Source organism: Heptranchias perlo, unplaced genomic scaffold, assembly GCF_035084215.1.
Source record: "Heptranchias perlo isolate sHepPer1 unplaced genomic scaffold, sHepPer1.hap1 HAP1_SCAFFOLD_450, whole genome shotgun sequence".
Taxonomy (NCBI): domain Eukaryota; kingdom Metazoa; phylum Chordata; class Chondrichthyes; order Hexanchiformes; family Hexanchidae; genus Heptranchias; species Heptranchias perlo.
The window spans coordinates 39,951-184,129 of NW_027139464.1; the positions used below are offsets into that span (position 1 = coordinate 39,951).

Below are 144,179 nucleotides of genomic sequence, written 5' to 3' on the forward strand. Positions count from 1 at the left end.
GGACGGGACACATTCAGTAGTAGCCAAGCAGGAACTCTGGATGGTGCCTAAAGCTAAAGCACAAGGTGCATTCATTTGGACAACAGCAACAGTCTGAGGTGCGGGCCAGAACCAAGAGGCAGACAACATAGGGAGGGCGTTTCCCCCCTCTGCCCACCATTTTAAAACCTAACCTTTGCAAGTGACGCACTAAGGACTTGGTCTGTTTGTTTATAGCTCCCTGATGAGCCGCAAGATGGCGAAACCGGTCGGAGTGTTCCAAGAAGGAACGATGGATGGTACTTAAGGCTGGAGGACGGGACACATTCAGTAGTAGCCAAGCAGGAACTCTGGATGGTGCCTAAAGCTAAAGCACAAGGTGCATTCATTTGGACAACAGCAACAGTCTGAGGTGCGGGCCAGAACCAAGAGGCAGACAACATAGGGAGGGCGTTTCCCCCCTCTGCCCACCATTTTAAAACCTAACCTTTGCAAGTGACGCACTAAGGACTTGGTCTGTTTGTTTATAGCTCCCTGATGAGCCGCAAGATGGCGAAACCGGTCGGAGTGTTCCAAGAAGGAACGATGGATGGTACTTAAGGCTGGAGGACGGGACACATTCAGTAGTAGCCAAGCAGGAACTCTGGATGGTGCCTAAAGCTAAAGCACAAGGTGCATTCATTTGGACAACAGCAACAGTCTGAGGTGCGGGCCAGAACCAAGAGGCAGACAACATAGGGAGGGCGTTTCCCCCCTCTGCCCACCATTTTAAAACCTAACCCTAACCCTAACCCTAACCCTAACCCTAACCCTAACCCTAACCCTAACACATTCAGTAGTAGCCAAGCAGGAACTCTGGATGGTGCCTAAAGCTAAAGCACAAGGTGCATTCATTTGGACAACAGCAACAGTCTGAGGTGCGGGCCAGAACCAAGAGGCAGACAACATAGGGAGGGCGTTTCCCCCCTCTGCCCACCATTTTAAAACCTAACTTTTGCAAGTGACGCACTAAGGACTTGGTCTGTTTGTTTGTAGCTCCCTGATGAGCCGCAAGATGGCGAAACCGGTCGGAGTGTTCCAAGAAGGAACGATGGATGGTACTTAAGGCTGGAGGACGGGACACATTCAGTAGTAGCCAAGCAGGAACTCTGGATGGTGCCTAAAGCTAAAGCACAAGGTGCATTCATTTGGACAACAGCAACAGTCTGAGGTGCGGGCCAGAACCAAGAGGCAGACAACATAGGGAGGGCGTTTCCCCCCTCTGCCCACCATTTTAAAACCTAACTTTTGCAAGTGACGCACTAAGGACTTGGTCTGTTTGTTTGTAGCTCCCTGATGAGCCGCAAGATGGCGAAACCGGTCGGAGTGTTCCAAGAAGGAACGATGGATGGTACTTAAGGCTGGAGGACGGGACACATTCAGTAGTAGCCAAGCAGGAACTCTGGATGATGCCTAAAGCTAAAGCACAAGGTGCATTCATTTGGACAACAGCAACAGTCTGAGGTGCGGGCCAGAACCAAGAGGCAGACAACATAGGGAGGGCGTTTCCCCCCTCTGCCCACCATTTTAAAACCTAACCCTAACCCTAACCCTAACCCTAACCCTAACCCTAACCCTAACCCTAACCCTAATGCAGTGTTCCAAGAAGGAACGATGGATGGTACTTAAGGCTGGAGGACGGGACACATTCAGTAGTAGCCAAGCAGGAACTCTGGATGGTGCCTAAAGCTAAAGCACAAGGTGCATTCATTTGGACAACAGCAACAGTCTGAGGTGCGGGCCAGAACCAAGAGGCAGACAACATAGGGAGGGCGTTTCCCCCCTCTGCCCACCATTTTAAAACCTAACTTTTGCAAGTGACGCACTAAGGACTTGGTCTGTTTGTTTATAGCTCCCTGATGAGCCGCAAGATGGCGAAACCGGTCGGAGTGTTCCAAGAAGGAACGATGGATGGTACTTAAGGCTGGAGGACGGGACACATTCAGTAGTAGCCAAGCAGGAACTCTGGATGGTGCCTAAAGCTAAAGCACAAGGTGCATTCATTTGGACAACAGCAACAGTCTGAGGTGCGGGCCAGAACCAAGAGGCAGACAACATAGGGAGGGCGTTTCCCCCCTCTGCCCACCATTTTAAAACCTAACTTTTGCAAGTGACGCACTAAGGACTTGGTCTGTTTGTTTATAGCTCCCTGATGAGCCGCAAGATGGCGAAACCGGTCGGAGTGTTCCAAGAAGGAACGATGGATGGTACTTAAGGCTGGAGGACGGGACACATTCAGTAGTAGCCAAGCAGGAACTCTGGATGGTGCCTAAAGCTAAAGCACAAGGTGCATTCATTTGGACAACAGCAACAGTCTGAGGTGCGGGCCAGAACCAAGAGGCAGACAACATAGGGAGGGCGTTTCCCCCCTCTGCCCACCATTTTAAAACCTAACTTTTGCAAGTGACGCACTAAGGACTTGGTCTGTTTGTTTATAGCTCCCTGATGAGCCGCAAGATGGCGAAACCGGTCGGAGTGTTCCAAGAAGGAACGATGGATGGTACTTAAGGCTGGAGGACGGGACACATTCAGTAGTAGCCAAGCAGGAACTCTGGATGGTGCCTAAAGCTAAAGCACAAGGTGCATTCATTTGGACAACAGCAACAGTCTGAGGTGCGGGCCAGAACCAAGAGGCAGACAACATAGGGAGGGCGTTTCCCCCCTCTGCCCACCATTTTAAAACCTAACCTTTGCAAGTGACGCACTAAGGACTTGGTCTGTTTGTTTATAGCTCCCTGATGAGCCGCAAGATGGCGAAACCGGTCGGAGTGTTCCAAGAAGGAACGATGGATGGTACTTAAGGCTGGAGGACGGGACACATTCAGTAGTAGCCAAGCAGGAACTCTGGATGGTGCCTAAAGCTAAAGCACAAGGTGCATTCATTTGGACAACAGCAACAGTCTGAGGTGCGGGCCAGAACCAAGAGGCAGACAACATAGGGAGGGCGTTTCCCCCCTCTGCCCACCATTTTAAAACCTAACCTTTGCAAGTGACGCACTAAGGACTTGGTCTGTTTGTTTATAGCTCCCTGATGAGCCGCAAGATGGCGAAACCGGTCGGAGTGTTCCAAGAAGGAACGATGGATGGTACTTAAGGCTGGAGGACGGGACACATTCAGTAGTAGCCAAGCAGGAACTCTGGATGGTGCCTAAAGCTAAAGCACAAGGTGCATTCATTTGGACAACAGCAACAGTCTGAGGTGCGGGCCAGAACCAAGAGGCAGACAACATAGGGAGGGCGTTTCCCCCCTCTGCCCACCATTTTAAAACCTAACCTTTGCAAGTGACGCACTAAGGACTTGGTCTGTTTGTTTATAGCTCCCTGATGAGCCGCAAGATGGCGAAACCGGTCGGAGTGTTCCAAGAAGGAACGATGGATGGTACTTAAGGCTGGAGGACGGGACACATTCAGTAGTAGCCAAGCAGGAACTCTGGATGGTGCCTAAAGCTAAAGCACAAGGTGCATTCATTTGGACAACAGCAACAGTCTGAGGTGCGGGCCAGAACCAAGAGGCAGACAACATAGGGAGGGCGTTTCCCCCCTCTGCCCACCATTTTAAAACCTAACCCTAACCCTAACCCTAACCCTAACCCTAACCCTAACCCTAACCCTAACCCTAACACATTCAGTAGTAGCCAAGCAGGAACTCTGGATGGTGCCTAAAGCTAAAGCACAAGGTGCATTCATTTGGACAACAGCAACAGTCTGAGGTGCGGGCCAGAACCAAGAGGCAGACAACATAGGGAGGGCGTTTCCCCCCTCTGCCCACCATTTTAAAACCTAACTTTTGCAAGTGACGCACTAAGGACTTGGTCTGTTTGTTTGTAGCTCCCTGATGAGCCGCAAGATGGCGAAACCGGTCGGAGTGTTCCAAGAAGGAACGATGGATGGTACTTAAGGCTGGAGGACGGGACACATTCAGTAGTAGCCAAGCAGGAACTCTGGATGGTGCCTAAAGCTAAAGCACAAGGTGCATTCATTTGGACAACAGCAACAGTCTGAGGTGCGGGCCAGAACCAAGAGGCAGACAACATAGGGAGGGCGTTTCCCCCCTCTGCCCACCATTTTAAAACCTAACTTTTGCAAGTGACGCACTAAGGACTTGGTCTGTTTGTTTGTAGCTCCCTGATGAGCCGCAAGATGGCGAAACCGGTCGGAGTGTTCCAAGAAGGAACGATGGATGGTACTTAAGGCTGGAGGACGGGACACATTCAGTAGTAGCCAAGCAGGAACTCTGGATGATGCCTAAAGCTAAAGCACAAGGTGCATTCATTTGGACAACAGCAACAGTCTGAGGTGCGGGCCAGAACCAAGAGGCAGACAACATAGGGAGGGCGTTTCCCCCCTCTGCCCACCATTTTAAAACCTAACCCTAACCCTAACCCTAACCCTAACCCTAACCCTAACCCTAATGCAGTGTTCCAAGAAGGAACGATGGATGGTACTTAAGGCTGGAGGACGGGACACATTCAGTAGTAGCCAAGCAGGAACTCTGGATGGTGCCTAAAGCTAAAGCACAAGGTGCATTCATTTGGACAACAGCAACAGTCTGAGGTGCGGGCCAGAACCAAGAGGCAGACAACATAGGGAGGGCGTTTCCCCCCTCTGCCCACCATGTTAAAACCTAACCTTTGCAAGTGACGCACTAAGGACTTGGTCTGTTTGTTTGTAGCTCCCTGATGAGCCGCAAGATGGCGAAACCGGTCGGAGTGTTCCAAGAAGGAACGATGGATGGTACTTAAGGCTGGAGGACGGGACACATTCAGTAGTAGCCAAGCAGGAACTCTGGATGGTGCCTAAAGCTAAAGCACAAGGTGCATTCATTTGGACAACAGCAACAGTCTGAGGTGCGGGCCAGAACCAAGAGGCAGACAACATAGGGAGGGCGTTTCCCCCCTCTGCCCACCATTTTAAAACCTAACCTTTGCAAGTGACGCACTAAGGACTTGGTCTGTTTGTTTGTAGCTCCCTGATGAGCCGCAAGATGGCGAAACCGGTCGGAGTGTTCCAAGAAGGAACGATGGATGGTACTTAAGGCTGGAGGACGGGACACATTCAGTAGTAGCCAAGCAGGAACTCTGGATGGTGCCTAAAGCTAAAGCACAAGGTGCATTCATTTGGACAACAGCAACAGTCTGAGGTGCGGGCCAGAACCAAGAGGCAGACAACATAGGGAGGGCGTTTCCCCCCTCTGCCCACCATTTTAAAACCTAACCTTTGCAAGTGACGCACTAAGGACTTGGTCTGTTTGTTTGTAGCTCCCTGATGAGCCGCAAGATGGCGAAACCGGTCGGAGTGTTCCAAGAAGGAACGATGGATGGTACTTAAGGCTGGAGGACGGGACACATTCAGTAGTAGCCAAGCAGGAACTCTGGATGGTGCCTAAAGCTAAAGCACAAGGTGCATTCATTTGGACAACAGCAACAGTCTGAGGTGCGGGCCAGAACCAAGAGGCAGACAACATAGGGAGGGCGTTTCCCCCCTCTGCCCACCATTTTAAAACCTAACCCTAACCCTAACCCTAACCCTAACCCTAATGCAGCGTAACCCTAACCCTAACCCTAACCCTAACCCTAACCCTAACCCTCACTAACCCTAACCCTAACCCTAACCCTAACCCTAACCCACTAACCCTAACCCTAACCCTAACCCTAACCCTAATGCACTAACCCTAACCCTAACCCTAACCCTAACCCTAACCCTAACCCTAACCCTAATGCCCTAACCCTAACCCTAACCCTAACCCTAACCCTAACCCTAATGCAGCGTAACCCTAACCCTAACCCTAACCCTAACCCTAACCCTAATGCAGCACTAACCCTAACCCTAACCCTAACCCTAACCCTAACCCTAATGCAGCACTAACCCTAACCCTAACCCTAACCCTAACCCTAACCCTAACCAAGAGGCAGACAACATAGGGAGGGCGTTTCCCCCCTCTGCCCACCATTTTAAAACCTAACCCTAACCCTAATGCACTAACCCTAACCCTAACCCTAACCCTAATGCAACCCTAACCCTAACCCTAACTCTTAACCCTAACCCTAACCCTAACCCTAACCCTAATGCAGCGGCGTTTTCCCCCCTCTGCCCACCATTTTAAAACCTAACCCTAACCCTAACCCTAACCCTAACCCTAATGCAGCGTAACCCCAACCCTAACCCTAACCCTAATGCAGCGTAACACTAACCCTAACCCTAATGCAGCGTAACCCTAACCCTAACCCTAACCCTAACCCTAACCCTAACCCTAATGCAGCACTAACCCTAACCCTAACCCTAACCCTAACCCTAACCCTAACCCTAACCAAGAGGCAGACAACATAGGGAGGGCGTTTCCCCCCTCTGCCCACCATTTTAAAACCTAACCCTAACCCTAATGCACTAACCCTAACCCTAACCCTAACCCTAACCCTAATGCAACCCTAACCCTAACCCTAACTCTTAACCCTAACCCTAACCCTAACCCTAACCCTAATGCAGCGGCGTTTTCCCCCCTCTGCCCACCATTTTAAAACCTAACCCTAACCCTAACCCTAACCCTAACCCTAATGCAGCGTAACCCTAACCCTAACCCTAACCCTAATGCAGCGTAACCCTAACCCTAACCCTAATGCAGCGTAACCCTAACCCTAACCCTAACCCTAACCCTAACCCTAATGCAGCACTAACCCTAACCCTAACCCTAACCCTAACCCTAACCCTAACCCTAACCAAGAGGCAGACAACATAGGGAGGGCGTTTCCCCCCTCTGCCCACCATTTTAAAACCTAACCCTAACCCTAATGCACTAACCCTAACCCTAACCCTAACCCTAACCCTAATGCAACCCTAACCCAAACCCTAACTCTTAACCCTAACCCTAACCCTAACCCTAACCCTAATGCAGCGGCGTTTTCCCCCCTCTGCCCACCATTTTAAAACCTAACCCTAACCCTAACCCTAACCCTAATGCAGCGTAACCCTAACCCTAACCCTAACCCTAATGCAGCGTAACCCTAACCCTAACCCTAATGCAGCGTAACCCTAACCCTAACCCTAACCCTAACCCTAACCCTAACCCTAACCCTAACCCTAATGCAACACTAACCCTAACCCTAACCCTAACCCTAACCAAGAGGCAGACAACATAGGGAGGGCGTTTCCCCCCTCTGCCCACCATTTTAAAACCTAACCCTAACCCTAATGCACTAACCCTAACCCTAACCCTAACCCTAATGCAACCCTAACCCTAACCCTAACTCTTAACCCTAACCCTAACCCTAACCCTAACCCTAATGCAGCGGCGTTTTCCCCCCTCTGCCCACCATTTTAAAACCTAACCCTAACCCTAACCCTAACCCTAACCCTAATGCAGCGTAACCCTAACCCTAACCCTAACCCTAATGCAGCGTAACCCTAACCCTAACCCTAATGCAGCGTAACCCTAACCCTAACCCTAACCCTAACCCTAACTCTGGATGGTGCCTAAAGCTAAAGCACAAGGTGCATTCATTTGGACAACAGCAACAGTCTGAGGTGCGGGCCAGAACCAAGAGGCAGACAACATAGGGAGGGCGTTTCCCCCCTCTGCCCACCATTTTGAAACCTAACCTTTGCAAGTGACGCACTAAGGACTTGGTCTGTTTGTTTGTAGCTCCCTGATGAGCCGCAAGATGGCGAAACCGGTCGGAGTGTTCCAAGAAGGAACGATGGATGGTACTTAAGGCTGGAGGACGGGACACATTCAGTAGTAGCCAAGCAGGAACTCTGGATGGTGCCTAAAGCTAAAGCACAAGGTGCATTCATTTGGACAACAGCAACAGTCTGAGGTGTGGGCCAGAACCAAGAGGCAGACAACATAGGGAGGGCGTTTCCCCCCTCTGCCCACCATTTTAAAACCTAACTTTTGCAAGTGACGCACTAAGGACTTGGTCTGTTTGTTTATAGCTCCCTGATGAGCCGCAAGCTGGCGAAACCGGTCGGAGTGTTCCAAGAAGGAACGATGGATGGTACTTAAGGCTGGAGGACGGGACACATTCAGTAGTAGCCAAGCAGGAACTCTGGATGGTGCCTAAAGCTAAAGCACAAGGTGCATTCATTTGGACAACAGCAACAGTCTGAGGTGCGGGCCAGAACCAAGAGGCAGACAACATAGGGAGGGCGTTTCCCCCCTCTGCCCACCATTTTAAAACCTAACTTTTGCAAGTGACGCACTAAGGACTTGGTCTGTTTGTTTATAGCTCCCTGATGAGCCGCAAGATGGCGAAACCGGTCGGAGTGTTCCAAGAAGGAACGATGGATGGTACTTAAGGCTGGAGGACGGGACACATTCAGTAGTAGCCAAGCAGGAACTCTGGATGGTGCCTAAAGCTAAAGCACAAGGTGCATTCATTTGGACAACAGCAACAGTCGGAGGTGCGGGCCAGAACCAAGAGGCAGACAACATAGGGAGGGCGTTTCCCCCCTCTGCCCACCATTTTAAAACCTAACTTTTGCAAGTGACGCACTAAGGACTTGGTCTGTTTGTTTATAGCTCCCTGATGAGCCGCAAGATGGCGAAACCGGTCGGAGTGTTCCAAGAAGGAACGATGGATGGTACTTAAGGCTGGAGGACGGGACACATTCAGTAGTAGCCAAGCAGGAACTCTGGATGGTGCCTAAAGCTAAAGCACAAGGTGCATTCATTTGGACAACAGCAACAGTCTGAGGTGCGGGCCAGAACCAAGAGGCAGACAACATAGGGAGGGCGTTTCCCCCCTCTGCCCACCATTTTAAAACCTAACTTTTGCAAGTGACGCACTAAGGACTTGGTCTGTTTGTTTATAGCTCCCTGATGAGCCGCAAGATGGCGAAACCGGTCGGAGTGTTCCAAGAAGGAACGATGGATGGTACTTAAGGCTGGAGGACGGGACACATTCAGTAGTAGCCAAGCAGGAACTCTGGATGGTGCCTAAAGCTAAAGCACAAGGTGCATTCATTTGGACAACAGCAACAGTCTGAGGTGCGGGCCAGAACCAAGAGGCAGACAACATAGGGAGGGCGTTTCCCCCCTCTGCCCACCATTTTAAAACCTAACTTTTGCAAGTGACGCACTAAGGACTTGGTCTGTTTGTTTATAGCTCCCTGATGAGCCGCAAGATGGCGAAACCGGTCGGAGTGTTCCAAGAAGGAACGATGGATGGTACTTAAGGCTGGAGGACGGGACACATTCAGTAGTAGCCAAGCAGGAACTCTGGATGGTGCCTAAAGCTAAAGCACAAGGTGCATTCATTTGGACAACAGCAACAGTCTGAGGTGCGGGCCAGAACCAAGAGGCAGACAACATAGGGAGGGCGTTTCCCCCCTCTGCCCACCATTTTAAAACCTAACTTTTGCAAGTGACGCACTAAGGACTTGGTCTGTTTGTTTATAGCTCCCTGATGAGCCGCAAGATGGCGAAACCGGTCGGAGTGTTCCAAGAAGGAACGATGGATGGTACTTAAGGCTGGAGGACGGGACACATTCAGTAGTAGCCAAGCAGGAACTCTGGATGGTGCCTAAAGCTAAAGCACAAGGTGCATTCATTTGGACAACAGCAACAGTCTGAGGTGCGGGCCAGAACCTAAAGCACAAGGTGCATTCATTTGGACAACAGCAACAGTCGGAGGTGCGGGCCAGAACCAAGAGGCAGACAACATAGGGAGGGCGTTTCCCCCCTCTGCCCACCATTTTAAAACCTAACTTTTGCAAGTGACGCACTAAGGACTTGGTCTGTTTGTTTATAGCTCCCTGATGAGCCGCAAGATGGCGAAACCGGTCGGAGTGTTCCAAGAAGGAACGATGGATGGTACTTAAGGCTGGAGGACGGGACACATTCAGTAGTAGCCAAGCAGGAACTCTGGATGGTGCCTAAAGCTAAAGCACAAGGTGCATTCATTTGGACAACAGCAACAGTCTGAGGTGCGGGCCAGAACCAAGAGGCAGACAACATAGGGAGGGCGTTTCCCCCCTCTGCCCACCATTTTAAAACCTAACTTTTGCAAGTGACGCACTAAGGACTTGGTCTGTTTGTTTATAGCTCCCTGATGAGCCGCAAGATGGCGAAACCGGTCGGAGTGTTCCAAGAAGGAACGATGGATGGTACTTAAGGCTGGAGGACGGGACACATTCAGTAGTAGCCAAGCAGGAACTCTGGATGGTGCCTAAAGCTAAAGCACAAGGTGCATTCATTTGGACAACAGCAACAGTCTGAGGTGCGGGCCAGAACCAAGAGGCAGACAACATAGGGAGGGCGTTTCCCCCCTCTGCCCACCATTTTAAAACCTAACTTTTGCAAGTGACGCACTAAGGACTTGGTCTGTTTGTTTATAGCTCCCTGATGAGCCGCAAGATGGCGAAACCGGTCGGAGTGTTCCAAGAAGGAACGATGGATGGTACTTAAGGCTGGAGGACGGGACACATTCAGTAGTAGCCAAGCAGGAACTCTGGATGGTGCCTAAAGCTAAAGCACAAGGTGCATTCATTTGGACAACAGCAACAGTCTGAGGTGCGGGCCAGAACCAAGAGGCAGACAACATAGGGAGGGCGTTTCCCCCCTCTGCCCACCATTTTAAAACCTAACTTTTGCAAGTGACGCACTAAGGACTTGGTCTGTTTGTTTATAGCTCCCTGATGAGCCGCAAGATGGCGAAACCGGTCGGAGTGTTCCAAGAAGGAACGATGGATGGTACTTAAGGCTGGAGGACGGGACACATTCAGTAGTAGCCAAGCAGGAACTCTGGATGGTGCCTAAAGCTAAAGCACAAGGTGCATTCATTTGGACAACAGCAACAGTCTGAGGTGCGGGCCAGAACCAAGAGGCAGACAACATAGGGAGGGCGTTTCCCCCCTCTGCCCACCATTTTAAAACCTAACCCTAACCCTAACCCTAACCCTAACCCTCTGCCCACCATTTTAAAACCTAACTTTTGCAAGTGACGCACTAAGGACTTGGTCTGTTTGTTTATAGCTCCCTGATGAGCCGCAAGATGGCGAAACCGGTCGGAGTGTTCCAAGAAGGAACGATGGATGGTACTTAAGGCTGGAGGACAGGACACATTCAGTAGTAGCCAAGCAGGAACTCTGGATGGTGCCTAAAGCTAAAGCACAAGGTGCATTCATTTGGACAACAGCAACAGTCTGAGGTGCGGGCCAGAACCAAGAGGCAGACAACATAGGGAGGGCGTTTCCCCCCTCTGCCCACCATTTTAAAACCTAACTTTTGCAAGTGACGCACTAAGGACTTGGTCTGTTTGTTTATAGCTCCCTGATGAGCCGCAAGATGGCGAAACCGGTCGGAGTGTTCCAAGAAGGAACGATGGATGGTACTTAAGGCTGGAGGACAGGACACATTCAGTAGTAGCCAAGGAGGAACTCTGGATGGTGCCTAAAGCTAAAGCACAAGGTGCATTCATTTGGACAACAGCAACAGTCTGAGGTGCGGGCCAGAACCAAGAGGCAGACAACATAGGGAGGGCGTTTTCCCCCCTCTGCCCAACATTTTAAAACCTAACCCTAACCCTAACCCTAACCCTAACCCTAATGCAGCGTAACCCTAACCCTAACCCTAACCCTAATGCAGCGTAACCCTAACCCTAACCCTAATGCAGCGTAACCCTAACCCTAACCCTAACCCTAACTCTGGATGGTGCCTAAAGCTAAAGCACAAGGTGCATTCATTTGGACAACAGCAACAGTCTGAGGTGCGGGCCAGAACCAAGAGGCAGACAACATAGGGAGGGCGTTTCCCCCCTCTGCCCACCATTTTGAAACCTAACCCTAACCCTAACCCTAATGCAGCGTAACCCTAACCCTAACCCTAACCCTAACCCTAATGCCCTAACCCTAACCCTAATGCAGCGTAACCCTAACCCTAACCCTAACCCTAACCCTAATTCACTAACCCTAACCCTAATTCACTAACCCTAACCCTAATTCACTAACCCTAACCCTAACCCTAATGCAACCCTAACCCTAACCCTAATGCAACCCTAACCCTAACCCTAACCCTGACCCTCACCTAACCCCAACACTAACCCCAGTGCAGCAACCCTAACCCTAACCTGAACCCCCCAACCTCAACACAACATAACCCTAACACTACGTAAAATAAAGGGTAGAGTTCCAACACCAATAATAATAACTAAATACGACATAGAGGCCATAAATTGGCAAAACCCAGGAACTGATTATAACCCCAGAGGGGGATCAAAGGATTACGGATCAAGAAATTACTAAGAAGCGATCGGCAAGAAAAAGAAGCCAGGTGGTAAGGTAAAGCGTGGGCCAACCAAAAGTGGCAGGTATAAGTGACAAGAAGCTCAAGCGTTGAGTGAGAATACGAACACAAGAGGGTGTAACTACCCTCCTGCCCACACCATACAACCTAACCCTAACCCTAACCCTAACCCTGACCCTAACCCTAATGCACTAACCCTAACCCTAACCCTAATGCCCTAACCCTAACCCTAATGCACTAACCCTAACCCTAACGCACTAACCCTAACCCTAACCCTAATGCCCTAACCCTAACCCTAATGCCCTAACCCTAATGCCCTAACCCTAATGCCCTAACCCTAACCCTAATGCAGTACCCTAACCCTAACCCTAACCCTAATGCAGCGTAACCCTAACCCTAACCCTAACGCAGCGTAACCCTAACCCTAACCGCAACCCTAACCCTAATGCAGCGTAACCCTAACCCTAACCCTAATGCAATGCAACCAACCCTAAACCTAACCCTAATGCAGCGTAACCCTAACCCTAACCCTAATGCAACCCTAACCCTAACCCTAATGCACCCTAACCCTAACCCTAACCCTAACCCTAATGCAGCGTAACCCTAACCCTAACCCTAACCCTAATGCAGCGTACCCTAACCCTAACCCTAACGCAGCGTAACCCTAACCCTAACCCTAATGCAGCCTAACCCTAACCCTAACCCTAACCAAAAATGGCAGGTATAAGTGACAAGAAGCTCAAGCGTTGAGTGAGAATACGAACACAAGAGGGTTCTGCCCACACCATACACCCTAACCCTAACCCTAACACGAACCCTAACCCTCACTAACACTGACCCTAACCTTAACCCTAACCCGAATGCAGCGTAACCCTAACCCTACCCCTAACCCTAACCCTAACCCTAATGCAGCATTCATTTGGACAACAGCAATAGTCTGAGGTGCGGGCCAGAACCAAGAGGCAGACAACATAGGGAGGGCGTTTTCACCCCTCTGTCCACCATTTTAAAGAACTAACCTTTGCAAGTGACGCACTAAGGACTTTGTCTGTTTGTTTGTAACACCCTGAGGAGCCGCAAGACGGCGAAACCAGTTGGAGTGTTCCAAGCAGGAACTCTGGATGGTGCCTAAAGCGAAAGCACAAGGTGCATTCATTTGGACAACAGCAATAGTCTGAGGTGCGGGCCAGAACCAAGAGGCAGACAACATAGGGAGGGCGTTTTCCCCCTTCTGTCCACCATTTTAAAACCTAACCCTAACCCTAATGCAGCGTCACCCTAACCCTAACCCTAATGCAGCGTAACCCTAACCCTAACCCTAATGCCCTAACCCTAACCCTAATTCACTAACCCTAACCCTAACCCTAATGCAGCGTAACCCTAACCCTAACGCCCTAACCCTAATGCACTAACCCTAACCCTAATGCACTAACCCTAACCCTAATGTAACCCTAACCCTAACCCTAATGCACTAACCCTAACCCTAATGTAACCCTAACCCTAACCCTATCCCTAACCCTAACCCTGATGCAGCGTAACCCTAACCCTAACCCTAATGCAACCCTAACCCTAACCTAACCTAACCTAACCCTAACCCTAACGCAGGCAGTGGAAAATATCCTTAGAAAGTTCCCCCAACCCCACAGACCAGATGCAGCCATAATCCAGCTATTACACCTAGGACTAACAAAAAATGACTTTGAATTCCAGGAGCAATTCTACCTGCAGATTAAGGGCACAGCTATGGGCAAGAAATTTGCCCCGGCCTACGCAAACATATACATGGCAGACTGGGAAAACACAGTCTTTGAAAAGTGTTCCAAGCTCCCGATGTGTTATTACAGATACCTGGATGACATATGGGGAGTCTGGACTCACACAGAAACAGAATTGCAAGAATTTGTAGGTATTCTCAACAGTCACCACCAATCTATTAAACTTAAAGTTACAACACATAGAGAAAGTGTGGATTTCCTGGACACCACAGTATTTAAATTAGCACAGGAGAATAACAGCCACAAGTTAGCAACAAAGGTATTCTTTAAAGAAACAGACACACACACACTCCTGCACATAAACAGCCACCATCCAAAACATACCTTTCGGGGGCTGGTGAAGTCACAACTGACACGTTTTCACCGCATATGCACAAACGGAGAGGACTTTAGGGAAGCCACCACAACCATATTGACTGCAGGAGAGGACTTTTGGGAAGCCACCACAACCCTATTGATTTTTCACATCGTTCACCTGACGAAGGAGGAAGCCTCTGAAAGCTTGTGAATTTAAAATAAAATTGCTGGACTATAACTTGGTGTTGTAAAATTGTTTACAATTGTCAACCCCAGTCCATCACCGGCATCTCCACATCATGACTATTGACTGCACTGAGACAGAGAGGTTACACAAAAAGGTTCCTCAGGCACCTTAAGTCAGATTTCCTGAGGGGACTGAATAGCCCACGGCCAAACAGAGAAGCAGCAAGACTACCACTGATAACGACATACGATACAATGACCAAACTAATACACGGAGTGATTAAAACCCAATTTGGAAAACTAAAAGAGGATGTTGACACACTTAGCCGATACAACATAACATCAGCATACAAAAGAACTCAAAACCTTCGAGATATGCTGGTTCATAGTAGAATAAGAAAACAGACAACCCAGAACTGCACAAACCCAAGATGTGGGAGGTGTAAATACCTAATAATCCGCAAAATGATACAAAATAGACACACAGGAAAAGCAGCCCTAATTAAACAAAGAATTACATGTGAACAGCACAATGCTGTATATGCAATTCGATGCAAACAATGCCACATCTTGTATGTAGGAGAAACAAGGAATAGTCTAAGGATGAGGCTCACAGGGCACCTCAGTGCTATTAGAACAAAGGATGTATACAAACCTACCTCCCGACACTTCATGGAGCATGGTCTTGAATCCCTGGAATTTATGGGATTGGAGACCAACATGAACTGGACAACCTCACAAAGGAAGAGGAGGGAAAAACACTGGATAACAACCCTGCAAACTCAGTTACCAAAGGGCTTAAATCGGATCTAAAATGGGGGAAATCCAAAATTAAAAAACAAAACTGCCCCAACCTTGGTTACCACAAATCCCAACCCCATCTTGATAAACCTCTCAAACCGCAACCACACCCTACCCTAACCACAATAAACAGAGCTAACCCCGACTGTTAGAGCTAACCAAAACCACTAAACCCCACACTGCCCACAACAAACAGACCAAAGCCCCAACACTAACTCCAAAGCATTCCATCGGCCCATGACAGACACACCTAACCATGAACACGACTGATACCCAACCACATCCCACCCGGCCCACGACAAACAGACCCCACCCATATCCCAAAACCTAACTCTAATGCATCCTACTCTACCCCTCCTACCCCTAAAACCTAACCCTAACTCTAATGCAGCAACCCTAATCCCGTACCCCACCCCTAAAACCTAAACCTAACTCTAATACACCCCAGCCTACACCTAAACCCTGACCCCTGACCCTCACATAACCTACCCCTAATGCAACCCTAACCCATAACCCTAACCCCCTAGCCCTGAATCTAATCACAACTCTGACCCTGGACCCTAACCCTGATGCACCCTACCCTACCCCGAAAACCTAACCCTAACCCTAATGCACCCAACCCTACCCCTAAAACCTAACCCTAACCCCACCCCACCACTAAACACCTAACCCTAACCCTAATGCACCCCACACCACCCCTAAAACCTAACCCTAATGCAGCCCTGAACCTAACTGTAACCCTGATCCTCACCTAACCCCAACACTAACCCCAATGCCGCAACCCTAACCTGAACCCCCCAACCTCAGTACAACATAACCCTAACACTACTTAAACTAAAGGGTAGGGTTCCAACACCAACAATAATATACAAGTAACCCTGATTATAACCCCAGAGGGGGATCAAAGGATTATGGATCAAGAAATTACAAAGAAGAGATCGGCAAGAAAAATAAGCCAGGTGGTAAGGTAAAGCGTGGGCCAACCAAAAGTGGCAGGTATAAGTGACAAGAAGCTCAAGCGTTGAGTGAGAATATGAACACAAGAGGGTGTAACTACCCTCCTGCCCACACCATTAACCCTAACACTAACCCTAACCCTAATGCAGCCCTAACCCTAACCCTAACCCTAATGTAATTCCCTGAGGAGCCGCAAGGGCGGCGAAACCGGTCGGCGTGGTTCCAAGAAGAAACGATGGATGGTACTTAAAGCTGGAGGATGAGACGCATTCAGTAGTAGCCAAGCAGGAACTCTGGATGGTGCCTAAAGCTAAAGCACAAGGTGCATTCAATTGGACAGCAGGATCACTGGGCCTGCTTCTGGGGAAGGTGGGACTTGTACAAGTCTGACGGGTTGCACCTGAACCAGAGCGGGACAAATATCCTTGCGGGGAGGTTTGCTAGCGCTGTTGGGGGGGGGTTTAAACTAACTTGGCAGGGGGATGGGATACAGAGTGGAGCTACAATAGGGGGTGATGTGCAGCCAAATATTGTGAAAAAAACAAGTCAGCTTGGAAGACAGGGCAAATATGTGAGGGCAAGGCTGGATGGCATCTATTTTAATGCAAGGAGTCTTGCGAATAAGGTGGATGAACTGAAGGTGTTGATGAACACATGGGAGTATGATATTGTTGCTGTCACAGAGACATGGTTGAGGGAGGGGCAAGACTGGCAGCTCAATATTCCGGGGTACAGAATCTTCAGGCGAGACAGAGGGGGAGGTATAAGAGGAGGGGGGGGTCGCAATATTAATTAAAGAATCAATTACTGCCATAAGGAGGGATGATATATTAGCAGGTTCCTCTAATGAGGCCATATGGGTGGAGCTTAAAAACAAAAAGGGGGCAAGCACTTTGATGGGAGTGTACTATAGACCCCCAAACAGTCAGGGGGAGACAGAGGAACAGATATGTATGCAAATCTCAGAAAATTGTGCAAATAATAGGGTAATAATAGTGGGGGATTTCAACTTCCCCAATATTAACTGGGATACTCAGAGTGTAAAAGGCTTAGAGGGTACAAAATTCTTAACGTGCATCCAGGAGAGCTTTTTGAGCCAGCATGTAGAAAGTCCTACAAGAGAGGGGGCGGTACTGGACCTAATTCCAGGGAATGTGGCCGGCCAAGTGGAAGAAGTGCTAGTAGGTGAGCACTTTGGTGACAGTGACCATAATTCGGTGAGATTTAAGGTGGTCATGGAAAAGGATAGGGAGGGGCCGGAAATAAAGGTTCTAAATTGGGGGAAGGCCGATTTTAATAGGATAAGGCAGGATCTGGCCAAAATGGACTGGGATCAGCTGCTTGTAGGAAAATCCGCATCGGAGCAATGGGAGTCTTTCAGAAGGGAGATTGAGACCATACAATGGCAACATGTTCCCGTAAAGGTCAAGGGTGGTTCCAAGAACTCCAGGGAACCTTGGATGTCAGGGGATATACGAGAATGGATTAGGAAAAAAAGGAGGGCTTTTGGCAGATACAAAAGGCTAAAGACGGAGGAAGCCCGAGAGGAGTACAAAAAGTGCAGGGGGATACTTAAAAAAGAAATTAGGAGATCAAGGAGGGGCCATGAAATAACACTGGCGAGCAAAATAAAGGAAAATCCTAAGATGTTTTATAAGTATATTAAGGGTAAGAGGATGACTAGGGAAAAAATAGGGCCCATTAGGGACAAAAATGGCAATCTGTGTGTGGAGCCGACAGATGTAGGAGGGGTTCTAAATGAATTTTTTGCATCTGTTTTCACTATGGAGAAGGACGATGTAGACATAGAAATACGGCAGGGGGACTGTGATATACTCGAACATATTAACATCGAGCGGGAGGAGGTATTGGCGGTTTTAGCAGGCCTAAAAATGGATAAATCCCCAGGCCCGGACGAAATGTATCCCAGGCTACTGTGTGAGGCAAAGGAGGAGATTGCGGGGGCTCTAACACACATATTCAGAACCTCTCTGGCCACAGGGGATGTGCCAGAGGACTGGAGAACCGCTAATGTAGTAACATTATTCAAGATGTGGAGATGCCGGTGATGGACTGGGGTTGACAATTGTAAACAATTTTACAACACCAAGTTATAGTCCAGCAATTTTATTTTAAATTCACAAGCTTTCGGAGGCTACCTCCTTCCTCAGGTGAACGATGTGGAAATGAAGTCCTCGAAATGAAGTCGCATTTATAATTCACAGAACAATGCTTGGTGATAACAGACAGTTTTTTCAACTGCCCGTTGCCAAGGCAATCAGTGTGCAGACAGACAGGTGTTACCTGCCAGGTCTCAGAATATACAAATCACCAAAAAGAACAACAAACAAAAAAAAACAGAGATAGAGAGGTAGAAACATAGAAAAGACAGCAACTGACCCGTTATATTAAAAACAGATAACATTTGTTCGCTGGTGGGGTAACGTGTAGCGTGACATGAACCCAAGATCCCGGTTGAGGCCGTCCTCATGGGTGCGGAACTTGGCTATCAATTTCTGCTCGACGATTTTGCGTTGTCGTGTGTCTCGAAGGCCGCCTTGGAGTACGCTTACCCGAAGGTCGGTGGCTGAATGTCCTTGACTGTCCTTGACAAGAAGGGGAGTAGGGAAAAACCGGGGAACTACAGGCCAGTGAGCCTAACATCAGTGGTAGGAAAATTATTGGAAAAAATTCTGAAGGACAAAATTAGTCTCCACTTGGAGAAGCAAGGATTAATCAGGGATAGTCAACATGGCTTTGTCAAGGGAAGATCATGTCTGACTAATTTGATTGAATTTTTTGAGGGGGTGACTAGGCGTGTGGATGAGGGTAACGCAGTGGATGTGGTATACATGGATTTCAGTAAGGCCTTCGATAAAGTCCCCCACAGGAGACTGGTCAAGAAGGTACGAGCCCATGGAATCCAGGGTGCCTTGGCACTTTGGATACAAAACTGGCTTAGTGGCAGAAGGCAGAGGGTGATGGTCGAAGGTTGTTTTTGTGACTGGAAGCCTGTGGCCAGTGGGGTACCACAGGGATCGGTGCTGGGTCCCTTGCTGTTTGTGGTCTACATTAATGACTTGGATATGAATGTAAAAGGTATGATCAGTAAGTTCGCTGATGATACAAAAATTGGTAGGGTGGTAAATAGCGAGGAGGATAGCCTCAGTCTGCAGGACGATATAGATGGGTTGGTCAGATGGGCGGAACAGTGGCAAATGGAATTTAACCCGGAAAAGTGCGAGGTGATGCACTTTGGAGGGACTAACAAGGCAAGGGAATACACAATGAATGGGAGGACCCTAGGCAAGACAGAGGGTCAGAGGGATCTTGGTGTGCAAGTTCACAGATCCCTGAAGGCGGCGGAACAGGTAGATAAGGTGGTAAAGAAGGCATATGGGATACTTGCCTTTATTAGCCGAGGCATAGAATATAAGAGCAAGGAGGTTATGATGGAGCTGTATAAAACACTGGTTAGGCCACAGCTGGAGTACTGTGTGCAGTTCTGGTCGCCACACTACAGGAAGGATGTGATCGCTTTGGAGAGGGTGCAGAGGAGATTCACCAGGATGTTACCAGGGCTGGAGCGCTTCAGCTATGAAGAGAGACTGGGAAGATTGGGTTTGTTTTCCTTGGAGCAGAGGAGGCTGAGGAGGGACATGATTGAGGTGTACAAAATTATGAGGGGCACAGATAGGATGGATACTAAGGAGCTTTTTCCCTTCGTTGAGGGTTCTATAACAAGGGGACATAGATTCAAGGTAAAAGGCGGGAGGTTTAGAGGGGATTTGAGAAAGAACTTTTTCACCCAGAGGGGGGTTGGAGTCTGGAACTCACTGCCTGAAAGGGTTGTGGAGGCAGGAACCCTCACAACATTCAAGAAGCATTTGGATGAGCACTTGAAATGCCATAGCATACAAGGCTACGGACCAAATGCTGGAATATGGGATGAGATTAGACAGGGCTTGATGGCCGGCGCGGACACGATGGGCCGAAGGGCCTCTATCCGTGCAGTATAACTCTGTGACTCTATGACTAACAGTCTGAGGTGCGGGCCAGAGCCAAGAGGCAGACAACATAGGGAGGGCGTTTCCCCTCTCTGCCCACCATTTTAAACCTAACCCTAACACCCAAACCCTAACCCTAACCCTAATATCCTAACCCTAACCCTAATATCCAAACCCTAACCCTAACCCTAATACCCTAACCCTAACCTTAACCTTAACCCTAACCCTTACCCTAACCCTAACCCTAACTCTAATGCACCCTGCTGGAGATAACTGGACCATGCTGGAGGAAAATGGACCCTGCTGGAGGTAAATAGACACTGCTGGAGGTACGAAGACCCTGCTGGAGGTAAATGGACCCTGCTGGAGGTAAATAGACCCTGCTGGAGGTAAATAGACCCTGCTGGAGGTAAATAGTCCCTGCTGGAGGTAAATAGTCCCTGCTTGAGGTAAATAGTCCCTGCTGGAGGTAAATAGACCCTGCTGGAGTAAAAAGACCCTGCTTGAGGTAAATAGACCCTGCCTGAGGTAAATAGACCGTGCTGGAGGTAACTAGACCCTGCTGGAGGTAAATAGTCCCTGCTGGAGGTATATAGACCCTGCTGGACGTAAATGGACCCTGCTGGACGTAAACGGACCCTGCTGGAGGTAAATAGACACTGCTGGAGGTAAATAGACACTGCTGGAAGTAAATAGACCCTGCTGGAGGTAAATAAACCCTGCTGGAGGTAAATAGACCCTGCTGGAGGTAAATAAACCCTGCTGGAGGTAAATAGACCCTCCTGGATGTAAATGGACCTTGCTGGAAGTAATTAGACACTGCTGGAGGTAAATAGACACTGCTGGAGATAGATCGACACTGTTGGAGATACAAAGACCCTGCTGGAGATACATAGACCCTGCTGGAGGTACATAGACCCTGCTGGAGGTACATAGACCCTGCTGGAGGTACATAGACCCTGCTGGAGATACATAGACCCTGCTGGAGGTAAATAGACCCTGCTGGAGGTAAATAAACCCTGCTGGAGGTAAATAGACACTCCTGGATGTAAATGGACCCTGCTGGAGGTAAATAAACCCTGCTGGAAGTAAATAGACACTGCTGGAGGTAAATAGACACTGCTGGAGATAGATGGACCCTGTTGGAGATACATAGACCCTGCTGGAGATACATAGACCCTGCCGGAGGTAAATAGACCGTGCTGGAGGTAACTAGACCCTGCTGGAGGTAAATAGTCCCTGCTGGAGGTATATAGACCCTGCTGGACGTAAATGGACCCTGCTGGACGTAAACGGACCCTGCTGGAGGTAAATAGACACTGCTGGAGGTAAATGGACCCTGCTGGAGGTAAATAAACCCTGCTGGAGGTAAATAGACCCTCCTGGATGTAAATGGACCTTGCTGGAAGTAAATAGACACTGCTGGAGGTAAATAGACACTGCTGGAGATAGATCGACACTGTTGGAGATACAAAGACCCTGCTGGAGATACATAGACCCTGCTGGAGGTACATAGACCCTGCTGGAGGTACATAGACCCTGCTGGAGGTACATAGACCCTGCTGGAGATACATAGACCCTGCTGGAGGTAAATAGACCCTGCTGGAGGTAAATAAACCCTGCTGGAGGTAAATAGACCCTCCTGGATGTAAATGGACCCTGCTGGAGGTAAATAAACCCTGCTGGAAGTAAATAGACACTGCTGGAGGTAAATAGACACTGCTGGAGATAGATGGACCCTGTTGGAGATACATAGACCCTGCTGGAGATACATAGACCCTGCCGGAGGTAAATAGACCCTGCCGGAGATACATAGACCCTGCCGGAGGTAAATAGACCCTGCTTGAGTTAAATAGACCCTGCCTGAGGTAAATAGACCGTGCTGGAGGTAAATAGTCCCTGCTGGAGGTATATCGACCCTGCTGGAGGTATATCGACCCTGCTGGAGGTATATCGACCCTGCTGGAGGTAAATGGACCCTGCTGGAAGTAAATGCACTCTGCATGAGGTAAATGGACCCTGCTGAAGGTAAATGGACCCTGCTGGAGGTAAATAGACCCTACGGGATGTAAATGGACCCTGCTGGAAGTAAATGGACCCTGCTGGAGGTAAATAGACACTGCTGGAGGTAAATAGACCCTGCTGGAAGTAAATAGACTCTGCTGGAAGTAAATACACCCTGCTGGAGGTAAATGGACACTGCTGGAGGTAAATAAACCCTTCTGGAGGTAAATAGACCCTCCTGGATGTAAATGGACCTTGCTGGAAGTAAATAGACCCTGCTGGAGGTAAATAGACACTGCTGGAGGTAAATAGACCCTACGGGATGTAAATGGACCCTACGGGATGTAAATGGACCCTGCTGGAGATACATAGATCCTAGTGGAGATACATAGACCCTGCTGGAGGTAAATAGACCCTGCTGGAAATACATAGACCCTGCTGGAGGTAAATGCACCCTGCATGAGTTAAATGGACCCTGCTGGAGGTAAATGGACCCTGCTGGAGGTAAATAGACCCGACGGGATGTAAATGGACCCTGCTTGAAGTAAATGGACCCTGCTGGAGGTAAATAGACCCTGCTGGAAGTAAATAGACCCTGCTGGAAGTAAATACACCCTGCTGGAGGTACATGGACCCTGCTGGAGGTAAATAAACCCTTCTGGAGGTAAATAGACCCTCCTGGATGTAAATGGACCTTGCTGGAAGTAAATAGACCCTGCTGGAGGTAAATAGACACTGCTGGAGGTAAATAGCCCCTGCTGGAGATAGATGGACCCTGTTGGAGATACATAGATCCTGCTGGAGATACATAGACCCTGCTGGAGGTAAATAGACCCTGCTGGAGATACATAGACCCTGCTGGAGGTACATAGACCCTGCTGGAGGTAAATAGACCCTTGTTGAGGTAAATAGTCCCTGCTGGAGGTAAAGTGACCCTGCTAGAGGTAAATAGTCCCTGCTTGAGGTACATAGACACTGCTTGAGGTAAATAGATCCTGCCGGAGGTAAATAGACCCTGCCTGGAGGTAAATGGAACCTGCTTGAGGTAAATGGACCCTGCTGGAGGTAAATGGACCCTGCTGGAGGTAAATGGACCCTGCTGGAGGTAAATGGATCCTGCTAGGGTTAAATAGACCCAGCTGGAGTTAAATAGACCTTTCTGGATGTAAATGGACCTTGCTGGAAGTAAATAGATCCTGCTGGAGATAGATGGATCCTGTTGGAGATACAAAGACCCTGCTGGAGATACATAGACCCTGCTGGAGATACATAGACCCTGTTGGAGATACATAGACCCTTGTTGAGGTAAATAGTCCCTGCTGGAGGTAAAGTGACCCTGCTAGAGGTAAATACTCCCTGCTTGAGGTACATAGACACTGCTTGAGGTAAATAGACCCTGCCGGAGGTAAATAGACCCTGCTTGAGTTAAATAGACCCTGCCTGAGGTAAATAGACCGTGCTGGAGGTAACTAGACCCTGCTGGAGGTAAATAGACCCTGCTGGAGGTATATCGACCCTGCTGGAGGTATATCGACCCTGCTGGAGGTATATCGACCCTGCTGGAGGTATATCGACCCTGCTGGAGGTATATCGACCCTGCTGGAGGTAAATGGACCCTGCTGGAGGTAAATGGACCCTGCTGGAAGTAAATAGACCCTACGGGATGTAAATGGACCCTGCTGGAGGTAAATAAACCCTTCTGGAGGTAAATAGACCCTCCTGGATGTAAATGGACCTTGCTGGAAGTAAATAGACCCTGCTGGAGGTAAATAGACCCTGCTGGAGGTAAATAGACCCTGCTGGAGGTAAATAGACCCTGCTGGAGGTAAATAGAAACTTATCAGTTTCCTAGAAGTAAAGGGAATTAGGGGTTATGGGGAGCGGGCAGGAAATTGGACATGAAGCTGAGTTCGGATCGGTCAATGCCCTGTGGGTGGCGGAGAGGGCCCAGGGGCTGTGTGGCCGGGTCCTGCTCCTACTTCTTGTGTTCTTTAGATTTGTGGTTGGGATCAGATCAGCCATGATCTTATTGAATGGCGGAGCAGGCTCGAGGGGCCGATTGGCCTACTCCTGCTCCAATTTCTTATGTTCTTATGTTCTTATGTTGAGGTAAATAAACCCTTCTGGAGGTAAATAGACCCTCCTGGAAGTAAATGGACCCTGCTGGAGGTAAATAGACCCTGCTGGAAGTAAATAGACTCTGCTGGAAGTAAATACACCCTTCTGGAGGTAAATAGACCCTGCTGGAGATACATAGACCCTGCTGGAGGTACATAGACCCTGCTGGAGGTAAATGGACCCTGCTGGAAGTAAATAGACCCTGCTGGAGGTAAATGCACCCTGCATGAGGTAAATGGACCCTGCTGGAGGTAAATGGACCCTGCTGGAGGTAAATAGACCCTACGGGATGTAAATGGACCCTGCTGGAAGTAAATGGACCCTGCTTGAGGTAAATAGACCCTACGGGATGTAAATGGACCCTGCTGGAAGTAAATGGACCCTGCTGGAGGTAAATGGACCCTGCTGGAGGTAAATAGACCCTGCTGGAAGTAAATAGACTCTGCTGGAAGTAAATACACCCTTCTGGAGGTAAATAGACCCTGCTGGAGATACATAGACCCTGCTGGAGGTACATAGACCCTGCTGGAGGTAAATGGACCCTGCTGGAAGTAAATAGACCCTGCTGGAGGTAAATGCACCCTGCATGAGGTAAATGGACCCTGCTGGAGGTAAATGGACCCTGCTGGAGGTAAATAGACCCTACGGGATGTAAATGGACCCTGCTGGAAGTAAATGGACCCTGCTTGAGGTAAATAGACCCTACGGGATGTAAATGGACCCTGCTGGAAGTAAATGGACCCTGCTGGAGGTAAATGGACCCTGCTGGAGGTAAATAAACCCTTCTGGAGGTAAATAGACCCTGTTGGAGGTAAATGGACCCTGCTGGAGGTAAATAAACCCTTCTGGAGGTAAATAGACCCTCCTGGAAGTAAATGGACCCTGCTGGAGGTAAATAGACCCTGCTGGAGGTAAATAGACCCAGCTGGAAGTAAATACACCCTTCTGGAGGTAAATAGACCCTGCTGGAGGTACATAGACCCTGCTGGAGGTAAATAGACCCTGCTGGAAGTAAATAGACCCTGCTGGAAGTAAATAGACCCTGCTGGAGGTAAATAGAAACTTGTTGAGGTAAATAGACCCTGCCGGAGGTAAATAGACCCTGCCTGGAGGTAAATGGAACCTGCTTGATGTAAATGGACCCTGCCTGGAGGTAAATGGAACCTGCTGGAGGTAAATGGACCCTGCTGGAGGTAAATAGACACTGCTGGAGATAGATGGACCCTGTTGGAGATACATAGATCCTGCTGGAGATACATGGACCCTGCTGGAGATACATAGACCCTGCTGGAGATACATAGACCCAGCTGGAGGTACATAGACCCTGCTGGAGGTAAATAGACCCTGCTGGAGGTAAATAGACCCTTGTTGAGGTAAATAGTCCCTGCTTGGAGGTAAAGTGACCCTGCTAGAGGTAAATAGTTCCTGCTTGAGGTACATAGACACTGCCGGAGGTAAATAGACCCTGCTGGAGGTAAATGGAACCTGCTTGAGGTAAATGGACCCTGCTGGAGGTAAATGGATCCTGCTGGAGGTAAATAGACACTGCTGGAAGTAAATAGACCCTGCTGGAGGTAAATGGACCCTGCTGGATGTAAATACACCCTGCTGGAGGTAAATGGACCCTGCTGGAGGTAAATAGACCCTGCTGGAGGTAAATAGACCATGCTGGAGGTAAATAGACCCTTGTTGAGGTAAATAGTCCCTGCTGGAGGTAAAGTGACCCTACTAGAGGTAAATAGTCCCTGCTTCAGGTACATAGACCCTGCCGGAGGTAAATAGACCCTGCCGGAGGTAAATGGACCCTGCTGGAGGTAAATGGACCCTGCTGGAGGTAAATGGACCCTGCTGGAGGTAAATAGACCCTACGGGATGTAAATGGACCCTGCTTGAAGTAAATGGACCCTGCTGGAGGTAAATAGACCCTGCTGGAAGTAAATAGACCCTGCTGGAAGTAAATACACCCTGCTGGAGGTAAATGGACCCTGCTGGAGGTAAATAAACCCTTCTGGAGGTAAATAGACCCTCCTGGATGTAAATGGACCTTGCTGGAAGTAAATAGACCCTGCTGGAGGTAAATAGACACTGCTGGAGGTAAATAGCCCCTGCTGGAGATAGATGGACCCTGTTGGAGATACATAGATCCTGCTGGAGATACATAGACCCTGCTGGAGGTAAATAGACCCTGCTGGAGATACATGGACCCTGCTGGAGGTACATAGACCCTGCTGGAGGTAAATAGACCCTGTTGGAGGTAAATAGACCCTTGTTGAGGTAAATAGTCCCTGCTGGAGGTCAAGTGACCCTGCTAGAGGTAAATAGTCCCTGCTTGAGGTACATAGACACTGCTTGAGGTAAATAGATCCTGCCGGAGGTAAATAGACCCTGCCTGGAGGTAAATGGAACCTGCTTGAGGTAAATGGACCCTGCTGGAGGTAAATGGACCCTGCTGGAGGTAAATGGACCCTGCTGGAGGTAAATGGATCCTGCTAGGGTTAAATAGACCCAGCTGGAGGTAAATAGACCTTCCTGGATGTAAGTGGACCTTGCTGGAAGTAAATAGACCCTGCTGGAGGTAAATGGACACTGCTGGAGGTAAATGGACCCTGCTGGAGGTAAATGGACCCTGCTGGAGGTAAATGGACCCTGCTGGAGGTAAATGGACCCTGCTTGAGGTAAATAGCCCCTGCTGGAAGTAAATAGCCCCTGCTGGAAGTAAATAGCCCCTGCTGGAAGTAAATAGCCCCTGCTGGAGATAGATGGATCCTGTTGGAGATACAAAGACCCTGCTGGAGATACATAGACCCTGCTGGAGATACATAGACCCTGCTGGAGATACATAGACCCTGCTGGAGATACATAGACCCTTGTTGAGGTAAATAGTCCCTGCTGGAGGTAAAGTGACCCTGCTAGAGGTAAATAGTCCCTGCTTGAGGTACATAGACACTGCCGGAGGTAAAGAGACCGTGCTGGAGGTAACTAGACCCTGCTGGAGGTAAATAGACCCTGCTGGAGGTATATCGACCCTGCTGGAGGTATATCGACCCTGCTGGAGGTAAATGGACCCTGCTGGAAGTAAATAGAAACTTGTTGAGGTAAATAAACCCTTCTGGAGGTAAATAGACCCTCCTGGATGTAAACGGACCTTGCTGGAAGTAAATAGACCCTGCTGGAGGTAAATAGACCCTGCTGGAGGTAAATAGAAACTTGTTGAGGTAAATAAACCCTTCTGGAGGTAAATAGACCCTCCTGGAAGTAAATGGACCCTGCTGGAGGTAAATAGACCCTGCTGGAAGTAAATAGACTCTGCTAGAAGTAAATACACCCTTCTGCAGGTAAATAGACCCTGCTGGAGATACATAGACCCTGCTGGAGGTACATAGACCCTGCTGGAGGTAAATGGACCCTGCTGGAAGTAAATAGACCCTGCTGGAGGTAAATGCACCCTGCATGAGGTAAATGGACCCTGCATGAGGTAAATGGACCCTGCTGGAGGTAAATAGACCCTACGGGATGTAAATGGACCCTGCTGGAGGTAAATGGACCCTGCTGGAGGTAAATGGACCCTACGGGATGTAAATGGACCCTGCTTGAGGTAAATGGACCCTGCTGGAGGTAAATGGACCCTGCTGGAGGTAAATGGACCCTGCTGGAGGTAAATAGACCCTACGGGATGTAAATGGACCCTGCTGGAAGTAAATGGACCCTGCTGGAGGTAAATGGACCCTGCTGGAGGTAAATAAACCCTTCTGGAGGTAAATAGACCCTGCTGGAGGTAAATGGACCCTGCTGGAGGTAAATAAACCCTTCTGGAGGTAAATAGACCCTCCTGGAAGTAAATGGACCCTGCTGGAGGTAAATAGACCCTGCTGGAAGTAAATAGACCCTGCTGGAAGTAAATACACCCTTCTGGAGGTAAATAGACCCTGCTGGAGATACATAGACCCTGCTGGAGGTACATAGACCCTGCTGGAGGTAAATAGACCCTGCTGGAAGTAAATAGACCCTGCTGGAGGTAAATAGAAACTTGTTGAGGTAAATAGTCCCTGCTGGAGGTAAAGTGACCCTGCTAGAGGTAAATAGTCCCTGCTTGAGGTACATAGACACTGCTTGAGGTAAATAGACCCTGCCGGAGGTAAATAGACCCTGCCTGGAGGTAAATGGAACCTGCTTGAGGTAAATGGACCCTGCCTGGAGGTAAATGGAACCTGCTGGAGGTAAATGGACCCTGCTGGAGGTAAATAGCCCCTGCTGGAGGTAAATGGACCCTGTTGGAGATACATAGATCCTGCTGGAGATACATGGACCCTGCTGGAGATACATAGACCCTGCTGGAGATACATAGAACCAGCTGGAGGTACATAGACCCTGCTGGAGGTAAATAGACCCTGCTGGAGGTAAATAGACCCTTGTTGAGGTAAATAGTCCCTGCTTGGAGGTAAAGTGACCCTGCTAGAGGTAAATAGTCCCTGCTTGGAGGTAAATAGACCCTGCTGGAGGTAAATGGAACCTGCTTGAGGTAAATGGACCCTGCTGGAGGTAAATGGATCCTGCTGGAGGTAAATAGACACTGCTGGAAGTAAATAGACCCTGCTGGAGGTAAATGGACCCTGCTGGATGTAAATACACCCTGCTGGAGGTAAATAGACCCTGCTGGAGGTAAATAGACCCTGCTGGAGGTAAATAGACCCTGCTGGAGGTAAATAGACCCTTGTTGAGGTAAATAGTCCCTGCTTGAGGTACATAGACACTGCTTGAGGTACATAGACACTGCTTGAGGTAAATAGACCCTTGTTGAGGTAAATAGTCCCTGCTCGAGGTAAATAGTCCCTGCTTGAGGTACATAGACACTGCTTGAGGTAAATAGACCCTGCCGGAGGTAAATAGACCCTGCCGGAGGTAAATAGACCCTGCTGGAGGTAAATGGACCCTGCTGGAGGTAAATAGACGCTGCTGGATGTAAATGAACCCTGCTTGAGGTAAATGTACCCTGCTGGAGGTAACTAGACCCTGCTTGACGTAAATAGACCCTGCCTGAGGTAAATAGTCCCTGCTGGAGGTATATAGACCCTGCATGAGGTAAATAGACCGTGCTGGAGGTAACTAGACCCTGCTGGAAGTAAATAGACCCTGCTTGAGGTAAATGTACCCTGCTGGAGGTAAATGGCCCCTGCTGGAGGTAAATAAACCCTGCTGGAGGTAAATAAACCCTTCTGGAGGTAAATAGACCCTCCTGGATGTAAATGGACCTTGCTGGAAGTAAATAGACCCTGCTGGAGGTAAATAGACACTGCTGGAGATAAATAGCCCCTGCTGGAGATAGATGGACCCTGTTGGAGATATATAGATCCTGCTGGAGATACATAGACCCTGCTGGAGGTACATAGACCCTGCTGGAGGTAAAGTGACCCTGCCTGGAGGTAAATGGAACCTGCTTGAGGTAAATGGACCCTGCTGGAGGTACATAGACCCTGCTGGAGGTAAATAGACCCTGCCTGGAGGTAAATGGACCCTGCTTGAGGTAAATGGACCCTGCTGGAGGTAAATGGATCCTGCTGGAGGTAAATGGAACCTGCCTGGAGGTAAATGGACCCTGCTGGAGGTAAATAGACCCTGCCTGGAGGTAAATGGACCCTGCTTGAGGTAAATGGACCCTGCTGGAGGTAAATGGAACCTGCCTGGAGGTAAATGGACCCTGCTGGAGGTAAATAGACCCTGCCTGGAGGTAAATGGACCCTGCTTGAGGTAAATGGACCCTGCTGGAGGTAAATGGATCCTGCTGGAGGTAAATAGACCCTGCTGGAAGTAAATAGACCCTGCTGGAGGTAAATAGAAACTTGTTGAGGTAAATAGTCCCTGCTGGAGGTAAAGTGACCCTGCTAGAGGTAAATAGTCCCTGCTTGAGGTACATAGACACTGCTTGAGGTAAATAGACCCTGCCGGAGGTAAATAGACCCTGCCTGGAGGTAAATGGAACCTGCTTGAGGTAAATGGACCCTGCCTGGAGGTAAATGGAACCAGCTGGAGGTAAATGGAACCAGCTGGAGGTAAATGGACCCTGCTGGAGGTAAATAGCCCCTGCTGGAGGTAAATGGACCCTGTTGGAGATACATAGATCCTGCTGGAGATACATGGACCCTGCTGGAGGTAAATAGACCCTGCTGGAGATACATAGCCCCTGCTGGAGGTACATAGACCCTGCTGGAGGTAAATAGACCCTGTTGGAGGTAAATAGACCCTTGTTGAGGTAAATAGTCCCTGCTGGAGGTAAAGTGACCCTGCTAGAGGTAAATAGTCCCTGCTTGAGGTACATAGACACTGCTTGAGGTAAATAGATCCTGCCGGAGGTAAATAGACCCTGCCTGGAGGTAAATGGAACCTGCTTGAGGTAAATGGACCCTGCTGGAGGTAAATGGACCCTGCTGGAGGTAAATGGACCCTGCTGGAGGTAAATGGATCCTGCTAGGGTTAAATAGACCCAGCTGGAGGTAAATCGACCTTCCTGGATGTAAATGGACCTTGCTGGAAGTAAATAGACCCTGCTGGAGGTAAATGGACCCTGCTGGAGGTAAATGGACCCTGCTGGAGGTAAATGGACCCTGCTGGAGGTAAATGGACCCTGCTTGAGGTAAATAGCCCCTGCTGGAAGTAAATAGCCCCTGCTGGAAGTAAATAGCCCCTGCTGGAAGTAAATAGCCCCTGCTGGAGATAGATGGATCCTGTTGGAGATACAAAGACCCTGCTGGAGATACATAGACCCTGCTGGAGATACATAGACCCTGCTGGAGATACATAGACCCTTGTTGAGGTAAATAGTCCCTGCTGGAGGTAAAGTGACCCTGCTAGAGGTAAATAGTCCCTGCTTGAGGTACATAGACACTGCCGGAGGTAAATAGACCCTGCTTGAGTTAAATAGACCCTGCCTGAGGTAAATAGACCGTGCTGGAGGTAACTAGACCCTGCTGGAGGTAAATAGACCCTGCTGGAGGGATATCGACCCTGCTGGAGGTATATCGACCCTGCTGGAGGTAAATGGACCCTGCTGGAAGTAAATAGAAACTTGTTGAGGTAAATAAACCCTTCTGGAGGTAAATAGACCCTCCTGGATGTAAATGGACCTTGCTGGAAGTAAATAGACCCTGCTGGAGGTAAATAGACCCTGCTGGAGGTAAATAGACCCTGCTGGAGGTAAATAGAAACTTGTTGAGGTAAATAAACCCTTCTGGAGGTAAATAGACCCTCCTGGAAGTAAATGGACCCTGCTGGAGGTAAATAGACCCTGCTGGAAGTAAATAGACTCTGCTAGAAGTAAATACACACTTCTGCAGGTAAATAGACCCTGCTGGAGGTACATAGACCCTGCTGGAGGTAAATGGACCCTGCTGGAAGTAAATAGACCCTGCTGGAGGTAAATGCACCCTGCATGAGGTAAATGGACCCTGCATGAGGTAAATGGACCCTGCTGGAGGTAAATAGACCCTACGGGATGTAAATGGACCCTGCTGGAAGTAAATGGACCCTGCTGGAGGTAAATGGACCCTGCTGGAGGTAAATGGACCCTACGGGATGTAAATGGACCCTGCTTGAGGTAAATGGACCCTGCTGGAGGTAAATGGACCCTGCTGGAGGTAAATAGACCCTATGGGATGTAAATGGACCCTGCTGGAAGTAAATGGACCCTGCTGGAGGTAAATGGACCCTGCTGGAGGTAAATAAACCCTTCTGGAGGTAAATAGACCCTGCTGGAGGTAAATGGACCCTGCTGGAGGTAAATAAACCCTTCTGGAGGTAAATAGACCCTCCTGGAAGTAAATGGACCCTGCTGGAGGTAAATAGACCCTGCTGGAAGTAAATAGACCCTGCTGGAAGTAAATACACCCTTCTGGAGGTAAATAGACCCTGCTGGAGGTACATAGACCCTGCTGGAGGTAAATAGACCCTGCTGGAAGTAAATAGACCCTGCTGGAGGTAAATAGAAACTTGTTGAGGTAAATAGTCCCTGCTGGAGGTAAAGTGACCCTGCTAGAGGTAAATGGTCCCTGCTTGAGGTACATAGACACTGCTTGAGGTAAATAGACCCTGCCGGAGGTAAATAGACCCTGCCTGGAGGTAAATGGAACCTGCTTGAGGTAAATGGACCCTGCCTGGAGGTAAATGGACCCTGCTGGAGGTAAATAGCCCCTGCTGGAGGTAAATGGACCCTGTTGGAGATACATAGATCCTGCTGGAGATACATGGACCCTGCTGGAGATACATAGACCCTGCTGGAGATACATAGACCCAGCTGGAGGTACATAGACCCTGCTGGAGGTAAATAGACCCTGCTGGAGGTAAATAGACCCTTGTTGAGGTAAATAGTCCCTGCTTGGAGGTAAAGTGACCCTGCTAGAGGTAAATAGTCCCTGCTTGGAGGTAAATAGACCCTGCTGGAGGTAAATGGAACCTGCTTGAGGTAAATGGACCCTGCTGGAGGTAAATAGTCCCTGCTTGGAGGTAAATAGACCCTGCTGGAGGTAAATGGAACCTGCTTGAGGTAAATGGACCCTGCTGGAGGTAAATGGATCCTGCTGGAGGTAAATAGACACTGCTGGAAGTAAATAGACCCTGCTGGAGGTAAATGGACCCTGCTGGATGTAAATACACCCTGCTGGAGGTAAATAGACCCTGCTGGAGGTAAATAGACCCTGCTGGAGGTAAATAGACCCTGCTGGAGGTAAATAGACCCTGCTGGAGGTAAATAGACCCTTGTTGAGGTAAATAGTCCCTGCTTGAGGTACATAGACACTGCTTGAGGTACATAGACACTGCTTGAGGTAAATAGACCCTTGTTGAGGTAAATAGTCCCTGCTCGAGGTAAATAGTCCCTGCTTGAGGTACATAGACACTGCTTGAGGTAAATAGACCCTGCCGGAGGTAAATAGACCCTGCCGGAGGTAAATAGACCCTGCTGGAGGTAAATGGACCCTGCTGGAGGTAAATAGACGCTGCTGGATGTAAATGAACCCTGCTTGAGGTAAATAGACCCTGCTGGAGGTGAATAGACCCTGCTTGACGTATATAGACCCTGCATGAGGTAAATGTACCCTGCTGGAGGTAACTAGACCCTGCTTGACGTAAATAGACCCTGCCTGAGGTAAATAGTCCCTGCTGGAGGTATATAGACCCTGCATGAGGTAAATAGACCGTGCTGGAGGTAACTAGACCCTGCTGGAAGTAAATAGACCCTGCTTGAGGTAAATGTACCCTGCTGGAGGTAAATGGCCCCTGCTGGAGGTAAATAAACCCTGCTGGAGGTAAATAAACCCTTCTGGAGGTAAATAGACCCTCCTGGATGTAAATGGACCTTGCTGGAAGTAAATAGACCCTGCTGGAGGTAAATAGACACTGCTGGAGATAAATAGCCCCTGCTGGAGATAGATGGACCCTGTTGGAGATATATAGATCCTGCTGGAGATACATAGACCCTGCTGGAGGTACATAGACCCTGCTGGAGGTAAAGTGACCCTGCCTGGAGGTAAATGGAACCTGCTTGAGGTAAATGGACCCTGCTGGAGGTACATAGACCCTGCTGGAGGTAAATAGACCCTGCCTGGAGGTAAATGGACCCTGCTGGAGGTAAATGGAACCTGCCTGGAGGTAAATGGACCCTGCTGGAGGTACATAGACCCTGCTGGAGGTAAATAGACCCTGCCTGGAGGTAAATGGACCCTGCTGGAGGTAAATGGATCCTGCTGGAGGTAAATGGAACCTGCCTGGAGGTAAATGGACCCTGCTGGAGGTAAATAGACCCTGCCTGGAGGTAAATGGACCCTGCTTGAGGTAAATGGACCCTGCTGGAGGTAAATGGATCCTGCTGGAGGCAAATAGACCCTGCTGGAAGTAAATAGACCCTGCTGGAGGTAAATAGAAACTTGTTGAGGTAAATAGTCCCTGCTGGAGGTAAAGTGACCCTGCTAGAGGTAAATAGTCCCTGCTTGAGGTACATAGACACTGCTTGAGGTAAATAGACCCTGCCGGAGGTAAATAGACCCTGCCTGGAGGTAAATGGAACCTGCTTGAGGTAAATGGACCCTGCCTGGAGGTAAATGGAACCTGCTGGAGGTAAATGGACCCTGCTGGAGGTAAATAGCCCCTGCTGGAGGTAAATGGACCCTGTTGGAGATACATAGATCCTGCTGGAGATACATGGACCCTGCTGGAGATACATAGACCCTGCTGGAGGTACATAGACCCTGCTGGAGGTAAATAGACCCTGCTGGAGGTAAATAGACCCTTGTTGAGGTAAATAGTCCCTGCTTGGAGGTAAAGTGACCCTGCTAGAGGTAAATAGTCCCTGCTTGGAGGTAAATAGACCCTGCTGGAGGTAAATGGAACCTGCTTGAGGTAAATGGACCCTGCTGGAGGTAAATGGATCCTGCTGGAGGTAAATAGACACTGCTGGAAGTAAATAGACCCTGCTGGAGGTAAATGGACCCTGCTGGATGTAAATACACCCTGCTGGAGGTAAATGGACCCTGCTGGAGGTAAATAGACCCTGCTGGAGGTAAAGTGACCCTGCCTGGAGGTAAATGGAACCTGCTTGAGGTAAATGGACCCTGCTGGAGGTACATAGACCCTGCTGGAGGTAAATAGACCCTGCCTGGAGGTAAATGGACCCTGCTGGAGGTAAATGGAACCTGCCTGGAGGTAAATGGACCCTGCTGGAGGTACATAGACCCTGCTGGAGGTAAATAGACCCTGCCTGGAGGTAAAGTGACCCTGCCTGGAGGTAAATGGAACCTGCTTGAGGTAAATGGACCCTGCTGGAGGTACATAGACCCTGCTGGAGGTAAATAGACCCTGCCTGGAGGTAAATGGACCCTGCTGGAGGTAAATGGAACCTGCCTGGAGGTAAATGGACCCTGCTGGAGGTACATAGACCCTGCTGGAGGTAAATAGACCCTGCCTGGAGGTAAATGGACCCTGCTGGAGGTAAATGGATCCTGCTGGAGGTAAATGGAACCTGCCTGGAGGTAAATGGACCCTGCTGGAGGTAAATAGACCCTGCCTGGAGGTAAATGGACCCTGCTTGAGGTAAATGGACCCTGCTGGAGGTAAATGGATCCTGCTGGAGGCAAATAGACCCTGCTGGAAGTAAATAGACCCTGCTGGAGGTAAATAGAAACTTGTTGAGGTAAATAGTCCCTGCTGGAGGTAAAGTGACCCTGCTAGAGGTAAATAGTCCCTGCTTGAGGTACATAGACACTGCTTGAGGTAAATAGACCCTGCCGGAGGTAAATAGACCCTGCCGGAGGTAAATAGACCCTGCCTGGAGGTAAATGGAACCTGCTTGAGGTAAATGGACCCTGCCTGGAGGTAAATGGAACCTGCTGGAGGTAAATGGACCCTGCTGGAGGTAAATAGCCCCTGCTGGAGGTAAATGGACCCTGTTGGAGATACATAGATCCTGCTGGAGATACATGGACCCTGCTGGAGATACATAGACCCTGCTGGAGGTACATAGACCCTGCTGGAGGTAAATAGACCCTGCTGGAGGTAAATAGACCCTTGTTGAGGTAAATAGTCCCTGCTTGGAGGTAAAGTGACCCTGCTAGAGGTAAATAGTCCCTGCTTGGAGGTAAATAGACCCTGCTGGAGGTAAATGGAACCTGCTTGAGGTAAATGGACCCTGCTGGAGGTAAATGGATCCTGCTGGAGGTAAATAGACACTGCTGGAAGTAAATAGACCCTGCTGGAGGTAAATGGACCCTGCTGGATGTAAATACACCCTGCTGGAGGTAAATGGACCCTGCTGGAGGTAAATAGACCCTGCTGGAGGTAAATAGACCCTGCTGGAGGTAAATAGACCCTTGTTGAGGTAAATAGTCCCTGCTTGAGGTAAATAGACACTGCTTGAGGTACATAGACACTGCTTGAGGTAAATAGACCCTTGTTGAGGTAAATAGTCCCTGCTCGAGGTAAATAGTCCCTGCTTGAGGTACATAGACACTGCTTGAGGTAAATAGACCCTGCCGGAGGTAAATAGACCCTGCCGGAGGTAAATGGACCCTGCTGGAGGTAAATAGACGCTGCTGGATGTAAATGAACCCTGCTGGAGGTGAATAGACCCTGCTTGACGTATATAGACCCTGCATGAGGTAAATGTACCCTGCTGGAGGTAACTAGACCCTGCTTGACGTAAATAGACCCTGCCTGAGGTAAATAGTCCCTGCTGGAGGTATATAGACCCTGCATGAGGTAAATAGACCGTGCTGGAGGTAACTAGACCCTGCTGGAAGTAAATAGACCCTGCTTGAGGTAAATGTACCCTGCTGGAGGTAAATGGCCCCTGCTGGAGGTAAATAAACCCTGCTGGAGGTAAATAAACCCTTCTGGAGGTAAATAGACCCTCCTGGATGTAAATGGACCTTGCTGGAAGTAAATAGACCCTGCTGGAGGTAAATAGACACTGCTGGAGATAAATAGCCCCTGCTGGAGATAGATGGACCCTGTTGGAGATATATAGATCCTGCTGGAGATACATAGACCCTGCCTGGAGGTAAAGTCACCCTGCCTGGAGGTAAATGGAACCTGCTTGAGGTAAATGGACCCTGCTGGAGGTAAATAGACCCTGCCTGGAGGTAAATGGACCCTGCTTGAGGTAAATGGACCCTGCTGGAGGTAAATGGACCCTGCCTGGAGGTAAATGGACCCTGCTGGAGGTAAATAGACCCTGCCTGGAGGTAAATGGACCCTGCTTGAGGTAAATGGACCCTGCTGGAGGTAAATGGATCCTGCTGGAGGTAAATAGACCCTGCCTGGAGGTAAATGGACCCTGCCTGGAGGTAAATGGAACCTGCTTGAGGTAAATGGACCCTGCCTGGAGGTAAATGGACCCTGCTGGAGGTAAATAGACCCTGCCTGGAGGTAAATGGACCTTGCTTGAGGTAAATGGACCCTGCTGGAGGTAAATGGATCCTGCTGGAGGTAAATAGACACTGCTGGAGGTAAATAGACACTGCTGGAGGTAAATGGACCCTGCTGGAGATAGATGGACCCTGTTGGAGATACATAGATCCTGCTGGAGATACATAGACCCTGCTGGAGGTAAATAGACCCTGCTGGAGGTAAATGGACCCTGCTGGAGATACATAGACCCTGCTGGAGATACATGGACACAGCTGGAGGTACATAGACCCTGCTGGAGGTAAATAGACCCTGCTGGAGGTAAATGGACCCTGCTGGAGATACATAGACCCTGCTGGAGATACATGGACCCAGCTGGAGGTACATAGACCCTGCTGGAGGTAAATAGACCCTGCTGGAGGTAAATAGACCCTTGTTGAGGTAAATAGTCCCTGCTGGAGGTAAAGTGAACCTGCTAGAGGTAAATAGTCCCTGCCGGAGGTAAATAGACCCTCCTGGATGTAAATGGACCCTGCTGGAAGTCAATGGACCCTGCTGGAAGTAAATAGACCCTGCCGGAGGTAAATAGACCCTCCTGGATGTAAATGGACCCTGCTGGAGGTAAATGGACCCTGCTGGAAGTAAATAAACCCTGCTGGAGGTAGATAGACCCTGCTGGAGGTAAATAGACCATGCTGGAGGTATATAGAACCTGCTGGAGGTAAATAGACCCTGCTGGAGATACATAGACCCTGCTGGAGGTAAATTGTCCCTGCTGGAGGTAAAGTGACCCTACTAGAGGTAAATAGTCCCTGCTTGAGGTACATAGACCCTGCTGGAGGTAAATAGACCCTTGTTGAGGTAAATAGTCCCTGCTGGAGGTAAAGTGACCTAACTAGAGGTAAATAGTCCCTGCTTGAGGTAAATAGACCCTGCCGGAGGTAAATCGACCCTGCTTGAGGTAAATAGACCCTGCCTGAGATAAATAGACCGTGCTGGAGGTAACTCGACCATGCTGGAGGTAAATAGTCCCTGCTGGAGGTATATAGACCCTGCTGGAGGTAAATGGACCCTGCTGGAGGTAAATGGACCCTGCTGGATGTAAATAGACCCTGCTGGAGGTAAATAGACCCTGCTGGAAGTAAATGAACCCTGCTTGAGGTAAATAGACCCTGCTGGAGGTGAATAGACCCTGCTGGAGGTAACTAGACCCTGCTGGAGGTAAATGGACCCTGTTGGAGATATATAGACCCTGCTGGAGATACATAGACCCTGCTGGAGATACATGGACCCTGCTGGAGATACATGGACCCTGCTGGACATATATAGTTCCTGCTGGAGGTAAATAGCCCCTGCTGGAGATAGATGGACCCTGTTGGAGATATATAGATCCTGCTGGAGATACATAGACCCTGCTGGAGATACATGGACCCTGCTGGAGGTAAATAGACCCTGCTGGAGACACATAGACCCTGCTGGAGGTACATAGACCCTGCTGGAGGTAAATAGACCCTGCTGGAGACACATAGACCCTGCTGGAGGTACATAGACCCTGCTGGAGGTAAATAGACCCTTGTTGAGGTAAATAGTCCCTGCTGGAAGTAAAGTGACCCTACTAGAGGTAAATAGTCCCTGCTTGAGGTACAGAGACACTGCTTGAGGTAAATAGACCCTGCCGGAGGTAACTAGACCCCGCTGGAGGTAAATAGTCCCTGCTGGAGGTATATAGACCCTGCTGGAGGTATATAGACCCTGCTGGAGGTAAATGGACCCTGCTGGAGGTAAATGGACCCTGCTGGAAGTAAATAGACCCTCCTGGATGTAAATAGACCCTGCTGGACGTAAATGAACCCTGCTGGAGGTAAATAGACCCTGCTGGTGGTGAATAGACCCTGCTTGACGTAAATAGACCCTGCCTGAGGTAAATAGACCGTGCTGGAGGTAACTAGACCCTGCTGGAGGTAAATAGTCCCTGCTTAATCTTGGCTGCTCGCGCTGTTACAGCACGGTCTCGTACTAAGACCTGCTTTTTAAAACACAAGAGCCAGACCGCCTTCTCAATACCTTTCTTATACTGTTTACTTGCTGTCCACTGGATGGCTGCATCTATGGGACGCTCGGCCTTTAACATATCGCCCACCCATTTTTTCGCGATATTTACCTTGCCGCACACATAGGCAGACGACCTTTCCTCCATTGCGGATTCCTCCTCCGCACCACTGTCTGCCTTGTTACACACTTTCGTCTCAGCTCCTGGCTAGCTCGCCATTTCTGTAAGGGGTTTTTACTGTTTCTCGGGCTTATAATAGGTCAGCCAGTTATGTTTTTCCTGAGCTGCCCTGCCCGCTGTGCGGTTGCGAATCGCTTTCCCCTTCCTGATTCTGAGCTGAGGACTTATCGGGCGGTAACAAGGACAGACAAACAGACCAGTGGATTGGTACAAGGAAAACCAATGTTTATTAATGAGAAAACTAAAACTACAAGGTAAACAGTATTATACAGAAGATAAAAAGAAATTGCTATGGATGCAATACAGTCTTACACTTAACGGGGTGGAAGAAACGGACACATCGAGGGAAAATTCTAAAATCACAATTTTAGCAATACCCCTTTAACTCCCACCCTTACACCTAGCTAGGTTGTCTTGTGGCGGCCAGAAAATTAATGCTCACCGGTGAAACAGATGAAAAGGCCTGGCCCCTGTGCACTGCTGCTGCCGTCGACATGTGGTTGCGAGGTTTACTGGATGGCCTTCCTTCTTAGTTGCTAGCAGGCAGACAGGACACTGGGCCAAGAGGCGAAGAGAGAAGAGAGAGAGAGATTCTGGGAAGTCCCAGTTATATCCTCCCGGTATCAGGTTTTTTTTTTTCGTGCCTCATCAGCTTGCTCCATTGTTCGATTTGAGCACGAAAACGTAAGACAAAGGACCCCAATCTCTGGCCCATTTACATAATGGCCGGTATCTGTACTGATGAGTTCCATAACTGCTTTCCATTGTTCCTGAATGTTCACTTGATGGTTCACCTTAGGTGGGATTACTTCTGATGGCTTGCCTCAGAGCGTGAATGCAACTGTGTGTCTCCCTGCATTGTTCAAAAAAAATCCCCGTCTGCCCTTGTGGAAAGGTGTCCAGTTTCAAATGCTGTAGGCCTTTGGCCATGTGTCTGACTGCAGCCATTTTGAGAGGCCCTGGCTTGTTTAGAACACGATGTGGAGATGCCGGTGATGGACTGGGGTTGACAATTGTAAACAATTCACAAGCTTTCGGAGATTTTCTCCTTCCTCATTTACCTGAGGAAGGAGAAAATCTCCGAAAGCTTGTGAATTTAAAATAAAATTGCTGGACTATAACTTGGTGTTGTAAAATTGTTTACAATTGTTTAGAACACAGTCACACCAGGGTTATTTTTTAATAACTCCAATAAATCTTCGGGGGGGGCGGGGGGAACATGTGAAATTTTGAGAATCCCTTCACATGACACCTCTGAGGAACCCCACCACCGAGCAACAGCGTCGATATAACGACAGCCACATCGCTACCAGGTCTACAATTGAGCATGCTAGAGGGCTGCTCAAGATGCACAACAGGGCACAACAGAGAGGGGTGCCGCTGGAGGAAGCCCCATTCACATCTGCCACCCATATTGAGGAGGTGGAGGAGGCAGAGGAGGAAGAGCAACCCATGGGCAGAACAGCGGCTCACCTGGCTGCTCGTGAGGCCAGGGAGTCACTTATATGTGAACGGTTCTTCTAACATCAGACAGTGTGAAGAGTCCAGTCCTCACCCTACCTGGACAGAGCAGCGGCCACACCAGCACATCCCGCCCCCGGCAAAAGGAGGGAGAGAGAAAACAGGATAAGGTGCCACACAAGAGGTTGTTACACAAGATTAGGGCTCATGGGATTGTGGGTCATATAATAGCGTGGATTGAGGATTGGTTAGCGGACAGAAAATAGAGAACAGGAATAAACGGGTCATTTTCAGGTTGGCAGGTTGTAACTTGTGGGGTGCCGCGAGGATCAGTGCTTGGGCCTCAGCTGTTTACATTATATGTCAATAACTTGGATGAGGAGACCCAGTGTAATGTATCCAAGTTTGCTGATGATACAAAGCTAGGTGGGAAAGTAAGCTGTGAGGAGGATGCAATGAGGCTGCGAAGGGATATAGACAGTGGATGGGCAAGTGGGCGAGAAGGTGGCAGATGGATTATAATGTGGGGAAATGTGAAATTATCCACTTTGGTAGGAAGAACAGAAAAGCAGATTATTTTTTAAAAGGTGAGAGACTAAGAAATGTTGGTGTTCAGAAGGATTTGGGTGTCTTCGTACACGAATCACAGAAAGTTATCATGCAGATACAGCAAGCAATTGGGAAGGCAAATGGTATGTTAGACTTTATTGCAAGGGGGGTTGGAGTATAAGAGTAAGGAGGTCTTACTGCAATTGTACAAGGCTTTGGTGAGACCTCACCTGGAGTAGTGTGTACAGTTTTGGTCTCCTTACCGTAGGAAGGACATACTTGCATTAGAGGGGGTGCAACAAAGGTTCACTAGATTGATTCCTGGGATGAGAGGGTTGTCCTATGAGGAGAGATTGAGTAGAATGGGCCTAAGCTTTCTGGAGTTTAGAAGAATGAGAGGTGATCTCATTAAAACACGTAAGATTCTAAGAGGGCTTTACCGGGCAGATGTTGAGAGGTTGTTTCCCCTGGCTGGAGAGTCTAGAGCTAGGGGGCAAAGTCTCAGGATAAGGGGTCGGCCATTTAAGACTGAGATGAGGAGGAATTTCTTCACTCAGAGGGTTGTGAATCTTTGGAATTCTCCACCCCAGAGGGCTGTGGATGCTCAGTCATTGAGTATATTCAAGACTGAGATCGATAGATTTTTGGACTCTAGGGGAATCAGGGGATACGGGGATCAGGCGGGAAAGTGGAGTTGAGGTCGAAGATCAGCCATGATCTGATTGAATGGAGGAGCAGGCTCGAGGGGCCGAATGGCCTATTCCTGCTCCGATTTCTTATGTTCTTATCTTGTGCATGTATTGACTGTCAGTGACTGCTGATAAACTAATGAGTGGCTACTACAACATTATTACTAGTTACAGTACTAGTTCTTCACTGCACCTGCTTAACAAACTGGGTATAATGCTGGTTACTGTAACATTATTACTAGTTACAGTACTAGTTCTTCGCTACACCTGCTTAACAAACTAGTTGTAATGCTGGTTACTTTGCTAGTTACAACATTACTCTGCTAGTTACAGTACTAGTTATTGACCCAGCTACCAGTCACTGTACTAGTTAGTGCTAATGATTGATTGGCTGCAGCTGCTTCTCCCTGGAGCGCAGACGCGGTGCCGACCCGGAGCTGAAGGAGGAGAATCCGGGCCCGGGGAGAGCGGCTGGAAAGACCGGGGATCGGAGGAGAATCCGGGCCCGGGGAGAGCGGCTGGAAAGACCGGGGATCGGAGGAGAATCCGGGCCCGGGGAGAGCGGCTGGAAAGACCGGGGATCGGAGGAGAATCCGGGCCCGGGGAGAGCGGCTGGAAAGACCGGGGATCGGAGGAGAATCCGGGCCCGGGGAGAGCGGCTGGAAAGACCGGGGATCGGAGGAGAATCCGGGCCCGGGGAGAGCGGCTGGAAAGACCGGGGATCGGAGGAGAATCCGGGCCCGGGGAGAGCGGCTGGAAAGACCGGGGATCGGAGGAGAATCCGGGCCCGGGGAGAGCGGCTGGAAAGACCGGGGATCGGAGGAGAATCCGGGCCCGGGGAGAGCGGCTGGAAAGACCGGGGATCGGAGGAGAATCCGGGCCCGGGGAGAGCGGCTGGAAAGACCGGGGATCGGAGGAGACCGCGACCATGTTGGAGTGAGTGACCGAGAGGGAGAGAGGGAGGCCCCTCAATCCTCCCTCCGCCTCCCCCTCAATCCTCCCTCCGCCTCCCCCTCAATCCTCCCCCAGCCTCCCCCTCAATCCTCCCTCCGCCTCCCCCTCAATCCTCCCTCCGCCGCCCCCTCAATCCTCCCTCCGCCTCCCCCAGCCGCCCCCTCAATCCTCCCTCCGCCTCCCCCTCAATCCTCCCTCCGCCGCCCCCTCAATCCTCCCTCCGCCTCCCCCAGCCGCCCCCTCAATCCTCCCTCCGCCTCCCCCAGCCGCCCCCTCAATCCTCCCTCCGCCTCCCCCAGCCGCCCCCTCAATCCTCCCTCCGCCTCCCCCAGCCGCCCCCTCAATCCTCCCTCCGCCTCCCCCAGCCGCCCCCTCAATCCTCCCTCCGCCTCCCCCAGCCGCCCCCTCAATCCTCCCTCCGCCTCCCCCAGCCGCCCCCTCAATCCTCCCTCCGCCTCCCCCAGCCGCCCCCTCAATCCTCCCTCCGCCTCCCCCAGCCGCCCCCTCAATCCTCCCTCCGCCTCCCCCAGCCGCCCCCTCAATCCTCCCTCCGCCTCCCCCAGCCGCCCCCTCAATCCTCCCTCCGCCTCCCCCAGCCGCCCCCTCAATCCTCCCACCGCCTCCCTCCGCCTCCCCCAGCCGCCCCCTCAATCCTCCCACCGCCTCCCTCCGCCGCCCCCTCAATCCTCCCTCCGCCTCCCCCAGCCGCCCCCTCAATCCTCCCCCAGCCGCCCCCTCAATCCTCCCTCCGCCTCCCCCAGCCGCCCCCTCAATCCTCCCTCCGCCTCCCCCTCAATCCTCCCTCCGCCTCCCCCTCAATCCTCCCTCCGCCTCCCCCTCAATCCTCCCTCCGCCTCCCCCTCAATCCTCCCTCCGCCTCCCCCTCAATCCTCCCTCCGCCTCCCCCAGCCGCCCCCTCAATCCTCCCTCCGCCTCCCCCAGCCGCCCCCTCAATCCTCCCTCCGCCTCCCCCAGCCGCCCCCTCAATCCTCCCTCCGCCTCCCCCAGCCGCCCCCTCAATCCTCCCTCCGCCTCCCCCAGCCGCCCCCTCAATCCTCCCTCCGCCTCCCCCAGCCGCCCCCTCAATCCTCCCTCCGCCTCCCCCAGCCGCCCCCTCAATCCTCCCTCCGCCTCCCCCAGCCGCCCCCTCAATCCTCCCTCCGCCTCCCCCAGCCGCCCCCTCAATCCTCCCTCCGCCTCCCCCAGCCGCCCCCTCAATCCTCCCTCCGCCTCCCCCAGCCGCCCCCTCAATCCTCCCTCCGCCTCCCCCAGCCGCCCCCTCAATCCTCCCTCCGCCTCCCCCAGCCGCCCCCTCAATCCTCCCTCCGCCTCCCCCAGCCGCCCCCTCAATCCTCCCTCCGCCTCCCCCAGCCGCCCCCTCAATCCTCCCTCCGCCTCCCCCAGCCGCCCCCTCAATCCTCCCTCCGCCTCCCCCAGCCGCCCCCTCAATCCTCCCTCCGCCTCCCCCAGCCGCCCCCTCAATCCTCCCTCCGCCTCCCCCAGCCGCCCCCTCAATCCTCCCTCCGCCTCCCCCAGCCGCCCCCTCAATCCTCCCTCCGCCTCCCCCAGCCGCCCCCTCAATCCTCCCTCCGCCGCCCCCTCAATCCTCCCTCCGCCGCCCCCTCAATCCTCCCTCCGCCTCCCCCTCAATCCTCCCTCCGCCTCCCCCTCAATCCTCCCTCCGCCTCCCCCTCAATCCTCCCTCCGCCTCCCCCTCAATCCTCCCTCCGCCTCCCCCTCAATCCTCCCTCCGCCTCCCCCTCAATCCTCCCTCCGCCTCCCCCTCAATCCTCCCTCCGCCTCCCCCTCAATCCTCCCTCCGCCTCCCCCTCAATCCTCCCTCCGCCTCCCCCTCAATCCTCCCTCCGCCTCCCCCTCAATCCTCCCTCCGCCTCCCCCTCAATCCTCCCTCCGCCTCCCCCTCAATCCTCCCTCCGCCTCCCCCTCAATCCTCCCTCCGCCTCCCCCTCAATCCTCCCTCCGCCTCCCCCTCAATCCTCCCTCCGCCTCCCCCTCAATCCTCCCTCCGCCGCCCCCTCAATCCTCCCTCCGCCTCCCCCAGCCGCCCCCTCAATCCTCCCTCCGCCTCCCCCAGCCGCCCCCTCAATCCTCCCTCCGCCTCCCCCAGCCGCCCCCTCAATCCTCCCTCCGCCTCCCCCAGCCGCCCCCTCAATCCTCCCTCCGCCTCCCCCAGCCGCCCCCTCAATCCTCCCTCCGCCTCCCCCAGCCGCCCCCTCAATCCTCCCTCCGCCTCCCCCAGCCGCCCCCTCAATCCTCCCTCCGCCTCCCCCAGCCGCCCCCTCAATCCTCCCTCCGCCTCCCCCAGCCGCCCCCTCAATCCTCCAGCCGCCTCCCCCAGCCGCCCCCTCAATCCTCCCTCCGCCTCCCCCAGCCGCCCCCTCAATCCTCCCTCAGTCCTCCCCCTCAATCCTCCCTCAGTCCTCTCCCTCATTCTCCCCCCAGTCCTCCCCCAGTCCCTCGGCCACTTCTCTCAATCCCTCTACTGCTTATTTGCTATCAGACTGCTTGTCTGAACCGTAACTTCCTCCAGTTAAACATTGGGCAGACAGAAGCTGTGGTCTTCAGGTCCTGCCACAAACTCCATCCCTTTCTATGGGCACAGTTTCAGGCTAAACCACACTGTTCAATGCCGAGGTCCCTCTCCATCTCCAACTTGTGTGCATGATATAGACTGCCTACTTCCATCTCCATAACATTGTCCACCTCCACCTATGCCTCAGCCCATCTGCCGCTGAAACCCTCATCCATGCCTTTGTCACGCCCAGACATGATTACTCCAATGCTTTCCAGGCATGCCTCCCGTGCCCCACCCTTTGTAAACTTCAATTCGTTCAACATTCTGCTGTCTCTATCCTATACCACACTGGGTCCTGCTGACCCATTACCCCCTCCTCATTCACCTACATTGGATCCCGGTCCCTCAGCGTCACAAGTATAAAATCCCTCCTTTGGTTCACCCCTTCATATCTCTGTAATCTCTTCCAACCCTGAAACCCCCCCCCAGCTCTCCATTCCTGAAGCTCTGGCCTTTTATGCAATACCCCATCATTGGTAACTGTGCCCTCAGCTGCCTCGGTCCCACTCTCTGGAATTCCATCCGTCCCTAACTTCTCTGCCTCTTCACCTCCCTCTTTACTGCCGTCTTCTTGAAGACCCTCCTTAAAATCCACGTCTTTGACCAAATTTTTGGTCACCCCTCCAAATCTCGTTTGGCTCGGCATCCATTTTCCTCACACCACTGTGAAGAATCTCAAGGAAGTTTTTTCCATTAAGGGTATTATATGCAAGTTGTTGTCAATGATTCTGTACAAAATGATGGTTATGGAACATCTGGAATACTGTGCAATTTTGGGCTTCTCAGTATGGGAGGGATGTATTATCCTTGGAGAAAGTGGACTCAGATTTACCAGAAAACAGGGATGAGGACCCATTATAGCAATTAGGCTGTATTTGCTCAGATTGAGAAGATTTTATGGACATGTTCAAAATTTTTAAAAAGATGTTAAAGTAAACATAGATTATTTCTGATGATGGGTAAATTGCTATGAAAGGCCATGATCTCAGGATAGGTACTAGATACTTAGAAGGGGAGAGTAGAAGAAATTTTTTCACACACACTTATCAGAATGTGCAGTTTTTTGGCACACGCAATCAATGATAAGATGATTACAACGTTCTAAGAATGACTTCATGAAGAATATGAAAGGATCTGGGGAGAAAGCAGGAAAATAGGACAGTAACATCAGTCTCCAAGGGCCTAAATTCAGCACAGGCAAGAAGGATCAAATGGCCTCCTAACATTTCAATGATTCTGTGATCAGAGAGCAGCCAGTACTGTGGAACCTGCACTCCAGGAAGAGTCAGCACCTTCAGGAGAGGAGTGGAGAGAATAGAAACGGTCCCACATTTCTTGGATTTTGGTGTACTGGTGTACCTGCTGTGCTCCATTAACAGTTCCATTTCTTCTCTGCAGCAGCACTGCCAGTAACTCGGCAAGAAGTACTCCCACCAGCTCTCCAGCCTTACGCAAGCGACTGCTACTTTCCTCAAAGGCCATGGATGTGGAAAGTATGGTGGAAAAGGGATCAGATAGTTCATCAGAGAGACAAACCTATGGCAACCAGTACAGCTACTCTACACCTGGGCGTAACAGCAAGAATACATGGGTAAGAAACTGGCAGATTTCCCATGGACTCTTTTTTGAAGGGCCTCAGCATAGGGCAGCAATGGCTGGAACAGGTTAGAATGTCAATTCAGTAACAGAGAGCTGGCCCAGTGGTAGTGTGACTGACTGACAAACAGCAAGTGTGTGATAATATTTCCAAACTAGCCACTTGATGATTAGGTACTGACATGCATCATGTCCTGTAGTCTGATAGACAATAAACACAGTGCGATTGGACTCCATTCACTGATGGGAACTGGCATCCGGCCTTTCCGCATCAGTCATCTCTCAACTCCATGTCCCTACTAAACAAATCCTCTATTTCCCTAAACGTTCTGGTACTGGACAGCTTGGAACATAGGAACAGGAGGAGGCCATTCAGCCCCTTGAGCCTGTTCCGCCATTCAATTATATCTGTAGCTTAACTCCACCTACCCGCCTTGGTTCCGTAACCCTTAATACCCTTGTCTAACAAAAATCTATCAATCTCAGCTTTGAAATTTTCAATTGACCCCCAGCCTCAACAGCTTTTTGGGGAGAGAGTTATATTTAGAATTACGAATCAGTGTCTCTCGTGTTCGTTAATATATCCTGCATAGGAGCGAGACTGAATTTCACTGCTGTACCTTTATCAGGATCAGGCCTGTTCTGGACCAGAGCTGTGTCTAGACTGAGGATAGCTTTGCTGTAGACCAGGCTTCTGATGAGGGTGGGCGTTCTCTGTTTGATGACACTGTTGGGATAAGCCTGTGTCATGTACTGTTCTGTATTATATCCTTGGTACCCTGTCTCAGACTCTGAATAAGTTGACTTTTACAGAAAATAACAACTCCCCCAGCAGACCAAAAGGAATGCCAGACTAGGGTTAGATTCTCTTACTTTTACTTTGGCCTCAGCACCTTTTGGCCTGAGTACAGTTTGTGTTTCAAACTTGGAACTTATCCCTTTAGTGCCTTAACACTCCCACCGTAGCATCAAACTGTATCTTAAACAACTAGCATTTATATAGCTGCTTTAATATATAAAAATGTCCAGACGCTTCACGGAAGCGTGATCAGGGAAAAATCGACACCAACCCAAAGGAAATATTAGGTGTACGGAAAATGCCCTCTTAATCGCTTGAAATTTGTTCTCAAAGTGGAGTTTTAGCTTATAGGTGGCCACACAAAATGGAGTCAGTAGTTAAACTGAATATTGGGAAACCAGAACTAATTAATTCCATGAAAATGTACATTTAAACAGAACGTTCCTTACCAATGATGAGGCGAACATTTAGGACTGTTCAGGAATAGCTCCTTAGCAGGACATAAATATATCATGCCTTATCTGGTCCTGTATAGCAACCTTTGTTAAACAAAATAATGAGAAGTTAGGGAAGTAGAAATATAGCCTGGTATGCCTCATTAACTTTGAGATCTTCCAGGACACACGTGTGGCTGTTAGAAGTGATTGATACCAAAAGAGGCATGTGGTATGTGTTACCCTCATTAGTCAATTGAACGGAATGGGATTTTTCTTTGAATATAAAGAATATAAGAAGGTGCTTGGCACATCTCTCAGCCGATTCTCTCAGGCTCTCTTAGATTCTTCTTGTTTAAAAAGAAAGAACTTGCATTTATGCAGCGCCTTTTGCGACCTCAGGACTTCCCAAAGCGCTTTGCAGCCAATTAAGTAATTTGGCAGAGTAGTCACTGTTGTAATGTTCATTAGATGAAGATTCTCTCTGTCTCCGTCAGATGAAGATTCTCTCTGTCTCCGTCAGATGAAGATTCTCTCTGTCTCCGTCAGATGAAGATTCTCTCTGTCTCCGTCAGATGAAGATTCTCTCTGTCTCCGTCAGATGAAGATTCTCTCTGACTTCATTAGATGAGATTCTCTCTGTCTCTGTCGGGTGCGGGTTCCCCCCCCCCCCCCCCCGTCTCCGTCGGGTGCGGGTTCCCCTCCCCCCGTCTCCGTCGGGTGCGGGTTCCCCCCCCCCCCCCCCCCGTCTCCGTCGGGTGCGGGTTCCCCCCCCCCGTCTCCGTCGGGTGCGGGTTCCCCCCCCCCGTCTCCGTCGGGTGCGGGTCCCCCCCCCCCCGTCTCCGTCGGGTGCGGGTCCCCCCCCCCCCGTCTCCGTCGGGTGCGGGTCCCCCCCCCCCCCGTCTCCGTCGGGTGCGGGTCCCCCCCCCCCGTCTCCGTCGGGTGCGGGTCCCCCCCCCCCCGTCTCCGTCGGGTGCGGGTCCCCCCCCCCCCCGTCTCCGTCGGGTGCGGGTCCCCCCCCCCCGTCTCCGTCGGGTGCGGGTTCCCCCCCCCCGTCTCCGTCGGGTGCGGGTTCCCCCCCCCCGTCTCCGTCGGGTGCGGGTCCCCCCCCCCGTCTCCGTCGGGTGCGGGTTCCCCCCCCCCCCCCCCCCCGTCTCCGTCGGGTGCGGGTTCCCCCCCCCCCGTCTCCGTCGGGTGCGGGTTCCGCCCCCCCCCCCCCCGTCTCCGTCGGGTGCGGGTTCCGCCCCCCCCCCCCCCCGTCTCCGTCGGGTGCGGGTTCCCCCCCCCCCCCCCCCCGTCTCCGTCGGGTGCGGTTTCCCCCCCCCGTCTCCGTCGGGTGCGGTTTCCCCCCCCCGTCTCCGTCGGGTGCGGTTTCCCCCCCCCGTCTCCGTCGGGTGCGGTTTCCCCCCCCCGTCTCCGTCGGGTGCGGTTTCCCCCCCCCGTCTCCGTCGGGTGCGGGTTCCCCCCCCCCCCCCGTCTCCGTCGGGTGCAGGTTCCCTCTGCCCACTCTAGTCGTCTTATGTGTTAATCTTTACCTAGGAGATGTAGAAGATACGTCAACAAGTACCAAGTATTTCCAGGACAGAGAGTAAGAAGTTATATTAGTCAGATTGTGCGGCTTCACCCAGATACAGACAGAGAAAATTGAGCCCTGCAAAATATGGGAAAAAGTTGGTCAAAGTTTTTTTTTAACCACCAAAGAGCTTTTGATTCTAATCCCATCCTTTCCGCTGTTTTCTCTCTCTGATCCCATCCTTTCCGATCTTCCCGCTATTTTCTCTCTTTGATCCCGTCCTTTCCGATCTTCCCAAAATACCCTCCAATCACCGATTCATATATTTTTCTTTTTTTTTCAGAAAATACAGAGCTGGTACAATGTGAGTATAACATCCAATGATAGATTTTTAAATATATGTTTTATGTTAGTGTTTGCTTGCAGCCTCCAGTTGTTTTTTTCGTCTTGTTTCTGTGCATTATTGTTCAATTACACGACAGGACCCAGCAGCATCTATTTTTCCTTTCTTGAGATGCTGTTCTCATTAGCCTGTCTCAAAATCAAAAAAGCTCATCCCAACATCTGCATGAAATCAAGAGAATCGGGGAGTCCCAGGGCTGATATTTGTCCAATAGGGTGAGAGGGGGAACTCCAAAGCTAAGGCTGACCAGAAGGAAGAGCTGGAGAAACCCCTAGTCAGAGAGCTCCACGGCCAAGGTTACCTGGACAGGAAACCGGAGAGTCTTCAAGCTCTCACCTCATAAGAACCGTACTGAAACCTCTGGAGCACGTTTCCTTTGGGATTTTTTAAAAATTCGTTCATGGGATGTGGGCGTCGCTGGCAAGGCCAGCATTCATTGCCCATCCCTAATTGCCCTTGAGAAAGTGGTGGTGAGCCGCCGCCTTGAACCGCTGCAGTCCGTCTGGTGAAGGTTCTCCCACAGTGTTGTTAGGAAGGGAGTTCCAGGATTTTGACCCAGCGACGATGAAGGAACGGCGATATATTTCCAAGTCGGGATGGTGTGTGACTTGGAGGGGAACGTGCAGGTGGTGTTGTTCCCATGTGCCTGCTGCTCTTGTCCTTCTAGGTGGTAGAGGTCGCGGGTTTGGGAGGTGCTGTCGAAGAAGCCTTGGCGAGTTGCTGCAGTGCATCCTGTGGATGGTACACACTGCAGCCACAGTGCGCCGGTGGTGAAGGGAGTGAATGCTTAGGGTGGTGGATGGGGTGCCAATCAAGCGGGCTGCTTTGTCCTGGATGGTGTTGAGCTTCTTGAGTGTTGTTGGAGCTGCACCCATCCAGGCAAGTGGAGAGTATTCCATCACACTCCTGACTTGTGCCTTGTAGATGGTGGAAAGGCTTTGAGGAGTCAGGAGGTGAGTCACTTGCCTCTGACCTGCTGTTGTAGCCACAGTATTTATATGGCTGGTCTAGTTAAGTTTCTGGTCAATGGTGACCCCCCAGGATGTTGATGGTGGGGGATTCAGCAATGGTAATGCCGTTGAATGTCAAAGGGAGGTGGTTAGACTCACTCTTGTTGGAGATGGTCATTGCCTGGCACTTGTCTGGCGCTTACTTGCCACTTATGAGCCCAAGCCTGGATGTTGTCCAGGTCTTGCTGCATGCGGGCTCGCACTGCTTCATTATTTGAGGGTTTGCGAGTGGAACTGAACACTGCAATCATCAGCGAACATCCCCATTTCTGACCTTATAATGGAGGGAAGGTCATTGATGAAGCAACTGAAGATGGTTGGGCCTAGGACATTGCCCTGAGGAACTCCTGCAACAATGTCCTGGGGCTGAAATGATTGGCCTCCAACAACCATTACCATCTTCCTTTGTGCTAGGTATGACTCCAGCCACTGGAGAGTTTTCCCCCTGATTCCCATTGACTTTAATTTTACTAGGGCTCCTTGGTGCCACACTCGGTCAAATGCTGCCTTGATGTCAAGGGAAGTCACTCTCACCTCACCTCTGGAATTCAGCTCTTTTGTCCATGTTTGGACCAAGACTGTAATGAGGTCTGGAGCCGAGTGGTCCTGGCGGAACCCAAATTGAGCATCGGTGAGCAGGTTATTGGTGAGTAAGTGCCGCTTGATAGCACTGTCGACGACACCTTCCATCACTTTGCTAATGATTGAGAGTAGACTGATGGGGCGGTAATTGGCCGGATTGGATTTGTCCTGCTTTTTGTGGACAGGGCATACCTGGGCAATTTTCCACATTGTCGGGTAGATGCCAGTGTTGTAGCTGTACTGGAACAGCTTGGCTAGAGGCGCAGCTAGTTCTGGAGCACAAGTCTTCAGCACAACAGCCGGGATGTTGTCGGGGCCCACAGCCTTTGCTGTATCCAGTGCACTCAGCCGTTTCTTGATATCACGTGGAGTGAATCGAATTGGCTGAAGACTGGCTTCTGTGATGGTGGGGATTTCGGGAGGAGGCCGAGATGGGTCATTCACTCGGCACTTCTGGCTGAAGATGGCTGCAAACGCTTCAGCCTTGTCTTTTGCACTCACGTGCTGGACTCCGCCATCATTGAGGATGGGGATGTTTACAGAGCCTCCTCCTCCCGTTAGTTGTTTAATTGTCCACCAGCATTCACGACTGGATGTGGCAGGACTGCAGAGCTTTGATCTGATCCGTTGGTTGTGGAATCGCTTAGCTCTGTCTATAGCATGTTGCTTCTGCTGTTTAGCATGCATGTAGTCCTGAGTTGTAGCTTCACCAGGTTGGCACCTCATTTTTAGGTATGCCTTGTGCTGCTCCTGGCATGCTCTTCTACACTCCCCATTGAACCAGGATTGTTCCCCTGCCTTGTTGGTAATGGTAGAGTGAGGAATATGCCGGACCATGAGGTTACAGATTGTGCTGGAATACAATTCTGCTGCTACTGATGGCCCACAGCACCTCTTGGATGCCCAGTTTTGTGTTGCTAGATCTGTTCTGAATCTATCCCATTTAGCACGGTGATAGTGCCGCCCAATACGTTGGATGGTGTCCTCAGTGCGAAGACGGGACTTCATCTCCACAAGGACTGTGTGATGGTCACTCTTACCAATAGTGTCATGGACAGATGCATTTGCTACAGGTAGATTGGTGAGGACAAGTAAGTTTTTCCCTTATGTTGGTTCGCTCACCACCTGCCGCAGGCCCAGTCTGGCAGCTATGTCCTTCAGGACTCGGCCAGCTTGGTCAGTAGTGGTGCTACCGAGCCACTCTTGGTGATGGACATTGAAGTCCCCCACCCAGAGTACATTTTGTGCCCATACTGCCCTCAGTACTTCCTCCAAGTGGTGCTCAGCATGGAGGAGGACTGATTCATCAGCTGAGGGAGGGCGGTGGGTGGTAATCAGCAGAAGGTTTCCATGCCCATGTTTGACCTGATGCCATGAGATTTCATGGGGTCCAAAGTCAATGTTGAGGACTCCCAGGGCCACTCCCTCCTGACTGTATATCATTGCATCACCACCTCTGGTCGGTCTGTCCTGCCGGTGGGACAGGACATACCCAGGGATGGTGATGGAAGAGTCTGGGACGTTGGCTGAAAGGTATGATTCTGTGAGTATGGCTATGTCAGGCTGTTGCTTGATTTTGGCACAAGTCCCCAGATGTTCGTGAGGAGGACTTTGCAGGGTCGACTGGGCTTGGTTTGCCTTTGTCGTGTTTGCCTAGTGGTCCATCCTGTTTTATTCTTATGACTTTTTTTAGCGAGATTTTACAACTGAGTGGCTTGCTCGGCCATTTCAGAGGGCAATTAAGAATCAACCACATTGTGGGTCTGGAGTCACATATAGGCCAGACCGGGTAAGGACGGCAGGTTTCCTTCCCTAAAGGACATTAGTGAACCAGATGGGTTTTTACGACAATCCGGTAGTTTCATGGCCACCATTACTGATACTGGTATTTTAATTCCAGATTTTTAAAATTTTAATAATTGAGTTTAAATTCCCCAGCTGCCGTGGCGGTATTTGAACTCATGACTCCGGTTTATCAGTCCATGCCTCTGAATTACTAGTCCAGTAACATAACCACCATGCTACCATATCCATTTCTTAGATGCCAGAAAAATGGGAGCAATCTTCTCAGTCCAGCTGGATACAATCCCGGGCCCGATAGGAGTTTAATTTGCTTTACACCCAGACACCATTCCACTTTCCTTCCATACATCAGATTGGAGAAGAGTAGAGCGCAGGTTATCACTTAATAAGGGCAGTGCTGAGGGAGCGCCGCACTGTCGGAGGGGCGGTGCTGAGGGAGCGCCGCACTGTCGGAGGGGCGGTGCTGAGGGAGCGCCGCACTGTCGGAGGGGCGGTGCTGAGGGAGCGCCGCACTGTCGGAGGGGCGGTGCTGAGGGAGCGCCGCACTGTCGGAGGGGCGGTGCTGAGGGAGCGCCGCACTGTCGGAGGGGCGGTGCTGAGGGAGCGCCGCACTGTCGGAGGGGCGGTGCTGAGGGAGCGCCGCACTGTCGGAGGGGCGGTGCTGTGGGAGCGCCGCACTGTCGGAGGGGCGGTGCTGAGGGAGCGCCGCACTGTCGGAGGGGCGGTGCTGAGGGAGCGCCGCACTGTCGGAGGGGCGGTGCTGAGGGAGCGCCGCACTGTCGGAGGGGCGGTGCTGAGGGAGCGCCGCACTGTCGGAGGGGCGGTGCTGTGGGAGCGCCGCACTGTCGGAGGGGCGGTGCTGAGGGAGCGCCGCACTGTCGGAGGGGCGGTGCTGAGGGAGCGCCGCACTGTCGGAGGGGCGGTGCTGAGGGAGCGCCGCACTTTCGGAGGGGCGGTGCTGTGGGAGCGCCGCACTGTCGGAGGGGCGGTGCTGAGGGAGCGCCGCACTGTCGGAGGGGCGGTGCTGTGGGAGCGCCGCACTGTCGGAGGGGCGGTGCTGAGGGAGCGCCGCACTGTCGGAGGGGCGGTGCTGTGGGAGCGCCGCACTGTCGGAGGGGCGGTGCTGTGGGAGCGCCGCACTGTCGGAGGGGCGGTGCTGTGGGAGCGCCGCACTGTCGGAGGGGCGGTGCTGTGGGAGCGCCGCACTGTCGGAGGGGCGGTGCTGTGGGAGCGCCGCACTGTCGGAGGGGCGGTGCTGTGGGAGCGCCGCACTGTCGGAGGGTCAGTGCTGAGGGAATGCTGAACTGTCGGAGGTGCCGTCTTTCAGATGGGATTTTAAGCAGAGTCTGTCCTCTCATGTGGACGTAAAAGACCTCGTGGCAATATTTTGAAGAAGAGCTGGGGAATTCTCCACGGTGTCCTGGGTCAATATTTATCCCTCAACCAACACATCACTAAAACAGATGATCTGCTCATTATCACATTGTTGTTTGTGTGATCTTGCTGTGCACAAATTGGCTGCCGCATTTCCCACATTACAACAGTGACGACGTTTTTTTTAAAAATGTACCTCATTGGCTGTAAAGCGCTTTGGGACGTCCTGAGGCCGTGAAAGACGCTATAGAAATGCAAGTTCGTTCTTTCTTGATTGCTTTTGAAGTGCAGTTACTGTTATGTCGGCAAATGTGGCAGGCACTTTGGGCACAGCAAGCTCCCACAAACGGAAAATGAGTAAATGTCCAGTTAATCTATTTTGGTGGTGTTGGCCAGGACTCTAACAGAACTCTCTGCTCCTGTTTGAACTGTACCACCAGATCTTTTACATTCACTTGAGCCACTGGAACAGGCAGACTGGGTTTTATGCCTCATCTGAAAGACAGCGCAGCACACCCCAAGTACTGCACTGGTGTCAGTCCAGATTGTGGGCTCCAGTCCTAGATTGTGGCCTTCTCCGCCAGAGGCTGAGAGCTGAGCCACTGTGGCGTCATTTCACTTCGACACTGATCTTTTGCAAGCCGTTGCACAGCGTGAAACTCCCTGCCTGATGGGACCTCTTATTTTGCGATAGATCAGTGAAGCTGGTTACACAGGCTCAGACCTGGGTGGGGCCCCTGGGGTAGAGGGACTGCTTTATGCTTTGCCGTGCTCCTCTCTAATTGGTGCAAAATTGATCCTGGTGACTATTAAATCAAAATGTAGGTTCAAGGGTGAAACTCGGCTAGTCTGCTGGCGTAGTGAATAGAGTGTTGCTGTGGTGAGTGTTACAGCAATGACCCAGCTGCTGCAGTCCCATTGGCAGGGCCCTGCTGCCACCTTCTCGGCCTAATAGAAGTGCTGCCCTGGACTGGGCATAGAGGGACAGCTCATGCTTCCAGGCAGATCCTGTTTTCTCCTGTCTGTGTGTGGCTTGAGGTGCTGCAAAGAGTGTTCCAACATGCAGGAGTTGCCATATTCTCTGTACTCTGTTCTGGAGAGGTAATTGATCTTATTCACTGCAGATGATTACAGATTGCTGCTGGGCTGAGAGATGCTGTCACTCGGATAAAAGTGCTGTGATTGAGCTATCTTAACCCCAGTCACATGTTCATTACTTTTAATTACCATTCTGCTTAAATTAGCTTCGCTCAGTTTGAGGTTTGCATTGATTTCTGTTTCATATTCCAATAGTTTTCCTGAAAAAGAGAAGAATAAAACTGTGTCTCCTTCATATTGCAAGTTATATAGAAACCATTTTAGAGCATGCATTTTCTGTGACTTGACAGATGTGTACGTATTTGTAATATGGTTAATGAAAAGGAAGAGCGGTATTTTGTCTGGAGAAATTGTATCTTATTTCCAGGTGCTGAGCCCCACTTATAAACAGCGAAACGAAGACTTCCACAAACTGTTCAAAAAGCTGCCGGATTCAGAACGCCTGATTGTGGGTAAGGCGGATTGTGGGTAATACCGAGGGTGGGTGGGGTATTGGTGAGAGTCACAGTTGGTTTTAATTGGGAACGATGAGCCACTGTGTTGACATCAGAAATACTTGTTCTGACTGGAGCACATACGTACAGGCTGGTGCTGAGGGTAATGGTACAGGCTGGTGTGGTCTGTAGGACTACAGATACAGGCTGGTGCTAACCCCATTGGTTCAGATTAGGGCTGGTGCAGATTGTTTGGGCACAGGTACAGCCTGGATGTGGGACATGTGCAGAGTATGATATAGCATGTGTTTTAATTGGGTTTCATGAAGGGGGAGAGATGTTGGAACAGGGGTTTGAAATTCTTCTGTGCGCTTTGTTTTAATACACAGTTCAATGGGTCTGCATCAAATTCCATTTTGCATCAGTCCTTCTGATCTCCATTGACCTCAGTTTTGCTCGAGCTCCTTGGTACGTACCTGGTTGAATGCTGCCTTAATATCGGCGGAAGCTACTCTCACCCCTTCTCTGACATTCAGCTCTTGTGTCTGGTGTAAATCAAGGCTCTGGTGTGACATGGAGCCAAGCGATTCTGCTGGAACCCAAAATGAATGAAGGCCTTAGTCATATTTGCTGTTACCAGCCCACAGGTTATCAGACACATTGAATTCACCTTGCCATGATTGGATTTGAACTCATGATTTCTCATGGTCTCCAATAACTGACTCTATCCACCTGTCTAATCGTGGTTCCCAATAACTGACTCTATCCTCCTGTCTAATCATGGTCCCCAATAACTGACTCTATCTTCCTGTCTAATCATGGTCCCCAATAACTGACTCTATCCACCTGTCTAATCATGGTCTCCAATAACACAACTCTATCCACCTGTCTAATCATGGTCCCCAATAACTGACTCTATCCTCCTGTCTAATTATGGTCTCCAGTAACTGACTCGATCCACCTGTCTAATCATGGTCCCCAATAACTGACTCTATCCACCTGTCTAATCATGGTCCCCAATAACTGACTCTATCCTCCTGTCTAATTATGGTCTCCAGTAACTGACTCTATCCACCTGTCTAATCATGGTCCCCAATAACACAACTCGATCCACCTGTCTAATCATGGTCTCCAATAACTGACTCTATCCACCTGTCTAATCATGGTCCCCAATAACTGACTCTATCCACCTGTCTAATCATGGTCTCCAGTAACTGACTCTATCCACCTGTCTAATCATGGTCTCCAATAACTGACTCTATCCACCTGTCTAATCATGGTCCCCAATAACTGACTCTATCCACCTGTCTAATCATGGTCCCCAATAACTGACTCTATCCACCTGTCTAATCATGGTCCCCAATAACTGACTCTATCTTCCTGTCTAATCATGGTCTCCAGTAACTGACTCTATCCACCTGTCTAATCATGGTCCCCAATAACACAACTCGATCCACCTGTCTAATCATGGTCCCCAATAACTGACTCTATCCACCTGTCTAATCATGGTCTCCAGTAACTGACTCTATCCACCTGTCTAATCATGGTCTCCAATAACTGACTCTATCCACCTGTCTAATCATGGTCCCCAATAACTGACTCTATCCACCTGTCTAATCATGGTCCCCAATAACTGACTCTATCTTCCTGTCTAATCATGGTCTCCAGTAACTGACTCTATCCACCTGTCTAATCATGGTCCCCAGTAACTGACTCTATCTTCCTGTCTAATCATGGTCTCCAGTAACTGACTCTATCCACCTGTCTAATCATGGTCCCCAATAACACAACTCGATCCACCTGTCTAATCATGGTCCCCAATAACTGACTCTATCCACCTGTCTAATCATGGTCCCCAATAACATGATTCCATCCTCCTGTCTAATCATGGTCCCCAATAACTGACTCTATCCACCTGTCTAATCATGGTCTCCAGTAACTGACTCTATCCACCTGTCTAATCATGGTCCCCAATAACTGACTCTATCCTCCTGTCTAATCATGGTCCCCAATAACTGACTCTATCCTCCTGTCTAATCATGGTCTCCAGTAACTGACTCTATCCACCTGTCTAATCATGGTCCCCAATAACTGACTCTATCCACCTGTCTAATCATGGTCCCCAATAACACAACTCGATCCACCTGTCTAATCATGGTCCCCAATAACTGACTCTATCCACCTGTCTAATCATGGTCCCCAATAACATGATTCCATCCTCCTGTCTAATCATGGTCCCCAATAACTGACTCTATCCACCTGTCTAATCATGGTCTCCAGTAACTGACTCTATCCACCTGTCTAATCATGGTCCCCAATAACACAACTCGAGCCACCTGTCTAATCATGGTCCCCAATAACTGACTCTATCCTCCTGTCTAATCATGGTCCCCAATAACTGACTCTATCCACCTGTCTAATCATGGTCCCCAATAACATGATTCCATCCTCCTGTCTAATCATGGTCCCCAATAACTGACTCTATCCACCTGTCTAATCATGGTCTCCAGTAACTGACTCTATCCACCTGTCTAATCATGGTCCCCAATAACACAACTCGATCCACCTGTCTAATCATGGTCCCCAATAACTGACTCTATCCTCCTGTCTAATCATGGTCCCCAATAACTGACTCTATCCACCTGTCTAATCATGGTCCCCAATAACACAACTCGATCCACCTGTCTAATCATGGTCCCCAATAACTGACTCTATCCACCTGTCTAATCATGGTCTCCAATAACTGACTCTATCCACCTGTCTAATCATGGTCCCCAATAACTGACTCTATCCTCCTGTCTAATCATGGTCCCCAATAACTGACTCTATCCACCTGTCTAATCATGGTCCCCAATAACTGACTCTATCCTCCTGTCTAATCATGGTCCCCAATAACTGACTCTATCCACCTGTCTAATCATGGTCCCCAATAACATGATTCCATCCTCCTGTCTAATCATGGTCCCCAATAACTGACTCTATCCACCTGTCTAATCATGGTCTCCAGTAACTGACTCTATCCACCTGTCTAATCATGGTCCCCAATAACACAACTCGATCCACCTGTCTAATCATGGTCCCCAATAACTGACTCTATCCACCTGTCTAATCATGGTCTCCAATAACTGACTCTATCCACCTGTCTAATCATGGTCCCCAATAACTGACTCTATCCACCTGTCTAATCATGGTCTCCAATAACTGACTCTATCCACCTGTCTAATCATGGTCCCCAATAACTGACTCTATCCTCCTGTCTAATCATGGTCTCCAATAACTGACTCTATCCACCTGTCTAATCATGGTCCCCAATAACATGATTCCATCCTCCTGTCTAATCATGGTCTCCAATAACTGACTCTATCCACCTGTCTAATCATGGCCCCAATAACTGACTCTATCCACCTGTCTAATCATGGTCTCCAGTAACTGACTCTATCCACCTGTCTAATCATGGTCCCCAATAACTGACTCTATCCACCTGTCTAATCATGGCCCCAATAACTGACTCTATCCTCCTGTCTAATCATGGTCTCCAGTAACTGACTCTATCCACCTGTCTAATCATGGTCCCCAATAACTGACTCTATCCTCCTGTCTAATCATGGTCCCCAATAACTGACTCTATCCTCCTGTCTAATCATGGTCCCCAATAACTGACTCTATCCTCCTGTCTAATCATGGTCCCCAATAACTGACTCTATCCACCTGTCTAATCATGGTCTCCAGTAACTGACTCTATCCACCTGTCTAATCATGGTCCCCAATAACTGACTCTATCCACCTGTCTAATCATGGTCCCCAATAACTGACTCTATCCACCTGTCTAATCATGGCCCCAATAACTGACTCTATCCTCCTGTCTAATCATGGTCCCCAATAACTGACTCTATCCACCTGTCTAATCATGGTCCCCAATAACACAACTCGATCCACCTGTCTAATCATGGTCTCCAATAACTGACTCTATCCACCTGTCTAATCATGGTCCCCAATAACACAACTCGATCCACCTGTCTAATCATGGTCCCCAGTAACTGACTCTATCCTCCTGTCTAATCATGGTCCCCAATAACTGACTCTATCCACCTGTCTAATCATGGTCCCCAATAACTGACTCTATCCACCTGTCTAATCATGGTCCCCAGTAACTGACTCTATCCACCTGTCTAATCATGGTCCCCAATAACTGACTCTATCCACCTGTCTAATCATGGTCCCCAATAACTGACTCTATCCACCTGTCTAATCATGGTCTGCAGTAACTGACTCTATCCACCTGTCTAATCATGGTCCCCAATAACACAACTCGATCCACCTGTCTAATCATGGTCCCCAATAACTGACTCTATCCACCTGTCTAATCATGGTCTGCAGTAACTGACTCTATCCACCTGTCTAATCATGGTCCCCAATAACTGACTCTATCCACCTGTCTAATCATGGTCCCCAATAACTGACTCTATCCACCTGTCTAATCATGGTCCCCAATAACTGACTCTATCCACCTGTCTAATCATGGTCTGCAGTAACTGACTCTATCCACCTGTCTAATCATGGTCCCCAGTAACTGACTCTATCCTCCTGTCTAATCATGGTCCCCAATAACTGACTCTATCCACCTGTCTAATCATGGTCTCCAGTAACTGACTCTATCCACCTGTCTAATCATGGTCTCCAATAACACAACTCTATCCACCTGTCTAATCATGGTCTCCAGTAACTGACTCTATCCTCCTGTCTAATCATGGTCCCCAATAACTGACTCTATCCTCCTGTCTAATCATGGTCCCCAATAACTGACTCTATCCACCTGTCTAATCATGGTCCCCAATAACTGACTCTATCCTCCTGTCTAATCATGGTCCCCAATAACTGACTCTATCCACCTGTCTAATCATGGTCTCCAGTAACTGACTCTATCCACCTGTCTAATCATGGTCTCCAGTAACTGACTCTATCCACCTGTCTAATCATGGTCCCCAATAACTGACTCTATCCTCCTGTCTAATCATGGTCTCCAGTAACTGACTCTATCCACCTGTCTAATCATGGTCTCCAGTAACTGACTCTATCCACCTGTCTAATCATGGTCTCCAATAACACAACTCTATCCTCCTGTCTAATCATGGTCCCCAATAACTGACTCTATCCACCTGTCTAATCATGGTCTCCAGTAACTGACTCTATCCACCTGTCTAATCATGGTCTCCAGTAACTGACTCTCTCCACCTGTCTAATCATGGTCCCCAATAACTGACTCTATCCACCTGTCTAATCATGGTCTCCAGTAACTGACTCTATCCACCTGTCTAATCATGGTCTCCAATAACACAACTCTATCCACCTGTCTAATCATGGTCCCCAATAACTGACTCTATCCACCTGTCTAATCATGGTCCCCAATAACTGACTCTATCCACCTGTCTAATCATGGTCCCCAATAACTGACTCTATCCACCTGTCTAATCATGGTCCCCAGTAACTGACTCTATCCTCCTGTCTAATCATGGTCCCCAATAACTGACTCTATCCTCCTGTCTAATCATGGTCCCCAGTAACTGACTCTATCCACCTGTCTAATCATGGTCCCCAATAACTGACTCTATCCACCTGTCTAATCATGGTCTCCAATAACACAACTCTATCCACCTGTCTAATCATGGTCCCCAGTAACTGACTCTATCCACCTGTCTAATCATGGTCCCCAATAACTGACTCTATCCACCTGTCTAATCATGGTCCCCAATAACTGACTCTATCCACCTGTCTAATCATGGTCCCCAATAACTGACTCTATCCACCTGTCTAATCATGGTCCCCAATAACTGACTCTATCCACCTGTCTAATCATGGTCCCCAATAACTGACTCTATCCACCTGTCTAATCATGGTCCCCATTAACTGACTCTATCCACCTGTCTAATCATGGTCCCCAATAACTGACTCTATCCACCTGTCTAATCATGGTCCCCAATAACTGACTCTATCCACCTGTCTAATCATGGTCCCCAATAACTGACTCTATCCACCTGTCTAATCATGGTCCCCAATAACTGACTCTATCCACCTGTCTAATCATGGTCTCCAGTAACTGACTCTATCCTCCTGTCCAATCATGGTCCCCAATAACTGACTCTATCCACCTGTCTAATCATGGTCCCCAATAACTGACTCTATCCACCTGTCTAATCATGGTCCCCAATAACTGACTCTATCCACCTGTCTAATCATGGTCTCCAGTAACTGACTCTATCCACCTGTCTAATCATGGTCCCCAATAACTGACTCTATCCTCCTGTCTAATTGTGGTCCCCAATAACATGACTCTTCTACCTTTCCAGACTATTCCTGTGCTCTGCAGCGAGATATCCTTCTCCAGGGACGGATCTACATCTCAGAAAACTGGGTTTGTTTCTACAGCAACATCTTCCGCTGGGAGACTTTGGTGAGTGTCACTGATTGGTTAAAATCCTGAAGGGGAAATTGAACTCCCAAAGAGCTGTGGTGGGAGACTGGATTTGTTTTGAGAGCTCTGCCTCGTTAAATGCGTGTGGCGAGCTGCTCGCCCGGATCAATTTCACTTGGCCTGGAGAAAGGCAGGTCATAGGAGAAGGAGGAGACCATTAAGCCCTCGAGCCGTCTCCGCCATTCAATTAGACCGTGGCTGACCTACATGTCAACTCCATTTATGCGCCTTTGTTTCATATCACTTGATACACTTGCCCAACAAAAATCTATTGGTCTCAGCCTTGAAAGCTCCAATTGTCCCAGCATCCCCAGCCTTTTGGGAAAGCAAGTTTCCGATTTCTACTACCCTTGTATGAAAAAGTGCTTCCTGAATCCCTCCTAAATAACCTGGTCTAATCTTAAGATTATGTCCCCTATTCCCCCCGCCAGAGGAAATAGTTTCTCTGTATTGAATCCTTTTAACGTTGTAAACACCTTGATCGGATCGCCCCTCAATCTTCTAAACTCAAGGGAATACAAGCCAGGTTTATGCAACCTGTCCTCATAATTTAACCCTGTAAACCCCGGTATCATTCTGGTAAATCTATGCTGCACTCCCTCCAAGGCCAGTATATCCTTCCTGAGGTGTGATGCCCATTGTTTCCAGATGGGGTCTAACCAGAGTTCTATACAACTGAAGCATGAATTCCTCCCCTTTATCGCCAGGGGGCTGGAATACAAAGGACAATATTCCATTAGCTTTAAATCATTTGTGTACTTGGACCCCCCCCCCCTCTTTGTGTTGTCCTCACAGCTTACTTTCCCACCTAGCTTTGTATCGTCAGCAAACTTGGATACATTACACTCGGTCCCTTCATCTAAGTCATTGATATATATTGTAAACAGCTGAGGCCCAAGCACTGATCCTTGCGGCACCCCACTAGTTACAACCTGCCTACCTGAAAATGACTCATTTATTCCTACTCTCTGTTTTCTGTCCGTTAACCAATCCTCAATTCACGCTATAATGTGACCCCCAATCCCATGAGCCCTAATCTTGTATAACAACCTCTTCTGTAGCAACTTATCGAATGCCTTTTGAAAATCCGAGAACACCCAAATCACATTGAACACCGATGATATGGAGCTTGTGATTTTCAAATAAAACTGTTGGACTATAACCTGGTGTTGTAAGACTCCTTACATTGAACACCAACATTTAATAGATTCTCATCATTTAAAAAATATTCTGTGATGTTCCCCAGGGGTCAGTATTAGGATCAATGCTCTTTTTGATATATATTAATGACCTGGACTTGGGTATAGAGGGTATAATTTCAAAGTTTGCAGAGGACATGAAACTCGGAAATGTGGTAAACAGTGAGGAGGATAGTAACAGACTTCAGGAGGACAGAGACAGACTGGTGAAATGGGCAGACACATGGCAGATGAAATTTAACGCAGAGAAATGATTTATGAAGGTTTAGTATAACTTTCTTGCTTTGTACTTTATACCTCTGTTTATAAAGCCAAGGATCCCATATGCTCTTTTAACAGCCTTCTCAACTTGTCCTGCCACCTTCAAAGACTTGTGTACGTATACCCCCAGGTCTCTCTGTTCCTGCACTCCTTTTAAAATTGCACCATTTAATTTATATTGCTGCTCCTCATTCTTCCTGCCAAAATGCATCACTTCACATTTCTCTGAGTTAAATTTCATCTGCCATGTGTCAGCCCATTTCCACATTATTCTTCCCCACAGATTGCTCTTCAGTTCAAGGACATTACGGGCATCACAAAGGAGAAGACAGCAAAGCTCATTCCCAACGCCATTCAGATTTGCACAGATAATGAAAGGGTAAGTTATGGAGTAAAGAGCTGGTGAATCGGACTGGGGCTCGGGCTCTGCTCCTGGTCCAACACGCCTCAATGTACAATCTGAGTTTCCTGCAGGATGATATTTGATCACTGTTCAATGTTGCTTTAGAGCCTCACCTCAGCCACCTTTCCAGTAAGGTACAGTAGCCTAGTGGTTATACTTCTGGATTAAGAAACCAGAGGGTTATGAGTTCGATGTCCATCATGCAAAGTTGTGAAGATGAATTCTGGTAATTCATGGGGTGGCATCAGAAAATTACCTTGAAATCTCTGGATTGTTGTAAAAACCCAACTTGGGTCACTGATGTCCTGCAGGGAAGGGAAGCTGCCACTTCCTGCACAGTTTGGCCTACATCTGACTCCAGTTCCACACTGTATGGTTGGCTCTTAATGCCCTCATGAATGGGCAGTACATCCTGCCTCACCAGTGTCACCCATACCCCCAGAAGAAAAAAATTGTGAATATAATAAAGGTAAAAATGGTGAAAGCTATAAATATATAGCAGGGGAGTCGACATCTAGAGAAAATACAGGTTAATGTTTCAAGTGGGTATTTCATTAGATTGGAATACCATATCACTGGCATAATACAGACTCCTTTCACTGAGGCTAACCTCAATGCCCTAACTGTATAAATATATTTCTTTCTCATGCAGCACTTTTTCACATCGCTTGGAGCTCGAGATCGGAGTTACCTGATGATATTCCGACTGTGGCAGAATGCACTCATGGAAAAGGTCGGAATTCACCCCACAATATGTAAAAGGAATTGATTTAAAGCACCTCTTATAGTCTGGAATGCAGTGATTTCTCTTGTTTTTTAAGGAAGAGAAGTTAAAGGCTCTCCCAATAACTCAGAGCTAAAATCACAGTCTCTGAGCCACAAAGACCAGGAGGGTCCCAAGATCCATCCTGATCTCAGCTTTGATAGTGTTAAAGGTGATATATTTACCTTCTGGGAGGATAAAAATCAGCCAGGGTTCCTGCTCCTGATCACTGTCCAGTGACCCCTGGGTTAGAGAGAGGGGAAATCAGCCAGGGTTCCTGCTCCTGATCACTGTCCAGTGACCCCTGGGTTAGAAAGAGGGGAAATCAGCCAGGGTTCCTGCTCCTGATCACTGTCCAGTGACCCCTGGGTTAGAGAGAGGGGAAAATCGGCCAGGGTTCCTGCTCCTGATCACTGTCCAGTGACCCCTGGGTTAGAGAGAGGGGAAATCAGCCAGGGTTCCTGCTCCTGATCACTGTCCAGTGACCCCTGGGTTAGAGAGGGGGGAAATCGGCCAGGGTTCCTGCTCCAGATCACTGTCCAGTGACCCCTGGGTTAGAAAGAGGGGAAATCAGCCAGGGTTCCTGCTCCTGATCACTGTCCAGTGACCCCTGGGTTAGAGAGGGGGGAAATCAGCCAGGGTTCCTGCTCCTGATCACTGTCCAGTGACCCCTGGGTTAGAGAGGGGGGAAATCGGCCAGGGTTCCTGCTCCAGATCACTGTCCAGTGACCCCTGGGTTAGAAAGAGGGGAAATCAGCCAGGGTTCCTGCTCCTGATCACTGTCCAGTGACCCCTGGGTTAGAGAGAGGGGAAAATCGGCCAGGGTTCCTGCTCCCGATCACTGTCCAGTGACCCCTGGGTTAGAGAGAGGGGGAAATCAGCCAGGGTTCCTGCTCCTGATCATTGTCCAGTGACCCCTGGGTCAGAGAGAGGGGAAATCAGCCAGGGTTCCTGCTCCTGATCACTGTCCAGTGACCCCTGGGTTAGAGAGAGGGGAAATCAGCCAGGGTTCCTGCTCCTGATCACTGTTCAGCGACCCCCGTCTGGAGGAGGTTTGCTTGTTGATCCGATATGTGGAGAGGATTGGGCTCAGCTGTGATGCTCTTCATGGTTGACTAGTCTGGCTCTCACACGAGGAATGGTGGGAGAGTCTAGGACAAGGGGACGTAGCCTTATAATCAGAGCCAGGCCATTCAGGAGAGAAGATAGGAAACACTTTTTCAAGCAAAGGATGGTCGAAGTGTGGAACTCTGTCTCTCAAAAAAGCAGTGGAGCCTAGCTCAATTAATCATTTTAAATTTGAGATTGAGAGATTTCTGCTAGCCACGGATATTAAGGGATATGGAGCCAATGCGGATGGATGGAGTTAGGATGCAGATCAGCCATGATCTCATTGATGGCGGAACAGGCTCAGTGGGGCTGAATGGTGTACTCCTATTCCTGTGTTCCTGTGGCCACTTGGGTGAAATCACTGGGAGGCTGTGGAACCCGACCCCAGCAACAGCGTGTGTTTACCAGGGAGAAGGGGGAAAAAGTAGGGGTTTCCCCAAATTTTTCAACATCTTATTCAATGCTGTTGTTCCTGCCAATCAGAGCTACTGGTACTAAGTGGGTGTGCAGTGACACTGGAATTCCTTATCTATACCCGTTTCACACAATGTGAAGCACTATACGGAACAGCTTTGTCTGTGTATTCCCTGTGGTCGCAGGAATGTTGCTCCTACCCCAATATTTTTAATACCTGCTGCTTCCTTCCTTCCGGAGCCATTTCCCGGTTGACTTGTACCCAGTTTACAGGGAGTGTGGTGAGATGCAGTGCTGAAGGACTCGTTAATTCCGTGTCAGCTCTAACTGGGAAAGAAGGGGTGCTGTTTCTAGTGTGTATCTCACTATCTTCACTTCTCTTCACAGCCTCTTTCTAACCGTGAGCTTTGGCACATTGTTCACCAGTGTTATGGCACTGAACTTGGCCTCACCAGTGACGATGATGACTACATGCATCCAAACAACGAGTTCAATGGGAAGGGGTATGTGCAGCACGGTGGGAGCAGCGCGCGGCCGACGGTGGGAGCAGCGCGCGGCCGACGGTGGGAGCAGCGCGTTGCCCTGAATATGAAAGAAATCAGTACTGATTCCTGAGCTTCCAAAACCGCATTAACAGCCCAGTTGCATTTTTGAAGGGCTCTTGTGTGCAATCCCAAGATTTTTTTTTAAATTGGTCATCATCTAGGTGTCAGCCATGGCTCAGTATGTAGCACTTTCACCTCTGAGTCAGAGAGTCATAGGTTCAAGTCCCACTCGAGACTTGAGCACACAATCTAGACCGACACTCCAGTGCAGTACTGAGGGAGTGCTGTACCGTCGGAGGTGCCGTCTTTCGGATGAGATGTTAAATCGAGGCCCCGTCTGCCCCCTCAGGTGGACATAAAAGATCCCATGACACTATTGGAAGAAGAGCAGGGGGAGTTCTCCCCGGTGTCCTGGGGCCAATATTTATCCCATAACCAACATCACTAAAAAACAGATTATCTGGTCATTATCATATTGTTGTTTGTGGGATCTTGCTGTGCGCAAATTGGCTGCCACGTTTCCTACATTACAATAGCGACTACACTTCAAAAGTACTTTGTTGACTGTAAAGCGCTTTGGGATGTTCTGAGATGGTAAAAGGCATTATATAAATGGGAGTCTTTAGTTTTTTTTTATTTTGACCGCATTATTTTGTGCTGGCCTCCCCCATCCAGTTTTCTGCTTCTCACCTGTCCTTGACACATTTGTTGCATCAAAATCTGCAGCTTCCCTGTCCCTGGTGCTTGGAGATCTGTGCAGTTTTTTCATATAAAAACACAGAGCATTTCTTAAAGTTGTCAGTGGCCAATAACCAAGGCTGTGGCTACCCCAGTAGAATGGTGTCTCCTTCCTACAGCCCTCTGTGTGGCAGCTCCATCCCAGCTCATGAGGCAGTGCAGTCATTGGAAATAAAACAAGCAACTTCGGGCAAAACTCCCAAAGAAATAAAAGGGAAGAGAAACATAAAAAATGACAGCAGTAAATGGAATAAAATGCTGCAGGAAGAAACAACACTGGAGAGATTGATGGCCCTGACACCTGTTATGGTTCAGCCATTGCCTGATCCCTCTCTGCTATGCCTTGTGGAGGTTTAGGACATTACTTGGGATATGGATATTGCACTGCTCGCAATGAGTGTGTCTCATGTTAAGTCTGATGTGTGTTGGCAGGATTGGTGAGGAGCTGGATGCTATGGAAATGAATGACACGTCTTCACGGAGCAGTGTTGAAATGAAGCTGAACTCCAGCCCTCAGACTGATCACCAGTCTTGTCTAACTGTTGTGGATGGCACGGATACCGTCCCTTTGGTAATTCTGCTGTGTTTCTCATTATGAAATGGTCACTGATGATCTGGGTGCTGCTCAGGGAAAAAGTGTGTTGCTTCAGACTGCATATGACGTTTGTCATTGTCTAGAACTTGGACCATTCCTCCTCGTGTGTATTTTCTTGCTATCATTAAGTTTTTTTTATTCCCTGTGTCTATTGAATTGGTACAAGAGATAAAGACATGATAGTGGCATATACAATTAAGGGATGGTGGCCACATAGATAGATGATTGGAGGGCAGAAAGCAACTGATAGTGGTTAAAATAAGTTTTTGGACTGGAAAGTTGGTGAATGGTGTTTCACAGGGGTCTGTCTTGAGGTGTAATCCTTGGGGGACTCTGGAGGTGTCACTGCCAGAAAGGATAGAGAAGCCATTCCTGGAGACGTATCTACATCCAGATAGGTAGGACTGAAGCCACACAAGGGTAGGCCCATGGAGCTGGGCGTTGGAGGAGAATGCTGTGGAGAGGTTGAGGAGGGATGATGCATCACTATCACGATCAGAAGCTCTTGTTCAGAGGGAAGCTGGGTTGGATGGGTTAAAAGAGGGAGTATCGAGAGAGGTGGGCATGTAGCTGGGAGATGATGTCACATTGAAGGACGTTAGAAAGGAAAGGGAGGTTGGAGAAAGGATAGAAGGGTCTACGGGGGATGGCGGTTTGAGGAGGGAGTAGTAATGGCAGCTTTGAAGGGTAGAGGAACAGTGCCTGAGGAGGGAATCATTTACAGTGTCGGCTAGTATGGCGACCAGGAAAGAGAGTTAGCTGTTGAAGAGTTGAGTGCGGAGAGGATCAAAGGAGCAGAAAATGGGTATCATGAAGAGGGGAGATGGGGGAGAAACTTCTGAAAGACAACTAACAAAGAGGAGACATCTGTGCTCTGTTTTACCAAATTTCTAGTGTCTGAACCAGTCTATCACCCAGTGGACAGTAGTGATCCCTGTAGTTCTATCTTGATGCCAACCATAGCTCATTGTATCAATTTAATTTAGCTCGATACTCAGTAGTGTATCTGATTTTGGTTCATAGGCCTTGGATTGATCGCTCGAGTGTGAAATATTAAGTGGTTTGAAATCCTAGAGCTCGGGAATAGACAAATTTCTTCAAAACCTTTACTTACGTTGTTGATTCCAAAGTTGCACCCATTGACTAGAACTCTGCACCACTTGGTGAACAAATGGAAATTGTTCATTTCCATTTTCCAATCCAATTTCCAATGGTAATGCTGATAAAATAAGCAGTGTTTGGACAAATTATTGGGTTGAGACCAATAATAGCAATCCTCAACTAGGAATCAGATTCCAGCTCCCTGGGGGAGGGGGGAAGAGATCGAGGCCATGAGGAGACCAAGTATGATATCACCTGTCTAACTTGTTGCTGTTGGGATTATTCCTGTGCTCTGATGCTTTTCTCCTCCCTCTTTAGTTCAGTGAACAGCCTATAGCTGCAGTAGAATGTGAAGTTCAGGCTGCAAGCAGCCAGGAAGTAACTCTGGTCACCGAGCAGCCAACACCTCCGTTATCAGGAAACCTGTCGTCTTTGGACTTCATTGATGATGACATTCCTACAGACCTCAGTGACTCATCAGAAACTCAGGATGATGGTACATAAAGGGGAAAGTAAATGCGCAGCCACAGAATGGAGAAAGCACTGGGGCTGCATTCTGAGGCCGAAGCCTAACAATATTACAGGAGACCCTGGCGTCTTGTGGCAGCTCCCTGATTTCCCCATGTTCCTGGCAAAATTTGCAGCGATGCATTGGGGCAGTCTGTCTGCAATATCAGCTGTTAAGAGCTGGAATAAAGGATCCTCAATCCTCCCAAATTGATTGGAAGAATTGTAAAGTGTACATATTAACCTGGGCTGTGTAATCTGGGAGGCAAGCAGTTGCTTAGAAGGAGAGGTCAAGGTTAGATGGTTGTGCAGAGGGTAGGTGTAGACGAGGAGAGGGGGTGAAGGTAGTGCTGAGACCACTTGTTCGCTGGTCAGTTTTCCTCTGCTGATGCTGGAGGTATAGAGTGGGGCTGCGACAAGTTGTTTCATCACAGGAAGCCATTTGGCCCATCGCGTTCATTCTGTCGATAGCTCTATAGTAGAGTTCAGTACTCAAGTTTCAATTCCTGCACCCTTTTAATATTTTTCTCCTTTCAAAGGTTAGCTAACTCTCTTTTAAACGTTTGATTGAACCAACGTCAGTAGCTATCTACGGTAATGTATTTAATATTCTTATGACCCTTTATGTGAAAAAAGTCCGTCTAAATCTCTAGCAGTAATCCTGAGGTGATATCTTTTGTTACAATTCACAGACAAGTGGGAATTATTTTTCACTGTTTACCATCCTAAACATTTTCATAATTTTGAACACTTCTATTAGATCGCCCCTTAACATAATAACATAAGAAATAGGAGCAGGAGCAGGAGTAGGCCATACGGCTCCTCTAGCCTGCTCCGCCATTCAATCAGATCATGGCTGATCTTCGACCTCAACTCCACTTTCCCGCCCAACCCCCATATGCCTTGATTCCCTTAGTGTCCAAAAAACCTTCTCTGTTCTAGGAAATACAGCCCTAGTTTTTTAAATTAGTTGTCATCGCTGTATCCCTCCATCCTTGGTGTTATCCCAGTGAAACTATGTTGCATGTTTTCCATCACTGCATTGTCCTTTCTGCAACTGGTGCCTAAAACTACACAGTGCTCCCAACTGTGGCGTAAAGCCTGGTACAGATCCATTGTCACCTCTGTGCTTTTGTATTCACTGCTCCTATACATAAAGAATGTGCATTTCTATAGCACTTTTCACCATGTCAGGACGTCCCAAAGCGCTTTACAGCCAATGAAGTTCTTTTTTTTTTAAGTGTGGTCTCTGTTGTAATGTGGGAAATGCGGCAGCCAATTTGCACACAGCAAGATCCTGCAAACAGCAATGTGATAATGACCAGATAATCTATTTTTAATTATGTCAGTTAAGGGATAAATATTGTCCAGGACACCGGGGAGAACTCCCCGGCTCTTCTTCCAATAGTGCCATGGGATCTTTTACGTCCGCCCGATAAAACTCTGGAATCCATTTGCTCCTTCTGTGGATTTTTCCACCTGCAGAACTGCAGGTTTAGGTTAGGGTTAAAGATGTGTGTATCTTCTCCCCGAAATCTCTCTCTCCCTCCACTGCTTTGAAAATTTTTACTGTTTATGGTGCTTTTGAATTCTGTGTTCTCCCCAAAATAAAGCACTTCACATTTATCTTTTATTGAACTTCATTTGCCATATATTCTGCCCACTCCCCCAACCCAACTGTGTTCCCCTGTAATCTCCTCCCCACTCCCCTCACCTATCTGTGTTCCCCTGTAATCTCCTCCCCACTCCCCTCACCTATTTGTGTTCCCCTGTAATCTCCTTCCCATTCCCCTCACCTTTCTGTGTTACGAGGAGAGATTACACAAATTGGGGTTGTATTCTCTAGAGTTTCGAAGGTTAAGGGGTGATCTAATCCTATGAAAGCTGCCAATTGTCATTTAAAAAAAAACCTAACTAGTTCACTAATGTCATAGGAACATAGGAACAGGAGCAGGCCATTCAGCCCCTTGTGCCTGCTCCACCATTTGATAAGATCATGGCTGATCTGTGATCTAACTCCATATACCTGCCTTTGGCCCATATCCCTTAATACCTTTGGTTGCCAAAAAGCTATCTATCTCAGATTTAAATTTAGCAATTGAGCTAGTATCAATTGCCGTTTGCGGAAGAGAGTTCCAAACTTTTACCACCCTTTGTGTGTGTAGAAATGTTTTCTAATCTCACTCCTGAAAGGTCTGGCTCTAATTTTTAGACTGTGCCCCCCTACTCCTAAAATCCCAACCAGCGGAAATAGTTTCTCTCTATCCACCCTATCCGTTCCCCTTAATATCTTATAAACTTCGATCAGATCACCCGTTAACCTTCTAAACTCTAGAGAATACAACCCCAATGTCCTTGATGGAAGGGAACCTGTCACCCTCTTCTCGGTCTGGTCTACATGTGACTCCAGTCCCACACAGTGGTTGACTTCTAATGCTGCAAGAGCAATTGGGGATTGGCAGTAAATGTTGTCTGGCCATTGATGGCCATATCTCAAGAAATAAACCAGCAGAATTCTGGTTTTGTATCTAGAGACGTAGATTAGAAAAGCAAGAAGGTATGTTAAACTTGTACATGGTGTTAAGGCACAGTTTGAGTATTATGTACAAATTTGGGCACTCCTTTATGGGAAGCATATAAAAGTAATGGAAAAGATTCACTGAGCTGTTACCAGGGATGAGGGCTTACAGTCAGTAAGGCTTTATTCACCGGGGAAGGTTAATGGGTGACCTGATAGAGGTGTTGAAGAATTTGAAATGTTATGATGAGGTAAATAGTGTGATGTGTTCTTTCCACTGGTCATTGAGATCGAGGTGAGAGGGCACAAATTTTAAATAATCACAAGAAATAATTCAAAAGGAGATTGGAAGAACATTGTTTACATTAGATGGTGATTAGAATTTTGAAATTTCTGCCACAACTCAATGGCGGTGAATTTCACAATTTGCCAGGGTGGGATTTGAACTCACAACCTCAGGGTTGCTGCTTCAGTACAATAACACTATGGTACTGTGCCCCATGGTTTCACTGACCTGTGCTACGGCCTCATTGACCTGCGGACCAGTTGTTGAAGAAGGATCCAAACATTGTGTTTAAAATAGAATGATAGCTGCTTTGAAAGGAGGAATATTAAAGGGTATTGGGGGCAAGCAATAGAGTGAGGTTCGATTGGGCGGCTTGTAGGGGAAAAACCCGGTGTGGGCTTGATGAGGCAAATGGCCTGTTTCTGTGCTGTGATGTTCCAGGATTGAGGACTGTGAGAGGCTGTTAAATGTGCAGGCAGAAAGAATAAAAACTTGGTTTTGTGTAACACTTAACTATGCCTCTCAGAAATGTCCCAACATACTTCAGATACAATTAATTACTCTGAAGTGCAGTCACTGTTGGCCCCCATTTTGCACACAGCAAGGTGCCCCAAGCATCAGAGCTGCGAATGACCAGTTCACTGTTCCTGGGGGTGTTGATTGAAGGAGGAGTGTTGGGAGAGACACCGGGAGAGCTCTCTGCTCTTCTCATAGTGCCGTGGAACCTTGAGAGCCCGTCTGAAGCACCAGAAAGGTAGCTGAGCCTCGGTTTCAAATTTCATCTGTAGAATGGCACCTCTAAAAATGCAGCATCCTTCACTGTCAGTCCAAATTATATACTTGGCCTCTTAAATGGGGCTTGTACCCACAGCCTTCTGTTTCCAGTGCTGAGTCAAGTTAACAATTACTGGGAGGGTTGCGAGAGACCCTTCAATCTGCTTGTTGTTGATTTTCTTCTACATTTTTTTCTTGTCTAAAGGAGAAGTTGAACCCTTCTGTACAGACTTGGGTGGGAGATTGTACATTAATTTGGTTTTCCGGATGGCTGTTGATGAGCTCTACGAGATGCTGTTCACTGATTCACAGTTTCTACACCACTTTCTGGATAATCGTAGATTCACAGGTACGTTCCTGGGAGATTGTAATTGTGTTTGGCTTTTGTTTTGAAGCTATTGCTTATCCATGTTTTGACACTGAATATCCCTAACAATAAACTAAAGACGTAATAAACATAGAAACATAGAAAATAGGGGCAAGAGTAGGCCATTCGGCCCTTCGGGCCTGCTCCGCCATTCAAAATGATCATGGCTGATTGTCTAACTCAGTACCCTATTCCCACTTTTTCCTCATATCCCTTGATCCCTTTAGCATTAAGAAATATATCCATCTCCTTCTTGAATACATCTAATGACTTGGCCTCCACTGCCTTCTGTGGTAGAGAATTCCACAGGTTCACCACCCTCCTCATCTCTGTTCTAAATGGCATACCCCGTATCCTGAGACTGTGACCCCTGGTTCTGGACTCCCCAGCCATCGGGAACATCCTCCCTGCACCTAGTCTGTCTAGCCCTGTTAGAATTTTATATGTTTTGATGAGATCACCTCTCATTCTTCTAAACTCTAGTGAATATAGGCCCAGTCGACCCAATCTCTCCTCGTACATCAGTCCTGCCATCCCAGGGATCAGTCTGGTAAACCTTTGTTGCACTCCCTCCATGGCAAGGACATCCTTCCTCAGATAAGGAGACCAAAACTGCACACAATACTCCAGATGTGGTCTCACCAAGGCCCTGTATAACTGCAGTAAGACATCCCTACTCCTGTATCAAATCCTCTTGCAATGAAGGCCAACATACCATTCGCCTTCCTAACTGCTTGCTGCACCTGAATGCTCGCTTTCAGCGACTGGTGTACAAGGACACCCAGGTCTCATTGCACATTTAAACAACAAGCAACATTTGCATTGCTGAATAAAAGGTAACTTGGTACAGTTACACAGTGAGTGACCCTTACCCTGAATAAACAGGGACTCTGTACAGTTACACAGTGAGTGACCCTTACCCTGAATAAACAGGGACTCAGTACAGTTACAGTGAGTGACCCTCACCCTGAATAAACAGGGACTCTGTACAGTTACACAGTGAGTGACCCTTACCCTGAATAAACAGGGACTCTGTACAGTTACAGTAAGAGACCCTCACCCTGAATAAACAGGGATTCTGTACAGTTACACAGTGAGTGACCCTCACCCTGAATAAACAGTGACTCAGTACAGTTACACAGTGAGTAACCCTTACCCTGAATAAACAGGGACTCTGTACAGTTACACAGTGAGTGACCCTTACCCTGAATAAACAGGGACTCTGTACAGTTACACAGTGAGTGACCCTTACCCTGAATAAACAGGGACTCAGTACAGTTACAGTGAGTGACCCTCACCCTGAATAAACAGGGACTCAGTACAGTTACAGTGAGTGACCCTCACCCTGAATAAACAGTGACTCAGTACAGTTACAGTGAGTGACCCTTACCCTGAATAAACAGGGACTCAGTACAGTTACAGTGAGTGACCCTTACCCTGAATAAACAGGGACTCTACAGTTACACAGTGAGTAACCCTTACCCTGAATAAACAGTGACTCAGTACAGTTACAGTGAGTGACCCTCACCCTGAATAAACAGTGACTCAGTACAGTTAGTGAGTGACCCTTACCCTGAGTAAACAGTGACTCAGTACAGTTACAGTGAGTGACCCTTACCCTGAATAAACAGTGACTCAGTACAGTTACAGTGAATGACCCTTACCCTGAATAAACAGTGACTCAGTACAGTTACAGCGAGTGACCCTCACCCTGAATAAACAGTGACTCAGTACAGTTACAGTGAGTGACCCTCACCCTGAATAAACAGTGACTCAGTACAGTTACAGTGAATGACCCTTACCCTGAATAAACAGGGACTCAGTACAGTTACAGTGAGTGACCCTTACCCTGAATAAACAGTGACTCAGTAGTTACAGCGAGTGACCCTCACCCTGAATAAACAGTGACTCAGTACAGTTACAGTGAGTGACCCTCACCCTGAATAAACAGTGACTCAGTACAGTTACAGTGAGTGACCCTTACCCTGAGTAAACAGTGACTCTACAGTTGCATAGTGAGTGACCCTTACCCTGAGTAAACAGTGACTCTACAGTTACACAGTGAGTAACCCTTACCCTGAATAAACAGTGACTCTACAGTTGCATAGTGAGTGACCCTTACCCTGAGTAAACAGTGACTCTACAGTTGCATAGTGAGTGACCCTTACCCTGAGTAAACAGTGACTCTACAGTTACACAGTGAGTAACCCTTACCCTGAGTAAACAGTGACTCTACAGTTACACAGTGAGTAACCCTTACCCTGAATAAACAGTGACTCTACAGTTACACAGTGAGTAACCCTTACCCTGAGTAAACAGTGACTCTACAGTTACACAGTGAGTGACCCTTACCCTGAGTAAACAGTGACTCAGTACAGTTACAGTGAGTGACCCTTACCCTGAATAAACAGTGACTCTACAGTTACGCAGTGAGTGACCCTCACCCTGAATAAACAGTGATTCTGTACAGTTACACAGTGAGTGACCCTCACCCTGAATAAACAGTGATTCTGTACAGTTACACAGTGAGTGACCCTTACCCTGAGTAAACAGTGACTCTACAGTTACACAGTGAGTAACCCTTACCCTGAATAAACAGTGACTCTACAGTTGCATAGTGAGTGACCCTTACCCTGAGTAAACAGTGACTCTACAGTTACACAGTGAGTGACCCTTACCCTGAGTAAACAGTGACTCAGTACAGTTACAGTGAGTAACCCTTACCCTGAATAAACAGTGACTCTACAGTTACACAGTGAGTGACCCTTACCCTGAGTAAACAGTGACTCAGTACAGTTACAGTGAGTGACCCTTACCCTGAATAAACAGTGACTCTACAGTTACGCAGTGAGTGACCCTCACCCTGAATAAACAGGGACTCTACAGTTACGCAGTGAGTGACCCTCACCCTGAATAAACAGTGATTCTGTACAGTTACACAGTGAGTGACCCTCACCCTGAATAAACAGTGATTCTGTACAGTTACAGTGAGTGACCCTTACCCTGAATAAATAGTGATTCTACAGTTACGCAGTGAGTAATTCTTATCCTGCTAAATAAATAGCAACTCAGTTATGCGTCTAACCAGGAAAAGCACAATGCTAAACCTGTTTCTCGGTGATGGATTGGAACAAGTAAGCCACCAGATGGTTGGAGGACATATAATCAAAACATAATTGGGCTCACAGTCAGAATAGGAAAGGCAAAAGTTGAATCAAAAGCAAGGGTATTGGACTGGAAAAGAGTCATTGCTGCAGGAGTTCCTCTGGACAATGTCATCGGCCTAACCATCTTCAGCTGCTTCATCAATGGCCTTCCTTCTCTCGTGCATCAGGAATGGGCTGTTTGTTGACGATTTCAGTGTTCAGTACCATTTACAACTCATTTAATAATGCCAACCTACAACAGGGCTTGGACTGACCAATGGCAAATAACATTCACATCACATAAGTGCCAGGTAATGACCACCTCCAACAAGAGAAAGCTCGACATCCTCCCCATGACCTTTCAATGGCACCAACATCGCCAAATCCCCCACTCAACACCCTGGGGGTCACCATTGACCAGATGATTGACTAGATCAGCCAGACCAACATGGTGCCTGCAAGAGGAGGGCTGGGTACTCAGTGAGAAGCCGCTCACTTGACCCCTCAAAGCCTCTCCACTGTGATGGAATACTCAACCATGCATCTGGATGGATGCAGTCCCAACAACACTTGAGAAGCTCAACACCATCTAGGACAAAGCAGTTTATTGATCGGCACCCCTGCAACTGGACTCACAGTGGCTCCAGGGTATACTATCTACAGGATGCACTGCAGCAACTCACCCAGATTATTTTGGCACAGCACCTTCCAGCCCTGTGATCTCTACCATTGAGAAAGACAAGAGCGGGAACACCATCATCTGCAAGTCACACACTATCCTGACTTAGACGTAATCCTTCATGTTCACTTGGTCAAAATCCTGGAACTCCTGACCACCATCAACCACAAGGATTGCCATAGGTTAAGTCGACACCGCCACCTTCTCAGGGATGGGCAGCAAATTTGGGCTTGCCAGCATCACCCACATCCCGTGTGCAAATTTAAAATTGGGTACGGTAGCTTAGTGGTTCTGGTACTGGACTAGCAACCCAGAGATCATGAGTTCAAATCCCACCACACAAGTTCCGAAATCGAATTCGATAAATCATGTCCTGGTACCAGGAAAAATAGCCTATGATAGCTTTTTTTTTATTCGTTCACGGGATGTGGGCGTCGCTGGCAAGGCCGGCATTTATTGCCCATCCCTAATTGCCCTCGAGAAGGTGGTGGTGAGCCGCCTTCTTGAACCGCTGCAGTCCGTGTGGTGACGGTTCTCCCACAATGCTGTTAGGAAGGGAGTTCCAGGATTTTGACCCAGCGACAATGAAGGAACGGCGATATATTTCCAAGTCGGGATGGTGTGTGACTTGGAGGGGAACGTGCAGGTGGTGTTGTTCCCATGCGCCTGCTGCCCTTGTCCTTCTAGGTGGTAGAGGTCGCGGGTGTGGGAGGTGCTGTCGAATAAGCCTTGGCGAGTTGCTGCAGTGCATCCTGTGGATGGTGCACACTGCAGCCACAGTGCGCCGGTGGTGAAGGGAGTGAATGTTTAGGGTGGTGGATGGGGTGCCAATCAAGCGGGCTGCTTTATCTTGGATGGTGTCGAGCTTCTTGAGTGTTGTTGGAGCTGCACTCATCCAGGCAAGTGGAGAGTATTCCATCACACTCCTGACTTGTGCCTTGTAGATAGTGGAAAGGCTTTGGGGAGTCAGGAGGTGAGTCACTCGCCGCAGAATACCCAGCCTCTGACCTGCTCTTGTCGCTACATTATTTATGTGGCTGGTCCAGTTAAGTTTCTGGTCAATGGTGACCCCCAGGATGTTGATGGGGGGGGATTCGGCAATGGTAATGCCGTTGAATGTCAAGGGGAGGTGGTTAGACTCTCTCTTGTTGGAGATGGTCATTGCCTGGCACTTATCTGGCGCGAATGTTACTTGCCACTTATGAGCCCAAGCCTGGATGTTGTCCAGGTCTTGCTGCATGCAGGCTCGGACTGCTTCATTATCTGAGGGGTTGCGAATGGAACTGAACGCTGTGCAGTCATCAGCGAACATCCCCATTTCTGACCTTATGATGGAGGGAAGGTCATTGATGAAGCAGCTGAAGATGGTTGGGCCAAGGACACTGCCCTGAGGAACTCCTGCAGCAATGCCCTGGGGCTGAGATGACTGGCCTCCAACAACCACTACCATCTTCCTTTGTGCCAGGTATGACTCCAGCCACTGGAGAGTTTTCCCCCTGATTCCCATTGACTTCAATTTTACTAGGGCTCCTTGGTGCCACACTCGGTCAAATGCTGCCTTGATGTCAAGGGCAGTCACTCTCACCTCACCTCTGGAATTCAGCTCTTTTGTCCATGTTTGGACCAAGGCTGTAATGAGGTCTGGAGCCGAGTGGTCCTGGCGGAACCCAAACTGAGCATCGGTGAGCAGGTTATTGGTGAGTAAGTGCCGCTTGATAGCACTGTCGACGACACCTTCCATCACTTTGCTGATGATTGAGAGTAGACTGATAGGGCGGTAATTGGCCGGATTGGATTTGTCCTGCTTTTTGTGGACAGGACATACCTGGGCAATTTTCCACATTGTCGGGTGGATGCCAGTGTTGTAGCTGTACTGGAACAGCTTGGCTAGAGGCGCAGCTAGTTCTGGAGCACAAGTCTTCAGCACTACAGCTGGGATGTTGTCGGGGCCCATAGCCTTTGCTGTATCCAGTGCACTCAGCCGTTTCTTGATATCACGTGGAGTGAATCGAATTGGCCGAAGACTGGCTTCCGTGATGGTGGGGATATCGGGAGGAGGCTGAGATGGATTATCCACTCGGCACTTCTGGCTGAAGATGGTTGCAAACGCTTCAGCCTTGTCTTTTGCACTCACGTGCTAGACTCCGCCATCATTGAGAATGGGGATGTTTGCAGAGCCTCCTCCTCCCGTTAGTTGTTTAATTGTCCACCAGCATTCACGACTGGATGTGGCAGGACTGCAGAGCTTTGATCTGATCCGTTGGTTGTGGAATCGCTTAGCTCTGTCTATAGCATGTTGCTTCCGCTGTTTAGCATGCATGTAGTCCTGAGTTGTAGCTTCACCAGGTTGGCACCTCATTTTTAGGTTTGCCTGGTGCTGCTCCTGGCATGCTCTTCTACACTCCTCATTGAACCAGGGTTGATCCCCTGGCTTGTTGGTAATGGTAGAGTGAGGAATATGCCGGGCCATGAGGTTACAGATTGTGCTGGAATACAATTCTGCTGCTGCTGATGGCCCACAGCGCCTCATGGATGCCCAGTTTTGAGCTGCTAGATCCATTCTGAATCTATCCCATTCAGCACGGTGGTAGTGCCACACAACACGTTGGATGGTGTCCTCAGTGAGAAGACGGGATTTCATCTCCACGAGGGCTGTGCGGTGGTCACTCCTACCAATACTGTCATGGACAGATGCATTTGCGACAGGTAGATTGGTGAGGACGAGGTCAAGTAAGTTTTTCCCTCGTGTTGGTTCGCTCACCACCTGCCGCAGGCCCAGTCTGGCAGCTATGTCCTTCAGGACTCGGCCAGCTTGGTCAGTAGTGGTGCTACCGAGCCACTCTTGGTGATGGACATTGAAGTGGGACAGGACATACCCAGGGACGGTGATGGAAGAGTCTGGGACGTTGGCTGAAAGATATGATTCTGTGAGTATGGCTATGTCAGGCTGTTGCTTGACTAGTCTGTGGGACAGCTCTCCCAATTTTGGCACAAGTCCCCAGATGTTAGTAAGGAGGACCTTGCAGGGTCGACTGGGCTTGGTGTTTTGCCGTTGTCGTGTCCGGTGCCTAGTGGTCCGATGCCGGGTGGTCCGTCCGGTTTTATTCTTGTTATGACTTTTCGTAGCAAGATTTTACAACTGAGTGGCTTGCTAGGCCATTTCAGAGGGCAATTAAGAATCAACCACATTGCTGTGGGTCTGGAGTCACATATAGGCCAGACCGGGTAAGGGCGGCAGGCTTCCTTCCCTAAAGGACTTTCGTGAACCAGATGGGTTTTTACGACAATCCGGTAGTTTCATAGCCATCATTACTGATACTAGTATTTTAATTCCAGATTTTTATTTAATTAATTGAATTTAATTAATTAATTGAATTTAAATTCGCCAGCTGCCGTGGCGGGATTTGAACTCATGACTCTGGATTTTAGTCCAGGCCTCTGGATTACTAGCCCAGTAACATAACCACTATGCTACCGTACCCTATGTAGTCGTGAAAAAGCATAACCAACTAGCTCAGTAATGTCCTTCAGGGAAGGGAGCTTGCCCAGCCTGACCTGTGCAAGAGTCCAGCCCTACACTATGTGGCTCACTGTCTATGCCCTTGGGGAAACCAGGGATGGGCAAAAACGCTGCCTTGTTAGTGTTGCACATATCCCAGAAACAAATGTGGATTGAATATCAGGCCTCCCAGGTTCCATCCTGGGCTCTACAAAGGCAACAGGCTTGGATATTCTTGTACTAGGATGTTATTGGGATCAACGAATATTGCTATGACAAGAGACGAGGCAGGACCTCACTTAAAAGGCTCCGAATTATGAAAGTGTTGAGGGAGTAAATAGTGAAAGATTATTTCAGGCCATTGAATCGGTCCTGAGGAGCATAAACTTTGGATTAGCAGTAAAATTGTAAAGGGGGAGGTTAGAAGGAATTGTTCTCACACAAAATGGCTGTAGCGGCCTGATTCCATTATAATGTTTGAGGAAAGAGCGGAGAAAGAGATGAGCAGATATCTTCAGTGTGGAGCTAAGAGTCACACAAGCAATGTGTGGAGTTAGTCTCCTTCTGCACTTCTACAATATGGAGTGAGTAACCCTCACCCTGTTAAACAGCAGCTCTGTATAGTTAGTGAGCAACCCATACCCTGTTAAATAGACAACAGCTCTGTATAGTTAGTAAGTAACCTGTACCCTGTTAAATAGACAACAGCTCTGTATAGTTAGTAAGTAACCCATACTCCATTAAATCCACAGCAGCTCTGTATAGTTAGTAAGTAACCCACACTCCATTAAATCCACAGCAGCTCTGTATAGTTGGTGAGTAACCCATACTCTGTTAAATCCACAATAGCTCTGTATAGTTGGTGAGTAACCCATACTCTGTTAAATCCACAATAGCTCTGTATAGTTGGTGAGTAACCCATACTCTGTTAAATCTACAATAGCTCTGTATAGTTGGTGAGTAACCCATACTCTGTTAAATCTACAATAGCTCTGTATAGTTGGTGGGTAACCCATACTCTGTTAAATCTACAATAGCTCTGTATAGTTGGTGAGTAAGCTTTATTCTGCTGTATAAAATGCCTGTCGAGGTACAAAGTGAGTCCTTCTTGTAACCTACTGAATAACAGATACAACTGCATCCCTTCGAGTGCACTTTTCTTCTGTTCCCACGCCTGACTCTGTGCATCCAGTTAAGGTGGGATTGTGAGGCTTGCTGGTAATGTGCTGAAACTGCCTTTGGATTCTTCTGACCAGGAGTTATTTTGAGTGCTCAGGAAAGCAGCAGAGTTTGTGAACCCATTCAGTGTTCCTCAGAGTTCGACCTGTGTATTTTGTCACAAATATCCAGGCAACGAAGAGCAGCTGTCAGCCGTGAGGTGCTGTGAAATCAGAGTCAAGCTACCAGCATTCAGGCTACTACCCAGATCTCATTGTTGCTGCTATAGTGCTGGGCAGAGCTCCCCATGTTCGATACTCAGTGTCCTGCCATGTTACCCATCACTTGTGCTTGCTGAAACAGTAGAACTAATATAACGAGTCCATGAGCACCTCCCAGAGCCACTCATGAATAGCTTGCCGTATCTGTGTTTCTTTCTAGATGTGACAGTTGCACCGTGGAGGAGAGATAGTAACGGGAATCAGAGCCGGGTACTGACTTATACCATTGCTATCAGCAACCCACTGGGACCGAAATCAGCACCAGGGATTGAAACTCAGGTCTGCGGCACTTGAGGCCGTGGGAGGGGGGGGTGTGGGGAAGGGAGGGAGGGGCTGTCTGTTTGATCCCACCCCTGTGTTAGAATCAGGCTGATTGTCCGTTTGTCAACTCCTATCCTCACTTCCCCCAAGCTGGGCTAGATGTCTTCCTGTCTACCCACCCCCACCTTGGGCTGTCTGTGCTCTACCTTGTCCCACTTTCCACTCCCTCCACCAGCTCACCCCTCACCAGCTTTCTCCCCAGGGGCAGGCTGTCAGTCTGTATTTTCTGTATTCTCTTTTTCTTGCCCTCAGCCTCGCCCAGACGCTCGCTCTCCAACAGATCCAGGTTCCTTCTGTCCACTCCCCTCACAGCTGGGAAGCGGAGTGAATCGCTCCCTCTCTTGGCTTCACACCCCATGCTCTTTGTCTCTTACACTATCGATTTTTGACAGCTCTTTGTGAGCAAAGCTAGGTGGGCATGTTTTGATAATAGCTGTAATGTACAGCACTTTGAGTTAATACATCAATAGATCTCTACACTGATGTACCAGCACCAGTGATGAAGGCGGGCAGGAGTACTGCAATCTGAGTACACGGGATTGTCTGCCACAGTGATCCGTCAGTGCACTCTCTGTGTTAGGAAGGAACATAGGAACAGGAGGAGGCCATTCAGCCCCTCGAGCCTGTTCCGTCATTCAATCAGATCCTAACTGATCCGTATCTTAACTCCATCAACCCGCCTTGGTTCCATAACTCTTAATACCCTTGGCTTGCAAAAATCTATCGATCTCAGATTTAAAATTTCCAATTGACCCCCAGCCTCAACAGCTTTTTGGGGAGAGAGTTCCAGATTCCCACTCCCCTTTGTGTGAAGAAGTGTTTCCCGACATCACCCCTGAACGGCCTGGCTCTAATTTTAAGGTTCTGCCCCCTTGTCTGGACTCCCCCCACCAGAGGAAATAGTTTCTCTCTATCGACCCTATTGAATCTTTTAATCATCTTAAACACCTCAATTAGATCACCCCTTAATCTTCTATACTTGATGGAATATAAACCCAGTTTATGCAACCTGTCCTGGTAATTTAACCCCTCTTGTTGAACCAAGATAGCTCAATTCTGGACTCCCTGTCCACCGGCCCCTGAGCCCTGGGTAATTAACCCTCAGGCAGGCCGCCTACTATTTCAGTGGGAATGGCCTGTTTCTCTGGGTACTTTAGTGAGATGAATGGAGGAGCGTTCCCTTTGTTAATTTCGAAGATTTCCTCATTCTCCAGGATTTCCAGAGTCCATTTCCTAATTCTGGGGATTGTGTCAGGATATGATCAGGGCCTAGCCTGCCCTGCCTGGAGCCCGGATACAGATGGCCCTGTCAGTAGAGATACTCGGGTGAGCCCTTCAGCTTGGCTAATGCATCTGAGGGCATGGCCCTGATTGCAGAACAAGCTGAGGCCAAGGAGTCCCAAGATTAGGGCATAAGAGCGCTGGGGCCTAGCCGCTGCCCTTGCATCCTCTGGCTATGGCCCTGGGCAAAGGGAGGCACCTTCCATCCTTTGAAAAGGCTCGTTCCATGCAGTCCCTTTGATTCCACACTGTTGGAAGATTTCGGTGTTTCCCATAGGGCATACAGCACTCACTGCCATGACTACTCTTAACAATGCGTTGTGTGCCCTTTCCTTAGACCCTATATAAGAGCAGCCAGAAGAGTGAGTGCTACATTGTTGATTCGGAGGTGGTGACGCAAGGTATCCCATACCAGGATTACTTCTATACTGTCAATCGCTACTGCCTAATGTGTGTAGCCAGGAACAAATGCAGACTGAGGTAAGCCCCACCTTAATTAGGCAGTCAGAACCTGGATTTAAATCAAGGGATCAAAGCCTGCTGTTAAATCTTGGCCTGTCTCTGGATCAGAGGCTGCAATTAAATCTAAACCAGTCCTCAGGATCAGCGCCTGGGATTAAGTCTAACTCAGAAGCAGGCCACTCGGACCTTCAGTCTCTGCGACTGCTTTCTTTCCCCATATGAACCACTGGTCTAATCCCACTCTCCTGCCTGCACCTCATACCCATTAATTTAATTTTTTAAGGAGCTATCTAATTCCCTTTTGAAAGATTTTATGGGCTTTGTTGCAGCATAGTTCTGGCAGAGAATTCCATATTTTAATCATTTCCCTGTGTAGAATATTTTTGCCTCCCCTTCAATTCCTTTTCTGATTGTCTTAAATTTATATCCTCTTGTTACTATTTTGCTGCTCAGTGGTAGAGACTTTGGCTGTTTGAGCAATGGGCAGGGCCGTTGATCAACTGGGGCTCTCTGTCATTACATCATAATGCACTGGGTCAGAAAGCAGACATGCATTATATCCTAATACACTGGGTCAGAAAGCAGACATGCAATATATCCTAACGCACTGGGTCAGAAAGCAGACATGCAATATATCCTAACGCACTGGGTCAGAAAGCAGACATGCATTATATCCTAACGCACTGGGTCAGAAAGCAGACATGCATTATATCCTAACGCACTGGGTCAGAAAGCAGACATGCAATATATCCTAACGCACTGGGTCAGAAAGCAGACATGCAATATATCCTAACACACTGGGTCAGAAAGCAGACAAGCAATATATCCTAACACACTGGGTCAGAAAGCAGACAAGCAATATATCCTAACACACTGGGTCAGAAAGCAGACATGCAATATATCCTAACGCACTGGGTCAGAAAGCAGACAAGCAATATATCCTAACACACTGGGTCAGAAAGCAGACATGCATTATATCCTAACACACTGGGTCAGAAAGCAGACATGCATTACATCCTAACACTGGGTTAGAAAGCAGACATGCAATATATCCTAACACACTGGGTCAGAAAGCAGACAAGCAATATATCCTAACACACTGGGTCAGAAAGCAGACATGCATTATATCCTAACACACTGGGTCAGAAAGCAGACATGCATGATATCCTAACACTGGGTTAGAAAGCAGACATGCATTATATCCTAACACACTGGGTCAGAAAGCAGACATGCATTATATCCTAACACACTGGGTCAGAAAGCAGACATGCAATATATCCTAACGCACTGGGTCAGAAAGCAGACATGCATGATATCCTAACACTGGGTTAGAAAGCAGACATGCATTATATCCTAACACACTGGGTCAGAAAGCAGACATGCATTATATCCTAACACACTGGGTCAGAAAGCAGACATGCATGATATCCTAACACTGGGTTAGAAAGCAGACATGCAATATATCCTAACACACTGGGTCAGAAAGCAGACATGCATGATATCCTAACACTGGGTTAGAAAGCAGACATGCATTATATCCTAACACACTGGGTCAGAAAGCAGACATGCATTATATCCTAACACACTGGGTCAGAAAGCAGACATGCATTATATCCTAACACACTGGGTCAGAAAGCAGACATGCATTACATTTACTGGCTCAGATTCTAGACCACTTGCTGGAATTGCAATGGTTGAGATTAGGTATCGTGGCGATTGGGTCAGTGACGCCTCCCCCACCCCGTGGTGTGCACTTGTTTGTTTTGACCACAACCGATATCACTAAAAGGTCTGATTGCCTGTTTGTAATTAATTGAACAGAGTCTCCTCAGAAATACACTACAGGAAGCAGCCGTGGAACCTGGTGAAGAATTTCATCGAGAGGAACACGATGAGTGGGCTGGCGCAGCACTTTCAGCATTTAGGTATGGACAGACATGGGGAACTGGGGCGGTGCAGTGAGGGAGCTACAGGGAATGGCACTCTGAGTTAGGCACAAGAGCTGTCCTTCCAATTGTATATGCTGAGTTTGGCGTTTACGAGAGAGGTGGGCACTAGAAATGAAATACCCAAGTTCTTCAGGGAGTGATGAAGTAGAACAAAGTGAGCTTTCCTGCCTTGTCCTCCCACCGAGTGCAAAGACCCTGCCTAGTTTTTCCTGCAGTCTTGCCGAGACCTCTTACGCCTGTTTGTTTCTTCAGAATTAGAGTTGGTGAAGGTGGAGAAATTGCTGAAAGCTAATTGCTCTCGACAGTCTCTAAAGGAAAAGCACAGCAAATCAGGGGCATTGCGGCGGAGGAAGAGAGCACATTGTCGCAAATCACAGTTAGATGAAATCCTGAGCCCCCTAATCTCGCCTTCAGACAAGGAAACATCGTCCAGAAATAAACGCGTATCAGGTAAAGCATACACTTCAGCACAGGAGGGTGTGAGCATGGGAGCAGCATGTGTGCACGCACAGAAGGGTACGCACATGAATACAGCATGTGCATGCACAGGAGAGTGTGCACGCAAGTGCAGTGGGTGTGCATGCACAGGAGAGTGTGCACATGAATAAAGCATGTGTGCATGCACAGGAGGGTGTGCGCATCAGTGCATCGTGTGTACATGCACAAGAGGACTTGCACACAAAGGGCCTTCCAATAAAACAAAGCAGATTACAGGATGATATGATAGAAGTGTTTAAAATGATGAGAGGATGGGACAGGATAGATAGAAGCAAACTGTTTCTAGTAGTTGAGGGTCTAGAACGAGGGGCCAGTGATACAAGATGAAATGTCAGAGATTTAGAACAGAGAGCAGGAGAGCCGCACACAGAGAGTTGTGAGGCTGTGGAATTCACTTCGAGGGTTAGTGGTTGAGACAGAAACGATATTAACATTCAAGATTGGATTGGAGAGGGGGATGTATAAATGTGAGTGGCACTATTTGTTCACATGGCGGTAAACACTGACATGGACTGGATGGGCCGAATGGCCTGTTTCTGTGTGATAATGTCTATGTATTTCAATATGTGCACATGCGGACAAAAGCTCAGGGGCCTATGTACAATAATTATAGGGAACACAAGCATGTGCATCTGTATACACAACGCAAGTATGTGTACACAATTGTGTGTGTGTGTACACAATTATAGTATATGTACACAAGCACAGAGTGTGCGTGGTGGTGTTTGTGTATATACACGATTTCAAGGTATGTTCCCACACAGGTGTACATGTTCATGACGGGGAGTGTATGTGTATGTACATGAACACAAGGTACAGTGGGCATGTGCATGCGTTCACGAGTACAGGATGTGCTTGGGCACACGAGTACAGGATGTGTGCAGGATGTGCGTGTACAAGCGAGGGTATAATTGTTCTTCTGGGGAGAGGGTGATTAGTTCTTTAGGTTATGAGGGGAGGACCTGGGCCAGGATGAACGGTCAGCACGTGACTGATTTGTACATTTTGTGTGTTGCAGGGTCCCTACAGTCCAAGTACAGAGAACATGTAAGAGGTTGCTCACTGGACCGCAGTGTCTCCAATTTACTGCTGATTATCAGCTTCATGTAAGAATCTGGGCATCAAGTTTTCCCTGGGTTACAAACACTGCACTCCGTATTTCTGGCACCAGGAAGGATCTGTCCTGTAATTTTTCCCGGGTTCTAATGTCACAGTTTGGATACTGAGTGGTTTTACATAGAAACATAGAAAATAGGAGCAGGAGTAGGCCATTCGGCCCTTCGAGCCTGCTCCGCTATTCAGTATGATCATGGCTGATCCTCTATCTCAATATCATATTCCCGCTCTCTCCCCATACCCCTTGATGTTTTTTGTGTCTAGAAATCTATCAAGCTCCTTAAATATATTCAGTGACTTGGCCTCCACTGCCTTCTGTGGTAGAGAATTCCACAGGTTCACCACCCTCTGAGTGAAGAAATTTCTCCTTATCTCAGTCCTAAATGTCCTACCCCGTATCCTGAGACAGTGACCCCTCGTTCTAGACCCCCCGAGCCAGGGGTAACATCCTCCCTGCATCCAGTCTGTCCAGCCCTGTCAGAATTTTATACATTTCAATGAGATTCACGCTCATTCTTCTAAACTCTAGTGAATACAGGCCGAGTCGACCCAATCTCTCCTCATACGACAGTCCTGCCATCCCAGGAGTCAGTCTGGTGAACCTTCGCTGCACTCCCTCCATGGCAAGTATATCCTTTCTTAGGTAAGGAGACCAAAACTGCACTCAATACTCCAGGTGTGGTCTCACCAAGGCCCTGTGTACCTGCAGTAAGGCATCCCTGCTCCTGTACTCAAAACCTCTTGCAATGAAGGCCAACATACCATTTGCCTTCCTACGGCTTGCTGCACCTGCATGTTTGTGTTCAATGACTGGTGTACAAGGACACCCAGGTCCCTTTGTACATCAACATTCCCCAATCTATCACTATTTAAATAATACTCTGCCTTTCTGTTTTTCGTTCCGAAGTGGATAACTTCACATTTATCCACGTTATACTGCCATGTATTTGCCCACTCACTCAACTTGTCTAAATCGCCCTGAAGCCTCTTTGCATCCTCCTCGCAACTCACAATCCTACCTAGTTTTGTGTCGTTAGCAAACTTGGAAATATTACATTTGATTCCCTCATCCATAGGAACATAGGAACAGGAGTAGGCCATTCAGCCCCTCGTGCCTGCTCCGCCATTTGATAAGATTATGTCTGATCTGTGATCTAACTCCATACACCTTTCTTTGGCCCATATCCCCAAAAAGCTATCTATCTCAGATTTAAATTTAGCAATTGAGCTAGTATCAATTGCCGTTTGCGGAAGAGAGTTCCAAACTTCTACCACCCTTTGTGTGTAGAAATGTTTTCTAATCTCGCTCCTGAAAGGTCTGGCTCTAATTTTTAGACTGCCCCCTACTCCTAGAATCCCCAACCAGCGGAAATAGTTTCTCTCTATCCACCCTATCCGTTCCCCTTAATATCTTATAAACTTCGATCAGATCACCCCTTAACCTTTGAAACTCAGGAGAATACAACCCCAATTTGTGTAATCTCTCCTCGTAACTTAACCCTTAAAGTCCGGGTATCATTCTAGTAAACCTACGCTGCACTCCCTCCAAAACCAATATGTCCTTCCGAAGGTGCGGTGCCCAGAACTGTTCACAGTACTCCAGGTGCAGTCTAACCAGGGTTTTGTATAGCTGCAGCATAACTTCTGCCCCCTTGTACTCTAGTCTTCTCGATATAAAGGCCAGCATTCCATTAGCCTTATTGATTATTTTCTGCACCTGTTCAAGACACTTCAATGATCTATGTACCTGAACCCCTAGGTCCCTTTGGACATCCACTGTTTTTAACTTTTTACCATTTAGAAAGTACCCTGTTCTATCCTTCTTTGATCCAAAGTGGATGACCTCACATTTGTCTACATTGAATTCCATTTGCCACGGTTTTGCCCATTCACCTAATCTATCAATATCCCTTTGTAATTTTATGTTTTCATCTACACTGCTTACAATGCCACCAATCTTTGTGTCATCGGCAAACTTAGATATGAGACTTTCTATGCCTTCATCTAAGTCGTTAATAAATATTGTGAATAATTGAGGCCCCAAGACAGATCCCTGCGGGACTCCACTAGTCACATCCTGCCAATGTGAGTACCTACCCATTATCCCTACTCTCTGTCGCCTTTCGCTCAGCCAACTTCCTAACTAGGTCCATACTTTTCCCTCGATTCCATGGGCTTCTATCTTGGCTAACAGTCTCTTATGTGGGACCTTATCAAATGCCTTCTGGAAGTCCATATAAATAACATCCATTGACATTCCCCTGTCCACTACTTTAGTCACCTCTTCAAAAAATGCAATCAGGTTTGTCAGGCACGACCTACCTTTCACAAATCCATGCTGGCTCTCTCTGATTAACTGAAAATTCTCAGTGTTCAGTCACCCTATCCTTAATTATGGACTCCAGCATTTTCCTCACAACAGATGTTAGGCTAACTGGTCTATAATTCCCCGGTTTCCCTTTCTCTCCTTTCTTAAAAAGCAGAGTGACATGTGCAATTTTCCAATCCAGAGGGACAGTTCCTGAATCTAAAGAACTTGGAAAGATTATAATTAGGGCATCTGCAATGTGCTCACCTACTTCCTTTAAAACCCTGGGATGGAAACCATCTGGTCCTGGGGATTTGTCACTCTTTAGTGCTATTATTTTCTTCATTACTGTTGCTTTACTTATATTAATTTTTTCAAGTCCCTGTCCCCGATTCAATATTAGTTTTCTTGGGATTTCCGGCATGCTATCCTCTTTTTCTACTGTAAATACTGATGCAAAGTAATCGTTCAACATGTCCGCCATTTCCCCATTGTCAATGACAATATCCTCACTTTCAGTTTTTAAGGGGCCAACACTGCTCCTGACCACCCTCTTTTTCCTAATGTAACTATAAAAGTTCTTCGTATTGGTTTTGATATCCCTTGCAAGTTTCTTTTCATACTCCCTTTTTGTAGCTCTTACTATCTGTTTTGTCCAAATCATTGGTATATATTGTGAATAGCTGGGGCCCAAGCACTGATCCCTGCGGTACCCCACTAGTCACCACCTGCAACCCTGAAAAAGACCCATTTATTCCTACTCTCTGTTTCCTGTCTGTCAACCAATTTTCAATCCATACCAGTATATTACCACCAATCCCATGTGCTTCAATTTTGCACACTAACCTCTTATGTGGGACTTTATCAAAGGCCTTCTGAAAATCCAAATACACCACATCTCCCTTATCTATTCTACCAGTTACATCCTCAAAAAACTCCAGTAGGTTTGTCAAACACTATTTCCCTTTCATAAATCCATGTTGACTTTGTCTAATCCTGTTGATATTTTCTAAGTGTCCTGTTATCACATCCTTTATAATAGACTCTAGCATTTTCCCCATTACTGATGTTAGGCTAACCGGTCTGTAGTTCCCTCTTTTCTCTCCCTCCTTTTTTAAATAGGGGGGTTACATTTGCCACCTTCCAATCTGCAGGAACTGTTCCAGAGTCTATAGAATTTTGGAAGATGACAACCAATCCATCCACTATTTCCATGGCTACCTCTTTTAGTACTCTGGGATGTAGATTATCAGGCCCTGGGTATTTATCAGCTTTCAGTCCCATTAATTTCTCCAGCACTATTTTTTTACTAATACTAATTTCCTTTAATTCCTCCTTCTCACTAGTCCATTAGTTCCCTAGCATTTCTGGGAAGTTATTTGTGTCCACTTCCGTGAAGACAGAACCAAAGTATTTGTTTAATTGCTCTGCCATTTCCCTGTTCCCCATTATAAATTCTCCCGTTTCTGACTGTAAGGGACCTACATTTGTCTTCACTAATCTTTTTCTTTTTACATACTTGTAGAAGCTTTTACAGTCTGCTTTTATGTTCCTTGCAAGTTTACTCTCATACTCTCTCTTTCCCCTCTTAATCAATCTCTTGGTCTTTTTTTGCTGAATTCTAAACTGCTCCCAATCCTCAGGTTTACTACTTTTTCTGGCAACTTTATATGACTCCTCTTTGGATCGAATACTATCCTTAATTTCTTTTGTTAGCCATGATTGGGCCGCATTTCCTTTTGTGTTTTTGCGCCAGAAAGGAACGTATAACGGTTGCAATTCATGCATTCGTTCTTTAAATGTTAGCCATTGCCTATCCACCGTCATGCCTTTTAATGGAACTCCCCAATCTATCATTGCCAACTCACTCCCCTTACAATGGGTTGTTCATAGGACCACCAGTATCTGTTAAGTTACTGTCAGTTACCAGCTGGCAATCTTAAAAAGACAACACCATGAGTGAGGCTTATGATATTTTGACCTGTTAAAAGTTTCAACAAACCGTATTTTCGAAGAAACCTACCACTATATTGTTGACCAGGTATATGTCCCACGCAATGTTCCGTACTCAGTTTCACTCACATACATTCTGTGTATTCTGTGCTCACAGTCTCTCGCACGCTGTTGGACAACCTATGTATCTTTCCATATCCAGTCTTCAACTCTTGTACATCCCATGTGTCTGTTCTGTGCCTGCACTCTGATTCTCTCTATTATATATGCTGTGTTTCTATTGCACACTCGAGTACACATTCTGTACATCTTCTGTACCTGCAGTTTCTAACCTTCTGTTTTATACCCCATGCAACTGTTTTCTACCTTTACACAATAGTGTACATTCTGTGTATCTATTCAGTACCCACAAGAACACATGCTTTCTGTGCCTGCACTCTTACACAGCATTCTACACCCTCTGACTATCCATGCTGTATTCTCACTCTGTTGTACACCCTCTAATTATCCATTCTGTATTCTCACTCCATTGTAGACCCTCTGATTATCCATTCCGTATTCTCACTCTATTGTAGGTCCTCTGATTATCCATTCTGTATTCTCACTCCATTGTAGACCCTCTGATTATCCATTCTGTATTCTCACTCTATTGTAGACCCTCTGATTATCCATTCCGTATTCTCACTCTATTGTAGGTCCTCTGATTATCCATTCTGTATTCTCACTCTATTGTAGACCCTCTGATTATCCATTCCGTATTCTCACTCTGTTGTACACCCTCTAATTATCCATTCTGTATTCTCACTCCATTGTAGACCCTCTAATTATCCATTCTGTATTCTCACTCTATTGTAGGCCCTCTGATTATCCATTCTGTATTCTCACTCTATTGTAGACCCTCTGATTATCCATTCTGTATTCTCACTCCATTGTAGACCCTCTAATTATCCATTCTGTATTCTCACTCTATTGTAGGCCCTCTGATTATCCATTCTGTATTCTCACTCTATTGTAGACCCTCTGATTATCCATTCTGTATTCTCACTCTATTGTACACACTCTGATTATCCATTCTGTATTCTCACTCTATCGTGCACACACTGATTATTCATTCTGTATTTATGTTCTGCCACCTAACGAGTTTTTGCTTCTAATGCTCCCTGATTATCTTTTCTTTTTTGTTTTCTTTGTTCATCTCTTCCCAGGATTTGCCTGAATCACTGTATTATCTTTGCACAAAATCATACACCTGCCTGCAGATATATCTCACTTTCTTCATATATTCCTCCTCCGTTCTTTCACTGTCGCAATCCATCTCTTTATCGCTCTCCCACCCTTTTCTCTGCCCCACTCTTTCTCTCTTCCCCTCGCCCCTTCTCCCCCCTCTCTCACACTCAGTCTCTCACACACTCACATTTTCTATCTCTCACTCACTCATTCACTCACTCTCTCACACACACACTCTCTCTCACTCTGTTTCTCTCTCTCATTCTTTCACTCATTCTCACTCACACTCTCTCTCTCTCACTCACTCACCTGACTCTCTCTCTCTCTCTTTCTCTCTCTCTGTTTCTCTCTCTCATTCTTTCACTCATTCTCATTCTCTCTCACTCATTCTCTCTCACTCAATCTCTCTCACTCTCTCTCTCTCTCTCTCTCTCACTCTCTCTCTCTCTCTCTCTCTCTACAGCCTGGTGGTGCTAATTGTTTTAAACGTGATGCTGTTTTACAAGCTGTGGGCTTTAGAACAAGCTGCTCAGACACTGGAAGCCTGGCGTGTCCATGCACTTTCAGAGGGGTAAGTACTGGAAGGTCTGAATCAAGTGAGGCTGGAACTCTCCTGGAGTTCTTTCAGTGATCAATATAATTCTCTTGGCAAACGGTGAGATCCACACTGCCCGACTTCGCCAAGAGTGCAAAGAGTTGGAAATGAGGAAGGAACGATAAGTCAAAGCCACAAATGTGGGGTGTTTGTAGGGGGAAGGGAAGACTGAAGGAGGTGAGGAGTTCCACAGTTTTAAGGTCTAGGGAAAGAATGAGTTTTAATATGAAAGATGCAGGGAAGAGTTTGGACAGGATAAAAACAGAACATCCTGGCAACACACAGGGTCAGTGATGAGAAACAACAGATGATGACATTTTAGGTGTGAATTCTTCATCAGAACTGAAGGAAAAATAAATGGTAAATTTAGTATGATTGGGATAATAGAGGAAAGGGAGGGAGAGAATTCAGCATTGCATCAATAAGAAAGAGGAAGCTCTGTAAACTGATAGATGATATAAAAGGTGCTGAGCAAAATTATTCAGATATAAAAGTATGTGGAAATAGTGGGGGAGAGAGAGAGGCCTGAAAAATGACAAATTGCAAGTACAGGAAACGTGGAATTAAAACAGGAAAAGCAAGGGAAATATGGTCCCGATGCATTTGCTCAGCCCTTTCCCAGCACAGTCTGACAAAGGGGCTTCACCCCAAATGCCAGTCCACTCCTGTCGTCTTCTCCTTATGTACTGACAGGCACTCCCCACATCACAAGCACACTCCTTGTAGGGTGGGCTATTTACAGCTGAGGAGGAACAAGAGCAGAGAGTTCAGAGGAGAACTGAGCAGAGGACCAGACATGGCTGAGCCAACAAACAGTTCTAGATCTAATGAAAGGAGAGATTTGTTGTATGAAATCGTCCATCGATTAGAATAATGTCAGTTCTTTCACTGCTGCAGATAGAAGGATTGCAAAAGTGAAAACAGAATCTGACTGGGAAAAGCTGTAAAGAATGTTGAGCAATTTAAAGGGTGGCCACAGAACCAGGCGCTTTTGGCCACAGGACAGATACAATTGGCCACTTGGCCTCTGCCTGTGCTGTAAACTGTGTTCAGTTGCCGGACATATAATGCCAAACAAGGGCACTTACAATACCCCTGCCGGAGCAGGTGTCCATCTGTTGGATTAGGGCACTCAAGCCTGAGGCTGACTATTGGGATTGGATGCACAGGGCTGCAGTTAATCAAGGTCCATTTCGGAAGAATCCCCCTGCTCCTTCCCCTGTGCTCATAAGAGCATAAGAAATAGGAGCAGGAGTAGGCCATACAGCCCCTCGAGCCTGCTCCACCATTCAATCAGATCATGGCTGATCTTCGACCTCAACTCCACTTTCCTGCCCGATCCCCATATCCCTTGATTCCCCCAGAGTCTAAATTGTTCTTGCGTCGAGCCGGGGCGGACTCCATGGGCTGAATGGCCTCCTTCCATGCTGTAACCTTTCTATGATTCTATGAGAGGGTTGTCCTATGAGGAGAGGTTGAGTAGAATGGGCCTATACTCTCTCGAGTTTAGATGAGAGGTGATCTCATTGAAACATATAAGACTCTGAGGGAGATTGACAGTATAGTTGCTGAGAGATTGTTTCCCCTGGCTGGAGAGTCTAGAACTAGGGGGCACAGTCTCAGGATAAGGGGTCGGCCATTTAATACTGAAATGAGGAGGAATTTCTTCACTCTGAGGGTTGTTAATCTTTGGAATTCTCTACTCCAGAGGGCTGTAGATGCTGAGTCGTTGAGTATATTCAAGGCTGAGATGGAAGGAGGCCATTCGGCCCATGGAGTCCGCCCTGGCTCTATGCAAGAACAATCCAGCTAGTCCCACTCCCCCGCCCTTTCCCTGTAGCCCTGCAAATTTTTTCCTTTCAAGTACTTATCCAGTTCTCTTTTGAAGACCATGATTGAATCTGCCTCCAGGACCCCCTCGGGCAGTGCATTCCAGATCATAACCAAAAAAAGTTTTTCCTCATGTCACCTTTGGTTCTTTTGCCAATCACCTTAAATCTATGTCCTCTGGTCCTTGACCCTTCCACCAATGGGAACAGTTTCTCTCTATCTACTCTGTCTAGACCCTTCATGATTTTGAATACCTCTATCAAATCTCCTCACAACTCTTGGGAAGTAAGGAAGGGCAGGTGACAGAAGTGTTAGTGAGGGATCACTTTGGGACCAGTGATCATAATTCCATTAGTTTTAGGATAGCTATGGAGAATGATAGGTTTGGCCCAGAAGTTAAAATTCTAAATTGGGGAAAGGCTAATTTTGATGGTATTAGACAGGAACTTTCAGAAGTTGATTGGGACAGTCTGTTGGCAGGCAAAGGGACGTCTGGTAAGTGGGAGGCCTTCAAAAGTGTGTTAACCAGGGTTCAGGGTAAGCACATTCCTTATAAAGTGAAGGGCAAGGCTGGTAGAAGTAGGGAACCTTGGATGACTCGGGAGATTGAGGCCCTAGTCAGAAAGAAGAAGGAGGCATATGACATGCATAGGCAGCTGGGATCAAGTGGATCCCTTGAAGAGTATAGAGATTGCCGGAGTAGAGTTAAGAGAGAAATCAGGAGGGCAAAAAGGGGACATGAGATTGCTTTGGCAGATAAGGCAAAGGAGAACCCAAAGAGCTTCTACAAATACATAAAGGGCAAAAGAGTAACTAGGGAGAGAGTAGGGCCACTTAAGGATCAACAAGGTCATCTATGTGCGGAACCACTAGAGATGGGTGAGATCCTAAATGACTCTTTCGCATCGGTATTTACGGTTGAGAAAGGCATGGATGTTAGGGAACTTGGGGAAATAAATAGTGATGTCTTGAGGAGTGTACATATTACAGAGAGGGAGGTGCTGGAAGTCTTAACTCGCATCAAGGTAGATAAATCTCCGGGACCTGATGAAATGTATCCCAGGACGTTATGGGAGGTGAGGGAGGAAATTGGGGGTCCCCTAGCAGAGATATTTCAATCATCGACAGCTACAGGTGAGGTGCCTGGAGATTGGAGGGTAGCAAATGTTGTGCCTTTGTTTAAGAAGGGCGGCAGGGAAAAGCCTGGGAACTACAGACCGGTGAGCCTGACATCTATAGTGGGTAAGTTGTTAGAGGGTATTCTGAGAGACAGGATCTATGGGCATTTGGAGAGGCAGGGACTGATTAGGAACAGTCAGCATGGTTTTGTGAGAGGAAAATCATGATTGAGTTTTTTGAAGGGGTAACCAAGAAGATAGATGAGGGCTGTGCAGTAGACGTGGTCTACATGGACTTTAGCAAAGCCTTTGACAAGGTACCGCATGGTAGGTTGTTACATAAGGTTAAATCTCACGGGATCCAAGGTGAGGTAGCCAATTGGATACAAAATTGGATTGACGGCAGAAGACAGAGGGTGGTTGTAGAGGGTTGTTTTTCAAACTGGATGCCTGTGTCCAGCGGTGTGCCTCAGGGATCGGTGCTGGGTCCGCTGTTATTTGTTATTTATATTAATGATTTGGATGAGAATTTAGGAGGCATGGTTAGTAAGTTTGCAGATGACACCAAGATTGGTGGCATTGTGGACAGTGAAGAAGGTTATCTAGGATTGCAACGGGATCTTGATAAATTGGGCCAGTGGGCCGATGAATGGCAGATGGAGTTTAATTTAGATAAATGTGAGGTGATGCATTTTGGTAGATCGAATCGGGCCAGGACCTACTCCGTTAATGGTAGGGCGTTGGGGAGAGTTATAGAACAAAGAGATCTAGGAGTACAGGTTCATAGCTCCTTGAAAGTGGAGTCACAGGTGGATAGGGTGGTGAAGAAGGCATTCAGCATGCTTGGTTTCATTGGTCAGAACATTGAATACAGGAGTTGGGATGTCTTGTTGAAGTTGTACAAGACATTAGTTAGGCCACACTTGGAATACTGTGTACAGTTCTGGTCACCCTATTATAGAAAGGATATTATTAAACTAGAAAGAGTGCAGAAAAGATTTACTAGGATGCTACCGGGACTTGATGGTTTGACTTATAGGGAGAGGTTGGATAGACTGAGACTTTTTTCCCTGGAGAGTAGGAGGTTTCGGGGTGATCTTATAGAAGTCTATAAAATAATGAGGGGCATAGATAAGGGAGATAGTCAAAATCTTTTCCCAAAGGTAGGGGAGTCTATAACGAGGGGGCATAGATTTAAGGTGAGAGGGGAGAGATACAAAAGGGTCCAGAGGGGCAATTTTTTCACTCAAAGGGTGGTGATTGTCTGGAACGAGCTGCCAGAGGCAGTAGTAGAGGCGGGTCCAATTTTGTCTTTTAAAAAGCATTTGGACAGTTACATGGGTAAGATGGGTATAGAGGGATATGGGCCAAGTGCAGGCAATTGGGACTAGCTTAGTGGTATAAACTGGGCGACATGGACATGTTGGGCCGAAGGGCCTGTTTCCATGTTGTAAACTTCTATGATTCTATGATTCTAACTATCTCTGTTCCAAGGAGAACAACCCCAGCTTCTCCAGTCTATCCACGTAACTAAAGTCCCTCATCCATGGAATCATTCTAGTAAATCTCTTCTGCACCCTCTCTAAGGCCTTCACATCTTTCCTAAAGTGCGGTGCCCAGAACTGGACACAATACTCCAGTTGTGGCCGAATCATTGTTTTTATAAAGGTTCATCATGACTTCCATACTTTTGTACTGTGTGTCTCTATGTATAAAGCCCAGGATCTCGTATGCTTTTTTAACCGCTTTCTCAACCTGCCCTGCCACCTTCAACGATTTGTGCACATATACCCCCAGATCTCTCTGTTCCTGTACTCCTTTTAAAGTTGTGCCCTCTAGTTTATATTGCCTTTCCTACCGAAATGTATCACTTCGCATTTTTCTGCGTTAAATTTCATCACGTGTCCGCCCATTCCACCAGCCTGTCTATATCCTCTTGTAGTCTATCACTATCCTCCTCACTGTTTACTACCCTTGCAAGTTTTGTGTCATCTGCAAATGTTGAAATTGTGGCCTGTACACCCAAGTCCAAGTCATTAATATATATCAAGAAAAGCAATGGTCCTAGTACCGCCCCTGGGGAACACCACCGTACACCTCCCTCCAGTCCAAAAAACAACCGTTCACCACTATTCTGTCTCCTGTCCCTTAGCCAATTCTGTATCCATGTTGCTACTGCCCTCTTTATTCCATGGGCTGCAATTTTGATGATAAGCTACCGTGCGGCACTTTATTAAATGCCTTTTGAAAGTCCATATACACCACATCAACTGCATTGCCCTCATCTACCCTCTCTGTTACCTCATCAAAAAACTCTATCAGGTTAGTTAAACACGATTTGTCTTTAACAAATCTGTGCTGGCTTTCCCTAATCTATCCACACTCGTCCAAGTGACTGTTAATTCTGACCCGGATTATCGTTTCTAAAAGTTTCCCCACCACTGAGGTTAAACTGACTGGCCTATAGTTGCTGGGTTTATCCTTACACCTTTTTTGGAACAAGGATGTAACATTTGCAATTCTCCAGTCCTCTGGCACCACCCCCACCGTACCTATGGATGTTTGGAAGATTATGGCCAGTAACTCTGCAATTTCCACCCTTACTTACCTCAGCAACCTAGGATACTTCCCATCCAGACCGGGTGACTTATCTACTTTAAGTACAGCTAGCCTTTCACATACCTCTTCATCATCAGGAATTCATCTAGTGAACCTTCGTTGCATCGCCTCTAAGGCAAGTATATCCTTCCTTAGATAAGGAGACCAAAACTGTACACAGTACTCCAGGTGTGGTCTCACCAAAGCCCTGTACAATTGTAGTAAGACTTTCCTACTCTTGTACTCCAACACTCTTGTAATAAAGGCCAACATGCCATTTGCTTTCCTAATTGCTTGCTGTACTTGCATGTTAACTTTCTGTGATTCATGTACGAGGACACCCAAATCCCTCTGACTACCAACATTTCTTCGTGTCTCACCTTTTAAAAAAAATTCTGCTTTTCTGTTCTTCCTACCAAAATGAATAACCTCATATTTCCCCACATTATACTCCATCTGCCACCTTCTCGCCCACCCACTGCCTATATCCCTTTGCAGCCTCTTTGTGTCCTCCTCACAGCTTGCTTTCCCTCCTAGCTTAGTATCGTCAGCAAACTTGGATACATTAAACTCGGCCCCTTCATCTAAGTCATTGATATATATTGTAAACAGCTGAGGCCCAAGCACTGATCCTTGCGGCACCCCACTAGTTACAGCCTGCCAACCTGAAAATGACTAATTTATTCCTACTCTCTCTTTTCTGTCCATTAACCAATCCTCAATTCACGCTATTATATAACCCCCAATCCCATGAGCCCTAATCTTGTGTAACCACCTCTTCTGTGGCAACTTATCGAATGCCTTTTGAAAATCCGAGACACCCAAATCTCTCTGAACACCAACATTTAATAGTTTCTCATCATTTAAAAAATATTCTGTGGTTTTCCCCAGGGATCAGTATTAGCACCACTGCTCTTTTTGATATGTTAATGATCTGGACTTGGGTATAGAGGGTACATAGTTTGCAGATGACACAAAATTCGGAAATGTGGTAAACAGTGGTAGTAACAGACTTCAGGAGGCCATAGGCAGACTGGTGAAACGGGCAGACACATGGCAAATTAAATTTAACGCAGGGAAATGATTTATAAAGGTTTAGCATAACTTTCTGTGTTTCATGTACGAGGACACCCAAGTGTCTCTGAACACCAACATTTCTGTTTTTCTATTCTTCCAACCAAATGTCACACCGCAGGTAAAGATTACGCAGGCAGAAAGGAAATGGGTGACCGCCAGGCAGAGTAAAAGGACTAGGCAGGTAGAACAGGAGTCCCCTGGGGCCATCTCCCTCTCAAACAAATATACCACTTTGGATACTGTTGGGGGAGATGGCTTATCAGGGGAAAGCAGCAAGAGCCAAGTTCGGGGCACCACGGGTGGCTCTGCTGCACAGGAGGGGAGGAATAAGAGTGGCAGGGCTATAGTGATAGGGGATTCAATTGTAAGGGGAACAGATAGGCATTTCTGCGCCTGCAAATGTGACTCCAGGATGGTATGTTGCCTCCCTGGTGCTAGGGTCAAGGATGTCACTGAGCGGCTGCAGGCCATTCTGGAGGGGGAGGGTGAACAGCCAGTAGTCGTGGTCCATATCAGTACCAAAGACATAGGTTTAAAAAAAAAGGGATGAGGTCCTGCAAGGTGAATTTAAGGAGTTAGGAGATAAATTAAAAAGCAAGACCTCAAAGGTGGTGATCTCAGGATTACTACCAGTGCCATGTGTTAGTGCTGTTGGGGAAGGTTTAAACTAGAATGGCAGGGGGTTGGGAACCTGAGCAGGGAGACAGAGGAGGGGGAAACAACGATAGAAACAAAAGACAGAAAGGGAAGAAGCAATAGTGGAAGGCAGAGAAAACAAGGGCGAAAAACAAATCGGGCCATAATGCAAAATAATACTAAAATGACTAGCAATCTTAAAAAGACAAGTCTAAAGGCATTGTGTCTTAATGAGCAGAACATTCGCAATAAGGTAGATGAATTAACAGCGCAGATAGATATTAACGGGTATGATATAGTTGCGATTACGGAGACATGGCTGCAGGGTGACCAAGGATGGGAACTGAACATCCAGGGGTATTCAATATTTAGGAAGGACAGGCAAAAAGGGAAAGGAGGTGGGGTAGCGTTGTTAGTAAAGGAGGAAATCCATGCAATAGTGAGGAAGGATATTGGCTCGGAAAATCACAATATGGAATCTGTATGGGTGGAGCTAAGAAACACCAAGGGGCAGAAAATGTTGGTGGGGGTTGTCTATAGGCCCCCAAACAGTAGTGGAGATGTAGGGGAGGGCATTAAACAGGAAATTAGAGATGCATGCAAGAAGGGTACAACTATAATAAGGGGAGACTTTACATATAGATTGTTCAAATCAAATTAGCAATAATACTGTGGGGGAGGAATTCCTGGACTGTGTACGTGATGGATTTCTAGACCTCTAGTTGGTTCTTCAATATATTGAACAGGCGATCCTAGACTGGATATTGTGCAATGAGAAAGGATTAATTAACAATCTTGTTGTGCCGGGGTCCCTTAGAGAAGAGCAACCATAACATGATAGAATTCCTCATTAAGATGGAGGGTGAAGTAGTTGAATCCGAAACTAGGGTCCTGAATCTAAATAAAGGAAATTACGAAAGTATGAGGTATGAGTTGGCTATGATAGATTGGGGAACTTTACTAAAAGGGATGACGATGGAAAGGCAATGGCTAATATTTAAAGAACATGTACAGGAATTACAACAATTATTCATTCCTGTCTGGCGCAAAAATAAAACAGGAAAGGTGGCTCAACCGTGGCTTACAAAAGAAATTAGGGATAGTATTAGATCCAAAGAGGAGACAGATAAAGTTTCCAGAAAAAGCGACAAGCCTGAGGATTGGGAGCAGTTCAGAATTCAGCGAAGGAGAACAAAGAGATTGATTAATAGGGGGAAAATAGAGTATGAGAGTAAACTAGTCAGGGAACATAAAAACTGACTGTAAAAGCTGCTATAAGTATGTCGAGAGAAAAAGATTAGTGAAGACAAATGTAGGTCCCTTACAGTCAGAAATGGGGGAAATTATAATGGGGAACAAAGAAATGGCAGAACAATTAAACACATACTTTGGCTCTGTCTTCACAAAGGAGGACAGATTAATCAGGAAATAGTCGGGGCATGTAATAAGGGAACAGCTATAATTATGGGGGATTTTAACTATCATATTAACTGGACAAATCAAATTGGGCAGGGCAGCCTTGAGGAAGAGTTTATTGAGTGTATTAGGGATGGATTTCTTAAGCAGCATGTAACTGATCCTACAAGGGGGCAGGCAACCTTGGACCTGGTCCTGTGTAATGAGCCAGGATTAATTAATAATGTCCTAGTTAAGGATCCCCTTGGAATGAGTGACCATAACATGGTTACTTTCCATATCCAATTAGAGGGTGAGAAGGTTGGTTCTCAAACAAGCGTACTGAGCTTGAATAAAGGCGACTATGATGGTACGAGAGCGGAATTGATTAAAGTGGACTGGGAAAATAGATTAAAGGGTAAGACGGTACATGAGCAGTGGTGTTCATTTAAGGAGTTATTTTACAACTTTCAAAAAATATATATTCCACTGAGGAAAAAAGGGTGTAAAAGAAATGACAGCCATCCGTGGCTAAGTAAAGAAATTAAGGATAGTATCCGACTAAGAACAAGGACATATAAGGTAGCCAAACTTAGTGGGAGGATAGAAGATTGGGAAGTCTTCAAAAGACAGCAAAAAGTAACTAAAGGATTGATTAAGAAAGGGAAGATAGATTATGAAAATAAATTAGCAAAAAATATAAAAACAGATAGCAAGAGTTTCTATAGTTATATAAAAAGAAAAAGGGTGGCTAAGCCAAACGTAGGTCCCTTAGAGGATGAGACTGGGAAATTAATGGTGGGAAACATGGAGATGGCAAAAATGCTGAACAAATATTTTGTTTCAGTCTTTATGGTAGAGGAGACTAAGAATATCCCAACACTGGACAAACAGGGGGCTCTGGGGGGGGAGGAGCTAAATACGATTAAAATCACTAAGGAATTGGTACTCAGTAAATTAATGGGACTCAAGGCGGATAAATCCCCTGGACCTGATGGCTTACATCCTAGGGTCTTGAGGGAAGTGGCAGTAGGGATTGTGGATGCTTTGGTAATAATTTTCCAAAATTCTCTGGACTCGGCAAAGGTCCCGGCAGATTGGAAAACTGCTAATGTAACACTGTTATTTAAAAAGGGTAGTAGGCAGAAGGCTGGAAATTATAGACCAGTTAGCCTAACATCTGTGGTGGGTAAAATTTGGGAGTCTATTATTAAGGAGACAGTAGCGGAACATTTAGATAAATATAATTTAATAGGACAAAGTCAGCATGGCTTTATGAAGGGGAAGTCATGTCTGACAAATTTGCCTGAGTTCTTTGAGGACATAACGTACAGGGTGGATAAAGGGGAACCAGTGGACGTAGTGTATTTAGACTTCCAGAAGGCATTCGACAAGGTGCCACATAAAAGATTATTGCTCAAGATAAAGAATCACTGGATTGGGGGTAATATTCTGGCATGGGTGGAGGATTGGTTATCTAACAGGAAGCAGAGAGTTGGGATAAATGGTTCATTCTCGGACTGGCAACCAGTAGCCAGTGGTGTTCCGCAGGGGTCGGTGCTGGGTCCCCAACTCTTTACAATCTATATTAACGATTTGGAGGAGGGGACCGAGTGTAACATATCAAAGTTTGCAGATGATACAAAGATGGGAGGGAAAGTAGACAACGAGGAGGACATAAAAAACCTATAAGGGGATATAGACAGGCTGGGTGAGTGGGCGGAGATTTGGCAGATGCAATACAATATTGGAAAATGTGAGGTTATGCACTTTGGCAGGAAAAATCAGAGAGCAAGTTATTATCTTAATGGCGAGAAACTGGAAAGTACTGCAGTACAAAGGGATCTGGGGGTCCTAGTGCAAGAAAATCAAAAAGTTAGTATGCAGGTGCAGCAGGTGATCAAGAAGGCCAACGGAATGTTGGCTTTTATTGCTCGGGGGATAGAATATAAAAACAGGGAGGTGTTGCTGCAGTTATATAAGGTATTGGTGAGACCGCACCTGGAATACTGCATACAGTTTTGGTGTCCATACTTAAGAAAAGACATACTTGCTCTCGAGGCAGTACAAAGAAGGTTCACTCGGTTAATCCCGGGGATGAGGGGGTGGACATATGAGGAGAGGTTGAGTAGATTGGGACTCCACTCATTGGAGTTCAGAAGAATGAGAGGCGATCTTATTGAAACGTATAAGATTGTGAAGGGGCTTGATCGGGTGGATGCGGTAAGGATGTTCCCAAGGATGGGTGAAACTAGAACGAGTGGGCATAATCTTAGAATAAGGGGCTGCTCTTTCAAAACTGAGATGAGAAACTTCTTCACTCAGGGGGTAGTGGGTCTGTGGAATTTGCTGCCCCAGGAAGTTGTGGAAGCTACATCATTAAATAAATTTAAAACAGAAATAGACAGTTTCCGAGAAGTAAAGGGAATTAGGGGTTACGGGGAGCAGGCAGGAAATTGGACATGAATTTAGATTTGAGGTTAGGATCAGATCAGCCATGATCTTATTGAATGGCGGAGCAGGCTCGAGGGGCCGATTGGCCTACTCCTGCTCCTATTTCTTATGTTCTTATGACCCAAATAACCTCCCAGAAATGTAAGGGAACCAAAGGTCTAGTGAGAGGGAGGAACTGAAGGAAACCAGAATTAGTAAGAAAATAGTGCTCGGGAAATTAATGGGGCTAAAGGCTGACAAATCCCCAGGGCCTGATAATCTACATCCCAGAGTACTAAAGGAAGTGGCCCTGGAAATAGTGGATGCATTGGTGATCACCTTCCAAAATTCTAGAGACTCTGGAACAGTTCCTACAGATTGGAGGGTGGCAAATGTAACCCCACTATTTAAAAAAGGAGGGAGAGAAAAAACAGGGAATTACAGACCAGTTAGCCTAACATCAGTAATGGGGAAAGTGCTAAGTCTATTATAAAGGATGTGATAACAGAACACTTGGAAGGCATTAACGGGATTGGACAAAGTCAGCATGGGTTTATGAAAGGGAAATCATGCTTAACAAATCTACTGGATTTTTTTGAGGATGTAACTAGTAGAATAGATAGGGGAGAACCAGTGGATGTGGTGTACTTGGATTTTCAGAAGACTTTTGATAAGGTCCCACTCAAGAGGTTAGTGTGCAAAATTAAAGCGCATGGGATCGGGGGGAATATACTGGCATGGATTGAGAATTGGTTGACAGACAGGAAACAGAGTAGGAACAAACGGGTCTTTTTCCAGGTGGCAGGCAGTGACTAGTGGGGTACCGCAGGGATCAGTGCTTGGGCCCCAGCTATTCACAATCTATATCAATGATTTGGATGAGGGAACGGAATGTAACATTTCCAAGTTTGCAGACGACACAAAGCTGGGGTGGAATGTGAGCTGTGAGGAGGATGCAAAGAGGCTCCAATGTGATTTAGACAAGTTGGATGAATGGGCAAGAACATGGCAGATGCAGTATAACGTGGATAAATGTGAGGTTATCCACTTTGGTTGTAAAAACAGAAAGACAGATTATTATCTGAATGGTGATCAATTGGAAAAAGGGGAGGTGCAATGAGACGTGGGTGTCCTTGTACACCAGTCGCTGAAAGCGAGCATTCAGGTGCAGCAAGCAGTTAGGAAGGTGAATGGTATTTTGGCGTTCGTTGCAAGAGGATTTGAGTACAGGGATGTCTTACTGCAGTTATACAGGGCCTTGGTGAGACCACATCTGGAGTATTGTGTGCAGTTTTGGTCTCCTTATCTGAGGAAGGATGTCCTTGCCATGGAGGGAGTGCAACAAAGGTTTACCAGACTGATTCCTGGGATGGCAGGACTGATGTATGAGGAGAGATTGGGTCGACTAGGCCTGTATTCACTAGAGTTTAGAAGAATGAGAGGTGATCTCATTGAAACATATAAAATTCTAACAGGACTAGACAGACTAGGTGCAGGGAGGATGTTCCCGATGGCTGGGGAATCCAGAACCAGGGGTCACAGTCTCAGGATACGGGGTATGCCATTTAGAACCGAGATGAGGAGAAATTTCTTCAGAGGGTGGTGAACCTGTGGAATTTATCTACCACAGAAGGCAGTGGAGGCCAAGTCATTAGATGTATTCAAGAAGGAGATAGATATATTTCTTAATGCTAAAGGGATCAAGGGATATGGGGAAAAAGTGGGAACAGGATATTGAGTTAGATGATCATAATGATCATTTTGAATGGTGGAGCAGGCCCGAAGGGCCGAGTGGCCTACTCTTGTTCCTATTTTCTATGTTTCTATGTTTCTAAAGTGAATAACCTCACATTTCCCCACATTATACTCCATCTGCCACCTTCTTGCCCAATCATTTAACCTGTCTATATCCCTTTGCAGACTCTTTGTGTCCTCGTCACAGCTTACTTTTTTTTATTCGTTCATGGGATGTGGGCGTCGCTGGCAAGGCCGGCATTTATTGCCCATCCCTAATTGCCCTTGAGAAGGTGGTGGTGAGCCGCCTCCTTGAACCGCTGCAGTCCGTGTGGTGAAGGTTCTCCCACAGTGCTGTTAGGAAGGGAGTTCCAGGATTTTGACCCAGCGACGATGAAGGAACGGCGATATATTTCCAAGTCGGGATGGTGTGTGACTTGGAGTGGAACGTGCAGGTGGTTTTGTTCCCATGTGCCTGCTGCCCTTGTCCTTCTAGGTGGTAGAGGTCGTGGGTTTGGGAGGTGCTGTTGAAAAAGCCTTGGCGAGTTGCTGCAGTGCATCCTGTGGATGGTACACACTGCAGCCACAGTGCGCCGGTGGTGAAGGGAGTGAATGTTTAGGGTGGTGGACGGGGTACCAATCAAGCGGGCTGCTTTGTCCTGGATGGTGTCGAGCTTCTTGAGTGTTGTTGGAGCTGCACTCATCCAGGCAAGTGGAGAGTATTCCATCACACTACTGACTTGTGCCTTGTAGATGGTGGAAAGGCTTTGGGGAGTCAGGAGGTGAGTCACTCGCCGCAGAATACCCAGCCTCTGACCTGCTCTTGTAGCCACAGTATTTATGTGGCTGGTCCAGTTAAGTTTCTGGTCAGTGGTGACCCCCAGGATGTTGATGGTGGGGGATTCGGCGATGGTAATGCTGTTGAATGTCGAGGAGAGGTGGTTAGATTCTTTCTTGTTGGAGATGGTCATTGCCTGGCACTTGTCTGGCGCGAATGTTACTTGCCACTTATGAGCCCAAGCCTGGATGTTGTCCAGGTCTTGCTGCATGCAGGCTCGGACTGCTTCATTATCTGAGGGGTTGTGAATGGAACTGAACACTGTGCAAACATCAGCGAACATTCCCATTTCTGACCTTATGATGGATTGATGAAGCAGCTGAAGATGGTTGGGCCTAGGACACTGCCCTGTGGAACTCCTGTAGCAATGTCCTGGCCTCCAACAACCACTACTATATTCTTTTGTGCTAGGTATGACTCTAGGCACTGGAGAGTTTTCCCTTTGATTCCCATTGATTTCAATTTTACTAGGGCTCCTTGGTGCCACATTCGGTCAATTGTGCCTTGATGTCAAGGGCAGTCACTCTCAGCTCACCTCTGGAATTCAGCTCTTTTGTCCATGTTTGGACCAAGGCTGTAATGAGTTTCCCACTTAGATTTGTATCGTCAGCAAACTTGGATACATTACACTCGGCTCCTTTTATTTCCACTCCTGTTATCCTCACCCTTTCTCTTTTGAATGTTCTCCTTGCTTTGAGGTCATGGTCCCAGTGAATTGCCTGCTCCTGTCCTTGCCACTCCTGTTGTGTGGTGTGATATCTGCTCATCGCTCTGCAATTCCTTTCTTGTGTTACTGTTGCCTATTGAACTCGTGTTACATGCAGTGTTACAATTCCTGTAGTTGTTCATATCTCTGTGAAGACCTACTAATGGACTTCTTTTCATGCCTCTTCTGATAGAAAGATTCCTCAGACAGCTGTGGAATGGGCCCATATCTTACAGTTGCAGAAGAGCTTCCATGATGCCGAATTACAGAAGTGGAGACACATCCTCAAGGCCTGTGTTGGGCTCTTAGATGAGGTAAGAAATTCTGATCAATGAATTATTTATCACTCCGGGATATGTGATCATCAATGGCAGATTATTATATATAGAGTCCAGATCCACCTGTGTGTAGGTTGCATCCTTAACCTTCACTAAGGTGGAGCGATCTGTGCATTGAGTTCAGCTGCTGTGATTTGAGATTCCTGATTCCGTTTATTCTGTTTCAGATGAAGTTTTCCCTGGAGAGATTGCACAAGGGCATTGCTTTGGTGAATCTGCCTGCAGAATCTGAAGAAAGCACTGAAGATCCCTTTTGACCGGGAAATAAGACTGGAGCACGTGGCGGTGATTTGTTACAAGTCACCCATGCTGCAGAGTTGTGGCAACAGTTATCAAAGCAGCAGAAACTCTGAAGGAAGCCAGATCCCTTCCGCACTTTTTCAATGCAATCCTTTTCATTCCAGAATCGGACTTTCTGTGGAACATTAATTAAAGGGGAACAGTAAATCAGAATTAGTCACTGCCGTTTCTAATAGTCGCTGATGGTCTTACAAAACCTTTAGGCTCGACACGGACATGGTCTTGACAATTGGCAAATGTGAAGAAGCTTGTTGTAGCCTTGACCACTTACGGTTCAACAACAGCCTTGTGTCTGCATGTCCTCGGTGTAATTTCTACAAGCAAAACAATTGAAAGTATTTGACACCACTGGATCCCAATTCTCAGTTCCGTCAGGTGGTGGAGGGAGGGAGGGAGGGAAGGGGGGCGGGAGGAGACGTGCGCTGTGGATCGGAGGGGTGGTGAGCTGGGGGTATGGGGGTGTTGAGCTGGGGGTATGGGGGTGTTGAGCTGGGGATATGGGGGTGTTGAGCTGGGGATATGGGGGTGTTGAGCTGGGGATATGGGGGGGTTGAGCTGGGGATATGGGGAGGTTGAGCTGGGGATATGGGGGGGTTGAGCTGGGGATATGGGGGGTTCAGCTGGGGATATGGGGGGATAAGCTGCAGATATAGGGGGGTTGGATGAGCTGCGGATATGGGGGAGTGAGCAGATATGGGGCGGTCATGTAAGCTGCTGATATGGGGGGTTTTAAGCTGCGGATATGGGGGGATTGGGTGAGCTGCGGGTATGGGGGAGGTGGTGTGAGCTGCGGGTATGGGGGAGGTGGTGTGAGCTGCGGGTATGGGGGAGCGGTGTTGGTGTGAGCTGCGGGTATGGGGGAGGTGGTGTGAGCTGCGGGTATGGGGGAGCGGTGTTGGTGTGAGCTGCGGGTATGGGGGGATTGGGTGAGCTGCGGGTATGGGGGAGCGGTGTTGGTGTGAGCTGCGGGTATGGGGGAGGTGGTGTGAGCTGCGGGTATGGGGGAGCGGTGTTGGTGTGAGCTGCGGGTATGGGGGGATTGGGTGAGCTGCGGGTATGGGGGAGCGGTGTTGGTGTGAGCTGCGGGTATGGGGGAGGTGGTGTGAGCTGCGGGTATGGGGGAGCGGTGTTGGTGTGAGCTGCGGGTATGGGGGGATTGGGTGAGCTGCGGGTATGGGGGAGCGGTGTTGGTGTGCTTGTGGAACCCTTTGTCATCGGGCAGGTTGTGCTTGGTGACATTATTCAGATGTAGACCAAGGGCTGTGAGTTGCTGCGTCTTCAGACACACCTTGGATGATGTATAAAAGCTGCACCTGTTCTTAAACGGATGGAGACGCACCAGATGCAGGACCAATCCACTGGGCTTCGAACTCCTTGCCTCAGGTGGTCAATTGCACTGACATTTCTGGATCTTTGTCACAATAGGACTCCTTCCCTCAACAGCTGATTTGCTGCAATCTGAGTATTTTTCCTTGTCCGTTTTGGTCTAAAAGTTCCCATATTTATTATTTCTGATGGAGCCTCTCCCATAGAATATTCCCACAGAATATCCAGACCATCTCAGTATCAGCAGCTCAGCCTGCACTCTTGTAGACTGCCATGTTAGAAAGGACAGTATTCTAGACTGTTACAGTGTTTATTGCTCAAATTATTGAGACAAAATGTTTTTTTTATTTATAAAGAATGTGACAGGAATTATAGTAAAATTATTAAAGTTTCCTCTGGAACTTTGGTATCAGTATTGCACCAGAATTTTCCCTTCTGAAGACTTGCTGGTGGGACGTATCGGACTGCCGGGGGGAATTACTGGACTGCTGTGGGGACGTACCGGACTGCCGGGGGGAATTACTGGACTGCTGTGGGGACGTACCGGACTGCCGGGGGGAATTACTGGACTGCTGTGGGGACGTACCGGACTGCCGGGGGGAATTACTGGACTGCTGTGGGGACGTACCGGACTGCCGGGGGGAATTACTGGACTGCTGTGGGGACGTACCGGACTGCCGGGGGGAATTACTGGACTGCTGTGGGGACGTATCCGAATGCTGCTGATGAAGTACTGACCAGCACCATGACTGAACAAACTGAAAAGATCGTATGCACAAGTGTTGTGTATTTGTAATGTGTGTGCAAAACAGTTTAATGTGTGTGTAAAACAGTATATCTTGCTACTTATGTGTTTGTCAATATAGAATCCTAAACCCTTTCTGTGTGATTGTTGTCCTTATATTTTTTATTCATTCATGGGATGTGGGCGTCGCTGGCGAGGCCGGCATTTATTGCCCATCCCTAATTGCCCTTGAGAAGGTGGTGGTGAGCCACCTTCTTGAACCGCTGCAGTCCGTGTGGTGAAGGTTCTCCCACCTTATATCACCAAGCAGCCTTTGAAAAGGTCGTTTCTAGTTCAATTCACACCTCGAGTACAGAGTCCTGCAGAGATTCCAATGATGCTAGGGGATTGTAAATGTGTCCACTGGGCAGTTTATCACAGCCCGGCGGGGAGGGGGAGGGGGAGGGCAGTGGCTACAGATACCCTCAGCTTTCATAGAGTCATAGAGTTATACAGCACGGATAGAGGCCCTTCGGCCCATCGTGTCCGCGCCGGCCATCAGCCCTGTCTACTCTAATCCCATATTGCAGCATTTGGTCCGTAGCCTTGTATGCTATGGCATTTCAAGTGCTCATCCAAATGCTTCTTGAATGTTGTGAGGGTTCCTGCCTCCACAACCCTTTCAGACAGTGAGTTCCAGACTCCAACCACCCTCTGGGTGAAAAAGTTCTTTCTCAAATCCCCTCTAAACCTCCCGCCTTTTACCTTGAATCTATGCCCCCTTGTTATAGAACCCTCAACGAAGGGAAAAAGCTCCTTAGTATCCATCCTATCTATGCCCCTCATAATTTTGTACACCTCAATCATGTCCCCCCTCAGCCTCCTCTGCTCCAAGGAAAACAAACCCAATCTTCCCAGTCTCTCTTCATAGCTGAAGCGCTCCAGCCCTGGTAACATCCTGGTGAATCTCCTCTGCACCCTCTCCAAAGCGATCACATCCTTCCTGTAGTGTGGCGACCAGAACTGCACACAGTACTCCAGCTGTGGCCTAACCAGTGTTTTATACAGCTCCATCATAACCTCCTTGCTCTTATATTCTATGCCTCGGCTAATAAAGGCAAGTATCCCATATGCCTTCTTTACCACCTTATCTACCTGTTCCGCCGCCTTCAGGGATCTGTGAACTTGCACACCAAGATCCCTCTGACCCTCTGTCTTGCCTAGGGTCCTCCCATTCATTGTGTATTCCCTTGCCTTGTTAGTCCCTCCAAAGTGCATCACCTCGCACTTTTCCGGGTTAAATTCCATTTGCCACTGTTCCGCCCATCTGACCAACCCATCTATATCGTCCTGCAGACTGAGGCTATCCTCCTCGCTATTTACCACCCTACCAATCTTTGTATCATCAGCGAACTTACTGATCATACCTTTTACATTCATATCCAAGTCATTAATGTAGACCACAAACAGCAAGGGACCCAGCACCGATCCCTGTGGTACCCCACTGGCCACAGGCTTCCAGTCACAAAAACAACCTTCGACCATCACCCTCTGCCTTCTGCCACTAAGCCAGTTTTGTATCCAAAGTGCCAAGGCACCCTGGATTCCTTGGGCTCGTACCTTCTTGACCAGTCTCCTGTGGGGGACTTTATCGAAGGCCTTACTGAAATCCATGTATACCACATCCACTGCGTTACCCTCATCCACACGCCTAGTCACCCCCACTGGATACGGAGTGGAAAATCAGTCAGGGTTCCTGTTTCTGATCCTAATCCAGTGACTCCTGCTGGAAAGGGCATGTGTGATAACCAGATCCAGCTTGTCTGTACACCCCACACTTGTATTTTTAATTTGTTCTTGGGATATGGGTTCTGTTAGCAAGGCCACATGGACAGCTGATCCTTAATTACCCTGTCGGAAGCATCTGCCCTCTTCTCTCCAAAGATGGACTATGCAATGGTTGTCGGTGAGACCAATTCCTAAACTACTTTATTCTATGATGTGGAGATGCCGGTGATGGACTGGGGTTGACAATTGTAAACAATTTTACAACACCAAGTTATAGTCCAACAAATTTATTTTAAATTCCACAAGCTTTCAGAGGCTTCCTCCTTCGAACTTGGTGTTGTAAAATTGTTTACAATTACTTTATTCTACAATAGGCAAAACATCTCAAAGACTAGATTGATCACTCAATCATTGAAATATTTTTTCTGCAAATTAGTTTTGACTTCATCCCTGTTCAGAAGCGGGCCGTGTCCTCTAGTTCTACTGTTAACTGTACTTATCATTTGTTAGGCTAGTTAGGAAGGACGTCAAGGCGATGAAGGGAGTGTGTAGAGACTCACTAAGCTGATAGCAAGAATGAGAGGCTTTCGTTATGAGAGACTAGAGAAACTAGGGATCTTTTCACTGGAACAGAGCAGACCAAAAGGAGATCTAATAGATGTGTTTATCAGCGATTTTGATGAGATAAATAGGATAAAATCTATTAATCTATTTCCACTGGTCAGCGGGTCAGAGGACATAATAACAAAAATATAACACGTTTAACATAGAAAAAAGGCCCAAGGCACTTGGATCTTGATCATAAATGTGAGATCGTTACAAAAGAATGAAAGGGAGGTTAGGAGAATTTTTTATGCAGAGCGTTGTTAGGGAATAGAATGCCCAACCAGAAACAGTGGAGGGATGCAGAATCCAGCATAGCTTATTAAAAGGAGAACACACGAAAATTTGAAAAAGAAAAATCGGGAAAGCTGTAGGGAAATGGGACTAAATGATTAACTGTGCGATAGGCTGACTGGGCAACTTCTGTGCTGTAAATTCCTATGAAACTTCCTTGTGCGCTCTTGATTAGGTCGTACACTGACGCATTCAAGATCTCTCGCATTCTCCTCGCTCTTCCCGGATATGTGCCCACAATTGTATCTGGACGTCTGTCCTCTGGTGGTGTGTTTACGCTGCAGTGATGTTTCCTGCACAGTTCTGAATACTAGCTGTGGTGCTGATACTGTCCACTCTGTCCCATTTATATTGCTGTGAAATTTCCACAGTGGTCACTTCCACTTTATGCCTGAATACACCAGAGCTTGGGATCTGACCACCAGGTGAGGGAGGGGGAAAGCCCATAAAGGACAGTGTCACTAGTTTCAAAATGCGAGCCCCTCTCTGATCACTATCCCCTTGCTCTTTTGCTCACTCATGTCTTCTCTTACTTTCTCCTCCTGAACCTTGCTCTCCTCCTTTCTCTCTTCAACAATTAATGTTTATTTGGCAACTTTAATGTAAAAAATCATCCCAAAGTGCTTCATAGAATAAGTGACTGGAGAACATACCAAGCTGGGAAAGAGATTGAGGTGACCAGAAACTTGTTCTCCCCATCCCCGTCTCCCACCTCAACGTGCATTAATTCTTTGTCTCTCTTTGTCTCTCACTCTCTTTCTCTCTGTCTCTCTCTTTCTCGCTCTCTCTTTGTCTCTCTCTCTTTGTCTTTCTCTTTTTCTCTCTGTCTTTCTCTCTCTTTTTCTCTCTTTGTCTCTCTCTCTTTGTCTTTCTCTTTTTCTCTCTGTCTTTCTCTCTCTTTCACTATTATGCATCATTTCTCTGTCTCTAACCCACTCTTGCCTCGATCTGTTTCTAGCCTTTGGCCCTTTCTCTTCATCCTCATTCATATCTTTCTCTTTCTCTCTCTCTTTTGTCTTTTCTTTTCATAGAACCTTAAAGATACAGCACAGAAAGAGGCCATTCGGCCCATCGTGTCCGTGCCGGCTCGAAGAACAACCAGTTGCCCATTCTAATCATAGAATCATAGAATCATAGAATCATAGAAGTTACAACATGGAAACAGGCCCTTCGGCCCAACATGTCCATGTCGCCCAGTTTATACCACTAAGCTAGTCCCAATTGCCTGCACTTGGCCCATATCCCTCGATACCCATCTTCCCCATGTAACTGTCCAAATGCTTTTTAAAAGACAAAATTGTACCCGCCTCTACTACTGCCTCTGGCAGCTCGTTCCAGACACTCACCACCCTTTGAGTGAAAAAATTGCCCCTCTGGACCCTTTTGTATCTCTCCCCTCTCACCTTAAATCTGTGCCCCCTCGTTATAGACTCCCCAACCTTTGGGAAAAGATTTTGACTATCGACCTTATCTATGCCCCTCATTATTTTATAGACTTCTATAAGATCACCCCTTAACCTCCTACTCTCCAGGGAATAAAGTCCCAGTCTGTCTAACCTCTCCCTGTAAGTCAAACCATCAAGTCCCGGTAGCATCCTAGTAAATCTTTTCTGCACTCTTTCTAGTTTAATAATATCCTTTCTATAATAGGGTGACCAGAACTGTACACAGTACTCCAAGTGTGGCCTCACCAATGCCCTGTACAACTTCTAATCCCACCTTCCAGCACCCGGTCCGTAGCCCTGCAGCTTACAGCACTTTAGGTACTTTTTAAAAGATTTGAGGGTCCCTGCCTCTACCACCAATTCGGGCAGTGAATTCCATACACCCACCACCCTCTGGGTAAAAAAGATTTTCCTCATGTCCCCTCTAATCCTTCTGCCAATCAGCTTAAATCTATTCCTTCACCCTCTGTTTATCCCTTGCTCTCTCCTTCAATATACATCATAGGCTTGTAGTCTAGTCTTCATCGACTTTCACACCCCATCTCTTGCAGACATGAACCTGCCCCAGTCTTTGCTCCTGCCTCCAATCCTCATGTTCTAACTCACTGTGCTACCCATTTTGTCACCTCTCTCGCCCTGTTCTCATTGCCTCTCTCGCCCTGTTCTCATTGCCTCTCTCGCCCTGTTCTCATTGCCTCTCTCCCAGTTCTCATTGCCTCTCTCCCAGTTCTCATTGTCTCTCTCGCCCTGTTCTCATTGCCTCTCTCGCCCTGTTCTCATTGCCTCTCTCCCTGTTCTCATTGTCTCTCGCCCTGTTCTCATTGCCTCTCTAACCCTGTTCTCATTGCCTCTCTCGCCCTGTTCTCATTGCCTCTCTCCCAGTTCTCATTGCCTCTCTCCCAGTTCTCATTGTCTCTCTCGCCCTGTTCTCATTGCCTCTCTCACCCTGTTCTCATTGCCTCTCTCGCCCTGTTCTCATTGCCTCTCTCGCCCCGTTCTCATCGCCTCTCTCGCCCTGTTCTCATCGCCTCTCTCCCTGTTCTCATCGCCTCTCTCCCTGTTCTCATCGCCTCTCTCGCCCTGTTCTCATCGCCTCTCTCGCCCTGTTCTCATCGCCTCTCTCGCCCTGTTCTCATCGCCTCTCTCGCCCTGTTCTCATCGCCTCTCTCGCCCTGTTCTCATTGCCTCTCTAACCCTGTTCTCATTGCCTCTCTCGCCCTGTTCTCATTGCCTCTCTCCCAGTTCTCATTGCCTCTCTCCCAGTTCTCATTGTCTCTCTCGCCCTGTTCTCATTGCCTCTCTCGCCCTGTTCTCATCGCCTCTCTCGCCCTGTTCTCATTGCCTCTCTAACCCTGTTCTCATTGCCTCTCTCCCAGTTCTCATTGCCTCTCTCCCAGTTCTCATTGCCTCTCTCCCAGTTCTCATTGTCTCTCTCGCCCTGTTCTCATCGCCTCTCTCTCCCAGTTCTCATCGCCTCTCTCGCCCTGTTCTCATCGCCTCTCTCGCCCTGTTCTCATCGCCTCTCTCTCCCAGTTCTCATCGCCTCTCTCGCCCTGTTCTCATCGCCTCTCTCGCCCTGTTCTCATTGTCTCTCGCCCTGTTCTCATCGCCTCTCTCGCCCTGTTCTCATCGCCTCTCTCGCCCTGTTCTCATCGCCTCTCTCGCCCTGTTCTCATCGCCTCTCTCGCCCTGTTCTCATTGTCTCTCTCGCCCTGTTCTCATTGTCTCTCGCCCTGTTCTCATCGCCTCTCTCGCCCTGTTCTCATCGCCTCTCTCGCCCTGTTCTCATCGCCTCTCTCGCCCTGTTCTCATCGCCTCTCTCGCCCTGTTCTCATCGCCTCTCTCGCCCTGTTCTCATCGCCTCTCGCCCTGATCTCATTGCCTCTCTCGCCCTGTTCTCATTGCCTCTCGCCCTGTTCTCATCGCCTCTCTCGCCCTGTTCTCATCGCCTCTCTCCCAGTTCTCATCGCCTCTCTCGCCCTGTTCTCATTGCCTCTCTCGCCCTGTTCTCATTGCCTCTCTCGCCCTGTTCTCATCGCCTCTCTCGCCCTGTTCTCATCGCCTCTCTCGCCCTGTTCTCATCGCCTCTCTCCCTGTTCTCATCGTCTCTCTCACCCTGTTCTCATCGTCTCTCTCGCCCTGTTCTCATCGCCTCTCTCGCCCTGTTCTCATCGCCTCTCTCGCCCTGTTCTCATCGCCTCTCTCGCCCTGTTCTCATCGCCTCTCTCGCCCTGTTCTCATTGTCTCTCTCGCCCTGTTCTCATTGTCTCTCTCGCCGTGTTCTCATCGCCTCTCTCCCAGTTCTCATCGCCTCTCTCTCCCAGTTCTCATTGCCTCTCTCGCCCTGTTCTCATCGCCTCTCTCCCAGTTCTCATCGTCTCTCTCGCCCTGTTCTCATTGCCTCTCTCGCCCTGTTCTCATCGCCTCTCTCGCCCTGTTCTCATCGCCTCTCTCCCAGTTCTCATCGTCTCTCTCGCCCTGTTCTCATCGCCTCTCTCGCCCTGTTCTCATCGCCTCTCTCGCCCTGTTCTCATTGCCTCTCTCGCCCTGTTCTCATCGCCTCTCTCGCCCTGTTCTCATTGCCTCTCTCCCTGTTCTCATTGTCTCTCGCCCTGTTCTCATCGCCTCTCTCGCCCTGTTCTCATCGTCTCTCTCGCCCTGTTCTCATCGCCTCTCTCGCCCTGTTCTCATCGCCTCTCTCGCCCTGTTCTCATCGCCTCTCTCGCCCTGTTCTCATCGTCTCTCTCCCAGTTCTCATCGCCTCTCTCGCCCCGTTCTCATCGCCTCTCTCGCAGTTCTCATCGCCTCTCTCGCCCTGTTCTCATTGCCTCTCTCCCAGTTCTCATCGCCTCTCTCGCCCTGTTCTCATCGCCTCTCTCGCCCTGTTCTCATTGTCTCTCTCGCCGTGTTCTCATCGCCTCTCTCCCATTTCTCATCGCCTCTCTCTCCCAGTTCTCATCGTCTCTCTCGCCCTGTTCTCATTGCCTCTCTCGCCCTGTTCTCATCGCCTCTCTCGCCCTGTTCTCATCGCCTCTCTCCCAGTTCTCATCGTCTCTCTCGCCCTGTTCTCATTGCCTCTCTCGCCCTGTTCTCATCGCCTCTCTCGCCCTGTTCTCATTGCCTCTCTCCCTGTTCTCATTGTCTCTCGCCCTGTTCTCATCGCCTCTCTCGCCCTGTTCTCATCGTCTCTCTCGCCCTGTTCTCATCGCCTCTCTCGCCCTGTTCTCATCGCCTCTCTCGCCCTGTTCTCATTGCCTCTCTCCCAGTTCTCATCGCCTCTCTTGCCCTGTTCTCATCGCCTCTCTCGCCCTGTTCTCATTGTCTCTCTCGCCCTGTTCTCATCGCCTCTCTCCCAGTTCTCATTGCCTCTCTCCCAGTTCTCATTGCCTCTCTCCCAGTTCTCATCGCCTCTCTCTCCCAGTTCTCATCGCCTCTCTCGCCCTGTTCTCATCGTCTCTCTCGCCCTGTTCTCATCGCCTCTCTCGCCCTGTTCTCATCGCCTCTCTCGCCCTGTTCTCATTGTCTCTCTCGCCCTGTTCTCATTGCCTCTCTCCCAGTTCTCATTGCCTCTCTCCCAGTTCTCATCGCCTCTCTCTCCCAGTTCTCATCGCCTCTCTCTCCCAGTTCTCATCGCCTCTCTCTCCCAGTTCTCATCGTCTCTCTCGCCCTGTTCTCATCGTCTCTCTCGCCCTGTTCTCATCGCCTCTCTCCCAGTTCTCATTGCCTCTCTCCCAGTTCTCATTGTCTCTCTCTCCCAGTTCTCATCGTCTCTCTCGCCCTGTTCTCATCGTCTCTCTCGCCCTGTTCTCATCGTCTCTCTCGCCCTGTTCTCATTGCCTCTCTCCCAGTTCTCATCGCCTCTCTCTCCCAGTTCTCATCGTCTCTCTCGCCCTGTTCTCATCGCCTCTCTCGCCCTGTTCTCATCGCCTCTCTCTCCCAGTTCTCATCGCCGCTCTCGCCCTGTTCTCATCGCCTCTCTCTCCCAGTTCTCATCGCCTCTCTCTCCCAGTTCTCATTGCCTCTCTCTCCCAGTTCTCATCGCCTCTCTCTCCCAGTTCTCATTGCCTCTCTCGCCCTGTTCTCATCGCCTCTCTCCCAGTTCTCATCGTCTCTCTCGCCCTGTTCTCATCGCCTCTCTCGCCCTGTTCTCATTGCCTCTCTCCCAGTTCTCATCGCCTCTCTCTCCCAGTTCTCATCGCCTCTCTCTCCCAGTTCTCATCGCCTCTCTCGTCCTGTTCTCATCGTCTCTCTCGCCCTGTTCTCATCGCCTCTCTCGCCCTGTTCTCATCGCCTCTCTCGCCCTGTTCTCATCGTCTCTCTCGCCCTGTTCTCATCGCCTCTCTCTCCCAGTTCTCATCGCCTCTCTCTCCCAGTTCTCATCGCCTCTCTCTCCCAGTTCTCATCGCCTCTCTCGCCCTGTTCTCATCGCCTCTCTCGCCCTGTTCTCATCGTCTCTCTCGCCCTGTTCTCATCGCCTCTCTCGCCCTGTTCTCATCGCCTCTCTCGCCCTGTTCTCATCGCCTCTCTCGCCCTGTTCGCATCGCCTCTCTCGCCCTGTTCTCATCGTCTCTCTCGCCCTGTTCTCATCGCCTCTCTCGCCCTGTTCTCATCGCCTCTCTCGCCCTGTTCTCATCGTCTCTCTCTCCCAGTTCTCATTGCCTCTCTTGCCCTGTTCTCATCGTGTCTCTCGCCCTGTTCTCATCGTCTCTCTCTCCCTGTTCTCATCGTCTCTCTCTACCAGTTCTCATCGCCTCTCTCGCCCTGTTCTCATCGCCTCTCTCTCCCAGTTCTCATCGCCTCTCTCTCCCAGTTCTCATCGCCTCTCTCTCCCAGTTCTCATCGCCTCTCTCGCCCTGTTGTCATCGCCTCTCTCGCCCTGTTCTCATCGTCTCTCTCGCCCTGTTCTCATCGCCTCTCTCGCCCTGTTCTCATCGCCTCTCTCGCCCTGTTCTCATCGCCTCTCTCGCCCTGTTCGCATCGCCTCTCTCGCCCTGTTCTCATCGTCTCTCTCGCCCTGTTCTCATCGCCTCTCTCGCCCTGTTCTCATCGCCTCTCTCGCCCTGTTCTCATCGTCTCTCTCTCCCAGTTCTCATTGCCTCTCTTGCCCTGTTCTCATCGTGTCTCTCGCCCTGTTCTCATCGCCTCTCTCCCAGTTCTCATCGCCTCTCTCTCCCAGTTCTCATCGTCTCTCTCGCCCTGTTCTCATCGCCTCTCTCGCCCTGTTCTCATCGCCTCTCTCTCCCAGTTCTCATCGCCGCTCTCGCCCTGTTCTCATCGCCTCTCTCTCCCAGTTCTCATCGCCTCTCTCTCCCAGTTCTCATTGCCTCTCTCTCCCAGTTCTCATCGCCTCTCTCTCCCAGTTCTCATTGCCTCTCTCGCCCTGTTCTCATCGCCTCTCTCCCAGTTCTCATCGTCTCTCTCGCCCTGTTCTCATCGCCTCTCTCGCCCTGTTCTCATTGCCTCTTTCCCAGTTCTCATCGCCTCTCTCTCCCAGTTCTCATCGCCTCTCTCTCCCAGTTCTCATCGCCTCTCTCGTCCTGTTCTCATCGTCTCTCTCGCCCTGTTCTCATCGCCTCTCTCGCCCTGTTCTCATCGCCTCTCTCGCCCTGTTCTCATCGTCTCTCTCGCCCTGTTCTCATCGCCTCTCTCTCCCAGTTCTCATCGCCTCTCTCTCCCAGTTCTCATCGCCTCTCTCTCCCAGTTCTCATCGCCTCTCTCGCCCTGTTCTCATCGCCTCTCTCGCCCTGTTCTCATCGTCTCTCTCGCCCTGTTCTCATCGCCTCTCTCGCCCTGTTCTCATCGCCTCTCTCGCCCTGTTCTCATCGCCTCTCTCGCCCTGTTCTCATCGCCTCTCTCGCCCTGTTCTCATCGCCTCTCTCGCCCTGTTCTCATCGCCTCTCTCGCCCTGTTCTCATCGCCTCTCTCGCCCTGTTCTCATCGTCTCTCTCGCCCTGTTCTCATTGCCTCTCTCCCAGTTCTCATCGTCTCTCTCGCCCTGTTCTCATCGCCTCTCTCTCCCAGTTCTCATCGCCTCTCTCGCCCTGTTCTCATCGTCTCTCTCTCCCAGTTCTCATCGCCTCTCTCTCGCCCTGTTCTCATCGCCTCTCTCTCCCTGTTCTCATTGCCTCTCTCGCCCTGTTCTCATCGTCTCTCTCTCCCAGTTCTCATTGCCTCTCTTGCCCTGTTCTCATCGTGTCTCTCGCCCTGTTCTCATCGTCTCTCTCTCCCTGTTCTCATCGTCTCTCTCTCCCTGTTCTCATCGCCTCTCTCGCCCTGTTCTCATCGCCTCTCTCGCCCTGTTCTCATCGCCTCTCTCGCCCTGTTCTCATCGCCTCTCTCGCCCTGTTCTCATCGCCTCTCTCGCCCTGTTCTCATCGCCTCTCTCGCCCTGTTCTCATCGCCTCTCTCGCCCTGTTCTCATCGTCTCTCTCGCCCTGTTCTTATTGCCTCTCTCCCAGTTCTCATCGTCTCTCTCGCCCTGTTCTCATCGCCTCTCTCTCCCAGTTCTCATCGCCTCTCTCGCCCTGTTCTCATCGTCTCTCTCTCCCAGTTCTCATCGCCTCTCTCGCCCTGTTCTCATCGCCTCTCTCTCCCAGTTCTCATCGCCTCTCTCGCCCTGTTCTCATCGCCTCTCTCGCCCTGTTCTCATCGCCTCTCTCGCCCTGTTCTCATTGCCTCTCTCTCCCAGTTCTCATCGCCTCTCTTGCCCTGTTCTCATTGCCTCTCTCGCCCTGTTCTCATTGTCTCTCTCGCCCTGTTCTCATCGTCTCTCTCTCCCTGTTCTCATCATCTCTCTCTCCCAGTTCTCATCGTCTCTCTCGCCCTGTTCTCATCGTCTCTCTCGCCCTGTTCTCATCGCCTCTCTCGCCCTGTTCTCATCGCCTCTCTCGCCCTGTTCTCATCGCCTCTCTCGCTCTGTTCGCATCGCCTCTCTCGCCCTGTTCTCATCGCCTCTCTCTCCCAGTTCTCATCGCCTCTCTCTCCCAGTTCTCATTGTCTCTCTCGCCCTGTTCTCATTGCCTCTCTCCCAGTTCTCATCGTCTCTCTCGCCCTGTTCTCATCGCCTCTCTCGCCCTGTTCTCATTGTCTCTCTCGCCCTGTTCTCATCGTCTCTCTCTCCCTGTTCTCATCATCTCTCTCTCCCAGTTCTCATCGTCTCTCTCGCCCTGTTCTCATCGTCTCTCTCGCCCTGTTCTCATCGCCTCTCTCGCCCTGTTCTCATCGCCTCTCTCGCCCTGTTCTCATCGCCTCTCTCGCCCTGTTCGCATCGCCTCTCTCGCCCTGTTCTCATCGCCTCTCTCGCCCTGTTCTCATCGCCTCTCTCGCCCTGTTCTCATCGCCTCTCTCTCCCAGTTCTCATCGCCTCTCTCTCCCAGTTCTCATCGCCTCTCTCGCCCTGTTCTCATCGCCTCTCTCGCCCTGTTCTCATCGCCTCTCTCGCCCTGTTCTCATCGCCTCTCTCTCCCAGTTCTCATCGCCTCTCTCTCCCTGTTCTCATCGCCTCTCTCGCCCTGTTCTCATCGTCTCTCTCGCCCTGTTCTCATCGCCTCTCTCGCCCTGTTCTCATCGCCTCTCTCGCCCTGTTCTCATCGTCTCTCTCGCCCTGTTCTCATCGCCTCTCTCGCCCTGTTCTCATCGCCTCTCTCGCCCTGTTCTCATCGCCTCTCTCGCCCTGTTCTCATCGTCTCTCTCGCCCTGTTCTCATCGCCTCTCTCGCCCTGTTCTCATCGCCTCTCTCGCCCTGTTCTCATCGCCTCTCTCGCCCTGTTCTCATCGTCTCTCTCGCCCTGTTCTCATCGCCTCTCTCGCCCTGTTCTCATCGCCTCTCTCGCCCTGTTCTCATCGCCTCTCTCGCCCTGTTCTCATCGCCTCTCTCGCCCTGTTCTCATTGCCTCTCGCCCTGTTCTCATCGCCTCTCTCGCCCTGTTCTCATCGCCCCCCTTGTATGTGCTGTAATAAAGAAATAATGCCACAGAAACATCATACACCATTTATTTTTGTTATGAAAATTAAATGTATTTGTTCCGAAACCAGCTGCCTGGCCCAGGATCCTAATGAAACAGTTTCATACATTCATATAAAACCATGCTGCCTCTCGGCGAACACAAATGCCACTCACTAATATGCAGCTGCCAGGTGCTTTGAGTTTTAGGGCCATGGACACTGAGGCTGTGCCTGCCTTTCACATATTTGCGCATCACATGCCTAGAATTTGCATATAGATTTTTGAAAGTAGCAGTTCCTCTATTTAATTCAGACAAGTCAAATATGGTATTGTCAAAATGTGGATTAAAACCATTGCTTGTTATGCAGGAGAATCTGACCGTGAGAGTATGAACTTTCAACTCTGACCAAGTGCCCACTGGATAGTGGTGTGAAAATCCTGCCAGCTTTCCACCCCTTTACTCCTGTGTAAGGTACAAGAAGGAGGGATAAGGAGAGGAGGAGGAGACCGGGAACTGGGGACTGGGAACACCGGGGGAGAGAGGAGGGACTGGGAAAGGAGGTGAGGATACCGGGGACCGTGGGAGAGAGACTGGGGACCGGGAACACTGGGGAGGGAGAGACTGAGAACTGGGAACACCAGGTGAGAGAGGAGGGACCGGAAGAGGAGGTGAGGAGATCAGGGACCGTGGGAGAGAGACTGGGGACCGGGAACACCGGGGGAAAGAGGAGGGACCGGGAGAGGAGGTGAGGAGACCAGGAACTGGGGGAGGAGACCGAGGACCAGGGACACCAGGGGGGAGAGGAGGTGAGGAGATTGGGAACCAGGGGAGGAGACCGGGGTACAGGAACACCGGGGGAGAGAGATTGGGGACCGGGAACACTGGGAGAGGGAGACTGAGAACCAGGAACACTGGGAGAGAGAGGAGGGACCGGGAGAGGAGGTGAGGAGACCAGGAACTGCGGGAGGAGACCGAGGACCAGGAACACCGGGGGAGAGAGGAGGGACCAGGAGAGGTGAGGAGACCAGGAACAGCGGGAGAGAGAGACCGGGGACCGGGAACACCGGGGGAGAGAGACCGGGGACTGGAAACACCTGGGGAGAGAGACTGGAGACCGGGAACACCGGGGGAGAGAGGAGGGACCGGGAGAGGAGATGAGGAGACCAGGAACTGCGGGAGGAGACCGAGGACCAGGGATACCGGGGGAGAGAGGAGGGACCAGAAGAGGTGAGGAGACCAGGAACAGCGGGAGGAGACCGGGAACCAGGAACACCGGGGAAGAGAGGAGGGACCAGGAGAGGTGAGGAGACCAGGAACTGCAGGAGGAGACCGGGAACCAGGAACACCGGGGGAGAGAGGAGGGACCAGGAGAGGTGAGGAGACCAGGAACAGCGGGGGAGAGAGACCGGGGACCAGGAACTGGAAACACCTGGGGAGAGAGACTGGAGACCGGGAACACCGGGGGAGAGAGGAGGGACCGGGAGAGGAGATGAGGAGACTGGAGACCAGGACCACTGGGGGAGAGAGGAGGGACCGGGAGAAGAGGGGATGAGACCGGGAACATCGGGGACCAGGGGAGAGAGACAGGGAGAGGAGGGGAGGAGACCGGGAACACCGGGGACCAGGGGAGAGAGACAGGGAGAGGAGGGGAGGAGACCGGGAACACCGGGGACCAGGGGAGAGAGACAGGGAGAGGAGGGGAGGAGACCGGGAACACCGGGGACCAGGGGAGAGAGACAGGGAGAGGAGGGGAGGAGACCAGGAACACCGGGGGACCGGGACCACTGGAGGAGAGGGAGAGTGAGGAGGTGAGGAGACCGGGAACACTAGGAGGGCGAGGGAGGGACCGGGAGAGGAGGTGAGGAGACCCGGGGACCGGGACCAAGAGGGAACGGGGGAGAGAGAAGGACCGGGCCACCGGGGACTGGGGTAGACTGGTAGAGTGAGGAGAGAGAGGAAGAAACTGGGAGTGGGAGAGGGGAGGAGACCGGCAGTGGGGGAGGAGAGGAGACCGGGGATGGTGATCGGGAGAGAGGGAGGTGAGGAGACCAGGGACACCGGGAGAGGAGAGGAGGACACCGGGACCAAGAGGGACCGGGGGAGAGGGAGACAGAGGGAGAGGGAGGAGACCAGGACCGGGGGAGAGGGAGACAGAAGGAGAGGGTGAGGAGACTGGGAGAGGAGACAGAGGGAGAGGGTGAGGAGACTGGGACTGGGGGAGAGAGTGGGGAGGAGACCAGGGGAGGGGAGGAGACCAGGGAGACTGGGAAAGGGAGGAGACCAGTAGCGGGGGTGGGGATCGGGAGAGAGGGAGGAGACTGGGACCGGGGGAGAGAGACAGAGGGAGAGGAGACCGGGACCGGGGAGGAGACCGGGGGAGGGGAGGAGACCAGGGAGACTGGGAGAGGGAAGAGACCGGGACCGGGGACACCAGGGACCAGGGGAGAGGGAGGGACTGGGAGAGGAGGTGAGGAAATCGGCTTTGGGACCGGTTCTAGGGGAGATGGGAACTGTACAGGCCGGAAGAGTCGCACCTCAACAGGGCCAGGACCATTATCCTCGCGGGGATGTCTGCTAGTGGTGTTGGGGAGGGTTCAAACTAGCTTGGCAGGGGGATGGGAACCTGCGTGTAGATTCAGAAGGGAGTGAAGCAGAGGTGGAAATGGAAGGCAGAAAATTAGTAAGCGAGTTTGGAAGGCAGAGGGAACAAAGGTTAGAAACTAGACAACAAAAGAGTTTGGCAGTGCTTAATGGTATATACTCCAATACAAGGAGTCTAGTGAATCATGCGGATGAGCTGAGCACACAGACAGACACGTGGCAGTACGATATCATAGCTATTACAGAAACATGGCTTAAAGAGGGGCAGGAATGGCAGCTCAACGTTCCTGGTTACAGAGTTTTAAGGTGAGATAGAGAGGGGGATAAAAAAGGAGGGGGTGTGGCAATATTGGTTAAAGGAACAATTACGATTGTGAGGAGGGATGACATGTTGGAAGGATCATCAAATGAGACCTTATGGGTTGAGGAAAAGAACAAAAAAGGGGCAGTCACACTACTGGGAGTGACTATAGACCCCCAAACAATCAGAGGGAGACAGAGGAGCAAATATGGAGGCAAATTTCTGAGAAGCGCAAAAACAATAGGACAGTAATAGGGGATTTCAACTACCCGAATATTAACTGGGATAGAAACAGTGTGAAGGGTATAGAGGGTGCAGAATTCTTAAATTGCATTCAGGAGAACTTTTTTAGCCAGTACTTCGCAAGCCCAACAAGAGAGGGGACAGTTCTGGATTTAGTTTTAGGGAATGAAGCTGGGCGGGTGGAAGGAGTAGCAGTGGGAGAGCATTTTGGTGGTAGTGATCATAATACAGTTAGATTTAGCATAGTTATGGAAAAGGACAAAGATAGAACAGGAGTTCTAAATTGGTGAAAGGCCAATTTTACTAAGCTGAGAAGTGATTTAGCAAAAGTGGACTGGAAACAGCTAATTGAAGGTAAATCAGTGTCAGAGCAGTGGGAGGCATTCAAGGGGGAGATTCAAGGGGTTCAGAGTAAACATGTTACCACAAAGAAAAAGGGTGCGACTGCCAAATCTCGAGCCCCCTGGATGACAAGGAGCATACAGGGTAAGATAAGGCAAAAAAGGGGAAGCTTATGTCAGACACCAAGAGCTTAATACTGCAGAAAGCCTAGAGGAGTATAGAAAGTGCAGGGGTGAAATTAAAAAGAAAATTAGGAAAGCAAAGAGACGGCATGAAAAAATACTTTCAAGTAAAATTAAGAAAAACCTAAAAATGTTTTATAAATACATAAAGAGCAAGAGGATAACCAAGGAAAGAGTAGGGCCTATTAGAGACCAAAAAGGTAACCTATGTGTGGAGGTGGAAGATGTGGGGATGGTTCTTAATGAATACTTTGCGTCTGACTTCACAAAGGAGAGGGACGATGCAGAGATTGTAGTTAAGGAGGAGGAGTGTGAAATATTGGATGGGATAAACTTAGAGAGAGATAGATGCATCTAAGAAAGTGGATAAATCACCCAGGCCCGGGATGAAATGTATCCACCCCCCCCCAACAACAATACAACCCCCCACAACCCCCCCACCCAACAACCCCCCCCAACCACATCACCTGGATACAGGCGTGGTGCTGGAGGATTGAGACAGCACACACCCCGACAGATACAAACAGCAGCGAGGGATAGACCGAGTAATTACAGGCCAGTCAGTCTAACCTCAGTGGTGGGCCAACACTATCGGAATCAACTCCTGCAGAAGGACAGGATAAATCAGACATTCCAGCAACACACCACACCAAAACAGAACTAACACACCCACAACAAAACAACAAGAACACCCCACCCCCCCAAAACACACACCCACCCCACACCGACACACACACCCAACACAAAACACAAACAACAAAAACAACCCAACAACAAAAAAACACACACACACCACACACAAACCCCCCCCCCCCCCCCCCCCCCCCCCCCCCCCCCCCCCCCCCCCACCCACATGGCAGACTGGTCAAAAAAGTAAAAGCCCATGGGATCCAAGGGAAAGTGGCAAGTTGGATGCAAAATTGGCTCAGTGACAGGAAGCAAAGGGTAATGGTCGACGGGTGTTTTTGTGACTGGAAGGCTGTTTCCAGTGGGGTTCCGCATGGCTCAGTACCAGGTTCCTTGCTTTTTGCAGTATGTATTAATGATTTGGACTTGAATGTGGGGGGCTTGATCAAGAAGTTTGCAGATGATATAAAAATTGGCTGTGTGGTTAACAGTGAGGAGGAAAGCTGTAGACTGCAGGAAGATATCAACGGACTGGTCAGGTGGGCAGAAAAGTGGCAAATGGAATTTAATCCGGAGAAGTGTGAGGTAATGCATTTGGGGAGGGCAAACAAGGCAAGGGAATACACAATAAATGGGAGGATTCTGAGAGGTGTAGAGGAAGTGAGGGACCTTGGAGTGCATGTCCACAGATCCCTGAAGGTAGCAGGACAGGTAGATAAGGTGGTTAAAAAGGCATACGGGATACTTTCCTTTATTATCAGAGGCATAGAATATAAAAGCAGGGAGGTTATGCTGGAACTGTATAAAACATTGGTTAGGCCACAGCTTGAGTACTGTGTACAGTTCTGGTCACCACATTACAGGAAAGATGTGATTGCATTAGAGAGGGTACAGAGGAGATTTACAAGGATGTTGCCATGGCTGGAGAATTTTAGCTATGAGAATAGATTGGATAGGCTGGGGGAGATTTTATTGAGGTATGAAGGGCCTAGATAGAGTGGATAGGGAGGATCTATTTCTCTTAGCAGAGGGGTCAGTGACCAGGGGGCATAGATTTAAAGTAATTGGTGGAAGGATTAGAGGGGAGCTGAGGAGAAATTTTTTCACCCAGAGGGTGGTGGGGGTCTGGAACTCACTGCCTGAGAGAGTGGTGGAGGCAGAAACCCTCAACTCATTCAAAAGTACCTGGATGTGCACCTGGAGTGCTGTAACCTACAGGGCTACGGACCAAGAGCTGGAAAGTGGGATTAAGCTGGAAAGCTCTTTTTCGGCCAGCATGGACATGATGGGCCAAATGGTCTCCTCTGTACCGTAACTTTCTATGATTCTATAATACACAGTCCTAATACTATAAGGTGCTGTGGGGACTAGGCATAGGGTCAAGATCCTACTTGGGTGAAAAGGGGTGCAGCATAAATGCAGCAATATAACAAGCTGATTGACCTGGACTTGAAATAACTGCACATTTATATTGTAGATCTAACTTGGGCAAAGTAACCAAAGTACCTATAACCAGACAACCAGGACAGCGAGACTGTGCCCATAATCAGACATCCAGGACAGCGAGACTGCGCCCGTAACCAGGACAGCGAGACTGCGCCCATAATCAGGCATCCAAGACAGCGAGACTGCGCCCATAACCAGGCAACCAGGTCAGCGAGACTGTGCCTGTAACCAGGACAGCGAGACTGCGCCCATAACCAGGCAACCAGGACAGCGAGACTGTGCCTGTAACCAGGACAGCGAGACTGCGCCCATAACCAGGCAACCAGGACAGCGAGACTGCGCTTGTAACATAGATGAACTGTGTTGAGAGGCACAAGCCCATCACTGTATCCTGAAGCTGTACTCCTGGAGCCTGTGCGGAGGGACATGGTTCTGATTGTAGCCCATGCACACTGTACTCCTGGAGCCTGTGCGGAGGGACATGGTTCTGATTGTAGCCCATGCACACTACTCCTGGAGCCTGTGCTGAGGGACATGGTTCTGATTGTAGCCCATGCACACTGTACTCCTGGAGCCTGTGCGGAGGGACATGGTTCTGATTGTAGCCCATGCACACTGTACTCCTGGAGCCTGTGCGGAGGGACATGGTTCTGATTGTAGCCCATGCACACTGTACTCCTGGAGCCTGTGCTGAGGGACATGGTTCTGATTGTAGCCCATGCACACTGTACTCCTGGAGCCTGTGCGGAGGGACATGGTTCTGATTGTAGCCCATGCACACTGTACTCCTGGAGCCTGTGCTGAGGGACATGGTTCTGATTGTAGCCCATGCACACTGTACTCCTGGAGCCTGTGTGGAGGGACATGGTTCTGATTGTAGCCCATGCACACTGTACTCCTGGAGCCTGTGCTGAGGGACATGGTTCTGATTGTAGCCCATGCACACTGTACTCCTGGAGCCTGTGCTGAGGGACATGGTTCTGATTGTAGCCCATGCACACTGTACTCCTGGAGCCTGTGTGGAGGGACATGGTTCTGATTGTAGCCCATGCACACTGTACTCCTGGAGCCTGTGCGGAGGGACATGGTTCTGATTGTAGCCCATGCACACTGTACTCCTGGAGCCTGTGCGGAGGGACATGGTTCTGATTGTAGCCCATGCACACTGTACTCCTGGAGCCTGTGCGGAGGGACATGGTTCTGATTGTAGCCCATGCACACTGTACTCCTGGAGCCTGTGCTGAGGGACACCAGATGCACTGATGTTCTTTGAAAATGGTGATTAGCAATAAGTCCAGAGTATAGCAGTTAGTGCAGGCACAATTAAGGTGTTGTGATGGACAGTTCTTCTGCTTCTGCGACACAGCTAATTATCTTTCCCACAGCTGGAAAGTACATCCACAGCTGGATAGCCCCAGTGCAGATTGCTCAGTCATGCATCTATTAAGTACCAGTTCCAGTCCCACCATCAGCTGCTTCGCTTCTGAGCAGGGATCAGTGTGGAGTGTCAGCTGGCTGCTAATTGGTAGAGTGTAGCCTATTTCTTGGGGAGGTATTTGAGTCAACAGTGTGAACAGTCAAATGGTTTCAAAACAGATCCAGAGCACATTTAAAAGTGACCTTAAGGAGAAATTTCTCTGACATTCCAATCTGCCAATGGGACAATAAAAGTTCAACTCCTTACATCATAGTTTTCTGATTTGAAGGATAGAATAAACTGAAATAAAAACAAATTGCCAGAAATATACAATAGGTGCAGCATCTGAAAGGAGAAAAGACAAATTAATGTGTTAGTCCTGGAAAAGTATGAGTTTCAACAGTGGGAAAAACGAGCAGTATTGTGAGAGAATTCTTGTCCGTCTGTCTTCTTACAGACACACTCCCATCGAGCATGTATTTCCAGAACTTTGGTTTTATTTCAGATTTACTGTATTTGCATTTTTTTTCTGAGTTTGCCCGATATCCCATTCCAGACAATCCACCGGTGGTTGTGGAGCATTAGGAATGAAAACTCAGGCCAAGGCAGAGAGACAGCAGTTCCGGAGACGAACAAATGATGTGAAGTTCTTTATCTCATTAGCACAACAAGGAATGCATTTTATACAAGACATTGCAATGGCCGTTGGCTGCACAGGCCCTAAAACCCGGTAGTGAACTGGCAACTTCACAAAAGGAAATGTTTCTGCTTTTTTTTGACCAATTTTTTGCAAGCTTTTTTTTGGCAGAATCAATTTTTAAAAAATCAAACTTGCATTACAAGGTTGCAGCTAGAATGCTATCCTGTCATGCACTGCAGTGCAGGTCAAAGGCCACAGCCCAGTCAGGTTGGCAAATTAGGAAGACCTTGTCAACTGCAATACGGTTTGTATTGGAACATGCTTGTTTTAATGTCTTAAACATTCTCTTGGAAGTGAAACTTGAGTTGCATAAAAGAGTCAAGATGATGAAGTTTAGCTCCTCCAGGAAGCTAGAAGCTGCTTGCTCACACGGCTATTTCCTTTTCCAACTCCTTTCCCACTATTCCCAACATCTGCAAAAAAAATCAGTAAATATTTATTATAAATGTGATGCACTCTAATGATAACTCCAAATATGGAAAATAATGCACCAATGGGACACAAATATCTTACCCGAGGACTATAAGGCACAATCAACTAAAGTTGGACTTTAAACCATGGGACCCGAGTGTACACCGTTCATTGTATGTGATGGCAGCATAAGAGAATAACGTACTACAGTTATTCTAGCAATTATACAGTGGGATACTAGCGTACTACTGGTTATTGTAGCAATTACACCGTGGGATATTAATGTACTACTGATTATTGTAGCAATTACACCATGGGATTTTAACGTACTCTTGGTTATTGTAGCAATTACACTGTGGGATACTAACGTACTACTAGTTATTGCAGCAAATACACCGTGGGATACTAACGTACTACTGGTTACTGTAGCAATTACACTGTGGGATACTAACATACTACTGGTTATTGTAGCAATTACAGTGTGGGATACTAACGTACTACCAGTTATTGTAACAATTACACTGTGGGATACTAACGTACTATTGGTTATTTTAGCAATTACACTGTGGGATACTAACGTACTACTGGTTATTGTAGCAAATACACTGTGGGATACGAATGTACTATTGGACATTGTAGTAATTACACTGTGGGATATTAATGTACAAACGGTTATTGTAGCAATTACACCGTGGGATATTAATGTACTACTGGTTATTGTAGCAATTACACAGTGGGATATTAATGTACTATTGGTTATTGTAACAATTACACTGTGGGATATTAATGTACAACTGGTTATTGTAGCAATTACACTGTGGGATATTAATGTACAACTGGTTATTGTAACAATTACACAGTGGGATATTAATGTACTACTGGTTATTGTAGCAATTACACAGTGGGATATTAATGTACTACTGGTTATTGTAGCAAACAAACTGTGGGATATTAATGTACAACTGGTTTTTGTAGCAATTACACTGTGGGATATTAATGTACAACTGGTTATTGTAGCAATTACACAGTGGGATATTAATGTACTACTGGTTATTGTAGCAATTACACTGTGGGATATTAATGTACTACTGGTTATTGTAGCAAATAAACTGTGGGATATTAATGTGCAACTGGTTATTGTAGCAAACAAACTGTGGGATATTAATGTACTACTGGTTTTTGTAGCAATTACACTGTGGGATATTAATGTACTACTGGTTATTGTAACAATTACACTGTGGGATATTAATATACAACTGGTTATTGTAGCAATTACACTGTGGGATATTAATGTACAACTGGTTATTGCAGCAAATACACTGTGGGATATTAATGTGCAACTGGTTTTTGTAGCAATTACACTGTGGGATATTAATGTACAACTGGTTATTGTAGCAATTACACTATGGGATATTAATGTACTACTGGTTATTGTAGCAATTACACTGTGGGATATTAATGTACTACTGGTTATTGTAACAATTACACTGTGGGATATTAATGTACAACTGGTTATTGCAGCAATTACACTGTGGGATATTAATGTACTACTGGTTATTGCAACAATTACACTGTGGGATATTAATGTACTACTGGTTATTGTAACAATTACACTGTGGGATATTAATGTACAACTGGTTATTGCAGCAATTACACTGTGGGATATTAATGTACTACTGGTTATTGCAACAATTACATTGTGGGATATTAATGTACTACTGGTTATTGTAACAATTACACTGTGGGATATTAATGTACTACTGGTTATTGTAGCAATTACACTGTGGGATATTAATGTACAACTGGTTATTGTAACAATTACACTGTGGGATATTAATGTACAACTGGTTATTGTAGCAATTACACTGTGGGATATTAATGTACAACTGGTTATTGTAGCAATTACACTGTGGGATATTAATGTACTACTGGTTATTGTAACAATTACACTGTGGGATTTTTTTTTATTCGTTCACGGGATGTGGGCGTCGCTGGCGAGGCCAGCATTTATTGCCCATCCCTAATTGCCCTTGAGAAGGTGGTGGGGAGCCGCCTTCTTGAACCACTGCAGTCCGTGTGGTGACGGTTCTCCCACAGTGCTGTTAGGAAGGGAGTTCCAGGATTTTGACCCAGCGACAATGGAGGAACGGCGATATATTTCCAAGTCGGGCTGGTGTGTGACTTGGAGGGGAACGTGCAGGTGGTGTTGTTCCCATGTGCCTGCTGCTCTTGTCCTTCTAGGTGGTAGAGGTCGCGGGTTTGGGAGGTGCTGTTGAAGAAGCCTTGGCGAGTTGCTGCAGTGCATCCTGTGGATGGTGCACACTGCAGCCACAGTGCGCCGGTGGTGAAGGGAGTGAATGTTTAGGGTGGTGGATGGGGTGCCAATCAAGCAGGTTGCTTTATCTTGGATGGTGTCGAGCTTCTTGAATGTTGTTGGAGCTGCACTCATCCAGGCAAGTGGAGAGTATTCCATCACACTCCTGACTTGTGCCTTGTAGATGGTGGAAAGGCTTTGGGGAGTCAGGAGGTGAGTCACTCGCCGCAGAATACCCAGCCTCTGACCTGCTCTCGTAGCCACAGTATTTATATGGCTGGTCCAGTTAAGTTTCTGGTCAATGGTGACCCCCAGGATGTTGATGGTGGGGGATTCGGCGATGGTAATGCCGTTGAATGTCAAGGGGAGGAGGTTAGACTCTCTCTTGTTGGAGATGGTCATTGCCTGGCACTTATCTGGCGCGAATGTTACTTGCCACTTATGAGCCCAAGCCTGGATGTTGTCCAGGTCTTGCTGCATGCGGGCTCGGACTGCTTCATTATCTGAGGGGTTGCGAATGGAACTGAACACTGTGCAGTCATCAGCAAACATCCCCATTTCTGACCTTATGATGGAGGGAAGGTCATTGATGAAGCAGCTGAAGATGGTTGGGCCTAGGACACTGCCTTGAGGAACTCCTGCAGCAATGCCCTGGGGCTGAGATGATTGGCCTCCAACAACCACTACCATCTTCCTTTGTGCTAGGTATGACTCCAGCCACTGGAGAGTTTTCCCCCTGATTCCCATTGACTTCAATTTTACTAGGGCTCCTTGGTGCCACACTCGGTCAAATGCTGCCTTGATGTCAAGGGCAGTCACTCTCACCTCACCTCTGGAATTCAGCTCTTTTGTCCATGTTTGGACCAAGGCTGTAATGAGGTCTGGAGCCGAGTGGTCCTGGCGGAACCCAAACTGAGCATCGGTGAGCAGGTTATTGGTGAGTAAGTGCCGCTTGATAGCACTGTCGATGACACCTTCCATCACTTTGCTGATGATTGAGAGTAGACTGATGGGGCGGTAATTGGCCGGATTGGATTTGTTCTGTTTTTTGTGGACAGGACATACCTGGGCAACTTTCCACATTGTCGGGTAGATGCCAGTGTTGTAGCTGTACTGGAACAGCTTGGCTAGAGGTACAGCTAGTTCTGGAGCACAAGTCTTCAGCACTACAGCTGGGATGTTGTCGGGGCCCACAGCCTTTGCTGTATCCAGTGCACTCAGCCGTTTCTTGATATCACATGGAGTGAATCGAATTGGCCGAAGACTGGCTTCCGTGATGGTGGGGATATCGGGAGGAGGCCGAGATGGATCATCCACTCGGCACTTCTGGCTGAAGATGGTTGCAAACGCTTCAGCCTTGTCTTTTGCACTCACGTGCTGAACTCCGCCATCATTGAGAATGGGGATGTTTGCAGAGCCTCCTCCTCCCGTTAGTTGTTTAATTGTCCACCAGCATTCACGACTGGATGTGGCAGGACTGCAGAGCTTTGATCTGATCCGTTGGTTGTGGAATCGCTTAGCTCTGTCTATAGCATGTTGCTTCCGCTGTTTAGCATGCATGTAGTCCTGAGTTGTAGCTTCACCAGGTTGGCACCTCATTTTTAGGTACGCCTGGTGCTGCTCCTGGCATGCTCTTCTACACTCCTCATTGAACCAGGGTTGATCCCCTGGCTTGTTGGTAATGGTAGAGTGAGGAATATGCCGGGCCATGAGGTTACAGATTGTGCTGGAATACAATTCTGCTGCTGCTGATGGCCCACAGCGCCTCATGGATGCCCAGTTTTGAGCTGCTAGATCCATTCTGAATCTATCCCATTCAGCACGGTGGTAGTGCCACACAACACGTTGGATGGTGTCCTCAGTGAGAAGACGGGACTTCATCTCCACGAGGACTGTGCGGTGGTCACTCCTACCAATACTGTCATGGACAGATACATTTGCGACAGGTAGATTAGTGAGGACGAGGTCAAGTAAGTTTTTCCCTCGTGCTGGTTCACTCACCACCTGCCGCAGGCCCAGTCTAGCAGCTATGTCCTTCAGGACTCGGCCAGCTCGGTCAGTAGTGGTGCTACCGAGCCACTCTTGGTGATGGACATTGAAGTCCCCCACCCAGAGTACATTTTGTGCCCTTGCTACCCTCAGTGCTTCCTCCAAGTGGTGTTCAACATGGAGGAGGACTGATTCATCAGCTGAGGGAGGACGGTAGGTGGTAATCAGCAGGAGGTTTCTGTGCCCATGTTTGACCTGATGCCATGAGATTTCATGGGGTCCAGAGTCAATGTTGAGGACTCCCAGGGCCACTCCCTCCTGACTGTATATCACTGTACCGCCACCTCTGGTGGGTCTGTCCTGCCGGTGGGACAGGACATACCCAGGGACGGTGATGGAAGAGTCTGGGACGTTGGCTGAAAGATATGATTCTGTGAGTATGGCTATGTCAGGCTGTTGCTTGACTAGTCTGTGGGACAGCTCTCCCAATTTTGGCACAAGTCCCCAGATGTTAGTAAGGAGGACCTTGCAGGGTCGACTGGGCTTGGTGTTTTGCCGTTGTCGTGTCCGGTGCCTAGTGGTCCGATGCCGGGTGGTCCATCCGGTTTTATTCTTATTGTGACTTTTCGTAGCGAGATTTTACAACTGAGTGGCTTGCTAGGCCATTTCAGAGGGCAATTAAGAATCAACCACATTGCTGTGGGTCTGGAGTCACATATAGGCCAGACCGGGTAAGGATGGCAGGTTTCCTTCCCTGAAGGACATTAGTGAACCAGATGGGTTTTTATGACAATCCGGTAGTTTCATAGCCATCATTAGTATTTTAATTCCAGATTTTTATTTAATTAATTGATTGAATTTAAATTCGCCAGCTGCGGGATTTGAACTCATGACTCTGGATTTTAGTCTAGGCCTCTGGATTACTAGCCCAGTAACATAACCATTGTGCTACCGTACCCTGGTAGTACATATTAATGTACTACTGGTTATTGTAACAATTACACTGTGGGATATTAATGTACAACTGGTTATTGTAGCAATTTCCTTGAAGTAGTTCACCTTTGAGCTGGGGAGCTTGCTTGGCAATGAGAAAGAAATACTTGCATTTTACAAAACCCACATGTGGAAACATTTCAATGTACTTCAAATATATGGAATTACTTGCAGTGACTATTCTTATGTCGGGACAGAGAGGCATCAATGTTCCACAAACAGGAATCAGGGTGTTGAACATTTTCTTTGGTGGTTGATGGAAGAATGTTGGACAGGTCACCAGAGGATTCCTGCCAGGGTGACACCTTAGTGTAGAAAGCTTGGGCCTTCTGTTACCTGAATGAGGAGACCCAGCTGCCGTTACATCACCTGGGCCTTCAGCTGTTGTTGCTTTGGCTGCCAAGACAACCTGCTTGTTTGTGATACGAATGTGATGTCAGCTTGGCTCAGTTGGTCGCACTCTCGTCTCTGAATCAGAAGGTTGTGGTTCAAACTCCACTCCAGTTCTTGAGCACACAATTTAAGTTGCTGTTACCATGCAGTTCTGAGGGAGTGCTACATTGTTGGAGGTGCTAGCCTTCAAACCAAGGCCCTGACATCCTGACCAACTTTCAGCCTTCAACCACCAGCAAGAAACAGATTAACTGGTCATTTGTACCATTACTGTTTGTGGGACTTTGCTGTGAGCAGATTGGCTGCTGTGTTTGCCAACATAACAGCAGGAACTGAACTTGATAAAAGTGTTTTGAATTGAAGCACTTTAGAATGGCCTTCAAAGATGTGATAAGGGGCTATATAAGTGAAAGTTTCTCTTTACACATAGACATTCTTCAGATTGAAGTATTTTCGTGTCCACGTACCCATGTTTAAAAATACTCTGCAGGTGTGAAGCTTTTTGACTGGTGCTATTCCTCCACCTGTACCCCCGTGCAGTTCTCTTTGCTTTCTGATGTGATAGCCAAGTAATCCGATCTGAGCAAAATATAAGCACAATATCACACAACCCTTACCAATGAGTTACAATTAGTCTGCAGGAACTCAGCACTTTATATGGATTTGTAAGTGTGAGTTGCAACTTATTCCAGCTTCTAATCATGTGCTGTACTTTCCAAATCCTATGTTTTGGAGGAGGATGAATGCATCTTTACATTTGCCTTCTCTGTTTCCTTCATTGGTTTAAAATCTTGTTCCCCAAACATATTTTCTATCAAGACAAGTGTTACAATTTGGGCCAGCTCCCAAATCTATTGAATCATCTTCACCACAATTGCAGTTTCTGCAGGTGCACCAAGTTCTTTATCTGCTGAAACTTGCAATTTAACATAAGAGTTCTATGCCCCAGGGATAATAATATACTTTCATCCCACTGCATCATGCAGTGGAAGTAAAATGGGATGCCTCTTGTACACTGCTGGACAGTTGGATAGGTAAGATAAGGTATGTCAGATTACATTGCTCAGGCTAAAATTACAAGCCTAATTTATCACAAGAAAAAATACACAAAGGCAAAAAGGAGCCAGCAGATTAACAGCAATCCAGGACTTCACTGACAGTAAACTGTTTCTGAACCAAAAATGACAAAGTATTAGAATGCTAAAAATTCTTCGATTGAATCATTTGATATTTCTTATGTCTTGTCTGCCACACGGTTTTATCTCACTGCAGTAACACTGAAATATTGCTGAAAGCAAGTCCTCACCACCAAAAGAATCGTTTCAGGTACAGATTTTAATTTTGACACAATAATCAGATAAACAGCTGCACCAGCGTCCTCAGTGTACCCAGCTTCAGATATAGAATACACCCTAACCCTAACCCTAACCCTAACCCAGCTTCAGATATAGAATACACCCTAACCCTAACCCAGCTTCAGATATAGAATACACCCTAACCCTAACCCAGCTTCAGATATAGAATACACCCTAACCCTAACCCAGCTTCAGATATAGAATACACCCTAACCCTAACCCAGCTCCAGATACAGAATACACCCTAACCCTAACCCAACTTCAGATATAGAATACACCCTAACCCTAACCCAGCTCCAGATACAGAATACACCCTAACCCTAACCCAGCTCCAGATATAGAATACACCCTAACCCTAACCCAGCTCCAGATATAGAATACACCCTAACCCTAACCCAGCTTCAGATATAGAATACATCATAACCCTAACCCAGCTTCAGATATAGAATACGCCCTAACCCAGCTCCAGATATAGAATACGCCCTAACCCTAACCCAGCTCCAGATATAGAATACACCCTAACCCTAACCCAGCTCCAGATATAGAATACACCCTAACCCTAACCCAGCTCCAGATGTAGAATACACCCTAACCCTAACCCAGCTTCAGATATAGAATACACCCTAACCCTAACCCAGCTCCAGATATAGAATACGCCCTAACCCTAACCCAGCTCCAGATATAGAATACACCCTAACCTTGGTCTGTCCTACTCCATTGTTAGAATCAAATTCCTCACAGTTATCTCTCCAATCATTATCACTGCCCACATATCTGATTCCCTCTTTATCTTTTTCTCCTATTTCCATCCTCTGGTGCTGATAACTGTACAATTTCCTAAACTCTTCTTTAACAGATCCTGCACTGCCCTTCCACCTGTTCTAAGCCCAACAGCTGGGAAATTCACACCTAATCTCTTATATTGCTTAGTTCTCTGACCGATCCTTCACATTCACCTCTTCATTCCACAGGTAACCATCAAGCTTGTTTCTTGTAAACTCTTTACACTTCAGGTTAGTATCAAACACTCCCAGGGCAGGTATAGCACGGGTTAGATACAGAGTAAAGCTCCCTCTACACTGTCCCGTCAAACACTCCCAGGGCAGGTACAGCACGGGTTAGATACAGAGTAAATAAAGCTCCCTCTACACTGTCCCATCAAACACTCCCAGGGCAGGTATAGCACGGGTTAGATACAGAGTAAAGCTCCCTCTACACTGTCCCGTCAAACACTCCCAGGGCAGGTACAGGGTTAGATACAGAGTAAAGCTCCTTCTACACTGTCCCATCAAACACTCCCAGGGCAGGTACAGCACGGACTAAATACAGAGTATAGCTCCCTCTACACTGCCGCGTCAAACACTCCCAAATTAGGTTCAGCATGGGAGAGATACTGGGTGAAGCTCCCTCCACTGTGTGCCATTTTATGCATCTTAGCCACAATCCAAGAAGTGTGCTACACTGACGTGACTTTCTGGATTTGGGAGATTGTCAATTTAGTGCAAATTCATATCCAGGTTTGTCACAAACTTGTTTCATGTGGGACTCTTGCAGTGAGTGGAGACTCGTATGCCCACTATGCAACCTAAACCCCAGTAATGTTATGAATATTTTAATTCTTTTCCAATCTGCTTCTGGTAAAAATCGTTCCCAGTTTTTTTGTGCACTTTGTACTGTTAGTGACTAGTCCTTAATCCACACTCATTATTTATACTGTTAGTGACTAGTCCTTAATCCATGCTCATTATTTATACTGTTAGTGACTAGTCCTTAATCCACTCTCATTATTTATACTGTTAGTGACTAGCCCTTAATCCATGCTCATTATTTATACTGTTAGTGACTAGTCCTTAATCCACACTCATTATTTATACTGTTAGTGACTAGTCCTTAATCCACTCTCATTATTTATACTGGGAATCTTACATTTGTCCACCCCAGTCCATCACCGGCATCTCCACATCATTATTTATACTGTTAGTGACTAGTCCTTAATCCACTCTCATTATTTATACTGTTAGTGACTAGCCCTTAATCCACGCTCATTATTTATACTGTTAGTGACTAGTCCTTAATCCACGCTCATTATTTATACTGTTAGTGACTAGTCCTTAATCCACGCTCATTATTTAGACTGTTAGTGACTAGTCCTTAATCCACGCTCATTATTTATACTGTTAGTGACTAGTCCTTAATCCACGCTCATTATTTATACTGTTAGTGACTAGTCCTTAATCCACGCTCATTATTTATACTGTTAGTGACTAGTCCTTAATCCACGCTCATTATTTATACTGTTAGTGACTAGTCCTTAATCCACGCTCATTATTTATACTGTTAGTGACTAGTCCTTAATCCACGCTCATTATTTATACTGTTAGTGACTAGTCCTTAATCCACACTCATTATTTATACTGTTAGTGACTAGTCCTTAATCCACGCTCATTATTCACATCGTTCACCTGACGAAGGGGGAAGCCTCTGAAAGCTTGTGAATTTAAAATAAAATTGCTGGACTATAACTTGGTGTTGTAAAATTGTTTACAATTATTTATACTGTTAGTGACTAGTCCTTAATCCACGCTCATTATTTATACTGTTAGTGACTAGTCCTTAATCCACGCTCATTATTTATACTGTTAGTGACTAGTGCTTAATCCACGCTCATTATTTATACTGTTAGTGACTAGTCCTTAATCCATGCTCATTATTTATACTGTTAGTGACTAGCCCTTAATCCATGCTTATTATTTTGCATCCAATTGTGTATTTTGTATAAATGTATTTAATATAAAGCTTTTGTGGCAAAGTCAGATGGGAATTCTGGCAGACTGCAGATTGTTTGAAAATTTCTGAATGAATGGACCTGGAACTTGTGTCTCTCGTCAATGGAAAAGTGTTAACTTGCCTGTGCTGTGTCGCAGGTTCAATCAGACCTCTTTATTTTAATACTCACGCATTCTCTTGAATAGCCTCCTCTCCAGCAGCTGCGATCTTCCGATAGCAATAAAGCATTTCTGCAAACAGCCACAGTGTCAGTACTACATTCAGAAAGTACATCATAATCTCTCCAATGATGGAGGCCAATTTTCTGTTTGCTGGAGAAAAACAGAATGTGTTTCAATTAAAACAAAGATTACCTTGATTTTAAGGGGTTAGAAAATCACCCAAATCTTCGATATGTATTTCCTTCAGTTGAGGATTCCCACCAGTAGCATTAAGTCGGGAGATTAGCCCACTGGCTCTCCGCCAATCTTTGACAACAACAACAACTTGCATTTATATAGCACCTCTAACACAGGAGAACCTCCCAGGGCACTTCACAGGAGCGATTATCAAACAAAATTTGACCCCGAGCCACATAAGGAGATATTAGGACAGGTGACCAAAAGCTTCGTCAAAGAGGTAGGTTTTAAGGAGCATCTTAAAGGAGGAGAGAGAGCTGGAGAGATTTACGGAGGGAATTCCAGAGCTTAGGGCTTAGGCAGCTGAAGGCACGGCCGCCAATGGTGGGAGCGATTAAAATCTGGGATGCACGAGAGGCCAGAATTGGAGGAGCGCAGAGATCTCGAAGGGTCGTAGGGCTGGAGGAGGTTACAGAGATAGGGAGGGGGGCGAGGCCTCAGAGGGATTCAAAAACAAGGATGAGAATTTTAAAATCGAGGCGTTCCTGGACTGGGAGCTAATGTAGGTTAGTGAGCACAGGGGGTGTTGGGTGAACGGAACTTGGTGAGAGTTAGGATATGGGCAGCAGAGTTTTGGACGAGCTCAAGTTTATGGAGGGTGGAAGATGGGAGGCCGGCCAGGCGAGCATTCGAATAGTTAAATCTAGAGGTAACAAAGGCATGGATGAGAATTTCAGCAGCAGATGAGCTGAGGCAGGGGCGGAGACGGGTGATGTTACAGAGGTGGAAGTAGGCGGTCTTGGTGATGGAGCATATATGTGGTCAGAAGCTCATCTCAGGGTCAAACAGGAGGCCAAGGTTGCGAACGGTCTGGTTCAGCCTCAGACAGTGGCCGGGGAGAGGGATGGAGTCGGTGGCCAGGGAGAGGGATGGAGTCGGTGGCCTAGGGAACGGAGTTTGTGGCAGGGACCAAAGACAATGGCTTTGGTCGTCCCAATATTTAATTGGGGGAAATTTCAGCTCATCCAGTACTGGATATTGGACAAGCAATGTGACAAATGACACAGTGGAGTGGTCGATGGAGGTGGTGGTGAGGTAGAGCTGGGAGCTGTCAGTGTACATGTGGAATCTGATGTAGTGTTTTCGGATGATGTTGTTGAGGGGTAGCATGTGGATGAGAAATAGGAGGGGGCCAAGGATAGATCCTTGGGGGACTCCAGAGGTAACGGTGTGGGAGCGGGAAGAGAAGCCATTGCAGGTGATTCTCTGGCTACGAC

General features: G+C 48.3%; 1 protein-coding gene across 4 annotated transcripts; it reads left to right on the forward strand.

The window, feature by feature from the left end:
• The first annotated feature begins 42,609 nt into the window (after positions 1-42,609).
• Positions 42,610-110,720, forward strand: LOC137313266 (protein Aster-B-like). 4 transcript variants are annotated; one of them, XM_067979388.1, is made up of 19 exons: positions 42,610-43,151; positions 47,164-47,356; positions 50,451-50,471; positions 56,745-56,829; positions 63,156-63,259; positions 65,024-65,119; positions 65,796-65,876; positions 67,818-67,933; positions 69,146-69,284; positions 70,728-70,905; positions 74,700-74,843; positions 83,785-83,903; positions 85,564-85,706; positions 87,510-87,613; positions 87,890-88,087; positions 89,154-89,241; positions 95,203-95,310; positions 109,893-110,013; positions 110,205-110,720. In XM_067979388.1, the coding sequence occupies exons 1-19, from the start codon at positions 43,144-43,146 to the stop codon at positions 110,292-110,294; spliced, it is 2,136 nt and encodes a 711-aa protein (XP_067835489.1). In that variant the 5' UTR covers positions 42,610-43,143; the 3' UTR covers positions 110,295-110,720. The 4 variants fall into 4 exon arrangements, with proteins under 4 accessions (XP_067835489.1, XP_067835490.1, XP_067835491.1 ...); XM_067979389.1 differs by having other exon boundaries at positions 47,167-47,356; XM_067979390.1 differs by lacking the exon at positions 95,203-95,310.
• Positions 110,721-144,179: the final 33,459 nt, after the last annotated feature.

Coding starts and splice junctions, on each gene's coding strand:
- LOC137313266 (XM_067979388.1), top strand. Junction 47,357..50,450: donor GTAACAGCAAGAATACATGG/GTAAGAAACTGG, acceptor TTTTTTTTTCAG/AAAATACAGAGCTGGTACAA. Junction 70,906..74,699: donor ATCAGAAACTCAGGATGATG/GTACATAAAGGG, acceptor TCTTGTCTAAAG/GAGAAGTTGAACCCTTCTGT.